Genomic DNA, 144,179 nt, shown 5'->3' with positions numbered 1-144,179 from the left:
TGTCATGCTGGCCACATGACCTGGAAGCTGTATGCCAGGTCCCTTGGCCAGTAAAGTGAGATGAGCGCCACAACCCCAGAGTTGTCCGCGACTGGCCCTAATGGTCAGGGGTCCATTTACCTTTACCTTTAACAACTCTCATCTCCCTTATAATAGACCAGCAACATTTAGAAATCACAGGATCCCCATTCCTCCGCTAGGGACAAAGAGAAAGGCGGGACCATCTCTTACATCAGAGATGGGGCAACTGTGGCCCCCCAGATGTTCTTGGGTTTTTGATGCCCATCAACACCAGCCAGCATGGTGACTAGTCAGGGAAGATGGGAGATGGAGTCCAACAACTTATGAAGGATCACAGGTTAGCCTCCTCTGCTTTGCAACTTAAAAATGTGGTAGGAATAAAGTCTTCTGTGTTGTTGTCTTTCAAAGGACAGAACTATCCTCCCGCATCTCTTCAGATCTACCGATCCAGCAATCCCACAGCCTGGACCCCAAGGAACCAGCATGTCCACCAGCCAATGGAATGAAAGGCAACAGAGGTTATCCTGCTGAGAAGATGACCTCGGCTGAAGGGGAAAGCAATACCCAGGGGCGGAGGACGGCTTCTTTCTTGTGGTTGTTTGAGGTTCAGTGAAAAACACGTGCTTCCCTTTTGTATCCTGGCTGTAAAGTGGGTGAGGTTATCAAACACGAGGAGAGGTCCTAGTTGAATTGTAAATGAAGCTGGCAGTACCCAACCAAAGCCCTTTGTAAGAAGAACAGAGGATGTCAGAAAGAGCCAGCTCTTACCAGTGCTGTGTGCGTATGAATATGGGTCTTAAGAGAATGCATGCAAGTTTACCTCAGACCTACGGAGAATCTGACTGTCACAAGGATAGCTTTGATGTGGGAATTGTGAATGAGTTGGTCAACAGTGCATGGATTATTATTATTATTATTAATACTTTTTATTGAGTTTTCAGTTTTTTACATTTCAATATAAACATTTTGCAAACTTTCAAATACCCAGTGACTTCCCTTACTCTTTATCCATTGTTCACATGACATATCATACATTCCTGTATGTTTTACTATAACCATTCAAATCAATTTTCAACTTTTACATCAATCAAATATTGTTTACTCTGTTGAATTTATCTTAATGCTGCCAGTGTTTTCAGCTGTGTACAATTCTTTTCCATATATTCAATAAATATTTTCCACTCTTCTTTAAATGTATGTTCTTCTTGCTGTCTTATTCTATGTGTTAAGCCTGCAAGTTCTGCATATTCTAACATCTTAAGTTGCCAGTCCTCTTCACATGGGACCTCTCTCACTTTCCATTTTGGGGCTAAGAGAACGCGGGCAGCTGTTGTTGCATACATAAATAAACTTTTTCTGGCACCTGAGGATTTCTGTCTGGGTTAAGGTAAAGGTAAAGGTACCCCTGCCCATACGGGCCAGTCTTGACAGACTCTGGGGTTGTGCGCCCATCTCACTTAAGAGGCCAGGGGCCAGCGCTGTCCGGAGACACTTCCGGGTCACGTGGCCAGCGTGACATCGCTGCTCTGGCGAGCCAGAGTCGCACACGGAAACGCCGTTTACCTTCCCGCTGGTAAGCGGTCCCTATTTATCTACTTGCACCCGGAGGTGCTTTCAAACTGCTAGGTTGGCAGGCGCTGGGACCGAGCAGCGGGAGCGCACTCTGTCTGGGTTATTCCCAACAAAAATGTCTCTGGTTTTTTTTGGGAAGGTAAATTTAAACATTTCCCCCCCAACTCATTATAAGTCATTCCCCAATATTATTTTACCTTTCTGCTTGTTCACCACATATGAAAAAAGTTCCTCCCATTTCTTTACATTTCCAACATGTATCTGATTCTGCTTTATACATCTTAGCCAACCTACTCGGAGTTAAATACCGTCCATGAATCATTTTCAAATAGTTCTCTTTCAGAGAATAACACACAGTAATTTTCAAATCACTTTTCCAAAGTTTCTCCCAGAGGTCTAGGTCTATACTGTGTCTTATATCTATTGCCCAGTGTGTCATAGATGCTTTAACTAGCTCGTCTTTTGTTTTCCATTCTAATAAAAAATTATACATTTTGGATAGGAGTTCATCCTTATTTTGTTACAGTTCCTTTTTAAAATTGTGAGCTTTGGTTCAAAACCACCCTTCATTTTGTCTACCTTATGCATATCGTATATCTGGTGGTGCATAGATTCTAGATACAGCTTTGTTTATTATATTTTTTACATTTTGCTGGAAGTTTCTCCCCCTTCCCCCCTCCCCTTTGGAGAGAGAAACATTGGCTGCCATCCAAAGAAATGCAAGTTCAGCAAGGGTCGGTTTTAAGTTCAGTTTTATCTGTAGAGGAAGGAGCGGTGTGTTGTTTGATGAAAAGCTAAGGCTGTGTTCACAGTCCTGTTTACTGTGCCTTTATACTGCTGTGGGTCTTTAAATTTCTGTGTCCACACTGTGTTGTCCAAAATGTGAACACGGCCTAAGGCTGTTTCCTGATGACAACACATTGCAGGAGATAGTGATAGCCCCCAACTTAGCCAGCATTCAAGGAGGATTCAGACAAATTCACGGAGGAGAAGACAATTGATAGCTACAATTACTAGCCACAATGACTATGCTCTGTCCTTTTGGGATGTGGGTGGCGCTGTGGTCTAAACCACTGAGTCTCTTGGGCTTGCCGATTGGAAGGTCGGCGGTTCAAATCCCCGTGATGGGGTGAGCTCCTGTTGCTCTGTCCCAGCTCCTGCCAACCTAGCAGTTTGAAAGCACGCCAGTGCAAGTAAATAAATAGGTACCACTGAGGCAGGAAGGTAAACGGCGTTTCCTTGCACTCTGACTTTTGTCACAATGTTCCATTGCGCCAGAAGCGGTTTAGTCCTGCTGCCCACATGACCCGGAAAACTGTGGACAAACACCAGCTCCCTCAGCCTGAAAGCGAGATGAGTGTCGCAACCCCATAGTCACCTGTGACTGGATTTAACCATCCAGGGGTCCTTTACCTTTACCTGTTTTTACCTGCTCTGTCCCTTTAGCCCTGCACCCCATCTGCTTTGGATAGGCCCCCAAGCCTCTAGCACAGATTTGGTTGGGCATGGTGGGAGCACTGTTGTGGGGAGGGGAAGAAGGGGGAGTTCAAATGTTGAATCTTTATGTTGTGAACCACCCTGGGAGCTTCAGGTGAAGGGTGGTATACAAATTTAAATAAATAAATTGTGTGTTTATTTATAATGGATGTAATGTTGGGTCTCGCCCATTAACAGCAGTAGTGTGTGTACACACACACACACACACACACACCCCCCCAAAAACTATCATGATCATGACAAAATACAAAGAATCACTCAACATCCATGCCACATAGCCTTCGTAACAGTAGCCTTTGATAGGCATCCTCTGTGGGTTGGTCTAATCCAGAGGAGGGGGATCTCATGCTCTGGTGGGTTGGGAATCAAATGTGGCCCCAGGCCTCTCTATCAGTCTCACAGAACCTTCCCCAGTCCACACCTTGCTTCACCCCCAAAATGTTTTGGCTCAGCTGGAATGAATCCTTGAACTCTGATAATACCCCTCTCCATGAAGGATAAGGTGGGGTGACTGCATGTAGAAACTAGCCTGCTGCACCGAGATAGATTTTACATTAATTGCTCTATCCATCCCCCCCCCCTTTTTATTTTTTTGCCTCCCACCACTGGTTTGTGGCTTTTGGAAGGTTGCCCAGCAGGGAATGCAGACTCCAGTCCGAAAAAGTTTCCCCACCCAATGTCTAATGCCCTTTCAGAGCTATCTGTTGCTCCATCATGTGGCAGTGAGTTCCACAGTTTTAGCTGTGCACCATTGCAAAGAAGCACCCCGGATGTCATGGACTGGTTAGAGGCAGTTGAATGGTGGCAGGAACCAACTGGGGAACCCCTAATGGGAGAAGGCTCAGAGACTGGGGATTGGTGGTGGGATGTTAATGAGTGGTCAGAGGAAGAAGACTGGGAAGAGGAGGTGTTGGAAGCTGAAGTGGTAACAGGGCTTAGTGAGCGGGGAGAGTTTGTGGCAGAAAGAAGTCCAGAGGCAGAGGCAGAAGCAGAAGCAGAAGCAGGATAGGAGGGAGGCCAAGAGGCTGGTGCAGAGTCAAAGGTGTTTCCCCCTCCTGCTGCCACAAGCTCCTTTCTCCTCTGGCCTCCCAGAACCAGTAGAGGCATGAAGTAGGAGGAGCGAAGACAGATATGCAGCCTTAGTCTTCAATTGCTTGGGGGGGGGAACCCTGGAGAGGAAATAACATAGCCAGCTGTGGAGAGGCAGGGACCTTTAGTCTCAGCAACTGATCCATGAGGCAAGACCTATCAAGGACAAGTTCCTGTGCTCACTGGGCCTGACACTCTTCCAAGTCTATGCATATCCTGTCCTTGCTAATAAAGGGTTAACTTCAATGTGCACAGTGTGATTTACTGCTGGCTTGGTCCTGTCGCTGAATCTTCCCACAAAATCTGCTTCATTGGTTCACACACACACACACACACACACACACACACACACACCCTTGTCTTCTACTGTTATGAAAGAGAGAGAAGCCTCTGCCTTGTTCCGGGTCATGGATTAACTCCACGCCCCTCCTCATCCTTCCCCAAAGATGCCAAGCGACAAACAATGGGCAGAATTGTCTTTCCGATTTGCCAGGGGTTGACAAAGAGCCACTCGACCTGCCGCTGAGCCATTAGTTGCAAAACAGTCAGAGAGGACTCTTTTGCTCTTTTGCTCAGACATATTATCTAAGCCCTTTAGGGGACGCCTGGGGAGCTGGAGCAAGTATCTATTCTTTGAGAGTCGCTTTTTTGTTCTGATTTTGCTTTAGGTTTCTTTTCTTCTCTTCTCTTCCCTCTCCCCACCCTCCCCTTCCCAAACCTCCAAGTCGAGTTCATCTTTATTCATAAAGCATGCCATGTCGCTTTAAGAAACAGCTACCTTAAGCGGCAGGTCCTAAGGAACCGGAGACCAGGGAGCAATCAAGTAAGGACCTGCACAGATAATATTTGCTATATTTGCATCCTGTCTCCTTCCCTATCTCCCCCCCCCCGCCACCTCATCATCACAAGGACCCTGTGAAGTAGATTAGGCTGAGAAATAGGGACCCAATGAGCTTGGCTTATTACAATTATACCCCACTTTTACTACAATGAACCCAAGAGTTAGGGATAATAATAATAATAATAATAATAATAATAATAATAATAATAATATAACTCTGGGTGGCTTCCACAAAATATTAAAATACAATAATTCATCAAATATTAAAAGCTTTCCTAAACAGGACTGCCTTCAGATGTCTTCTAAAAGTCAGATAGTTGTTTATTTCCTTGACATCTGATGGGAGGGTATTCCACAGGGCAGGTGCCACTACTGAGAAGGCCCTCTGCCTAGTTCCCTGTAACTTCGCTTCTCGCAGTGAGGGAACCGTCAGAAGGCCCTCGGCGCTGGACCTCAGTGTCCAGACAGAATGATGGGGGTGGAGACGCTCCTTCAGGTATACTGGGCCAAGTCCGTTTTAAAGGTCAGCACCAACACTTTGAATTGTGCTCGGAAATGTACTGGGAACCAATGTAGGCCTTTCAGGACCATCAGTTATGTGGTCTCGGCAGCCACTCCCAGTCACCAATCTAGCTGCCACATTCTGGATAAGTTGTAGTTTCTGGGTTACCTTCAAAGGTAGCCCCATGTAGAGTGCATTGCAGTAGTCCAAGTGGGAGATAACCAGAGCATGCACCACTCTGGCGAGACGGTCTGCAAGCAGGTAGGGACTCAGCCTGCGTACCAGATGGAGCTGGTAGATAGCTGCCCTGGACACAGAATTGACCTGTGCCTCCATGGACAGCTGTGAGTCCAGAATGACTCCCAGGCTACACACCTGGCCTTTCACATGGATTCCTTCCCAGAATTTCATTTTCACAACAACCTTATGAGATAAGTTAGGCTGAGAAATAGTGATTGCCCAGAAAGCTTCACAGCTGGAAAAGGCTTGAACTCTGCCCTTTCCTCTCCTAGTCCAATTCTCTCACCTTCACACTATATTGGCCCTCTGTGCGATGATGAACTGGCCAGGTGAATTGTCTCCGGTTCCCACAATCTCCCCAGATCTTTCACTGTCCCAGGTGTTGGACTTTAATGAAGAGGGGCAGCTGTGGAGGACGCCCACATTTTCTAAATCAGCCAAATTTAAGGACTCAAGTATTTGTTGTTGTTGTTGTTTAGTCGTTTAGTCGTGTCCGACTCTTCGTGACCCCCTGGACCAGAGCACGCCAGGCACTCCTGTCTTCCACTGCCTCCCGCAGTTTGGTCAAACTCATGCTGGTAGCTTCGAGAACACTATCCAACCATCTCGTCCTCTGTCGCCCCCTTCTCCTTGTGCCCTCCATCTTTCCCAACATCAGGGTCATTTCCAGGGAGTCTTCTCTTCTCATGAGGTGGCCAAAGTATTGGAGCCTCAGCTTCACAATCTGTCCTTCCAGTGAGCACTCAGGGCTGATTTCCTTCAGAATGGAGAGGTTTGATCTTCTTGCAGTCCATGGGACTCTCAAGAGTCTCCTCCAGCACCATAATTCAAAAGCATCAATTCTTCGGCGATCAGCCTTCTTGATGGTCCAGCTCTCACTTCCATACATCACTACTGGGAAAACCATAGCTTTAACTATACGGACCTTTGTTGGCAAGGTGTTGTCTCTACTTTTTAAGATACTATCTAGGTTTGTCATTGCTTTTCTCCCAAGAAGCAGGCGCCTTTTAATTTCGTGGCTGTTGTCACCATTAGGACCCTGACCATTAGGTCCAGTCGTGACCGACTCTGGGGTTGTGGCGCTCATCTCACTTTACTGGCCGAGGGAGCCGGCGTACAGCTTCCGGGTCATGTGGCCAGCATGACTAAGCCACTTCTGGCGAACCAGAGCAGCGCACGGAAACGCCGTTTACCTTCCCGCAGGAGCAATACCTATTTATCTACTTGCACTTGATGTGCTTTTGAACTGCTAGGTTGGCAGAAGCAGGGACCGAGCAACGGGAGCTCACCCCGTGTCGGGGATTCAAACCGCCAACCTTCTGATCGGCAAGTCCTAGGCTTTGTGGTTTAACCCACAGCGCCACCCGCGTCCCGTTGTCACCATTACACAGCTCAAATAGTTGCAGTGGCAAGGGATCAGTACCAAGGACAGCTCATGGAGAGGTTCATAGTCTGGCTAAAACAGCCTGAGATGTTGCTTCAGCACTTGTCAGTTGCCAACTGAGGACTGAAACTGTACTGTGGGGAAGAGAGTGGTTTTAACTGGACGTTCCTGGATAAGACATATTCACAGGTAAAATGATACTGTTCTGAGTAATGTCAGGAAGCCCATGCGCAGAGTAGACCCTCTGAAATTGCAACAGACCTAAATAAATTGGGTCTAATGATTTTGATGGGTCTGCTCTGCACATGACTAACATCATAGCTGTCATAATGCATAGGGGTTTTTTTTAAATAGAAAAAGAAAATTACTTGGCTTGTTTGTTTTAGATTGAGTGCATCTCGGTTGCTGCTTGATGCAATATTAATTGCCTTCCTTGTTTTCTCTTTGCTGGAGACAACCGCCGCATTCCACAGTACAAGCCATTAGAGTATCCGAGTAGCAGAAGTCATTCAGTTTATTGTAATGGTATATTTCTCCCTTCCTTTTCCAACAACGATCCAAAACCAGCAGTGAGTTCATAATTCCCTTAATGAGCTTCAGTATTGCTCTGGTACCATGGTGAGTTTGCAAGCACTTGTGGCTTGATGCCTAACATTTTGCAGCTCTTTGTAGGGTGTTTAGAGCCCTTAAGAAGGAGATATGGAAATGGTAGGCCAAAGCTGGGAAGGGTTCTCTTACTTAAAAGAAAGAAAGAGAGACAAGACAACAGGACTTGGTCTCAGCATAGAATTAAACTGCGGAACTTACTGTATGCTTGTGAAACATGGACCACTTATAAACGCCATCTCCAACTCCTTGAAAGATTCCATCAACGGTGTCTCCCAAAAATTTTACACATCACTTGGGAAGACAAGCAAACTAATATCAATGTACTGGAAGAAGCAAAGATCACCAGTGTCAAAGCAATGATTCTACAACATCAACTCGGTTGGACTGGTCATGTTGTGCGGATGCCTGATGATCGTCTTCCAAAGCAACTACTCTATTCTGAACTTAAAAATGGAAAGCGTAATGCTGGTGGACAACAAAAGAGGTTTAAAGACTGTCTCGAGGCAAATCTAAAAAAATGTAGTATAAACACTGTCAACTGGGAAACACTGGCCTGCGAGTGCTCCAATTGGAGAACAGCCTTTACCAAAGGTGTCGTGGGCTTTGAAGACACTCCAGCTCAGGATGCAAGGGAGAAACGTGCTAAGAGGAAGACACGCTTGGCAAATCCACACCGTGATCAACTCCCACCCGGAAACCTATGTCCCCACTGTGGAAGGACGTGTGGATCTAGAACTGGCCTCCACAGTCACTTATGGACTCATTGTTAAAACCGTGTTTATGGAAGACAATCTTACTCGGCTACGAGTGATCGCCAAAGAAGAAACTGTGGAACTCATGTCCACAGGAGGCAGTGATGGACACCAACTACAACACCACAAGCAAGCTAGATGAGTGCTTGGGACACATATTTTTAGGGGTACTAATAAACCAACATGCCCTCCAAGAGATATATCCCAGAATCTCATGCAATGCACATAGGACACTGTGGCTCAAGTACTGCCACACACGGGAAGCAGTGGCAGCTGGTTCCATTGACACTGGTAGGGTGGAGGCTGGGAGGCCAACAATAGGCGGCGCCAGAGCCAGTGACAAGCAGAGACACCCTCTGACTGGCTGTACACAAGAAGGCAGGTGGGTGGAGGCTGGTTGATGGCAGAGGTTGTTGGCATAGCACCCCATTTGTCCGAATGGACCAGTCTCCACTGATGGGGAGGTACCATTAATTTTGCCTGGCGGCTTGAAGTGGAGGAGGAGCTGTTAATTTGGCAGTGGGGGAAACATTGCAATCAGATATACAGGAAGTGAACAGAAGGATACATAACCACTGTGCAATATATCGCGTGGAAAATGGAGCAAGTTTGTTCCCTCCTGCTCCAGAAGTCAAGATCCGAACCGATGGATTCAAATTAGAAGAAAGGAGATTCTGACTCAACATCAGGAAGAACTTTCTGACAGTAAGAGCTGTTTGGCAGTGGAACCGTCTCCCCCGGAAGGTGGTGGACTCTCCTTCCTTGGAGGTTTTTAAGCAGAGTTTGGATGGCCATCTGCCATGGATGCTTGAGTTGAGATTCTTGCATTGCAGGGGGTTGGGCTAGACTTGCAGTGTTTCCCAACCTTGGGTCCCCAGCTGTTTGTGGACTACAGTTCCCATGATCCCTGACCACTGGTCTTGCTAGCTAGGGATGATGGGAGTTGTAGTCCAAAAACAGCTCGAGACCCAAGGTTGGGAAACACTGGGCTAGAGAACCCTTGGGGTCCCTTCCAATTCTACAATTCTATGATTCTATTGTGGAGCATCAGCCACAGATGCATTTGAGCAGACATGGTGGGGCAGAGGCGCTTACCTGACCTCCCAGCAGGTGAGTCCTTGCTGCTTCCTAGAAGGGAGAAGGATGAGGCAGCATCAAGTTCGATGCACTGCAGATGTGCTGCTCCTGCTGATGTGTTTTTGCCCACCTCCCTGTCACCTCACCCCTCCCGATAACTAGCAGCGACTCACCTGACCAGAGGTCAGACCAGAGCCTTCCACTTCATCTCTTTACAGTTTTTAAGTCACTCATTTCAAGCCTCAGGACTTATCAAAAGCTTTAAATGAAGCCATTTAAAGATATGGTGATTGATTGGTTGGTTTTATTTTTTTGCAAACAGCAGCCTGAAGAGTTTGAAATGGCATCTGGCATCAAAACTGATTCTATGGCTAAATGCAAGATGGATGGATGTATAATTGTTGTCAATAAGCATTTGCAATGCAGTTTACAAGAGGGACCTGCCGTACAATAGTGCAATGTGGAGCTCCCCTGTTGAGGTTTCCAGCAAGGCAGCTAAGCTCCAGACCATCCCAAAAACAGATGCTCAGCATTCTGCTAAGTCCTTGTTGGGTTTTCTAAAAGTTTGTGTACTTCTGCAAATCCTGGACTTTCCCAAGCATGCTGGTTCCTGCTCCTTGTTTTTCAGTGGGACTGTTTGGCCTATGTAGTGGTTGTTACTCTCCGTATGAGTTCATCATTAGAAGGGTAAAGGTAAAGGTAAAGGGACCCCTGACCATTAGGTCCAGTCGTGGCCGACTCTGGGGTTGTGGTGCTCATCTCGCTTTATTGGCCGAGGGAGTCGGCGTACAGCTTCCGGGTCATGTGGCCAGCATGACTAAACCGCTTCTGGTGAACCAGAGCAGCGCACGGAAATGCCGTTTACCTTCCCGCCGGAGTGGTACCTATTTATCTACTTGCACTTTGACGTGCTTTCGAACTGCTAGGTTGGCAGGAGCAGGGACCAAGCAACGGGAGCTCACCTAGGCTCTGTGGTTTAACCCACAGCGCCACCCGCATCCCTTCATTAGAAGGGTACTTTGTCTTAATATTGTTGCACACCAGCCCAATCTGAGCGGTGTAACATTCCCAAGGTTCCAGGCACTTTTCCAGAGTCTGGGTTAGGTTGTTCCAGCAAGGCAGTTCCTATGAATGACATGCACGAGACGTGTCCTTCTCGAAGCCTATCAGTGATCTCAATAACTGCTTTTATTTTCATTTGAATAGCATTTCTAGGGTCTCTCGGGTCCCAATATCATCATATTGCAAAATTACCCAACTCCTCTTGAGGGTCACTTTGATCCACACAAGAGTCTGCAGATACTTTCTTGTGTTACTAAGGTCTTCCCATGGGAAGCAAGATGAATGCTTTGTGAGTCTGACTGACCCAAATTGGTCTCTTTATGCTACTTATGGATATAGCAAAGCTATGTACGGGGTAGCAAAGCCTTGAACTGATTGAATCTCCTTCAAGGAGACATAAGAAATGGAGCAGGCTGAGTCAGCAGAATGGTGAGGGTCTTTGGAACTCGGGTCTCAGGTGGCTTCTACATCACTGGAACGATAGCGAATGGAAATCAACAACAACAACAAAATCATTTTTCCACAATGGGCAAAGGACACAACTGAACGTCTTGACTTCATTTTTGAGAAGAAGGAAGCCCAAGGCTATGTGCTTGTCAGGAATGAGCCAGCTCCGAGCGAAGGTTTGCAGCCAACTGCAGAGAGCAGCCAGGAACAGAGAGGCTTAGATGTTAGTCAGGCAGGGGAGAGCAGGCAGCTGCAGACTTTGGCTCTTCCTGACCTTGATGGGCAAGCTGATAAGGCAGTAGCTGAGAGCAGGCTAGAACACAGACAAAGCTGGCCAGAAGCACAAATAGGCAGGAATAGATTCAGAGACAGCCTCTCAGATCAGGAAGGGGTTGGAGCTGATCCACTAAGTCCAAAGAGTCGGCTGCAAGACAGGAAGCAAAACAAGAGACATAAAGTTTGCAAATTCAATATCTTCTGTCAATGCCAGAAGAAGTCTTCAGAAGGGTCATCTTAAGTAATGATGCTGGAGCTGTCCAGAACTATCTGTTTTTGTAATAAATCCTCCTTTTTAATTACCTACGCTTACAGTGTTATCCAGCTGGGAACCTGAACTCCTGACAGTGCTAAAGCATCTTTCCACAGCTTAGTGCCCTCAAGATGTTTTGGGCTATAACTCACATCAATATCAGCCAGTATAGGCAATGATCAAGGATGATGGAAGTTGCACTGGGTTGAGGAAGTCTGGGCAAAAGACCTCGCTGAATCTAAGCAGGGCTGGGTGTGGCCAATGCTTGGAGAGGAGTCTGTCTGAAACCCTGCCTATGCTACCTTGAGTTCCATGGGAGAAAGTGTGGATATAAATGTAACAATTAGGAGGCAGCAGGAAATATCCAACAGACAATCCTAAAATGAACCAGTGGGGAATTGGGAGAGGGTATTATTTTTTTTTAAGGGATGTATTCTTCCCTTATCTCTTTCTTCAAGGTGGCTTGCAAAATATCAAAAAAGACAGTTTGCAGTGTGCATTTTTTTAAAAAATCATTTTTGCACAGTAACAATTATATGTGTCTATTAAAATTTTTCCCAAACACCACTATCTGGGCTTCAGAGCAGGATCAGTGGCTTCTAAGCAGACATACTGCTTAAGAATAGGAAACGCCCAACATATAGTGAGTTGCACCAAATGTTAGTTATTTTCAGGGTAAGCCCAGATATGGGAGAGACATGTTTTGTTGCAGCTGGGGAAGATGAAGGTGTCCACTTGTCCGTTTCTTCTCTCTGAGCTCCTCCCAGCCATTATTCCTCCTCTGGTCAGTGCTGTGGATACATGGACTGATTGTCTGTCTCCAGGCGCTGCGGTCATCTACAAAGGATACCCACACAGGTAGTATTACTTCCCATGACTGGGGCTCTATACTTCTGTTGATGCAGTCTAGAATATCAGCTTGTTTTGCTTCTGCACCACACTGTGAATTCATGTCAAGCTTGTGGTCTGCTAAGATCCCCCCCCCCCCAGATCCTTTTCTCATGTATCACCAGGAAACCTGGTGTGTCCCCCATCTTATATGTATTTAGCTTATTATTCCTCCCTAATTGTAGAACCTTACATTTGCCCCTTTGAAATTCATTTTGTTAGCTTGGGCCCAGTTCTCCAGTCAGTTAAGATCATCTTGAATCCTGTCTTCTGCAGTATTAGCTACCCCTCCCAGTTTGGTGTTACCTGCAAATTTGATGAGCAATCCCTTTATTCCTTCACCCACGTCGTTTATAAAGATGTTGAACAACAACAGGCCCAAGACAAAACACTGTAGCACCCCACTTGTCACTTTTCCCCAGGATAACAAGGAACCATTAATGAGCACTCTTTGATTTCAGTCAGTCAGCCAGCTACAAATCAGTTACCTCACACAGTCCACATTTTACCAGCTCCTCCACAATAATATCATGGGGGACTTTCTCAAAAGCCTTACTGAAATCAAGATACACTACATCTGTAGCATTCTCCTGATCCACCAGCTGGTGACTTTATCAAAAAAAAAAGAAACCTTATCAAAAAGAGATTCACCACACAGTATCGGCCTCCGCTAGCTTTTTGTGCCTTATAGTTTTGATGTGTGTGTGTGTCCCCATTTTCCAGGTGTGTGCTCCACTTTCTGGGCCTATTTTTCTGCCTTTCGTTTTAAGAATAGAAGTGTCTCCAGATGGACGGGGTATAAATAATAAATTATTATTATTATTATACTCAGGGCCTGAGTCTCCCCCTCCCTGTATTAAAGTCTCCCCATTCCTCTCCCCACCCAAATGCTTTATTCGCTGCTCCAGCATGCAGAAGACTCAGAGGTACCAGTGTTTCTTTGAAAGCAATATTTTACACATGATTTGAAATTGTAAGGGTCTGTGTCGGGGATGGGGGCCCTATGACGCCCAAGACATGGGTGTAACCAGGATTTATGTTGGAGGGGCAAGACACTCACCTGTCATCATCCTTTGACTCTATCACTCAGCCAGGCTGCCAGTTGTGTTGCTAGAATGCACCACAACATCATGCAAACAACCTCATTTCTACTCTTAAGTATTTTTATTTGCTTACTTGATTTGGGGGGGGGGAAGGAGCTGCCCCCCTGACTACACCCCAAATAATAATAATAATAATAATAATAATAAATTATTTATGCCCCAGCCACTCTGGGCGGCTCCCAACAGAATGTTTAAAACACAATACAGCATTAAAAACTTCCGTAAACAGGGCTGCCTTCAGATGTCTTCTAAAAGTCAGATAGTTGTTTATTTCCTTGACATCTGCTGGGAGGGTGTTCCACAGGGCAGGCGCCACCATCGAGAAGGCCCTCTGCCTGGTTCCCTGTAACCTCACTTCTTGCAGGGAGGGAACTGCCAGAAGGCCCTCAGAGCTGAACCTCAGTGTCCGGGCTGAATGATGGGGGTGGAAACACTCCTTCAGGTATACTGGGCTGAGGCCATTTAGGGCTTTAAAGGTCAGCACCAACACTTTGAACCATGCTCAGAAATGTACTGGTATTGTTGGACTACAGATTCCCAACATCCCTAGCTGATGACCACACTGGCTTGCATTTGGAGTCGGAAGCAAGGATAGCCAACGTGGTGACGTCCAGATGTTGGTCCCATCAGCCCTGACTAGCATGGCCAAAGGCTAGTGGAGATTGGAGCTGGAGCCAGAAACATCTGGATGACATCAGGTTCCCCTTCCCCATCTGATGCTGAAGAAAAGAGGAGTTGGGGAAATAAATAGGTTTCTGTGCTATGCTCCAGGAAAGTCTAATTCCATCCTTAGTCACGGAGGAAGTAAGTGTTATGAGTCTCCTATCAAATTGCCAAAGGCCTTGGTGGATGAAGTGACTCATTCTGAACAAAGCATGGCACTTACAAGTTGTACTTGCCCTCCGAGAAAATAAATATACATGCCAGAACGTAGAGAAAGGCACAGGGACCAAAATAGCCATCAACCAGCCTTATTTCCAGTCAAGTGGTTAGAGCGTTGGACTAGGAAACAGAACGACCAGGGTTCAAAACCCTACTAAGTCATAGAGCTCACTGGGTAACTTTGGGCCAGTCACTGTTTCTTAGACTGACCTACCTCACAGGGTTGTTGTGATGATAACATAGGGAGGGGAACCATGTAGGCTGCCACCTTGAGTTCCTTAGAGGAAAGATGGAAACCTAATAAATAAACAGATCGTTTCAAAATGATTTTATTAGTTGAGTTTACACCTTCTCTCTCTCTCTCTCTCTCTCTCTCTCTCTCTCTCTCTCTCTCTCTCTATATATATATATATATATACATACATACATACATACATACATATAAAACCACCATTCCTTCAGTCTCGAAAAGCCCCATGGGGGGGGGGAGAGGGCAAATAGTCTGCAAATGGCCAGACTCTGCGTTGCGATCCGCCGCCTGCCCGAAATAAACTCTGGGTGTCAGGATGATAAAACCATTGTGGGCTCTCAGAAGGGAGGTTGTCACAGCAAGAAGGCGCCCATAATTAATAGAGCTGCCACACAGCTCCCAGGAAGGCTAAGAATAAAACACTCCCTCCGAGGGACCCAAAAAGTTTTGAAAAATCTCCTCTTTGGCTTAATTATATTACAAGGGATGGCACACATTGGGAGGGGGGCGAGGATGGAAACGGGTAATGTGTGTGCAAGGGAGAGTTGCAAAAGGCAAGGCAGAAAAGTGGGAGGGAGGAAAAAAAGAGACAAAGGTGAAAATGGGGGTACAAAGGGGGTTGCATAAAGTATAATTAAAGCTATGGTTTTCCCAGTAGTGATGTATGGAAGTGAGAGCTGGACCATAAAGAAGGCTGATCGCCGAAGAATTGATGCTTTTGAATTCTGGTGCTGGAGGAGACTCTTGAGAGTCCCATGGACTGCAAGAAGATCAAACGCATCCATTCTTAAGGAAATCAGCCCTGAGTGCTCACTGGAAGGACAGATTGTGAAGCTGAGGCTCCAATACTTTGGCCACCTCATGAGAAGAGAAGACTCCCTGGAAAAGACCCTGATGCTGGGAAAGATGGAGGGCACAAGAAGAAGGGGACGACAGAGGATGAGATGGTTGGACAGTGTTCTCGAAGCTACCAGCATGAGTTTGACCAAACTGCGGGAGGCAGTGGGAGACAGGAGTGCCTGGCGTGCTCTGGTCCATGGGGTCACAAAGAGTCGGTCACGACTAAACACCAACATGGGTCATAAAAGGAACAAAGTAAGTGGCTCAATGGCAGAGGTGAAATGGGTGGGGGTGCCCTCCCTCAACTCACTGGTAGTTAAAAAGATAAAGACCAGAGTTGGAGAGTTGAGTTAGGTGAGGTAGAATCTAGAAGTTGCAAGGCTGGGCAGTTGGGAAGTTTCATTAATGTGTGACCCTGAAATTCTGGGTCCCCCTCCAAACTGATGCCAATGTTTAGTGATAGTTTAGTGCTGTTTTGTGCTGTGAACCCTACATTTCGTGCCGCCACCACCCCAAACCGAGCAACTGACACAGCAGATCAAAGTCACAATGCCCCCCCCCAAAAAACCCCAACCTTGTTTGATTGACTCCGAACAGGAGCGAAAGTTTTGCGCTAGTTTTGTGCTACGTACCCCACGTTTTGTGCCAACAACCCCCAAACTGAGTAACTGTCACTCAAACTGGGGTCACGAGTAAATGACCCAAACCCCAACCTTGTCAACCCCTCCCTATAACCCTGGCCAGAGTGAGGACCACCCCCTTTATGCAAATGTGGCCTTTGATTATTTGGCCTCCCCCAAAAGGGATTTTCTAGAGCTGCCACAGCACACCTAGCTGGGGCGGCAGGCTTTTTCAATGCTGCCTGTCTGCCCAGGGTCCTGGTCTCTGCTCTGCTTTCACCACTCCTGGTGTTCAGTCCCTTCAGAGCCCAGCAAGTGGGACAAGTGGGATGAGCAGTATAGCTAGACAGCTAGACTAGCTAGATTAGCAACCTGAGATGTGGGCTCAGGAGGAGATGATGGGGAACAACCTATCCTTACGGGGTCTCAAAAATAGATCCACATGGTGTATTCATCAATATTTTTAACTCGCTTCCTGAGGGGACTTCCTGAAAGCACCAACACAAAACATTATAAATAGTACTGAGGCAAAACAACTTACTAGCTTTCGTTTCCATTTGAGTGAGGGTCTAAAACAGGGCATTCCAACTTTTCATACCAAGTGGGCTTCAAGAGTTCTTTGACATGGAACCGGTGGGCCACACCCTGCCTTGTCTCACATGAGGGTTGAGGGAAGTGGGGCCAAAATTTGGTGCCCCTCTCAGGCTTTGCCCAAGTGAGATGCCAGGCTTTGGAAGGAGGCACAAGGCTCTGGCAGGGTCCCAGAGCCTTCTTTCCTCCTTCCCAAAGCTGGGAAATTGCTAAATAAGCTTTGGGAAGGAGAAGGGGGACTCTAGGACCCTGTCAGAGCCTTCACACCTCCTTCATAAAGCCCAGTGTTTTCTTACCCAGATAAATGTTTCCATGGGCCACCAAGATAGTCCTCAAGAGACATATGTGGCCCCTAGACTGTGTGTTGGACCACCCTGGCCTAAAAAATAAAGAAATCACCTCCCATTTGGGGCATTTGCTACAGGAATGATTTGCACTGATTACTAGTTGGCTTTCCCTGGGAAAAAACTGCTAGTTTTATGTTGCTGTGGATTCCCAAACAGATGATCTGCATCTGAGACAATCTCCCCTTAACTCAGCCACAGCCACATCTAAGTTGCTTGCAAGTTACTTTGTCTATTACTATACAATACAGTTCGTGTATTTACTTCTTAAAACAAAAATACTTATATGCAGCGATTTCATAAACAGTAGCAAGCAACAATTATATACCAATTGCTTTAAAAAAAAAACAGCCAATGACAATTATACGTACAGACAAACAATTAAAAAACACACATCAAGATTTAGAATTATAGATCATCAGCTAATTATTATAGAGCTTTTTCTTAATTATCCACACGAGGCTGGCAGCAGCAGACATTACGTATCCCTTCTGCTCATTCCTGACTCAAGGAAGGTTTTTCATTCCTCAGTATCAAAGTAAGCTGGGCTCAAATCTAGGGCTGGGTTGAAAGTTCTCCAGTGAAAACTTCTTTTATTTTATTTATACTTTTCAGATATATACATTTCACTGATTTTACAACCATTTTGACATCTCAAAACTTGACTTCCTTCCACATCTTTCTGCGGTTCTGTAAATTTATTTTTAATATCTCCTGCATATCCAAATTAACTTAACTTACTCATTTATTTATCTTCTTTATATATACTCTCTGATGTAGCTGCAGGTTATTACAATAATCCTGCCAGCGTTTTTATCTGTTTACAATTTATCTGTAAATATTCAATAATCCATTTCCATTCTTTTATAAAAGGTTTGTTAATCTTGATTTCTTATTCTTCTTGTAAGTTTCGCCATTTCTGCATATTCCTTAAGTTTTTGTATCCATTATTCCTTTGCTGGGACTTCTGCTTCATTCCATTTTGGGGCAAGTAATATTCTTGCCGCTGTAGTCACATACATGAAAAAAATTCTATACAATTTAAGTAGTTATATCCCTATAACTGGAGACGCGGGTGGCGCTGTGGGTTAAACCACAGAGCCTAGGGCTTACCGATCAGAAGGTTGGCGGTTCAAATCCCCGCAGTGGGGTGAACTCCCGTTGCACGGTCCCTGCTCCTGCCAACCTAGCAGTTCGAAAGCACGTCAAAGTGCAAGTAGATAAATAGGTACCGCTCTGGTGGGAAGGTAAACTCCGTTTCCGTGCGCTGCTCTGGTTCGCCAGAAGCAGCTTAGTCCTGCTGGCCACATGACCCGGAAGCTGTACGCCGTCTCCCTTGGCCAATAAAGCGAGATGAGCACAGCAACCCCAGAGTCGGTCACGACTGCACCTAATGGTCAGGGGTCCCTTTACCTTTACCTATCCCTATAATTCCCAAGAGAAAGGCTTCTGGTTGTTTTGGTTTTTGTTTTGTTTTTTACAAATGTTATTTTAAACATCCTTTAAAACTCCAGTGAAAACCTTTGGCCAAAATCGGAGGCAAAACAGAATGAGCCAGAGGGGTATGATGGATGTGGCCAGGGCTGAACGGGGCCGTTTGTCCTACCCACCTGCTAAAATTGGCCTGGGAGTGTAGGGACAGGTAACTATCTGCCCTCCTGGGCTAAAAAAATTGTCCCACTCCTGGGCTACAGAACCAATGTTTGTGACCTAAAAAATTACTTTCGAAACTGGAAGCTGCTTGGGCCTGAGTGTGTCTGGAAGTTTCACTCTTGGATTTATGATGCCTTTTTCTCCTCAACCCAGATCCGTGTGGGGTTGTTGCAGCTATTCTGCCGGAAAGCTCTCTGCACATGCTTGAAGGTGCTTTAGTCATTACATCACTTGTTTTGCATCAGAGGTCCACCGCTAAACAGGTGATACCGTTGCTAAACCCAAGGCTTGCTTCCAGCCATTAATTTCTGCTACTGAAAGAGGTCTGCGGGGAGAGATGAGAGAGAGAGAGAGGAAACTCATTTGCTTCACCAAATGAATATCAGATTTGAATGTTGCTGATTGTCTGCTGTGTGGCAGCTGGGAGACCTGAGTGCATATTGGACTTCATACCTCGATGCTCTTTCTGAAAGACATCCACTTCTTTGCACTCAAAGGGAGTTGAAATGTCTCCACTTCCTTGCATACTTCTTGGCACAAATGCCCGTTAGGCTGCTGTTGCAAGTCCAGTTTATTTTTTTTTATTTTTTTTTTCTTTACTTCCTCATCCTTGGTGTCCCACTCAAGCAACTGGTTATACATTTTTGATAATAATTTTGTTTTACTTTCTATTATTTCAATCTGGAATCTAGATTTTTTCTCATTTATTCCAATCTTTTTGTCTTCCGTCCACATTGAATTTATTTGATGATATTGCATATTTATTTGATGATATTGCAAGTCCAGTTTAAAGGTACAGAACCATCAGAAGGGAGAGTCTTGAAGTTGCAGACTGAGCAGACAGAAAAACAGGCCAGCTTGTCACTGTTTCCCCCACTAGGGTGTTATGTGTGCACTTCTCTTTAAATTATCATAATTATTTCCATGTTTGCATCTATGCACACAAGTTCCTATATGCAAATTTTATGTCCTTTTGTTTGCAGAAGGAGGTGATGTATTTCCTCCTTTTAAAAAAAGGGACCCCTTATTTGCAGAAAAAGCAGCATTAAATGCTGCAGTCACACTTTCCTAGGAATAAGGTCCTACTGGATATTGTGGGACCAGATCTTGAGTAAATATACATACACAGAGTGGGACTACCAAGGCCTAAGACAGATGGTTTGAGGACCCAGTGACCTGCAGAAAAAGCCAAACCCAGCATAACCCACCCAGCTGCTTACGGAAGTCTCCTGGGTGCTTCCTTACGAATCTCCCTGGAAATGAATACCCAATACCCCGAGTTTAATTGCTCCTAACAATATCTCAGCTGACATGGTTGTGCCAGTTCCGGCTGTAAAAGTCCCAAGCCGGAACGTTATGAGTCAGGGGTTCTCGACCCCTCAAGAGGCCTGCGGGCAGAGTATCTCCTTTCACTACTACTATATGAAGCATATTGGCTTTTCAGCACTTCCCTTGTTGTCATATATCAAGAAGAGGGCCCCAGGGAAACTGAGGAAGGATGAAATCTCAGCAGGATGCCACTCTGTCAGAATAAGCAGAAAATCAGAGTTACTTCGTCACCTTTGCTGAGAGATCGCCTGTCTTTGGCCTTCCCTCAACTATCACTTAGTCCTACCATCAGGCTGACTGGACTGCTGATACCTCAGCCGGTCATTATTGTGGGAATGTTCAGGGATGCAGAAGATATATTGTTTGATTATAGCCTTTCCAACTTGCGTTAACAAGTTCACAATTTAGCAGAGTAACACTCCCCTTTTTAAACTCACAGCGGATGCGTTTGCTCAGGCTCACTAAAGCCTCTATAATAACTGTTCTGGTATTTCCCCCTTATTCCCTCATAAAAGATAAGACACAACACAGTCTTCTATAAAAGTATAAAAAGAGTTTACTCACATTCTGTTTGTAGTCGGATCCCAGAAGGCAGACTTAGCTTAGAAAAGTAACATACATCTGGAAACTATCTCATAAGGAGACTGTCCCTTTGTCGTCTCTTGGCTGGAGGCCAAGAGAACATTCTTGGCAAAGCAGATGTTGCTTCTTTGATGCATGGAGTCAAAGAGAGAGGGATGGCTGTCCTGCCCTGTGCTTTTGTCGTTACCTGCACAGGTGAGGCCACACCCACCTCTATTCACATGCTAAGGAAGTCTGTCCCAGCCCAGAAGGAAACAGGAAGTTTACCTGCTGGCTGGACAAACATTCTTCCCCATGTGTAAACATGTTCACTCTAGGAATGTTGTACTTGACTGCTCTTGTGTTTCACATCCCACAATTATTTCCACTGCAATGTCAAGAGCCGATGCCTGTGTTTGCCATTACTATTATTATTATTATTATTATTATTATTATTATTATTATTAGGCAGGGCTAGAGACAAAAGTGGGTTGAGCAACAGAGGTAAATGGTGTCTTTGGAAAGTAGGATATAGCTTCTCCACACACAGCTCACTATCCTGCACCCCAGAAGCAGTGGCGTAGCATACTGGGGGCCATGGGGTGGTTTCCCCAAGTGCAAAATTGCTAGGGGGCTCAAAATGTCAACCCCCGTTGCTGCCTCAATATGGCTGCCAGCTTCCGTCACTGGGCTCCATTGAAAATAGCTTCTCCACGCGAATCAGGAAGTGACCTCTCCAGACAATGAAACAACTCTTCTTTTCTTATCTCTGTGGCTGTGATCTCCTGGCAGTTTGGCTGAGATGTGAACTGAGAGAGAGAAAACACAACAAGCTGGAGCAGAGGGTCAGAGAGCCATGGCTGATTTCTGCTGGCATCCAAGATGGTGGCCATGGCAGAAGCAAGAACCTCTTGGAGTTGAAATTAAAAAAAATAAGGTCTTATATATATAAGAAATGTTCATAAATGTACCAAGCAAACACATACATAAATATATAAACCACATATCTGAAGCATCGCAGGAAAACAGCCATGAAGCCATTTTGGCTCCCAAACTGACCAAATGTTTTCTCTGCAAAGTCAAAGTAAAATGGAAAAGCCTCCCCATTGTCTTTTCCTTCACAAATCCTGTCTTAAAGGTATGTCTGGGTATGAATAGGGTGAGCCTGTGACCTGGCTCAGGAACTAAGTATTTGTCACTACAAAAGACTGGCCAGGCTCCCCAGGGTATCCAATCAAGTAAGCATTAATAGCTAACCTGCCAGACAGGAGATAAACAACAACAGGAGATAAATAACGCACTTAGATTTCTGCTGTATGATGTTTTTGGGGGTGGTCTTGGACTCCAGGGCGGGCAATTTAAAATGTCTATATAAGGGCGGGCACACCTAGGTTCTGGGTCCTCCTCCTTCTCCTGCGCATGAAGGGGTCACCCTGTTGCAACAGTTCAATAAAGATCAGGCTTACTAGCTGCTTTGCTTCTCAATATTCTCTGGTTGGCCTCTGTTCTTTTCTCCGACCGATGGAGAACCTACAAAGGACTCTATAAGGGAATAAGGGCAGATTTTCATTTATTATAGAGTGTAATGCTGGGAGCCCCTCCATCATAACCTCAGGCTGTATATATGTACCGCATTTTTCGCTCTATAAGACGCACCAGACCACAAGACGCACCTAGTTTTTGGAGGAGGAAAACCAAGGAAAAAAATATTCTGAATCTCAGAGGCCAGAACAGCAAGAGGGATCGCTGCGCAGTGAAAGCAGCAATTCCTCTCGCTGTTCTGGCTTCTGGGATAGCTGCGCAGCCTGCATTCGCTCCATAAGACGCACACACATTTCCCCTTACTTTTTAGGAGGGAAACAGTGAGTCTTATAGAGCAAAAAATACGGTATAAATCATATATCCTAAAGACACCACCATCTCTGCTGTGCCCCATTTCCAAACGGAAACAGGAACCCTGTGTCAGCTCCCGGAATCCCTGGAATCTCACACTGCTCAGAGATTGAGATGGCAAGCAACAGTATCGTACTTTTGATTTGACACTGAATGGCTAGAGCCAGTATGGCATAATGGTTAGAGTGTCGGACTAGGACCTGTGAGATCAGGATTCAAATCCCCACTCAGCCATGAAGCTCATTGGGCAACCTTAGGCCAACCACTGTCTCTGAGCCTAGCCTACCTCTCAGGGTTCTTGTGAGGATAAAATGGGGGGGGGCAGGGAACCATGTACGCCACCTCGAGGTCCTTGGAAGAAAAGATGGGATGAAAATGCAATAAATAAGGTAACGAATTAGTTCTCTCTGCTTTGAATCTTCCTGCTTTTTTCTCCTTTTGTGCCCAGGACAAGATTTGCTCAAGGGCCGCTCACTTGTTTTCAGTAACGCGAATATTGCCAAACAAATTTAACATGTCTGCAAACTGTGGTTTCGGCTTTCTCTGACACGGACGGAATTGACGTTCCAAATTACGCCACTTGAACGCAGCCCCCAATGTGCAAATCCTCTGCCGCGCTTGCAAATGAAGCATTGTCTACTGAAGACAACAGCTCATTAATTTCCGAGATAGGTTCAAATGCAAAGTGGAGAATTTCACAGCAGGGCTGTCAGTTATAAGAAAGCAACACACACAGACTTCCACCTCGCCGTGAGAAAATGTGCCATTCCTGGACCGCAGTGGAAAGGTTGTACAGTGGTACCTTGGGTTAAGTACTTAATTTGTTCCAGAAATCTGAAACTGTTCTTAACCTGAAGCACCACTTTAGCTAATGGGGCCTCCTACTGCTGCTGCTGCTGCTGCGCCGCCGGAGCATGATTTCTGTTCTCATCCTGAAGCAAAGTTCTTAACCTGAAGCACTATTTCTGGGTTAGCAGAGTCTGTAACCTGAAGCATATGTAACCTGAAGCATATGTAACCCGAGGTACCACTGTAGCTGTACCCTTTATAATCATAAGCTGGAAGTTCAAAAGACATTGGGGAAACCTATGATTTAAATAGAGATCCCTTTAAAATCAAAAGGGACAAAATGGGGACATTGGCAAGAATAATGTTAACCGGAACACCTTCCTCATTCTCTTGGAACGGCAAGGACCTGAGAGTTGCTGCAACGTTCCGGCAAGTTCCGGCCCCCCAAAACAAACCCTGGTGTTATCAAAGTACTGGGGGTTAAGAAGAAAAACGAACCATCTACCCACCCCTCAGCCTGAAGCATGGACAGTTCTAAACATGTGTTTGTGTAATTAACAAGAATAAGCTGTTTAAAGGGGATTACGCCTCCTTAAAGCCACAGCCATATGCCGACTGAGGGGGAAAGGTGCATTTCAGTTAATATCAGATCGCTCTGGAGCTGGGAGCAAGAGGGGGCAGGCAGGGAACAAGACCCTGCTCTTTCTGCTGTGGAACTTGGTCGCCGGCCCAGTGAAAATGGATTGGATATAATGGCCTGTAACCCCGGAATCTGAAAGTGCACACTTAATAATTTTATTAATTACCATGGGGCAGGGCTTAGTGTGGTTTACAGTAATTATGTGAAACTCCAGGCTCTGCTCCCCGAGGGCAGGGAGGGGATAAACTGGGGCCCTGTGTATCAAGGGAAAAGTTGAAGGCAGCCCTGGGAAGTGTAGCCAACTCTTGTTTTTTGACACCCGTGCTCCCGTTCTTGAGCTGTGGACACTAGCGGGTGCCAAAGGTGGCCCCCACTTCAAAAAGCTTCCACTGCTGATTTATGCACAAATCAAATGGCATCATAAAAATTGCCTCTTTTTTACCTGTTGTTGTTGTCATTATTTTTATATCCCACCAAGGAACTCTAGGTGAGTGAGTTGTGCCCTGCATGTTTAGATCCCTGAAAGAAAGGGGATTTAAATAATAATAATTTTATAACTTGTGTGCCTTTGTTTCTCAATTTTAGGGTTGCCTTGTTTCAAATGTTGTTGAGCTTTTTTTGCAATTTTTTGCATTGTGACTTGCAGTTATTTTTATTGATCATAGATTAGTAATTATTTATTGTAATTGTTTAGAGTGAATTTCTGTTTATTGTTTGCTGATGTTTTGAGAGTTAATTTTATTGTGTACTATTATGTTCTAATAGATAATTGAATATTACTTTATCTGATATATAAGTCATTCCATTTTAAAGTTACGGTTTATTTTGACTTTTTGCATTGGATCATACTATTACAAGGTGTGCGTTCTTTGTTGTATATTCTGTTGTTGTAAACCGACTTGTGTATAGTGATATAGAGAGGTGGTATACAAATTAAAAGTGAAATGTTGTATTGTTTTTTCCCTTTCTTGTTGTTGGTTTGTTTTTTTTTTTTGTCTTTTTTCTTCTCTTTCCTTTTTGTAAGTTTTAAAAGTAATAAATATTATTTATTTAAAAAAATACAAATTGAAAGTGAAATGAAAGAAATGGCATACATTATTCTCTCTGTCTCCATCTTATCCTCAACTACGACCCTGTGAGAGGAGGTCAGATTGAAATACAGTAACTGGCCCAAAGGTCACCTGTCTTCAGGGCTGAGTGGCTATTCGAACCCTTGTCTCCCAGGCCCTGGTCCAGGCCAGCAGGCTAATCACTATTGCCGCACTTCATCCCTGAGACAAATCTCATTTCCCAGTAGCTGTCACTCACTTTGTGCAACAGGGAAAGGAGCACACTTTTGTCCTAATGAAGAAACTAATTAACTTTGGTTGGTTTTGTTTAACTTTTTTTTTTCCTTACCCGGAAGATCTCTGTTCCCCTGCGACTTCCTTCCTACCAGATGGCAACAAGCATTTTTCTCTTTATAATTAAGGGCAACATCCTCAAACCGCTTTGGAAGACGATTGTCACCTCTTCTGCTAGATCTGAATGTTTCTTATGTGTCCATCATCGCAAGGCACGGCACTCCCTTTGGTAAAAGAAATCACACCCCTTCTGGGCATTAGGGAACTGATAACACTTAGAACGTTGGCATGATATGAGTCAGTCAGCTGTGTGGGGAAATGGAGGGACTGTTTTCAAATTTAGGGCCGTAATCCCTTCTGGGCAACATTCTGAGGTCCACATGGTGGTGGTGGGTGGAGCCAGGGGCAAACATGGGCAGAGCAATAAATATTCATTTCACTTTGGCACAGTAGGCTAGCTTCTGTAGGAACACACCCTTCTCCTTCCTCCATCCAGACAAACGAGAGACATTGCAAGAGTTCAAGAATGCAAAAACATTCAAGACATGTGTGAAGCAGCGCCAGCGAGGAGGGTGGCCAGAGCAGAGTTTTGAGTGACCAGGCAGGAAGATTGTATTTGGCCCCTTGGTTTGCCCATCTTCCACCCCTGATCTATTTGATTATTTGTTTATTTGCAGTCCACTTTTCGTTTCAAAGTAGTCCCAAGGTAATATTGTGGGCTCTGACCAGCTCTCTTTGATATTTGGGCAGGTTTTGGTTTTTGGCAGAATTTAGGCCACAACTTTATTGATTACAGAAAGTGACTGGTTGCCTAGGCTCTGGTTCGACTAGCTCCCTGCCGTGCAGGTAGCACTGACCCAGGGTTCCAGCATACCTCAGCCAAAGGTGAACACCTGGATAAGCAGAAAGCCGGGAACGGGCTAACTCCGCCACCCAAATGTCCCCCTGGACCCAGGCACGGGCACAACACCTTCTCAGGGGTTAACCAAACCATCGAGTCCCTGGATTCCTTTAATGGAATACCCTTCACATACAGATGATGTGAGCGTTCTCCCATCCCCATCTCCTGAACCAGAGCCTATCCGCAACCTTACAAGTTGTGACGATTTCCTACACAGCAGGCGAAACCCAAATGGCAACAGCCAATCAGCCAAGTGGGCAAAATTCTTTCCGTGCCCCTGTCCCAATGACAGACGACACATGATGGCATAGCAAGGTCAAGTGCAAAGCCCTAAAAGTAGGGAGAGGTGGGCAGGTGTTCCAAATGCACGCGCCAAAAGAAGAAGTTCTGGGTCACGTGCATGGGCATAAATAGGTCCCTCGAACCGTTTAGACTGCGTCCCATTGGCCAGATGGCACCCAGCTTCAAGTGACCTACCAATCAGGTGTTGTGGTTGTCCAAACGTACCCACCCACAACACAGGGTGTCGGTTGTCCTTAAATACGTGCCCTCTTTAAGGAAGGACCCAATTTGTCAGATTGTTCTGTTTTGCAATGCAGGGGATTTTTTTTTTTTGTTCCATGGTGTCTTTGTTTGGCAATCCAAGTGAGCCCGAGGATTTTCCTACAACACTATGGTTCACATGAGCTCTTGACTCCCCTGAACATAGGAACACAGGAAGCTGCCTTGCAAGGAGTCGAGACTATTGGTCCATCTAGCTCAGTACTGTCCACACGGACTGGCAGCAGCTTTCCAGAATTCCAGGCAGGAGCATCTCCCAGATCTACCTGGTGATGCCCAGGAGCAAACCTGGGATCTTCTGCTCTCTTTACCACGGAGCTATAGGCCTTCCGTAAAATAGTGAATGGCATGGGATCGTTCTCTTCCAAGCCGAACTCTCTCTCTTTCACAGAATACTGAACAATAAACTCAGGGCGCACAATGACGAATAGCAATTACGTGCCCTTAGCAAGCTATTAGTCTCTCCCCCCCCACACACACACATCATGTACGTGTTTGAGGAGATTATCCACGATTTAGGATTACCGCTGTTGTTCTCGGCATTTAATTCTGCCTTCCATGCACCTATGCGAGGGAGGCCTCTCCGCTTCCCTGCCCCACACGCAATCTGGATTTTCGTGATGCTACTGTTGACATTACGATTATTATTATTATTTTTTAAAAAAGCATAACCCTAACCCTCCATCAGCACAGATACAGGACCCCAAATGAGTGCAACCACGCTGTAAAATAAACGGCGCAACCCTGAAAAATATATGCCACCACACAAATAACAGCCGCTAAAAAAAAAAAAAAGGACAATGGGCTAGACAATAATCAGCTTACCAAAAAAAATTGAAATGGGAGGTCAAAGAAACAAGCTGTAACTGGAGGCTGAGATGATGACAACTTGGGCGAAAGCAGCATCTATGGCGAAGAATGTGTACATCTGGTTCCCTCACAACTGGGGGGGGGGGTCTAAGGCTCCAATTGGTTTCACTCATTCAAAACATTCCTGGGAGTTTCCTGGCTACAACAGCTAATGTTACTCTAGGCTGCATCAGCAGAAGCGTCGCATCCAGATCAAGGGAAGTACAGTGGTACCTCAGGTTACGAACTTAATTCGTTCCGGAGGTCCGTTCTTAACCTGAAACTGTTCTTAACCTGAGGTACCACTTTAGCTAATGGGGCCTCCCGCTGCCGCCTCCCCACTCCCACCACCCGATTTCTGTTCTCATCCTGAAGCAAAGTTCTTAACCCGAGGTAATATTTCTGGGTTAGCGGAGTCTGTAACCTGAAGCGTCTGTAACCTGAAGCGTATGTAACCTGAGGTACCACTGTACATTCCTGAAAGCCTGGGCCACTCTCACTCCCAACGTGATTGGCTGTCTAAACTTCCAAGCTGCGAATCACGGCTCCGAGTTCAAGGGCCAATGGCAGAGGTCCAAATCCTGAAATGTTCTGTGATTGGACATCATGTATCAAATCAGAACGCCACCGCCGCGCAATTTCTGTGCTCATTCTGAGGTAAAGTTCTTAACCCGAGGTACTACTTCCAGGTTAGTGGAGTCTGTAACCTGAAGTGTTTGTAACTCAAGGTGTTTGTAACCCGATGCACCACTGTAATATTGCCACTTCTGCCTTGGTCAGACCACACCTGGAATTCTTTGTCCAGTTCTTGCTGCCACAATTTAAGGAGAATGTTGACAAGCTGGAAGGTGTGCAGAGAAGTGCGACCAAGATGATCCAGGGTCTGGAAACCAAAAGTTGAGGGAGCTGGGTATGTTTAGCTTGGGTAAGAGGAGACTTGAGAGGAGATATGATTGCCATCTTTGAATATCTAAAGGGCTGTCACATGGAAGATGGAGAATGCTGAGCCATTGGCTTCAAGTTGCAAGGAAGCAGATTCCACCAGGACGAACTTTCTGACAGTAAGAGCTGTTTGACCTTGGAACAGACTCAGGAGGCCAAGCCTAGCTGGCAGGGACTGGGCAGAGGAGGAGTGGTGCAGACCACATCCCCAGCCTGACCCTTCCAGAAAAGAAGGAGACAGTTCAGAATTACAAAAGGGGTTTGAGGGAGGTCACAGCTCAGAGGAAGATGAGGGGGAAAGCTGGGAAATAATGGGAGAGGAGGAGGAGAAGGAGAAGGAGAAGGAGAAGGAGAAGGAGAAGGAGAAGGAGAAGGAGAAGGAGAAGGAGAAGGAGAAGGAGGAGGAGGAGGAGGAGGAGGAGGAGGGGAGCGACAGCTGATGGACTCTGTGTCTTTAGAAAGCATTCCAGACACACACCCTCTCCCAGAACCCGGCAGGCATTGAAAGTAGGAGAGCAAAGAGCTCAAAGGCAGAGGGCTCTTTCCAGCACCCGTAGCTATGACTCACGAAGAAGTGGGAGAGAAGGAGGGGGTGGAGATTCACTCGGAGCAATGCCATTATTCTGAGAGGCTGCATCCCCAAGCCTCTCTCTGTGAATATTGAATAAGAGCAGATGGTAAGGACTTTTCCTTGTCTTGTCCGTTCTCGGCAGCCTGCTGTGGGGGTTGGTACGTCTCCCGCCTGACTGAAGCTTTCCCAGTCGCTGAAGCCACTTCTCTGCATCTAGCCATTCCATTACAGTAATAAAGAGATTGGAGGAGCCCTTGAACACATACAACTCAGGGGCATGTTCAGCTTTTGCCTCCAGCACAGCTGGCTGCATCTATCGTTCTGGATATCGATGTTGGTCCCAGCACGCACGATGCTTGGACAGTGTTGTATGGACACGGGAGAGGTTGGGAGAGGGAAATGACTCAAGGACCAACAAGCCGAGTCATCAGCTTTCCGAGCTAAATACACAAAGATGCAACAGGCAGCTACAGAGACATCTCCAGAACAATGGGGAGATTTGGCAGATAACATGACTGCATCGCAGATACGAGACAGCTGGGAGCGCATTAAAAAAACCACACACATGGACCAGAAGGACCCATCTCCAGCCCACCTGCCGCCCTATGTCTCCAATGTCTTAATTTATGTATTCAATAAAGACGTATTAAAGCTGGTCTCACTCTCCTGAGGTCTCTGTGGGCTCTCAGTGGAGCAGTCTCCCCTCCTCTGTCATGCCGTTCTATCAAAATTACACAAGCAATTAAGTCGTAATTAGCCTCTTTTGGCAAAAAGGCATCTGAGACTTAAGCTTACACGGTTGCTCTTAATGACTGCTCGACACCGGCGCTGTGGAAAATTAATCATGCATTTGGCTTAATTAATTAGCTGATCCCTTTGCCAGCAACAGGGTGGGTGTGGAAGCGATACCAGATACCACGTGATCCTGGATAGAGCTGCCTGGAAGGCACATGGAGGTTTCATGTGGACTAGTATCATCATTATTATTTATTAAACTTGTACATCTCCCTATACCCATAGATCTTACGGCGGTTCACAACACACTTTTGGTATGCAGAGTGTTTTGTTGCTAGGTGCCCATTCTGAGATTTTTCGCTATGTAATTTCTTTTCAGAGCAAGCATCTGTTTATGGAAAGCTGGGATCTACTGATGGATCTCTGGTCGATTTGGGGCGTAGAAACAAGGGTCAGTTCATTTCTGAAGTAGGAGGATTAGCAAAGTATGTAAGTCATTGCTGCGTAAACCCAACATTATATTCTAGAATCCATGGAGACTGGCTACTAGTTTTTTCTATGTAGTCCGCCCACAATCCAGATCTATGGTCATTGTTGTTGTTGTTGTTGTTACTGCCCCTGGAAAGCATTTCTTGAGAAACTGGTTTCATTCCTAACTTAGGTCCCATTTATCTGTGAGATCACCTTACCCCCATATATGCCCACTCAGCCACTTTGATCTGTGGAACTGGCACTGTTACAGCTGCCTGTTCCACATTTGTAAGAAATCAATCTTTTAGGGTGACAGCACTCAGGGTTCTAGGGAATTCCCTGCTTACTGACATCAGTCAGACACAATCGCTGTACCCCTTTCAGTGTCTGCTAAAAACATTTTTGTTTAGATAAGCCTAGATGTAGTGCGTTTTAGTCTATTTTTCGTTTATTGCTGATTTTAATTTTTAAAAAATGTTTTAGTCGTTTTCAGCTGGCTTTGCCAATGACTTAGAATCATAGAAGTCCGCTCACCTTCCCCGGTGGGCAGTGACCCGGCTGGAGAGCAGAGGGATGCCGCCTGTGTCATCGGGACTCCCAGCTGCATCATGCCCCCAGCTGACCAATCGGCACAGCCATGGGCGTGGCCACTTGCCATTTTAACTGTGGCATCCTCCCTTCACCTCCTCGCCGGATCTCCCAGCCCGCCCATCCTCTTTTTATGCGTTGCTATGACAGCAGCCTTGCCATGGACTAATGTCGGCCGCCATATTGGTGGGGCCAGGTAGGAATTTTTCCACTTGGCAAATTGGCACCAGCCATTTGGTTTTCACCTACCTTGTAGCAATCGTCACAACTTTGTAAGGTTAGGCATTGGGTAAGCCTTTGTCATGGGAGGGGAGGCAGTAGCCCCCACCTGCCCCTCCTCAGTAAGAATATCATGTTAAAGAGCTCCAGGGGTGTGGATCCTGTCTGAAGCCTGGTTGTGGGCTAGGGTCATGCCACGACCCATCAGGGACCCTGGGGGTGCCCCAATTTGACATATGTCATAGAGCTCCCCCTACTAGTGGTTTACCCTTAGTGGGACTCCTTGCAGATGGACAGGAGTCAGGATATAGTCCAGTTTCACCCAATCCGTAAGCCAAACCACTCACATCTGTAACCAATAAAGTTGTGGCCTATTTTATCCCATTAACCTAAATATTTGTGTCTGTGTGTTTATTATCTAAGGGAACTGTGGGCCCTGGAGCCTCGCCACACAATAGTAGAGTTGCTTTATACTTTTTGTAAATCACTGTGGGGGGGGGGGGCGGCGTTTTGCAATCAAACGCTGTAGATATTTTATGAAACGAAGAAACTAGGTTTTCACCTGTGAGTTCAGGAGCTTGGATCCTGGATCCTGGGTTAAGCGAGACCGTGGGTTTGATCCAATAAGATTGTTTTTATGTTCATAGAACACACTGCCAAAGCACCTGAATGAAATCTCTTTAATCAAATAACATTTTCAAAGGAATGGCTTTGTCAGTTGAGCCATGGATGAAAACATATGCCAAGATGAAAGAGGATGTTGGGCTGATATTTCATCTTCCCTTTTCTTTAGCTGTTATCTAAAAAGAAAAAGAAAAAGAAACACTTATCCACCAGTGCTACCACCCCTCCTAATCCAGACATTTTCTTTAATGAGCCTCACATTTAGAACTGACAACAATGGATCTCTTTGAGCAGCCCTGTTTGTTTGTTGAGGCCAAGGACCTTGGGACAAGAGCAAACCGCAGAATATAAATTACATTTCTCTGAGATTCGCTAAATAAAACATGCAGTTGGGGGAATAAGAGGGGAGTTTGTTAAATATTTCAGAGCATCTCCTCCTTCGAAGGTCCTCTTGCTCCCTCACTCCTTGTGCACCAATGTGCAAAATGTTTTCATACTCAAACGCCTGTTAGATTTATTTTAAAACAGCATTTTCTCCCCCACCCAAACCCCCCAAAACCTCACAGAAAGCATGCCACTTAACTCTGCATCAAGAGCCTTACAAGGAATCAATTGTGCCCAAATTAAACAATGTTTGATACACCATGAGCTACGACAGAACCCATTTACTAATCAATATTGGGACTGAGAGCTAAGCTGTCTTTCCTGGAGATATTTTTACAACTATGAGGCAAATTTTGCTTTTATTGTTGGAATCGAATCACAGGGAGAAACAGGAGATTCTTTCCCTTATTTGTCAGGCAAGATGCTCCATTATTTACACCGCATTTGTAGAGAACAAAGCCAAAGAGAGCTTATCTTCCTTCTTAATGAAAGGTTCTCCTTCCTTTTAAGAGCAAACATGCACTCTTCAAATATTTCCTTTGATTGCGTTTCATCTGTAAGCGCTAAATATAACAAAAGCGCAGGGCGGTTTTCGTTCACAGGTTCCTCTGCAAATGGCTCTCAGGCATTTTTGAGCAGCGGGTGTCCTTGCTAGGCAGGCTGGGTCAACAGGTGAGCCCCTCTGAGGTTCCTGATTTGAGTGAGAAGTTCTAGAATGTGGAACCTGGAAGGCAACTGATACGGAGGGGGGGGGCATGTCTTCTTCACCTTCTTCTTCCCTACAATATATCCATTTATTTCCAATTGTCAATGTCAAAAGGGACTAAAATCTATAAAATTCATAGAAACTCAACGTGCCAATTTGCTCAATTTCTCTAGGACTCCATGACACCTCCCCTGTCCTCCATAATCCCTCAAGCAAGGTGTCAAGACCCTAATCCTGTCAAATCACTCTGCCAAGCCTTTCCTCCGGGCAATGCCAGTACATGGACCATTGTCTTCTCATCACCGGTACTCAGGATGTGCTTATCTGTGCATATCTCCAGCTCTGCATATTCCCCCCTCCCTCCTCCATATGTTAATCCTGTGTAACCCAACCTCTTCTTAATGTATTCATGATGTAATCTGTGTAACCCAACCTCTTCTTAATGTATTCATGATGTAACTGGGATGTATTTTGCACTGTATTCTGGGACATGGAGGGAAGTTTCAAAAGTTCATGTCACCCCTTTCTCACTGTTCAATCTCGCCTTGAACCAGTTGCACAATAAACTTGGATCTTCTGCAGCTTGCTCCTGTCTCCGGCTGAGCTCATTTTCCTCTGCGGGGACCTGTGGACTTAGTCCGACGAGCTGGGTGGCAGAGCAGCCTCGCACCCAGATTTTACCGTAACACAACCATTAAAGACTTCTGATCTGTTGACAAGGCAAAGACAGAAAGCCACTCCTAGTCTTTAAAGCATGAATGGGGAGAGAACAAGCGCAGGATCTAAATGCTACTCTCGGAACGCTCCTTAGGCCACGCCTTCTCTAGGGCTGGATGACATATTGATATATCATCCAAAGCCGGATTGAAGTCCATGTTGTGATATTGGTTTCCTAATTCCTGACCTAGCAATATATCACAAATCATTATGTGTGTGCAGTGCCGGATTTACGTATAAGCAAAACAAGCTATAGCTTAGGGCCCCACTCTCTTGGGGGCCCCCCAAAAAAATTAAAGGGAAAGAAAACCTGGATGTACATTTCCAAAATAAAAGATATAAAACAAATAAAATAAAACCTACATACAGAGACAGTGTGTTGTGTTGTGTTGTGTTGTGTTGTGTTGTGTTGTGTTGTGTTGTGTTGTGTTGTGTTGGCTCCTATGGTGTAAGTAGTGGGCCCCGCAAATTGTTATTTGCACATTTGTTATGCACTTTAGATACCTATTAGGTCCATAAATTACCATATAGCATATATTCAAAACAAAAAAGAGCGACAATTTGTTGTTCAAAAAGGACAGCTGGACATATACACGGCCCCATTACTTTTAGTAGCTTAACCTAAATCATCAAACCTAAATCTGGCCGTGTGTATGTGTGTGCGCGCGCTATGTCTCCCAGCTTCATCTGGTACGCAGGCTGAGACCCCACCTGCCCGTGGACTGTCTCGCCAGAGTGGTGGATGCTCTGGTTATCCCCCCGCTTGGACTACTGCAATGCACTCTATGTGGGGCTACCTTTGAAGGTGACCCAGAAACTGCAATCAATCCAGAATGTGGTAGCTAGACTGGTGGCTGGGAGTAGCCGCCGGGACCATATACAGTAACACCGGTCCTGAGAGACCTGCATTGGCTCCCAGTACGTTTCCGGGAACAATTCAAAGTGTTGGTGTTGACCTTTAAAGTCCTAAACAGCCTCGGTCCTGTATACCTGAAGGAGCGTTTCCACTCCGATCATTCAGCCTGGACACTGAGATCCAGCGCCGAGGGCCTTCTGGCGGTTCCCTCATTGCAAGAAATGAGGTTACACGGAACCAGGCAAAGGGCCTTCTCGGTAGTGGCACCCGCCCTGTGGAATGCCCTCTCATCAGATGTAAAGGAAATAAGCAGCTATCCTAATTTTAAAAGACATCTGAAGGCAGCCCTGTTTAGGGAAGTTTTTAATATTTAATGCTGTACTGCTTTTAACACTCAATTAGGAGCTGCCCAGAGTGACTGGCGAAACTCAGCCAGATGCGTGGGGTATAAATAATAATAATAATAATTAATAATAATAATAATATTACTATTTTATTATTATGCAAAAATTACAATGTGGGGGGAAACAGGAAGCCAGCCAATGCCTCTGCATAGCTCCATCCTTATTTCAGACACTGATATAATGCAAATCATGCTTTGAATTGTTCAACTACGGATAGCTCAGTTGGGGCAGCATGGGACTCTTGATCTTACGGCCATGGGTTTGAGCCCCACAATGAACGAAAGATTCCTTCATTGCAGGGGGCTGGATGAGAATAATCCTCACAGTCCATTCCAGTTCTATGATTTGTGCTTATATAAAGCTTTACATTGCATTTCTCCAACCAAACAAGGTTTACAGTAATGCATATAGATTAGCGTGCATAAAAAGTGATGACTATTGGTGAAATAATGTAAAAAGTTGCATTATGCAAAAATCTGTACATTAGTCAAAACTGCTTATAAAAATGCACTAACATGCTGATGAATTTCCATGAGGGTTTTCATAAAAAAAAAAAAGCACCAAATTGCAGATTGCTGCAAAATGTGGAGAACTGAATTTAAGGCTGGAAAAGTTAGAAAGGGAGAGACCCTAAACTGGCAGGTCCTGTTCATTTCCCTGAATGAAAACTGCAGACTGCAAATGACTGGGAGGTGAAATAATACTTTTACCGTCAGCACTTTCCACTCCCCCCCTCCCCCCCCCAGCATTTCATTAAAGAAGACATACTGACTCTGATAAAGTTAAAGCCACTGGTCTCTCTTAATTGTTCTTGACATTTCCTTCGGTGTGCCAAATGATGGATCACCCCAGGAACTCAAGTCTCAGATAGCTGGCAAGGGAAGTCAAGAAAGTCATCTGTTTGTTTTATTTCTGGTGGGGGTGGGATCCTTCCCGCTCAAGGGCCCAGTTCCCAGAAGGGCCTCACCTCTGATGGGTGAAAAATAAGGTTTGCATAGAGGGGAACAGATTTGTGGGCTGAGAACTGGACTTACTTTATTCGCATTTATTTGTAAGATTTCTTACCAGCCCATCACCATAAGGTCACAGGTTGTCCTGAGCTGGTTGGACACAGAAGAATGGTGGGAGGTACCAGCTGGGGAACCCCCAAGGGAAGAAGGCTCAGAGCCCGGGGGTTGGTGGTGGGACAACCAGGAGTGGTCAGAGAGAGAAGACTGGGAGGAGGAGGTGTTGGAAACTGAAGGGGTAACAGGACTCAGTGAGCGGGGAGAGTCTGTGGCAGAGAGAAGGCCAGAATCAGAGGCAGAAGCTGGAGCAGGAAGATGGGATGAGGGAGACTGAGAGGCAGAGCTGAATCTGGCTGGTGAAGTTTCTCAGGTGTATCCTCTCCTGCTGCAACCAGCTTTCCTCTCCCCTGGTCCCTCAGAACCAGAAGAGTCATGAAAAGGGCAGCAGAGAAGTTAGCAGGGGCAAGGGGAAAACTGTTCAGACCCGTGTTTTCTAGACACAGCACATGGAAGCATGGACAAGCCCTTAGTTTTCTTTATCTCTTCAACCAGCAGTCTTACCAGACTGAGTAACAGGTGGCACTGTGGTCTAAACCACTGAGCCTCTTTGACAGGGGTCAGCAATCTAAGGCCCATGGGCCGGAAGCGACCTGAGGAGATCCTTTGACCAGCCCACAAGCAGCCCCTGAACCAAGCTGCCCACTCGTGTGCTGCCCTAAACCAGCACGGCACAGGGATTCGCTTCCGCAGCGCCAGAGATCACATCTACGCAGATGCCGAAAATTGCTGTGGCGCAATCTGGCCCATGGAGGGATCTCTGCGGGACTGATCCAGCCCAGGCAAGATAAACCTTGCTGACCCCTGCTTTTGGGCTTGCCGATCAAAAGGTCGGCGGTTCGAATCCCCACAGTGGAGTGAGCTCCCGTTGCTCTGTCCCAGCTCCTGACAACCTAGCAGTTCAAAAGCACCCCAGTGCAAGTAGATGAATAGATACCACTGCAGCGGGAAGGTAAATGGCGTTTCCATGCACTCTGGTTTCCATCAGTGTTCCATTGTGCCAGAAGTGGTTTAGTCATGCTGGCTACATGACCTGGAAAGCTGTCTGTGGACAAATGCCAGCTCCCTTGGCCTGAAAGCGAGATGAGCACCACAAGCCCATAGTCGCCTTTGACTGGACTTAAGCGTCCAAGGGTCCTTTACCTCCCCCCCCCTTACCAAACTATTCATTTCTGCATACTGTTGCAATATAATTACTAAACTCCAACAATAGAACTACCAGAAGAATCCCCTTTGCAGATCTTAACAGCTGAGATGGTTGTTAGTGATGGAAATTGCCTTTCAGGTACTCAGAACCTAAGTCATTTAGGGATTTAAACACTCATGTGAGCATCTTGAATCGACCTGGAAACACACTGGCGATTCTTATATCCACTTACCAAACAGTTGATTACAGTCGTAGAATTACGGGATCATAGAGTTGTACAGTTGGAAGGGACTTTGAGGGTCATCTAATTCAACCCCCTGCATTACAGGAATCTTCTTGCCCCCACATGGAGCTCAAACTCATGCCCCTGAGATTAAGAGCCTCGTGCTCAACATTCCAGGGAGCACATGGCAGTGGTGGGCGGGGCCAGAGGCAAAAGTTGGAGGAACAGCACTTGTCAATTTTGCCTTGTAGACTAGATTCCACACTCACACGCCCCTCTCTATCCTCCATGCAAGGAAGAAAGAAGCATTATCAGAGTTGAAGGACACATTCCGGCCAGGCAAAAACTTAAGGAGGGTACAAAGAAGGTGTGGCCTGGAGAGAGGGGTGTGGCTATGGAGGGTGTTTGGCATGGGGAGAAAGTCCCAAGGGCCAAACAGAGAGGTTTGGAGGGCCAAATAGAGAAGAAGAGTTTGGATTTGATATCCCGCTTTATCACTACCCTAAGGAGTCTCAAAGTGGCTAACAATCTCCTTTCCCTTCCTCCCCCACAACAAACACTCTGTGAGGTGAGTGGGGCTGAGAGACTTCAGAGAAGTGTGACTAGCCCAAGGTCACCCAGCAGCTGCATGTGGAAGAGTGGGGAAGCGAACCCGGTTCACCAGATTACGAGTCTACCGCTCTTAACCACTACACCACACCATAGACATCTAGAGACATCTAGAGATGTTTATCCCCTGGGTAGGAGATTCCTCATTCCTCCTTTAACATCTAAAACCAGCACTTTTAGTTGCCATGCCCTAGATATGCTTGCAACTGGCACAAAAGCCAAACATTGACAGCCAAAAGATTCCTCCCCCCACCTCACAGAGCTGGCTGTCAATTCTACTGCGCTGTCAGATTTGGGGGGGGGGGGATCTGAAACAAAGTAAAAGAGCTTTTAATTTGGCGAGTGGAGATGGCAATGAAGCGAGGCACCTTGCCCAGTGATTGGCTTCCCTACGCGAAGAGCTGTCTGGTCTCCCCTTCCTCCTCTCTGTCTCTTCTTGTGTGGCCTTCAATCAGCTTGGCTCTTTCTGACATGTGGTGACACCAGTCTAGAAGTCACCATCTGTTTTCCCCGGCGTAGGGCTCCCTCCCTTCCCCGGGCCCAGATCGACGTTTTAATTAACAAGGCCGTTTTGCAGAGGCAAAACCTTTGCCGAACATGTAATTTAAAAATTGCAGAGGGCAGGAATGGAGACAGAGGAGGAGGCAAACGGACACAGAGCACTTTAGCTACCCTTATTCAAGCTCTCAAAGTGATGCTATTAAAAATGGACTTTGGCCACATCTACGTCATACAGTATATTTGAAGCACTCCTAATACCACTTTAACACCGTCATGGCTTCCCGCAAAGAATCATGGGAATTGTAGTTTGTTAAGGGTGCTAAGAGTTGTTAGGCAAACCCCTCACAGAGATACAATTCCCAGCACCCTTAACAAACTACAGTTTACGGGGATCTTTGGGTTCAGATCCTCTGTCATTTTAATAAGACCCCACACATGCAAAGAGCCTGCACCCTCAGCAGTGTGGAGTGGTTAGAGCACAGGTGAGGAATGCCAGGCCTGGGGGCCGAATGCTGCCTTCTAGGCTGTCGATCTGGCCCTTGGGAATGTCCCAAGGACACGCCCTCTCTCCACAAGCCCTTCACCGCCTCCTGGAATGATCTTGCCTGGCTGGATCATGTCCTTGAACTCTGAGAACGCATCTTGCTTGCTTGGAAGGATGGAGGAGAGAGGTGCTTACCTGATCAGAGGAGGTCAACTGAGATGATCAAGGATCTGGAAACCAAGCCTTATGAAGAAAGGTTCAAGGGGCTCGGTATGTTTAGCCTGGAAAAGAGGAGACCGAGAGGAGATAGGATAGCCATCTTCAAATATCTCAAGGGCTGTCACATGGAAGATGGAACAAGCTTGTTTTCTCCTGCCCTGAGGGTAGGACCCAAACCAATGGCTTCAAGTTACAAGAAAGGAAATTCTAACTAAACATCAGGAAGAACTTTCTGACAATAAGAACTGTTCAACAGTGGAGCGGTCTCCCTCGAGACTCTTCTTCCTTGGAGGTTTGTAAGCAGAGGTTGAATCAGGGGCATCTTGCCCATAGAGGCAAGTGGCGCAGAGCGCCAGGGTGCCAAGTTCTGGAGCGTGCCAGGGAAGAGGCAGAGGCTGGGAGCAGTGGCTCCCGGCATCAGCTCGCCCTCCTCGCCCGTCTCACTGAAGCCGCGCCACGCCCGGAGCCTCCGCCTCTTCCCCGCTGGAGGAGCCACCCTCCAGCCGCTGCCCGCCTCCTCCAGCCCCGCAAAGCTGCGGACAGCGCCGTAAAAAGGTCGGAAACTCTGGGAAACGGGTTGGGGGTGCGCCGGAGGGATCTTTTCACCACAGCACTGGATATACTTAAGACGGCTCTGGGTTGAATGGACATCTGTCATGGATGGTTTAGCTGAGATTCCTGCACTGCAGAGGGTTGGACTGGATGACCCTGGGGGTTCCTTCCAACTCTACAATTCTATGAGAGAGAGAGAGAGAGAGAGAGAGAGAGAGAGAGAGAGAGAGAAGGCCTACTATGCAAAGCCCAGTGTGGTGTAGTGGTTAAGAGCAGTAGACTCGTAATCTGGTGAACCGGGTTCGCGTCTCCGCTCCTCCACATGCAGCTGCTGGGTGACCTTGGGCTAGTCACACTTCTTTGAAGTCTCTCAGCCCCACTCACCTTGCAGAGTGTTTGTTGTGGGGGAGGAAGGGAAAGGAGAATGTTAGCCGCTTTGAAACTCCTTCTGGTAGTGATCAAGCGGGATATCAAATCCAAACTCCTCCTCCTCCTCCTCCCCTTATTCTTATTCTTATTCTTATTCTTTCTTTATTTCCAGGCCTACTTTCCCCACTGTTCCTGCCCAGTACAGTGGTACCTCAGGTTAGGTACTTAATTCGTTCTGGAGGTCCGTTCTTAACCTGAAACTGTTCTTAACCTGAAGCACCACTTTAGCTAATGGGGCCTCCTGCTGCCGCTGCGCCGCTGCTACACAACTTCTGTTCTCATCCTGAAGCAAAGTTCTTAACTCGAGGCAATATTTCTGGGTTAGCGGAGTCTGTAACCTGAAGCGTCTGTAACCTGAGGTACCACTGTATAGGCATGTGACCCATAGAATATTAGCCAGAAGGGAGTGCAAACCTGCTTTTTCTGAAAAAGCATGTGCTGTAGAAATATTTGTGGACTAAAGAGCCCACTTCATCAGATCAGATGCATTTAGTGAAGCGGTAATAGATTTGTGCTGTAGTAAGTCTGTTCCTCCTTAAGGTGTTCCGAGACTCTCCCGGCTTCCACGCTAATGTGTGGTTTCATGCTTCTGGGTTGCTTGCCCTCCCTGGCTTACATCTCTGGTGCACTTCTTAAACCTTCTTCCAAGAGATGTAGGAAACTGATAATACTGGCTGGCGGGGTCAGAGAGGAACCCATTTCATGCCCTTGAGAGCTCCCTCTCCATCTCCATCCTGCTGCCACTGAGCTCTAGCCAAATTGACTTAACGCAAGGCAACTGCATGTTAAAACCTGGTTAAAAATACAACGTAACTGGATTGCTATCGATGTTTCGTTTGGCAAGATGAATTCGGGAGACTTTACACGGCCGTCAGCAGAAAGGCTCGTTTTTTTCCTCTGCCAGAGATTTCTTTTTTTAAAAAAAAAAAAAATATTTATTAAAGTTTTTAAGGGTTACAAAGAGCAAAAATAAAAACACCATATTAAACAAAAACAAAACGACACATCACAATAAGGGGGGGGGGGACAAGAAAAAAAACAAAAAACCCCACACACAACTAATCTTCCCATATCTTATCTTTCATTTGCTTGTTTCCTTGACCTCCTCACACCTCCCTTTTTTGTATTCTAATTCGGTTAACTATTTCAGCAAATCCTTTCCATCTTTTCCAATTTTTGTTCTGTAATTTATCTCAATATGATGTAACCTTTCTTTCCCTCCTTTCACCAATTAACAGTCTATTTTTTCCTAAACCCTTATAACATTTCTGCTAAAACCACATAACTTCATTCCAACATCCTTCTAACATTCATTAATTTTACAATGTTTCTGTAAATAGTCTTTAAATTTCTTCCAATCTTCCTCCACCGACTCTTCTCCCTGGTCTCGGATTCTGCCAGTCATTTCCGCCAGTTCCATGTAGTCCATCACCTTTTTTCCTCTGCCAGAGATTTCAAAGCATGTAAACAGAACCGGCCCATGCATGAGGCAGGTTGCAGCAGGCGGAATCAGAGGCAAAAACGGGCAGAGAAATGGACCTGACTGATACCTGTGCACAATAGGCAGCAATCCAGCCATGCTAAGAACAGAGATTTACACACACACACACACACACACACACACACACACACAAACATACACCTACCTCCATCTCACATCCAGGCAAGTAAGAGGCAGCATCACTAGTCAAGGGCAAATTCCAGACAGGCAGAAACGCTCAAAGAGGTTGCAGAAGAGAATCAGCAAGGGGTGTGGCATGGGGAAGAGGGAGAACCAAGTAGAATCCCAAGGGCCAGATCTGAACCCACATTTGGACCCCAAGCCTGAGGTTCCCTCCCCGTTCCCTAGAGGATTACAGTGGTACCTCGGGTTACATACGCTTCAGGTTACAGACTCCGCTAACCCAGAAATAGTGCTTCAGGTTAAGAACTTTGCTTCAGGGTGAGAACAGAAATCGTGCTCTGGCAGCACGACGGCAGCAGGAGGCCCCATTAGCTAAAGTGGTACTTCAGGTTAAGAACAGTTTCAGGTTAAGAACAGACCTCCCGAACAAATTAAGTACTTAACCCAAGGTACCACTGTATTTATACATACATACGTACGTACATACATACATACATACCCCACCCATCTGGTTGCGTTGCCCCAGCTACTCTGGGCGGCTTCCAACACATGTAAAAACATAATTAAACAGTAGTAGTAACAATCTGATCCGATATTTAAAAAGTCACAATAACTTCAAAACAAGCAACTTACATCAAGCAAAGCAACATTCAACAGTCCATCAGAATCTAATTGTCAACAGTACAATTTAACATCAGCAAATAATAATTAAACACTTATCAACCACAATAAGGAATTACCAGTCTGTAATCAATAGAAATACGTAACAGCAAATCACAATGCACAAAATACGGCAAAACATATAAAACCACGTAAAAGGATCCAGTTGAGAAACAAGGGCACACAACTTATAAAACACGGCCCTGGATGCTCTGAGGTATTGAGGGAAGTGAAAAAACATCCGTTCCTAGCTGCCTATCACATGACAAGGGCAAGTATCAGTGCTACGTAGGATGTAAACATGCTTGGCATCATAGGAGTCAACTCTGAGGGGCTGAGGTTCCTTAGCCCCACCCTATAAAACATTTGAGGGGACCAGCCCCACCCCCAAGTTGATGGGTATTGCCAGTCAAATGGTGTGTGCATGCTGTACCACGTGATTGATTATGTGGGAATGAACATGCACACCCCCAATATTTTATTCAAGTTGGCACCCTGCTTGGGATAATTGTGTCAAAAAAACAACGACAACCACACATCCTGAGAAACCCAACGCTGGGATCAGCAATAAATTGTGCTGACTTACATAGGCTCCGACTCCTAGGGACTGAGGAACTGCCCCCCCCCCCGCCGCCGCCATGTTGTTGTTTTTTTAGGACGGGCCCCCTCAATATTCAGAGGGTATTCCGCTCCATCCCCTGGCTCCTTATGATGTTGCACGCATGATACCAGAAAGTTGCGTCAGGCCCCCTCAATCATCTTGAGAAGATGACACCTCTGCTCACTTATTTATAATAATGACGAGAACCTACATGTATACTGGATCATTTAGGGAGATCTATACTTTTCAAAAGCAAGAACCACTTCAACGTATCCAAGTCAGTTCAAAATAGCCGTTACAAAATCATTATCATTTTTTATAGCTGTTATCATTTCCACTCTGTAATTGGACTTGAGTTATTATGCACAAGCTATTGGGGAAGACTAACAGTGGAAATACATTCATCTGTTGCGGAGCCAACGGATTTTTTTATTTTTTATTTTAAAAAGATGATCTAATAATTTTGCAGTCCCTATTTTTAGAAGTCTTCAGCTGGCGAGAATGGCCGTGCTGCATTTTTTATGGCACCTGAAAAACTGTACATGTAAATAAATTATTAGCATAGACTGATTTATTGTTGATCCTGGGAACTGATTTCCTTCTGAGTATTCAAACGATATTTATTTGCAAGGCCTTGTTGTTAAGCAATATATCCCAGTGATGCCCCACACTGGACCAGACCCCAAAAAGTCTGGGAGGGTCATATTAGGAGTTGCCAGGACCCATAAGAATATTTGAAGAGTCCTGCTGGATCAAAGCAAAGACACAACTGGCCCAGCATGTTGTTCTCACAGTGGCCAACTAGGTGCAAGACATGAACGCAATAGGCCTCTTCCAATTGGTATTACTCAGCCTCTAATACTCAGCCTCTAATACTAGAGATAGGGATGTGGGTGGTGCTGTGGTCTAAACCACAGAGCCTAGGGCTTGCCAATCAAAAGATTGGTGGTTTGAATCCCTGCGACGGGGCGAGCTCCCGTTGCTCGGTCCCTGCTCCTGCCAACCTAGCAGTTCAAAAGCACGTTAAAAGTGGAAGTAGATAAATAGGTACCGCTCCGACGGGAATGTAAACGGCATTTTCGTGCGCTGCTCTGGTTCGCCAGAAGCGGCTTAGTCATGCTGGCCACATGACCTGGAAGCTGTACGCCGGCTCCCTCGGCCAGTAAAACAAGATGAGTGCCACAACCCCAGAGTCATCCGTGACTGGACCTAACAGTCAGGGGTCCCTTTACCTTTAATACTAGAGATAATGTACCGTATTTTTTGCTCTATAAGACTAACTTTTTCCTTCCTAAAAAGTAAGGGGAAATGTGAGTGCGTCTTATGGAGTGAATGCAGACTGCGCAGCTATCTCAGAAGCCAGAACAGCAAGAGGGATTGCTGCTTTCACTGCGCAGCGATCCCTCTTGCTGTTCTGGCTTCTGAGATTCAGAATATTTTTTTTCTTGTTTTCCTCCTCCAAAAACTAGGTGCGTCTTGTGGTCTGGTGCGTCTTATAGAGCGAAAAATACGGTATATAGCAAGGATGCAGAAACTCGGGCTTGAGGACCAGATGAAGTCCTCAAGGCCTCTCTGCCTGACCCTTGGGATTCTCCACAAAATTTATATTGTTGGCATCAGATTGTTTCGAGACACAGTGGAGTGTGCCTCTGTGGGTGAAGCCAAACTGCTGCATTATCAGCACTGGGGTACAAGCCTGGGCAGTATGTGTGGAGGTCTTGGGCTGTCCAGTCAACAAAACCCCACGCTTGGCCTGGCTGATGTAGTCCGAAGGAAAGCAGAGCAAGACGTTTGGCACCAGCTTAGCTGCACGAGTTGCTGGAAATAGGCATGTAAAGTGCCATCCAACCATCTTAGGGACCCTACTCTGGATTTGTGTAGAGTTTACTCCTAGGACTTTTCTTCTCCTGAAGATATCCCACAAGGCAGCGGAAGTTTAGGTTTGGAGTTTTCCTTCTCCTAGATGGGCTCCCTTCCCAGGTTGATTGTCAGTGAAGGATGTCAGAGAAGTTCCTTCACTGACACTGATGTGCCCCTCGATTCCCACTATGGCACATGCAGAAACCACCTTCTTGACCATTGGACCCACTCTTGGCCTCATCCACTCAATCAACCAGAGCCTGGATTCACATGCAGGGGAAGCCCTTACTAAGAGTTTGAGACCCATTGGCTGCCCTCACCAGATTTAGCCAACCAGTAGAAAAGCCATTTCCCAGGGTGCGGCCACTGTCACATGCTGACAGCTACTAGGAGCCACAGGTGAGAGCTGAGTGCAGAGTGAGGCCCAAAGGTGGGCAGACTATCCCAGAAGGAGCACAATGTGTCTCCCCACCAGAGGTACCACCCCTCCCCATACACCCCACAAAATTTATATACCCCTTGATTATGTTGTTGTTGTTTAGTCATTTAGACGTGTCCGACTCTTCATGACCCCCTGGACCAGAGCACGCCAGGCACTCCTGTCTTCCACTGCCTCCCGCAGTTGGGTCAAACTCATGTTGGTAGCTTCGAGAACACTGTCCAACCATCTCGTCCTCTGTCGTCCCCTTCTCCTTCTGCCCTCAATCTTTCCCAACATCAGTGTCTTTCCCAGGGCCCTTGATTATACACAGCCCTTTAAGCAGCTTACAAGAAATATTAAAATTACAAATGCAAGACAGCCTTGGCCAGGCACTAACAAAACTGGGCCTATCTCTGCTCAACAGGGACAATGGAGGGTGTTGCTGAGGGTGGGGTGAATCACTTTGCTGCTCCTTTGCTCTTCCACCAGCCAGATCCCAGGAGATCCCTCTCGCCTGGATGGATCGATAAGACACGGTTCGGCTCCATTATCCTCAATCTGCTCTCTCACGCTTCCGGTGTCTCTTGCAGCTGCTGGCAAGCTGGTCATGATGCTATTGATCCGTCGCTGAGTGACAGGAGCTCCTTTAGATTTACACGGCGGCAGCCGCTCAGCAGGCATGTGACAAGGAGGCCACCAATGAGGAAGGAGAGCGGAGGTATCACCCAGAGGGAGAGCATTCGAAGAAAAACACCCAGCACAACCCCAGAATCAGGTTTTTGTCTTCCACCACAACCCAAGAATGAGATGACTGTCTTACGGAGAAAAATGAGATGGTTGTTGTTTTTTTATCAGAAGAAAAATGAGTCCAATGGAGGTTTAAGGTATTGGGTATATTTAGCTGGGAGGAGGCATCACCTTGCCGACAAAGGTCCATATAGTCAAAGCCATGGTTTTCCCAGTAGTGATGTATGGAAGTGAGAGCTGGACCATAAATAAGGTTGATCGCCAAAGAATTGATGCTTTTGAATTCTGGTGCTGGAGGAGACTCTTGAGAGTCCCATGGACTGCAAGAAGATCCAACCTCTCCATTCTGAAGGAAACCAGCCCTGAGTGCTCACTGGAAGGACAGATCCTGAAGCTGAGGCTCCAATACTTTGGCCACCTCATGAGAAGAGAAGACTCCCTGGAAAAGACCCTGATGTTGGGAAAGATGGAGGGCACAAGGAGAAAGAGATGACAGAGGATGAGATGGTTGGACAGTGTTCTCGAAGCTACCAGCATGAGTCTGATCAAACTGCGGGAGGCAGTGGAAGACAGGAGTGTCTAGCATGCTCTGTTCCATGGGGTCACGAAGAGTCGGTTTATTCTTTATTCCTTGCTTTGCCCGCCCCCCCCCTTACATAAAGCATGGTGGCACTTTGTTTTTGCCTTATATTTTCCGCTACCCGCTTGAAAGTTCTAATGAGAGAGATGGTCTTTTATCATCCTAATTAGACGTGACCTTGCAAGGCCTTGGAGATGCATATATGGAGAAGATGAATGGATGCCTATGACAGCAAGACTGGGTGCTCAACCTTTAGATGACAAAGCAATACGGATGATCTTCCAGAAAAACAAAACTTGTGAGCCTGCCTGATGGCGTCCTTCTTCTAAAAGCCCTCTGCCAGCTTCGGTGCAGATAGGAAAATGCTCCGTGTCATGAAATGGTAGGACAACGGGGAGGAGAAAGACGATCTCTGCAAAGGGAGCAGACATCACTGGGACTCGCCAGGGTAAGCCAGGAATCGGAAAGGAGAGGTTGGGGTTGCGGAAAGTACACACAGGATGACAGAGGATGGCGAGGGGAAGCTGCCTGACCAAGAGTTTTGTCTTGGTCCACCCTGTAGTCTTCACAACATTTAAACATTTTGTTTCCCTGGCGGCGTGTGTGTTGCACATGGGTGACAGTGTGCAGGAATCTCAACGCAAGCATCCACGATACATGGTGAAGTATCATGAAGTACCATTCGCTTCTGGCGGTTCCCTCGCTGCGAGAAGTGAGGTTACAGGGAACCAGGCAGAGGGCCTTCTTGGTAGTAGTAGTAGTAATAATAATAATAATAATAATAATAATAATAATTTATTATTTATACCCCGCCCATCTGGCTGAGTCTCCCCAGCCACTCTGGGTGGCTCCCAATGAAGTGTTAAAAACAATACAGCATTAAATATTAAAAACTTCCCTAAACAGGGCTGCCTTCAGATGTCTTTTAAAGATAGGATAGCTGCTTATTTCCTTCAAATCTGAAGGGAGGGTGTTCCACAGGGTGGACACCACTACCGAGAAGGCCCTCTGTCTGGTTCCCTGTAACCGCACTTCTCGCAATGAGAGAACTGCGAGAAGGCCCTTGGCGCTGGACCTCAGTGTCCAGGCTGAATGATGGGAGTGGAGACGCTCCTTCAGGTATACAGGACTGAGGCTGTTTAGGGCTTTAAAGGTCAGCACCAACACTTTGACATGTTTCACCTTTCACTTCCACCTGCCCTGTGAAATGCTCTCCCAGCAGATGTCAAGGCAATAAGCAACTATTTTACTTTTAAAAGACATCTGCAGGCGGGGTATAAATAATAAATTATTATTACTATTACTATTATTATTGGTGGGTTCCCACGAGGCAAGACACAGTGATAACAGCAAGAACCTTTATTGAAGTACATAACTGGGAAACAGACAAAACAACTGCTTATATACATTCCTGAAAGCCTGGGCCACTCCCACTCCCAACGTGACTGGCTGTCTAAACTTCCAAGCTGCAAATCATGGGCCAATGGCAGAGGCCCAAATCCTGAAATGTTCTGTGATTGGACATCATGTATCAAATCAGAACACAGGAATTCAGAATCCTTAGTCCTGACTCAAGCTCAGGCAAACACAGACCACTGAATACATAACACATGGCCACCCAAACTCTGCTTGAAAAACTCCGAGGAAGGAGAGTCTACCACCTTCCAATAAGTCTGTTCCACTGTCAAATGTTCTCCGATAAATGAATAAAACGTAAACAAATAACAAACACATTGTTGCTGCTGCTTATTTTGTGGACGTTTATAAAAATGTAAAAGCAATAAAATTACATTTTTTTAAAAAAAGATTGGGTGGTAGGTAATGTGTCCAGGTGGGCAAGGCTCTTGCACGTTTAATGGTTGTACAGAAGAGGGAATGTCAACCATCGTCTTAAAAAATAATAATAGTGACTTTATTCCATTACGTTTGGCACTAAAATATTTCACATTATAACTGTTAAATAATCTGGAAGGACTGCTCTTCCTCGGAGCAGCTGCAGAACAGGCAGAAACTTCACAGATGAGGCTTATTTGAGCAATCAGAAAGCTTCCTGTGCGGAGTTTGCCTGCCAACCACACGCAGCTGTTAAAGGCAGAGGAGTCCTGCCAAGGTGGGCAAGCCAGGAGAGGTTGGCACCCTTTTCTGCTCTCAATTCCAGAAGTGCAGTTTTAGAGGGACAAAGAGGAGGGGAAGGAGGGAGGACATGAAACACTTTGTCGAGGGAAGGAACAAATAGTTCAGCAGCGGCTTGTGAGTGCAAACTCTGGTTATACGGGTATTATTTTTAGAAAGTTTCCAGAGGGGTAGCAGCATCAGTCTCTTGCTGCAAACACAAAGATTCACGTGGCACCTTAAAGACTTGGGTCCCCTACAGATGATCTTTATTACACATTCATGATTGTTTGTGCTCGTGATGTTGTTGGGGAGGTCACACGAGATCCTGCTTTCATTACTGTTTCCATTTCAAGATGTCCGGGGGCAGTCATACGTTGTTTCCTTTTAAATAATTTTTATTAAGTTTTACAATTTTATATTCAACACAATCATTACCATCACAAAAAGAATATATAAATCTTCCCTCAACTTCCTCTTCTGGTTCTTTCAATATTTACTTCTCTTGTTTGTTTTATTCTACCCTAATTTTGTAATCATTTACAGTGGTACCTCGGGTTACATACGCTTCAGGTTACAGACGCTTCAGGTTACAGACTCCGCTAACCCAGAAATAGTACCTCGGGTTAAGAACTTTGCTTCAGGATGAGAACAGAAATCGCGTGGTGGCAGCAGGAGGCCCCATTAGCTAAAGTGGTGCTTCAGGTTAAGAACAGTTTCAGGTTAAGAACGGACCTCCGGAACGAATTACCGTATTTTTCCATCTATAAGATGCCCCCATGTATAAGAGGCCCCCTATTTTGGGGGACTCAGATTTAAGAAAATGGGTGGAGATGTATCCGTGTATAAGACGGCCCCTAATTTTTGACCTTATTTTTAAGGGTAAAAAACCTAGTCTTATGCCTGGAAAAATACGGTAAGTTCTTAACCCGAGGTACCACTGTAGTTTGATATTGGTGTGATCTTAGCATGGTTGTACCATACCTTTTCGTATTACATCTTACCCTTCATTATTTTCTCATTATTACATCTTAACTTTTATGCTTGTTTTCTTAACTGTAAGTGTTCACTCAAACCCTGCTAGTGAGTCCACTTCTTTACAATATTCCTGTAAATACAACATATACTTTTTAAAGTCTCTATTGTCCTTGTCTCTTAGTTTCCCAGTTAGTTTTGCCATTTCGGCGTACACCAGTTTTTCTTGCCAGTCTTCTTTCGTTGGTATCGTGTCGTATACTTTGCTTCCAATCAGCCCTCTTGCAGCTGAAGCCCTGCAACTTTCCATACTACAAATGCTTTTTTTTAATTGTGCTACATCTCCTCTGTAGGGCAATGATGTTTGTTGCACTGGAGATGCATTGCAGAAGAAACTAAAGCAGGATAAACCCACCATTAATGCAATATTATTGGGCCTTAAGAACATGCTGGAAAAGTCACCTGCAGCGCGGAACAACAGTCCCGAGGGACCCTAACCGATTTATTATGGGCTCTACAGAAGCTTAGGCCCTAATATATTTGTTACTCTTTAAGATGCCGCGGGGACTCTCGCCTTATTTTTAGAAAGGTTATTTCAGGTTATTCTGCCTTGAGATGGTCTAATTGCTTCAACATGCCTTCCTGGTGCTTTTCCAGATCCACAAATAGGCCTCCCACATTGCCCTAACCTTTCTTTAAATTCCCCACAGTCGATTCCAAAGGAGGTTGCCAACTTCTTCCTTTAACACCAGCCCTGCTGCTGTGCTTTTCAACAGTGTGTGTGTACTGTAACAAAATGGAGCACCTGAAACTTTTCCTACTATATAGCAGGAAATGGGAACCTGTGGCTTTTTGGGTGTTGCAGGACCAACTCCTGCCAGACCAAGCCAACGATCAGGGATGGCAGGAATTGTACTCCAGCAACATCTGAAGAGCTGCATGTTCCCCCATCCTTGTCTATAGAAACAAAGTTAAGAGGCAGAGCCGTCTTTCCCATACGGCTTAGTGGTTCGTTGCGCCAGGGTGCCAGCCTCTCAGGGGCGCCCCAGTGAGTGAGGGAGCTGCGCGGCTTTCCCGGCGGCTTCCTCTTTCCTTGCAAACCCACCAGCTGCTCCCCGTCAAACGTATGGCTGGCGGACATGCAGCTTGCCTCCCAAGCCTCTGTAGGGATTGTTCTCAGCAGCATGGGGGAGAGTTGCACACACACACCCCATGGCTGGCAGTGCACAACTTCCCACCCCCCACTATCTGTGGTAATTTGGGGGAGCTGAGCGGATATTTGCACCCCGGCGCCGCATCTGCTAAAGACGGCCCTGTTAAGAGGGGTGAGCAACTCACAACTTCCAAGCAGAGGTTGAATAACTGTAGAATTTTGAGGCGTGTAATGATGGAATTTTGTTTTTGCTACTTAATTATTAGTAGGGATAATAATAATAATAATAATAATAATAATAATAATAATAATAATAAAAAAAAAAAAATTTATACCCCGCCCATCTGGCTGAGTTTCCCCAGCAACTCTGGGCGGCTTCCAATTGAGTGTTAAAAACAATAAAGCTTTAAATATTAAAAACTTCCCTAAACAGGGCTGTCTTCAGATGTCTTTTAAAGATAAGATAGCTACTTATTTCTTCACATCTGAAGGGAGGGTGTTCCACAGTGTGGGTGCCACTACTGAGAAGGCCCTCTGTCTGGCTCCCTGTAACCTCACTTCTCACAATGAGGAAACACCAGAAGGCCCTCGGCGCTGGTTCTGTGTTCGGGCTGAACGATGGGGGTGGAGACACTCCTTCAGGTATAGGGATGAGAGGGGAATTCAACTCAGGTTGAATTTAAAGGCGCAAACCACCACTATTTTCACTTTCTGTGGGATAGCCAGCCTCGTATAAGCCACATGCTTAAGTCTACTGAAGCCCTTTCACCTCAGCATTCCTCGTTTGCTCTTATTCATGGCAAAACTAATCCAGACCAACCCACCGAGTGACGCTTGCAGATGCTCTCCTAATCATGGAGGCTCTCCCTTTCTTGTTCCCATGGAAAACTATGTATCCTTGGGGCAGACCTACAGTCATGGTTTTTAACATTAAGGAAGGGTTAAGGAATGGTTTACATAGCGTATTTGGACACACAAAGTCCCACTTTTAACCTTCATAACGCGTTATTAAAATGAGATCCCAGAGAGCTCTGCAGAGCAACCAGAAACCAGCAGCAGGGAGACAACGTTTTGACCACACACACAAAACAAAGGTAAAAAAAAAAGCCACTCTAATTTACGAGTACGCCCTGTGATGTTTTAGAACGACATTATCTAATATCGTCCTAATAACATTACACAGGTCAGTGTAGATACACCTCTTACTGCTCTCTAGGAAACACCTATGTTTTGTGTGTGAGAGCATCCTTAGAATTCTGGTCCATTGAGGAAGCGAAAGTTCAATTAAATCAGGCTCCTGTTTTTTGGCACAGCAAGTCTGAAATAATATAGTTTAGCCAGGAACAGCAAATGCATCGGGGGACTTTGGGAAACAGCTGAAACCTTATTTCTTTTCGTTTCTTTTTTTTCCTTTTGGTCAGTGTCTAAAAAAAGAAAAGGGGTGAAATAAAACCCTTTTGAGCTAATAAAGTAATTTTAAAATGATGGATTTCTCTCTCTCTCTTCTGTTCCTTTCCTTACTGAGGCCTAATGCATTTTTAATGCTTCTTGATGTAGCTATTAAGTTTGTAATTGAAGGAGAGGGGAAGGAAGATCTGTGTAAGTTGGACTTAACCAGCATGGAGGAATGGACAGATCTCCCAATTTCTGGATTTTTCGATTTTAAACTCAGTTCTTCCCAGTTCAACATCATTTTGCTATTTATTTGTTGTTGTTGTTTAAAAACCTGCAATAAAAATTCACACACAGTTCAAATCAAATCAATAAGCAGCATTTTTATGCCCAGTTTTGTATGCCCATTGCACCTCCATTGTCAAACATTTCGGAAGTCAAACAGTCTTCCGGAACAGATTACGTTCAACAACTGAGGTACCCCTGTATTTTTGTTATTGTTGTTATCCATTTCTATTGATTTATTGGTTGGTTTGTTCCTTGTAGAGGATATTTTGTGTTTAATGTTTGATGTTTCCTTGTGTTTTTATGTATGTTGTAAGCTGCCCAGAGTGGCAGGGGAAACCCAGCCAGATGGATGGGATATTAAAATAAAAATAAAAATTAAGTGACCATCCGAAGGTGCAAGCCTGGGCAGGGGGTATGGGGGTCCTGGGGTACCCAGGCTTGCAGCAGGAGGGAGAGACACCTGTGACTCTTCATTCTAGAAAGACCTACATTGGCTCCCAGTACGTTTCTGAGCACAACTCAAAGTGTTGGTGCTGACCTTCAAAGCCCTAAATGGCCTTGGTCCAGTATATCTGAAGGAGCGTCTCCACCCCCATCATTCAGCCTGGACACTGAGGTCCAGTGCCGAGGGCCTTCTGGCAGTTCCCTCACTGCGAGAAGCCGAGTTACAGGGAACCAAGCAGAAGGCCTTCTCGGTAGTGGCGCCCGCCCTGTGGAACACCCTCCCAGCAGATGTCAAAGAGAACAACTACCAGACTTTTAGAAGACATCTGAAGGCAGCCCTGTTTATGGAAGTTTTTAACAACTGATGGAATATTGTACAGTGGTGCCTCGGGTTACAGATGCTTCAGGTTACAGACTCTGCTAACTCAGAAATAGTACCTCAGGTTAAGAACTTTACTTCAGGATGAGAACAGAAATCGTGCTCCGGCGGTGCGATGGCACTGGGAGGCCCCATTAGCTAAAGTGATGCTTCAGGTTAAGAACAGTTTCAGGTTAATAACGGACCTCCAGAATGAATTAAGTTCTTAACCTGAGGTACCACTGTATTTTAATATTTTGTTGGAAGCCACCCGGAGTGGCTGGGGAAGCCCAGCCAGATTGGCAGGGTATAAATAATAAATTTATTATTATTATTATTATTAGCTAGACTCATCTCTGCCTCTTGGCCCTCCTCCTCTCCTACTTCAGCTTCATCCTCTGCTTCCGGACTCTCCCTGCTCACTAAGCCCTGTTACTTCTTCAGCTTCCAACACCTCTTCCCAATCTTCTCCCTCTTCTGCCTCTGACCACTCAGGGTCGTCCCACCACCACTCCCCAGGACCTGAACCTTCTTCCCTGGATGGTTCTCCAGCTGGTTCCTCCCAGAACACCTCTGCGTCCAACCGGTCCAGGACAGCACCCTGTTCCCTGCTAGTGTTGTCTCTCAAGAGCCCTCCCTTCTGGAGAGCAAGAAAGAGTTGCTCTTTAGTCGCACCATCTGGTGGCTTCTGCTTTGCCCGCTGTGGGTGGAGCCCCCCCCCCCTCTGCTAAGACTTCCATGGCCTCTGGTGACCAATGGCCCCATTGTAAAGGGGGAACAATAGCAATGGCCTCCACCCCTAGTCCCACCCAATCGCGTCCCGTCCCCGCTGCAACAATGACAACAAACGACTTGTGTTAGAGCAACAATGCATATTGTTGAATCCCACACTTCCTTTACGACAGCAAAGGGGGAAAAACAGAAAGCTGGAATCCTGGCAGTACATAAGCCTTTGTCCACATCCTCCGATAGGGCAGGGCTGAAAGCGGAGGAGTTGGGAGATGGGTCAGGAGCGCCAATCACAGGCCTTGTTGTAAACTGGGTGGGTGGTGGCATCCAGTCACAGGTCTTGACACAAATCTGGTGGGTGGCAGCATGTGGCTATTTGCTATAGTTAAAACCTTTGTGGAGCAGTGGTAAAATTCAAATTGCAGGGCACTTCCAAGGAGAGTCCTGCAAAAACCAGTGTGGTGTAGTGGTTAAGAGCAATTGACTTGTAATCTGGTGAACCGGGTTCGCTTCCCTGCTCCTCCACATGCAGCTGCTGCGTGACCTTTGGCTAGTCACACTTCTCTGAAGTCTCTCAGCCTCACTCACCTCACGGAGTGTTTGTTGTGGGGGAGGAAGGGGAAGGAGATTGTGAGCCGCTTTGAGACTCCATAAAGGTAAAGGGACCCCTGACCATTAGGTCCAGTCGTGTCCGACTCTGGGGTTGCAGCGCTCATCTCGTTTTATTGGCCGAGGGAGCCGGCATAAAGCTTCCGGGTCATGTGGCCAGCATGACTAAGCGGCTTCTGGCGAACCAGAGTAGCGCACGGAAACGCCGTTTACCTTCCTGTCGGAGCAGTACCTATTTATCTACTTGCACTTTGTGCTTTTGAACTGCTAGGTTGGCAGGAGCAGGGACTGAGCAACCAGAGCTCACCCCATCGCGGGGATTTGAATCACAACCTTCTGATCGGCAAGTCCTAGGCTCTGTGGTTTAACCCACAGCGCCACCCGCGTCCCTTTTGCGACTCATTAGGGTAGTGAAAAAGTGGGATATCAAATCCAAACTACTACTCTTCTTCTTCAAAGATGCAGGCAGATTGAACCTTTGGTGGGGGACACCTCATACTCCTTCTGGGATAGTTTGTCACCTTTGGTCCCCACCCTGCACTCAGTTATCACCTGCGGCTCCTAGAAGCTGTCAGCATGCAACAGCGGCCGCACCCCAGGAAAGTGAGTTAGGGACTTCCCCTGCATGCAAAGACAGGTTGTGGTTGATTGAGCAGACAAGACCAATAGCAGGTCCAATGGTCCAGAAGGTGGTTTCTGCACATGCCATAGAGGGAAGTGAGGGGCAGATGGGGCTGATCCGCCTGGGAAGGAGGCCCATCTAGAAGGAAAACTCCGGTGCTAAACGTCCATGGCCTTGGGACTAAACTCATTTGTGAGAAAGGCTTTGGGAGTAAACCCAAGGGAAAATCTGTACCCCCTGCCTTGTGGGATGTCTTCGGGAGAAGAAAAGGCTGAGTAAATGCTACACAAATCCAGAGTGGGGTTGCTAAGACAGTTGAATGGTGCCTTGTATGCTCCTTCAGCCAAGCTGGTGCCAAACGTCTTGCTCTGCTCAGGGATGCCGGAGAGGGGGTGACTTATGGGCAGCCCAGGACCCTCATATACACTGCCCAGGCTTTCACCCCAGAGAGGTCACTTTGGTACTGCTAACACAGTGGTTTGACTTCACCCCCGGAAGCAAACTCCACTGTTTCTCGAGACAGACAAATGCCTAAAATTCTATTTTTACCGCCAGGGAAGTACGGGAGGTGGGTTTTCTTTTTAAAATCCTTTAAAATCCTTTTTAAAATATTTAAAAATTGCATTTTAATATTATCCTCTCTCAATAAACATATTTTGCATGTAGTTTTGATTAATAAACACATTTTTGCAGTCTGGCATACCTCTCAGGGTTACCGTGAGAATAAAAACGGGATGATGGCAGGTGCCATCAGCATCTTGGTGGAAAAGTGGGATCTACGAATGTGATAGCTAGTTAGCAAATTAAGCCTACAATCCCAGCTCCACTCACCTGGAAGCCCCGTCGAATTCAATAGGACTTATTTCTGAGCAGACATGGTTAATACTGTTTCACAGTGCAATCTTCTATGGTACAATGTAGAGGGGCAAACATATGTCAACAGTACCCTCTAGTGGTGAATAATGGGAAAGTTTGGGTATCACTTTCTTATAATGATCAGAAAATTTCCCAGACAATGGCCAACAAGTAAGGGAAACTGTGTTGCAGTGCCTGATGGGATGAATAGCACCTGTGAGTGGAGACACAATGTGCATTTTTATGTCTACTCAGGTGCAAGCAGCAGTGTAGTGGCAAATTCAGAAGTACAGGGTCCCTTCACGATAGTCCCCTCTGTGGGATAACTGGCCTTATATAACCAACACGCTTAAATGTAATTAATGCATGAATGGGTTAAAACCATAAAGTAAGCTGTCCTGCCAGGCCTAGTTATGTTACTTCCCCTTATCTTGGGAGGAAATAGGTAATCAGATCTATCTGCCTGAGAAGCTCAGGATGTGAAGAGCTTTGGGCTCGTTGCTCCAGCTCTGCTGAATGGCTCTCACCAGCCACTTTTGAGTTCATATATCAATAATCTAGGAACATGTACCATTTTGTAACTAAACGAAGTTCTACTGCCTCTGCAATTTTTCTGAAGCACACGAACATGACCTTCGAAGGCTTTGCAAGGAAACCAATTTTTAACTTAACATATATGCCGCATTTTTCCTATGATGAGCGAGGAGGGAAAATTTGGAAAGAAACTGTTTAAGGGAACATTTTGGAACTCACTTGGAGGGTCACATTTTAAAGGACTAACAGCCTATATTTTCACAATTTACTTTGCTGCATACTTTGTGACTTTAAATCTCTGCTGGGGTTCTCACACTAAAGACTATTTGCCGCAAACTTGGATCTTGGCATCCAGTAATTTATTTTGCACCAATACTCTCACAGCCACATCTCCTCACAGCCACTCCTCCTTCTACAATTATACAATAATCTTATAACTATGCAATAATAATTATAATTGCAATGTATCCCTAATTATAATTATGCAATAGATACAATTGGGGATACATTGCAATGATCAGTGCAGATCTCCATGTGTTGCCTTTCAGCTAGATGTGTTATTTTCCCTGTACATACATGGGCAAATAATTTGGAGTGCTCCAATCTTATTTTGGGGTGGCTTAAGCTGTGTTTTCGCCAAAGAATTGGTGCTTTTGAATTATGGTGTTGGAGGAGACTCTTGAGAGTCCCATGGACTGCAAGAAGATCAAACCTATCCATTCTGAAGGAAATCAGCCCTGAGTGCTCACTGGAAGGACAGATCGTGAAGCTGAGGCTCCAATACTTTGGCCACCACATGAAAAGAGAAGACTCCCTGGAAAAGACCCTGATGTTGAGAAAGATGGAGGGCACAAGGAGAAGGGGACGACAGAGAACGAGATGGTTGGACAGTGTTCTCGAAGCTACCAGCATGAGTTTGACCAAACTGCAGGAGGCAGTGGAAGACAGAACTGCCTGGCGTGCTCTGGTCCATGGGGTCACAAAGAGTCGGACACGACTAAACGACTCAACAACAAAGCTGTGTTTTCCTTGAAGAATTTAAAATAATACAAGCAATTCCAGCCTGAATATCTGTGGCACAGAGGTATTGAGGTTACCGGGGGGCGGGGTGTGTGTTAAAAATGGATCATTTCACAAAAGCATCAAATGGAATTTCTTGCACTTGCCCCCGGTATGCATTTATTACATTCACCAGGAAGACAACTTTGGCATCGTTAAGCCACTTTGAGTAGACAAAAATGCTTAAAAATAAGCACAAAGCCCCTTACTTCTCTTTTGAAGCTGTGCTGCTATGAATAAAAGATTAATAGGGATATGGTACCCAATTCGGAAGGCATTCGTCAAAATGATGTGATAGCACTCTTGAAGTACCTTCTTCAACCCCTCTTCCAACTCTGTGAAAAAGGCAAATGGCACTTAATTCCTTGCTTTAAGGTATAAATTCAGCATGGATAAGAATAAGGAACTAGGTGAGAATCTGCACTCTGCATTTAATCTGCTGGTTAGCCTGCACTTTCTACTGCAATCCTCCCATCGTTTTTTTAACTGCAACAAAAAATGTGGGGAAATGATGAAACGATGGCAATAGCGTATGACATTTTAAGTTCCACCAGGAATTTGGGAATAAGTCAGGAGACAGTAGGTTGCTCCTGTTTATGCATTCATGGTGGTTTTCTGCTCCTGCTGATACTGGGGTGGTTATACGGGATTATTCCAATACCTTTTGCACCTGCAAATGTTTTGTGGCAGACGTACTTGCTTTGTTCCCCATCCTGTGTCTTCCTGCTGAAATCCTGTAGCATTTTATACAAGTGATGCTTTGGTTTAATTTGTTTATTGCCCTTATTTTGTCATGAAGCGGGACCCCTCCAGATAGCACTAATGCAATTAACATGGGGGAAGTATTGCAGAACCAATAGAGCAGAATGATTTGTCAACAGTCCAGTGTAAATCCACCGCTATTGCACTATTATTGCATCCATGTCATGTTGCAAAAATGAACAGCAGCGTAGAAGGCCTTGACGGAATACACATTTTAAAAACACATGGGTTTAACAGTTTTCTGTAAGTTGTCCTGTAAACATGTAAGGCAGTCTGGAGCTATTGCAAATCGGCAATCAGCTCTGATCTAGGTGTGCAACTCATCACAGAATAATGACAACACATTATAGCAATGGACAGAACGATTTGAGTCAAACCAAGGATGCCTTAAGCAAGCAGTTCTCTTCCCCCAGCAAGGAATTAATGCAAGATTTAAGAGCTGTGATGGCGAACAGCTTTAGAACAGTGTTTCTCCAGCTGTTTTTGGACTACAACTCCCATCATCCTAGCTAGCAGGAACAGTGGTTGGGAATGATGGAAGTTGTAGTCCAAAAACAGCTGGAGAGGGACCCAAGTTTGAGAAACACTGATTTAGAGCAAGAACATATAATCAAGGAAAGCTTGGCTGTTACTTTTATTTAAAGTGTTTTAAAGAAAAAAAACCACTTTAAATAAGGATAGGGACGCGGGTAGCGCTGTGGGTTAAACCACAGAGCCTAGGACTTGCCGATCAGAAGGTTCGAATCCCCGCAACGGGGTGAGCTCCCGTTGCTCGGTCCCTGCTCCTGCCAACCTAGTAGTTCGAAAGCACGTCGGAGTGCAAGTAGATAAATAGGTACCGCTCCGACGGGAAGGTAAACGACGTTTCCGTGCGCTGCTCTGGTTCACCAGAAGCGGCTTAGTCATGCTGGCCACATAACCCAGAAAAACTGTCTGTGGACAAACGTCGGCTCCCTCGGCCAATAAAGCGAGATGAGCGCCGCAACCCCAGAGTCGGTCACGACTGGACCTAATGGTCAGGGGTCCCTTTACCTTTAAGAAAAAAAGCACAGAAGAAACCGGGTTGGGTGGCTTATTTTATTGAAAACCAATGACCAAGTTCGTTGTTATATACAGTCTTCCAATTCATAAAAGCATCTAGTCCTTTCCTAGATACAAAACCATTTTCCATCCCCACCGGTGAGCCTTTTTTGGAAAGGACCCAGGCAGGGTAGGGGAAGCGGAGGGAAAAAAGCAAGCAAGCTGCAGTGTAGTTTAGAGAGAGGTATGTGGTTCTCTCTAAACTAAGATCAACCCAGAAGATTCTCTCTGGCTCCACATAGTTCCAGCTCATGTAACAAGGACAGGAAAGCATTTTCAGGCTGAGGGCCACATTCCGTAGTGCGCAGCCTTTGGCGGGCCACATTCCGGGAGCAGGCAGGGCCAGAGGCAAATGCTGAATGTGAATTTTACCTACATACAATAGGCTAATTTCTACACACACACACACACACACACACACACACACACACACCCCATTCACCATCCAGGCAAGCGAGAGGCATTATTAGGACACATTCCAGTCAGGCAAAAACCACTCAACAATTGTGTGAGGTAAGGTCAGTTATGGGCATGGCCAGGACAGAGGGGGCACATGGGCTGCATTTAGCCCCTTGGCCTGGATTCTCTCTAGTGGGGAAGCGGCCATTTTGTTTATTGGGTGTTCAAAATGGAGTCACTCTCGCTTTCTCAAACCAGGTTTTTATTGGAAAGGGGGGGGGTATAAAAGTGGAGAAAAAGAGGCTGAAAATCCAAAACCATGCAGTTAAAAAAATAATAATTCACGGAAGCTTTGAAGGAAGAGGAGGATGGGAGATATTTTCCAGAAAAGTACAACCGCAACGTTAAAAATAAAGACGAGTGATAAAAATTATACAACACCTGCAATTCAAAAAACCTGCCACACAACACTTGCAGGGCTAACCCATGACAAAAGTGCAGCAGTTTGCCTTAGGAAGAGATGAAGGGAGGGGGAATTCAGGAGAAAAATGGAAAGTGATTCATCATTTAAAAAAAACAAAAACATTAAAAATGGTGAAGGCATGGGTTTTTCGGGACAGACAAAAGAACTAACTTGATCATACGACACCTATTTAATTTAAGGAGGTTGCTAAGTAATAGGAGCCATGATGGCAATATACCACCTCCACTTTCAGTTGCGGCATGGCTACTGAAGCCCAGGTGTGGAAAGACAACACAGCCAGTGACGGCATTGTTGCCAGCGTGAAAGCAGGTGGCGCCACCTCTCCTCACCCATTCCATATACCAGACGTGGGGAACCTTTGCTGAAATACAACTCCCATCAGCCCCGGCGAGGCCACTGATCCCAGGAGTTGTAGGTCAGCAACAATTGGAAGGCCAAAGGTAACTCCACACCCACCACATGCAGAAGCTACAATTCCCATGAGCTCTTTAGCAGCCAATCCCTCTTCCCCAAGGGACTCTGCAAGTTGAATGGGGTCCTCCCAACAGCTCTCAGCAGTTTCTGGCACTGTTTAAAGTAGGAGAAGGCTACTTCAAATGTATAGAGCAAATGCGGCTGGTGATGGAACTGCTTCAACTGCCCCCCAAATCAGCTTGCTAGCTTAGGAGACATGCGGGTACCACTCTGTAGCTGCTCCCAGCCCCTCGGCAGATGTAGCCTGAGGCAGACACTTCACTCTGCCAAATGGCAGGACCGGTCCTAACAGGAGTCGAGGGCCCTTAGCTCCCCACTTGCAGGTTTCCCGCAGGGATGTGGTTGGTCAGTGATGGAGCTTTGGCCTGATCTTGCTTGCATTCCTATGGTTCCAGAACCCTGGACCTTATTCCACAGAATTACGAAAGTAGTTAAGGCAGAGAACTTTTAGGAACATTATTGGAGTTGGGGGTAGGAAGGAGGGAAACCTAATTTCTCCAAAGGAGGTGGCCACTTTTGAAGACCCAAGGCATGCTTTTAAGAATCCAGGGATGCTTCTTAAAAAGGACCCGTTAAAAATTAGGTGGCTTGTTTTTTCCCCCCTTTGAACCACAACGCTTCGCCAACACTCCCTAAGGCTGGTTGGTCTAACTGAAACTGCTGGTTGTTTTGCCAAACCTATTCCCACCTGGGCATAATGCTGAGTTTTCAAAATATAATTTATATGTACAAATATATTAGAAAGAAGGAAGATAATAATAGATATGACTTGGACGTGTGTTTAGGAGAGGGGAGAGAGACGTAATCCACAGAAACCAAGTGGGGCTATATAATATCACAGGTAAATGCTTCCCTTTTGTCGGTCGTGGGCAGGGCATTAGAGTATGACTTAGAAACAAGTGTCAACTGTGTTGGTAAGCACCTTTTCTGAGAGGATGAGGCAAATGAGCAAAAGGAGGCGGTCCCTAGCTCAGTGGTAGAGCACCTGGCTTTCGCATGCAGAAGGAACCAGGTTCAAATCGCAGCATTTCCAGGTAGGAATGGAAACGGGCACTGCCTGAGAAATGCCAGATAGGGACTGCCATTTAGCACACCCAACACTGGACAACCTGACTCGCAACTTCCCTATGTGCAGGCATTAGCTGGCATAACAGAAAAAGCAAGTCTGCTTGTCCCCGTGGTGGGGAAATCAACATGGATGCTTCTACCCTGCAATGTGTCACAGATGAAAAAGTGTCTGTGGATTTTTAAAAAAGTCTTATTAAGACTACAACTCCCATTGTCGCCGACTGGCTGGGTGGGGTACTGAAGCTGGTTTGTGTGTGTAAACTTTTTTTGGGGGGGGGGGGGGAGAGCAGAGAAAGTGTCAACACGCCCCACCCCAATACATATAGACACGTTCAACTGCTCTTTTCATTAAAAAGGGAAGAAAGAAAGATCTGGGGATTTGTTAGATAAATCTGGACATTAGATTCTTCCCTCCACTACGTTAAATATGGCTATGAACTGCCTGTCTGTCCTTGGGACTCTTTCTATAGCAGGAGTGGGAAACACGTGGTGTTCAAAGCATTGCTCAACTAGCAATCCCATCAACCCCAGCAGAGAGCACGGCCAACAGGTGAGGGATGATGGGTATGGCAGTCCAACAACAGGATGGCACCTGTAGTCTTAGGTCAGCAGAGAGATGGCAGCTCAACTCAATCACTGCTTCCAGAACAACTTTGGAGAGGGCGAGACTCTGCTTGTCTCTAAAGAGGGGTTTGTGTATGTGTGCGTCTACCGATTTTGCCACACAACTGTGACTGGACAGAGCATTTAAAAGAAACTGATAATATATTACATTTAGCTGTGGAAAAGTGAAGGAGACGTCTGTTTAGGCCTAAGAAAAACGGCTGTTAGAATTAAATGAGTAAATGGTTTGGGGGCGATAACAAAACTAAGAGTCATGTTAAAAACAGAATTATAGGTGAGAGTCCTTCCCAGACTTCCATAGTGGAGAACATTTAAATAACTCTTCCATTCTGCTCTAAGAGCTAGTTTTCTACATGCAGGGAGGAACTGGGGTGTGGGTTCAGTTCATAGATATCAGATCATAGAGTTGGAAGGGACCACGAGAGGCATCTAGTCCAACATCCTGCGATGCAGGAATCTTTTACAAATGCGAGGCTCAAACCCACGACGCTGAGATTAAGAGCCTCATGATCTACTGAGCTTTTTTTTATTATTTTAATGCAATCTGCCACTTGCAAGATGACGTGACACCACCCAAAAAACAACCAGCCCCACAGGTCTGCTGGTTAACCTGCGACAGGTGACACTTCTGTGGCTGCTGTGATTTTGTATGCAGTTTCAGATGGGCTCAGATCTCTCCAAGCAAAAGTACACATGCTCATAGACACACAAACATACACACACACACACACACGTACACACACACACACACACACAGCTGCATTTCAAAAAGGCGCCTGGTTTTAAAAGTAACACAACGTGCTTTTCTCAAAACCCACCCGAGGGGGCGTTGTCTTGAGCGCCCTTCAACCCTTAAGCAGATTGTGCGTGGCTACAGTTGGGATCGAAGACGTCTACGTGTCAAAAACATGTCATTCATAGAGGCCTCTTGTTAAATAATAATAATAAAATCGCTCTAAGTCCAGCATGTTGCTGAGAAAGGGGGTGGGAGGGAAGAGAAAAATTATTTGGGGTGGGATGGGGAGGAAGCAGCGAAGACATTCATTCTCTTTTGTGCAAACCACAGTTGGTGCTATAAAAATCCTTATTCTGTTTTCTCTCCCTGCCAGGAGAAGGCAGAGCTGGTTCTTTTGTTCCGATGGCGAGGTTCCGCGGGACTTTTAGGAGTCATCTCCTAGGATTTCTGTGACGAAGGAGACCATGTCAGTCTCGCGGGTATCGTGCATAGTGAAGAACGGGTGGGCCTGTTGGGAAAGGAGAACGGTTTCAGTTTGAGACGAGAGAAGAGGTCTCATCTTGCACAAGGAGCAAAGGAAGGGGCAGTCATAGAATTGTGGACATGGAAGGCACCCCCAAAGGGTATCTGGTCTAGCCCCCTGCAATGAATGAATCACACACTAAAGAGTCCCTGATAAGATGGCCGTCCAAACTCTGTTTAAAATCCTCCAATGAAGGGCAGTCATTTCCTGGATAGCTCAGTAGGTGGAACATGAGACTCAGGATCACGGATTTGAAGCCCACGTTGGGCAAAGGATTCCTGCCTTGCAGGGGATGGGACCTACGGCATCGCCTCTCCTGGTATGCCCCGCGGAAGACCTTAAGGTCCACAAATGACAACGTTTTGGAGGTCCCAGGTCGCAAGGTGGTTAGATTGGTCTCAACTAGGCCCAGGGCCTTTTCAGTACTGGCCCCAACTTGGTGGAACGCTCTGTCACAAGAGACTAGGGCCCTGGGGGACTTGACATCTTTCCGCAGGGCCTGCAAGACAGAGCTGTTCCGCCTGGCCTTTGGTTTGGACTCAGTCTGACCCTTATGTTTCCCTCCCCTTATGGTTTTTGATCTATGGGCTACTTTTAAAATGAGGCTGCATTTCAAATTGCATTTTAACCTGTATTTTAAATTGGTCCCCCCCCCATAATGTTTTTACTGTAATTTTACTGTTGTTAGCCTCCCTGAGCCCAGCTCTGGCCAGGGAGGGTGGGGTATAAATAAAATTATTTATTATTATTATTATTATTACTGATGACTCTCGTGGTCCCTTCCAATTCTACAATTCTATCAATTGCTGGCACCACATAACTCTTAACCAAATTTGGAGAAGGAAGGAAGGAAGGAGAAGAGAGACTCACCATGAGTTCCACGTAACTCAATCGTTCGGCAGGATTCTTCCTCAAACTGAGAACGAAAAACAAGGAAATTGTAAGAGAAAATTTGTGAGAGTTAAGAGGTCGGTTGTACAAAATGTTAAGAACTTTAGAGGAAAGCCGGGTAGGCATTTTGTTGCTATGAAGGAAGTAAACATAAAATGTAACTTTTTCATAGTAATGAAGCCATTGGTTTTATTTGTGTGGCATTTTAATATAGTCCTGAATATTCATCAGCTTGTTTTATGTAAATAGAGTTTTGTGATATATATATATATATATATATATATATATATATATATATATATGGTTATGTGTAATATATGTTTTGGTGATTAAATGCATCCTACCAAGACCCAGAAGATACTCAAGTGCTGTGTGAAGCTTTCATTCCTCCCAATCTATATTATTACTGCATAACATTAACAAAGGTTATGTTTGAAAAAGGAAAAAACAACAATAGTTTGCATCATATTTTACTCATCCATGGTTGTTGTTTTTTTAAAAAAAAGGGGGTGGGGGCAGGTCCCAGGATTCTGCTCTTGTTGTAGGCAGCTTTTATGTTGCCTTTTAATTGCACATTATAATTTCAATTTGCATACATTTCAGCTGCCCAAATTCATCAGGGACAGTCTCACCTTTTCCTACAAAATTGCTTTCTCTGCTTTTGCCTTCAGCAGAGCTGCAAGAGTGCAAATTTCTGGATTTGCCATACTTAAGGGTATCAGCTTGCTACCGTGTGACTCAGTAATATCAAAAGCAGCACGATAGCCAGAAACAATTACAATATAGAAAACTTTATGGAATAACACAGAACATCAAAATTATCAAACTGAAGTCTCTAAAAGTACTTGAATAAGTCACGGTGCCAGATTTTACCCAGCAGAGATCAAGCTTGTAAAGTTTTGTATGATCAGCAAATGTCCAAATCTGAACTCTGCTGAACAGTGTTTCCAGATAGCAACTACTGTTTCATTCAGTTCTTCATCAGTTTGATAATGTTGACGTTTTGCATTATTCCATAAAGTTTTCTATACTGTAAATGTTTCTGGCCATCATGTTGTTTTCGATATTGCCGAGCCACATTTTGCAACACAGGGTTTGTTTGTTTACTTATTGCTACATGTGACTACAGGGGTAAATCTGGGCTGGGAGGGGGGTGGTGAGAGTTGGCAGATGCACCTCGTTTCCAAGGCACAGGCTTGCCCATGAATCATCCACATGAACCCAGAGATGCTTCTCCCAGGAATTTCACATGCTGGTGAAGTTCACTGCAAGCTGCTAATAACAGACAGTGGGAAAATGAAGTTCCTCTTCCTTCAAATCACTCCAGCAGCAAAGCTCAGGTGGTGAAGAAGCTGTATTGCACACATCCCTAAAACCACCAACAGCCAAGGGGGTCCTAAACCAGATTAAAATGCCCAAGGGTAAAACCTACTTTGATAAAACCAACTTGAAGGTGCTGCCAGGGACGTTCTTGTTGGTACTAAAGGGTTAAGAGGTAACAAGTCGCTCTAATCACTGAGCAGCTGAAAGTCATTAAGCATCCAGGAATGTGAGTTGGTTTGTATAAATAGTCAGTTCACCCCTGTTTCTCTCTCTCTTCCCCCCTTGACCTGACTCGCAGACTCAGTTTGTGGCCATGGGCATGTTTGCTGATATGAGTTAAGTTTAGAGTAAAGTTTTCCTTTATGCCGGAGATAAAAGCATGTGTGCTTTATCGCCAGGGTTTTTTTTGCTTTTGTGAATAAAGTTTTTTCCCTGAGTTCTAAAGTGCTTGCTCCAGGATTCTTCATTTAGAAAAAGGTACTGACTCTCCTGCCTCCTTCAGCCGCTGCACGAAAATCTCTGCTGAGATAAGTCTTATGGCGTTGGAAGCGCACTGGACGTTTACTTAACATTAAACTAATCAAAGTTTAATGGACAGTTCTGCATGCAATGCTGGGGGTGTTTTGAAGCACTGTGCTCCAGGGAAATGGATCACCTCCAGTGCAGTGCATTCTGGGAGACAAGATGGCGGCCTGGATGGGAAGGGCACCTACCACTGGGCTGTGAAGTCCACAAAGTTCTGTGAGAAGTGCTCCGCAGGCAGCTGAGGCGAGGGCTCTTCCACCACTTGCTTCAGCTGCTGGAAAGGGGTGCCCCAGGATTCGTACGGGAATCGGAGAATGGCCATTTCAATCTGAGAGGGAGAGACCAGACCAGAACATAAACAGAGAGCCCTTCCTGGTCAAACAGAACTTCTGCCTGGGTCCAGTGTTTCTGCTTGCTGCAGTGGCCAACCAGAAAGCCTGAAGGCAACAGCTTCATCGTCCTACATCCCTGACATTTCTTATTTGGAGGTATCCTGCCTTGGAACAAGGAGGTTCCATTTAGCTATCACTCTCAGTAGCCACTGATGAAACTCTCCCTGATGAAACTCTCCCTGTGATTTTTTTTAAATCCTCTTTTAAAGCTAAGTACACCAATACACAGGGACACGGGTGGCGCTGTGGGTTAAACCACAGAGCCTAGGACTTGCTGATCGAATTCCCGCGACGGGGTGATTTCCCATTGCTCAGTCCCTGCTCCTGCCAACCTAGCGGTTCAAAAGCACGTCAAAGTGCAAGTAGATAAATAGGTACCGCTCCAGCGGGAAGGTAAATGGCATTTCCGTGCGCTGCTCTGGTTTGCCGGAAGTGGCTTCGTCATGCTGGCCACATGACCCGGAAGCTGTACGCCGGCTCCCTTGGCCAGTAAAGCGAGATGAGTGCCGCAACCCCAGAGTCGACCACGACTAGACCTAATGGTCAGGGGTCCCTTTACCTTTACACCAATACACAACCCTGCATCTGGTAGCAGGGAGTTCCATATGTCTATTCTAGATTGGGGCAAGCCCCACAACAAGGTGACAATATCTCATGCAATATATTTCATAGATCCCCAACAGTGTTCACGTGTTTCCTAACTGTTGAATTCTTAAACCCACAAGATTGCTGATCCCTTTACACACAGACACACTTCTGCGTAGATTTCTTACCAAAGTGATGCCCAGGCTCCAGACGTCCGATTTCACATTGTACCCCTGCTGGTTCAGCTCAGGGTTTATTCTCTCTGGCTGCAAAGGAAAGGTATTGAAAAGGGTTGGCACGGTCTGGTGGTTGAGCTACAGAAAGCTGGATTCAAGTCCCTGGCTGGCCACGAAAGCTCACCTTGAGCCAGGCCACTCCTTCTCTCAGCAAACTACCCTGCACGGTTGTTTTAAGGATAAAAAGGGGAGGCGAAGAACCATTCCCCCAAGTTCTTTGCAGGTAGGGTAAGATATAAATATACTGTTTGCGCCTGCAGAAATTTCAGGGCAGACACACTGCACATTACGTACAGTGCTACCTCAGGTTACGAACAGTCCTGCTCACAACTGCTTCGGGTTACGAACTCCACAAACCCGGAAGTAGGTGTCCCGGGTTGCGAACTTTGCCATGGGATACAAACGCAATCCGCTTCCGGGGTCGCAGGAGGCCTATCTAGGGAATGCGCGCCTCAGGTTAAGAACGGACTTCCAGAACGAATTAAGTTCGTAACCCGAGGTACCACTGTAAATTCCTGCTGAAATCCTGTGGGGGTTTTTTAATACTGCAAATATCCAGATACCTTTTGCTTTGCCCTACAAGAGCACAAAAGGTATCCTCCAGGCAGCAATCGTGCCCATTCACATCTGGGGAAGCATCACAGAACAACTAACGAAGTGGAATGACGTGTGGACAAACACTACAGTGGTACCTCAGGTTAAGAACTTAATTTGTTCTGGAGGTCCATCCTTAACCTGAAACTGTTCTTAACCTGAGGTACCACTTTAGCTAATGGGGCCTCCCGCCACCGCCGCGCGATTTCTGTTCTCATCCTGAAGCAAAGTTCTTAACCCGAGGTACTATTTCTGGGTTAGCGGAGTCTGTAACCTGAAGCGTCTGTAACCCGAGGTTCCACTGTATACCCTCCCACCCATTCACCCAAAGGGAGCCTGGAAAGGGTTCTCAGCCAAGTGACACTCATTCTGTTGAAGCGACCAAGGAGGAGGAATTGGGTTCTTTGTGTGCTCTTTGAACATCACGGGGCATTTATTCTGGCACCGTTAAATGCACTTTTCGAGGGGAAGTTCAAAGAAACCCCCTATTGTCAATGTAAGCGTTTCTGTGAATCCAGAGAGGCAGACTAATAATAATTATTACTACAATTATAATTATAATAATTTTTATGCCACCCATCAGACTGGGTTGCCCCAGCTACTCTGGGCAGCTCCCAACAAATGATAAAACCACAGTGGAACTTGACAACCCATGCACTTAAGGACCACTTCTCTTCCTGGAATTTACGCAAGATTTGTACTTGAACTCACTTTACAGAAATTCCCAGGATGATCAAATGCATTTTATGCTTTTTGGGGGGTCCTTTCAGATAAGAACACATCCATCTCTTTCTTCCAGAGCAGCTAAATATTGCGCATGTGAAACCCACCAGAGTTCATTTGAGCAAACTTATAATTTTGTTTTCCATGCCTGCCTAAGACTGTTATTAGTAATTTTATCAGCCTGGTTTCCCATTATTGATACAATTTATATTACCACCCTTTATCCAAAGATCCCAGGGCCTGGTATTATTGTATAAACAGCTCAGGATCGCAATACCTCAAGGACCACCTCTCCCCATATGAACCCACCTGGACCCTGCAGTCATCACCTGTGTGCCTACCCTGCAAGAGGTCCGGAGGGCGGAAACATGAGAGCGGGGCCTTTTCTGTGGTGGCTGCCCACTTGTGGGATGCTCTTCCCAAGGAGGCTTGTCTGGTGCCTTCATTTAAACGCCAGACGAAAGCATTCCTCTTCTCCCAGGCCTTTGGGCTAATTAAACAATCTATAGCCTCTTATACTGGTGAGTGGTTATTGTTTACATCTGTTACTAGGTCGTGTATTTTTGTGCTTTTATATTGTACACCACCCTGTGATCCTCGGATGTAGGAAACAAACGAACCAACAAATAAATAATTGTGCATGTTTCTTCCTGAAGGCTGATCACAAAAAACTGATTGATTGAAGAGAGGGGGACTGGGAGACAAGAGAAGGGTGGTGCGCCCCAAACAACTGATCAAAAACTCACCGCCATATAAGGTTTGCAACCAGCATCCAGGGTCTTCGCCACAGAATCTACCAAGTATCCACTGATCCCGAAGTCACACATTTTGACATGTCCCTGTTTATTGATAAGGACGTTGGACGGCTTCACGTCTGTTAAGAGGAAGAGATTCGTTAACCCTCCTTTCTCTGGATCAACTAGGGAGACTTTCCTCCGTTAAAAATTTTAACGAAGATTATTTAAAGGCACATTTGTGCACAGTTTTAGTCATATGTTTGAAGAGCACGCAGCTGGAACTGTGAAGGCTTTCCGCTGCCATGCCCACAACTCGGTTTGTGCAACCCGTACAGCACATAGGCGACAATTATTCACACAATTAATATTATTGTTCAAAAACGATTTTTCACCATTTTTCAAATTTGTGAGAATAAGACAACTACTTGCAAAGTGCCATGAAAACTTAAAAGCTATCTAAAATAAAGTGCACTTGCAGCATCAGATTTTACTAAGTTCTTACAACTTCTTGACTATTTTTTTTTCTTGTTTTTTAGGTAAGTTCAAGAAGAAGGTAGGTAAGTTCAACGATGTTCCCGGTAGCTGTGAAGTGCAGATGGAAGACAGGGTGACAGCGTTCTATGCCAGTTTCGCCCTAGCAGTCCATAAAGTTGAAGAGCTGCTATTTTGCCCCCGACACGGCCAATTTATTGGGGTTGGGTGATAGCCCACTCCCTGAGCAGAGTTTTCTGGGCTTCCTCAGTAGTCTCGAGCCATTAATGTGACTATTAGTGCTAAATGTAGTTATAGAAACAATTTCTTGGCTTAAGCAGAAAGAACTGGATAGCTTAGCTTATACTGTACAGGTTGCACAATCATTATTAATGGCACAGGTTGTACCGTATTTTTCGCCCTATAGGATACACTTTTTCCCCTCCAAAAATGAAGGGGAAATGTGTGTGCATCCTATGGGGCGAAAGCCATCCACAAGCCTTGGGAGCCAGCAGGAGTTCCGCTGGGCTCCCCAGGCTCGCGGATAGCAGCCTGCATCCCGAAGCCTGGAGCGCGCTGAGCAGTGCGCCCCGGGTTTCAGGCAGCTCTCTGCAAGCCTTGGGAGCCCGGCGGGAACTCCCGCCGGGCTCCCAAGGCTTGTGGATAGCAGCCTGTTCTGGGGGCTGGGGTCGGGGGAAGCTCGGGCTTCCCCCGCCCCATCCCCACGCCTGGGAGGTGAATAAAAAAAATTTTATCCCCCCCCCCAAAAAAAAATACTAGGTGCGCCCTATGGGCTGGTGCACCCTATAGGGCAAAAAATACGGTATTTCTTCAGTATGTCCACAACTCTAGCTGTGTGCTGAACGTTAAGAGTCTTAGTCAATGCCAAACCAAACTACAACACTTTTCAGGTTCCTAGACCTCATGATTGTGTCTGCAGAAGGAACACAAAAACCTGGGCAGGGCTCCCAGCTTCCTCCCCAAGGGCCTTTAAATTAAGGGGGCTACAAACACAGCCAAAATGTTCTGTACTGAGCTCCCATCCTGTTGCATTGCATCAAGTTCCCAAGACTTTCCACATGTTAACATGCAAATCAAAATTATGCATGTGGAGTAACTGTCCCCCTGAAGGACCAGGTGCGCAGCCTGTGAGTCATTTTGGACTCACAGCTGTCCATGGAGGCGCAGGTCACTTCTGTGTTCAGGGCAGCTGTCTACCAGCTCCATCTGGTATGCAGGCTGAGACCCTCCCTGCCCTCAGACTGTCTCTCCAGAGTGGTGCATGCTCTGGTTATCTCCCACTTGGACTACTGCAATGCGCTCTACGTGGGGCTACCTTTGAAGGTGACTCGGAAACTACAACTAATCCAGAATGCGGCAGCTAGACCGGTGACTGGGAGTGGCTGCCAAGACCATATAACACCTGTCCTGAAAAACCTACACTGACTCCCAGTACGTTTCTGAGCTCAATTCAAAGCGTTGGTGCTGGCCTTTAAAGCCCTGAACCTGAAGGCATGTCTCCAGCCCCATCATTCAGCCCGGACACTGAGGTCCAACTCCAAGGGCCTTCTGGCGGTTCCCTCACTGCGAGAAGTGAAGCTACAGGGAACCAGGCAGAGGGCCTTCTCGGTAGTGGCGCCCGCCCTGTGGAACGCATCAGATGTCAAGGAAATAAACAACTATCTGACTTTTAGAAGACATCTGAAGGCACCCTGTTTAGGGAAGTTTTTAATGTCTGGAGTTTTATCATTTTTTATTGTTATTATTATCATTAATTCTGTTGGGAGCCACCCAGAGTGGCTGGGGAAACCCAGCCAGATGGGCGGGGTATAAATAATAAATTATTATTATATGCAAGATACAGAGGCAAACATGACATGTGTCCAGTCAGGCAGAATGGAAACTAACTTTAGCGGCTCTGGAATGATTAATGGTGAAGCCACCTTCTATCAGCTCAGACTGTTCTCTGCCTCTATCTACGGCATATTGACTGGCAACAGCTTGGAAGGGTTCTGGGCAGACAATCTTTCTATATTGTCTGCAGCCAAGATCGTTCCAACAGGAGATGCTGGAGGCTGTCCTTAGGATCTTCCACATCCCAAGAGATGCTCTGCCTATGAGCTCCATGCCCCCTGCTCAGCCCTCGTAATGCACAAACGACAATGCCTACCTCTGTGAATCACAGACAGCTTGCTATGCAAATGCTCCAGGGCTCGGACAATCTGGAGAAAGACAGAGAGAGAGAGAGAGGTGTAATTCTAGCTGCAGACAAGCTTTCGCCAACCAGGTGACCTGCCGTGCCTGGAGCGACCCAGCAGTAAAAACTCTCCTCCTAACAGAGGGGAGGAGTTGTGAGCGGGAGTCGGCTCCCCTGACGGCAGGGGGGTGTACAGTGGTGCCTCACAAGACGAAAATAATCCATTCCGCGGGTCTCTTCGTCTAGCGGTTTTTTCGTCTTGCGAAGCATCCCTATTAGCAGCTTAGCGGATTAGCGCTATTAGTGGCTTAGCGGCTATTAGCGGCTTAGAAAAAGGGGGGGAAAGGGAAAAAACTCGCAAGACGTTCTCGTCTTGCGAAGCAAGCCCATAGGGAAATTCGTCTTGCGAAGCGCCTCGAAAAACGGAAAACCCTTTCGTCTAGCGGGTTTTTCGTCTTGCGAGGCATTCGTCTTGCGGGACACCACTGTATTCAGCCCCCTATGTCAGCTTACCTGGCTGCCGCGCCACGCCTGTAGGCCAGCCAACAGGACTGGCTTGTGGGCAGGGTTTAGCCACATTCAAGCAGCTGTGGCAGCTCCATCTTCTCATTCTGTGCCCCTTTGTCGTCGGATCACCCACCCACCCTCCCTTTAGGTCATATTTATGCGTCTGACCTTGCTATGGATTCAGGTTGGTTGCCCTGGTTGCCCAGGGGGCCTGGTAGGAATTTTTATCCATTTGGCAAATTGGAACCAGCCTCTTGATTTTTCACCTACCTCATAGCAAACCATCACAACTTTTTGGGTATTGGCAGTTAGGCATTGGAATATGTGTCGTGCGTTGGAGGGCAGGTGTGGCCATCACCTCCCCTCCCCTTGTGTGGGTATTCCTTTAAAGGAATCCGGCGGTTGTGGATCCTGTCCGATGCCCTGCTGGTGGCTAGGGCCATGGCATGACCCCCAGTGACATCATGGGAAGCTTCAGTTGTACTCTAGTACCTTGGGTTAAGTACTTAATTCGTTCCGGAGGTCCGTTCTTAACCTGAAACTGTTCTTAACCTGAAGCACCACTTTAGCTAATGGGGCCTCCTGCTGCTGCTGTGCCGCCGCTGCACAATTTCTGTTCTCATCCTGAAACAAAGTTCTTAACTCGAGGTACTATTTCTGGGTTAGCGGAGTCTGTAACCTGAAGCGTATGTAACCTGAAGCATATGTAACCTGAGGTACCACTGAAATTTGCATCAACAAGCTCCTCCCACTGGTTGTTAACCTTCAGATGACTCCCCGCTGAGCAGGGTGGAGTCATGTATAGACTGTCTGATCCAATGCCTAAAGCCAATAGCATTCACATGCTGTAACCAATAAAGCTGTGGCCTTCTTTAGCCCATTAACCTCAAATTCATGTGTCCCTGCATCTTATTTATCTCTAAGCGGGTGGCGGATCCTCAACTCACCAATCACGCTATGCAAGCTAGAGTTAACTCTATTAGCAAAAAACACAATCTGCAAAGGAGTGTCAGGCCTAATGAGCACAGCAACTCATCTCCAAGAGGTCTTGCCCCCATGAGACTGAAGGTCCCCCATCTCCCCATAGCTGCCCAAGTCCCCTCTTCTCCAAGTAATCAGAGACTGCGCCTGCATGTATCTCCCCTCTGCCCATTTCATGCCTCTTCTGGTTCTGGGAGGCAAGCAGGGAAGGGAGTTTGTTGCAGGAGGAGGAGAAGATACACATGCCTCTACACCAGCCTGAAATAAGCAGCTTGGGGAGACAGTCCTCGGTATAGAAGTTTAATTAATAAAAAGGGTTTGCACAACCCCACCCTGATTTTAAAGAGAAGCTGGGGTCTCTCCATCTGTGTTGGCTGCTGCATTCTGTGTTTGCAATCATGCAGACTGCCCTCCCTGGCTCACTTGCTATGGGTGGGTGGGTCCCACAGCAAACTTCCCCATAGAAAGAAGGTGCCACTCACAGACACGGTTATTTTCCCAAGTATGTCCTCAGGGATCGTCTTCTTCTTTTCCAGGACCCTCTTATAAAATTTATCCAGAGACGTATCCATTAGCTCCATGCAGATCCACACATCACCCTGAAAAAGAAGGGAGTGAGAGGAGGAGAAGGGGGAGAGAGATAAATTGGTTGGCCTTTGTCAGAGGACTGAACCTTTAGCAGGTCCTGCCCTGTGGAACTCCCTGCCAATGGAAGGGTGTGGCAGGAGTCACCCCTGCTTTATTTTGAGACATGCCTTTGGAACTTGATTTTTCAAAAATGCACTTTATTGAGAATGCTATTTGTTTAACCAATGTTATTACTTAAGTGTTACATTTTTTGTGCTGTATGCCTCCTTTAAATAAATAAATACATAAGACATCTGGAAGGCACCAGGTTGGCTTCCCCCTGCTTTTCAGCAAATGCTCCAGAAGTTGTGCTGGCTGTCTGAGGTGGCCAGTAAAAACGAAGAGGCTCTGGCCTTCCTGCTGCTCACCTACCTCTCTGAAAAGGGCTCCGTAGAACGTGACAGTGTAAAAGCAGTCCACGGTCCTCATGGAAATGTCCAAGTCCATTACTAGCCTCTTCTGTTCCTGAGAGTTCACAGTGGCTCGGATTCTCTGCAGAGAGTGGGAAAGGAAAAAGAAAATAACCACACTGTCAAGGCTTCGGGAAAACTATTCCTCCCCCGGTTGTTTTTAAAAGTCTGGAACGGATTAATCCATTTTGCATTACTTCCTATGGGAGAGCGCACCTTGGTTTTGGAACGATTTGGTTTTGGAACGGACTTCCGGAACGGATTAAGTTTGAGAGCCAAGGTACCACTGTATTATAAAAGACGCAGGAGGAAATGACTAACAACATGACCCACAAAGGGGAGGAGGGACGTCCAGGAGATTCTTTGGAATCTTTTTTTTATGATGTATGTTGAATATGTGATTGTAAAACTTTAATTTGAAAAACCAAATAAATAAATTGTTTATATAGTACTGCGGCTCTTACCTTCACAGCCATGGTGGTGTCGCTCTGCGCATGATACACTTTCTCCACTACGCCATAAGCTCCTCTTCCCAACTCCGAAATGCTCACCAAGTCGTCGGCCTCTACTTCAAAGTTCTGTTGACCAGAAGAGAGAGAGAAAGATGCACAAAAAATTGTCAAAATAATACGTTTAGGATCGAGCCAATATTCGTATTGCTAGCATCAGCCGGCGACCTTCTTTATCTCTTTCGCAAACAAAATTTGTTGTTAAAGAAGTGATTTGCCTCAGAGAAACACACATAGCAAGGAAACGTAGAAGAATATTGAAGAACAAAAGGACTTTGGGAAAGGACTTTGTAACCTCAGGTGTAACAAAAAAGGAAGGAGCTGTAATCCATATAAAACCAGACCCAAAACAATTATTTAAAGATGAACAAGGAAGAATCATTGATAATCCAGATAACATCACAGGGAGAAGAAATGTTGTTAATCGGTGTGCATGTGCCAAACAAGTAAAAAAAAACAAAAAAACAACAACATCAGCATCAACATACCTTCTCACCAACAGTAATGAAAGTCCTGGAATCCAAGTTTCTTGGAGGTCTGCAAGGAAAGACAAAGGCTCTATTTAAAAATCCAATCCAGTATTCACCACCTGGTGTCGATTTTCTGAAATTTTGCAATTTGGCTGCTGGTGAGTGTGAAACAGGTACACTCAGTAAAGTCACTGGGGCTCCGGCAAAACTGAGGGGCACATAAATGGGGAGGAGAATCTAAAGCAGAAGTGGGCAACTGTGACCCTAACAAAGGTGATGTTTGATGCCAACTCCCATCAGCCCCAAGCCAGCATGCACAATGGTCAGGGCTTTATGAGAGATATATAGTCCAGCAGAGCCACAGACTCCTCTCTCCTTATGTAGACAAACAATGAGCTGGAGAGTTCCAGCTTTATTTGTTTATATTTATTTATTCAATTTATAAACCGCCCTTTATCAAAAACATCCCAGGGCGATGTGAAACACTAAAAACACATTAAAGGTAAAGGGACCCCTGACCATTAGGTCCAGTCGTGGCCGACTCTGGGGTTGCGGGGCTCATCTCGCTTTACTGGCCGAGGGAGTCGGCGTACAGCTTCCGGGTCATGTGGCCAGCATGACCAAGCCGCTTCTGGCGAACCAGAGCAGCGCATGGAAACGCCGTTTACCTTCCTGCCAGAGTGGTACCTATTTATCTACTTGCACTTTTGACGTGCTTTTGAACTGCTAAGTTGGCAGGAGCTGGGACCAAGCAATGGGAGCTCACCCTGTCATGGGGATTTGAACCGCTGACCTTCTGATCAGCAAGTCCTAGGCTCTGTGGTTTAACCCACAGCACCACCCATGTCCCTCTGAAAACACATTACAGAGCACCAATAATTAAAAATAATAATAAAAAGCATTACAGAATACAGCATATTAGGAATTTGCAAGAGAGCGAAGCAGCGGTTCTTACGTTGGAGGGACGGATGACTGCCTGTTTGCTGATGGCATGCTCAAGAGGGGCGGCCGTTTCTTCTTCGGCCCTGGAAAGAAAGAGGACACACACTCTTATCATATTTTTTCATAGAACTGTAGAATTGGAAGGGACCCTAAGCATCATCTAGTCCAACCCCTGCAATTCAGGGATCTTCTGCCCAACATGGGCCTCGAATGCATGACCTTGAGATTAAGCGTCATATGCTCTACCAACTGAGCTACTCCAGGTATTTTTAATAAAGCAAGAACCAGCAGGGGCATAGCAGTGCTGAAATGAGGTTGGGAAGACTCAGGTTCGAATTCAAACTCCAACACAATGTTCACTGGACTGGGTGACCATGGGAAAGTCACTATCTGACCTGCCTCACAGGGTTGTTTCAAGGGAGAGGGGGTAACTTGAGCTCTTTGGAAGGGAGAGGGAATTTTAAAAAATGTACACCCAAAATGTAATCAATTAAATCTCGATGTACCATGTTCAGAATAGGACCAGGTCCTAAACATCAATTCCAAGGTGATGACCTCTCAAGCAAACATGCAAGACAGGGTCTTTTCAAGAGTGGCACCAAAACAATGGAACACATCTCCATGGAGAACCACCAGGGTGTTTCTCCTTAAGGAATCAGTTGAAAACTTCCCCTATGTCACTATACTTTAGCCTGCAACTCTGTATTAAAGGTAAACGGACCCCTGACCATTAGGTCCAGTCGTGGCTGACTCTGGGGTTGTGGTGCTCATATCTCTTTATTGGCTGAGGGAGACGGCATACAGCTTCCGGGTCATGTGGCCAGCATGACTAAGCTGCTTCTGGCAAACCAGAGCAGCACACGGAAACGCCGTTTACCTTCCCGCCGGAGTGGTACCTATTTATCTACTTGCACTTTGACATGCTTTCGAACTGTTAGGTTGGTAGGAGCAGGGAATGAGCAACAGGAGCTCACCCCGTCACAGGGATTTGAACCGCCGACCTTTTGATCAGCAAGTCCTAGGCTCTGTGGTTTAACCCACAGCGCTACCCACGTCCCAACTTTGTATTAAAAACCCTTTAATTAGAATCCTTTAACTTAGCCTTTTTCAGCTGTCTGCTTTGATGGCCTCCCTTCTCTCTTGGCTTCAGCTTCTGGCTCTGAATCTGGACTTCTCTGCCACAGTCTCTCCCATCTCACTAAGCCCTGTTACCTCTCCAGCTTTCAACATCATCTCTTCCCAGTCTTCTCCCTCTACTTATCATTGTCCCACCACCAATCCCTGGGCTCTGAGCTCTATTCTCTTAAGAATTCCGAAGCTTCTTCCTCCCACCATTCCTCTGCTTCCAAACAGTCCATGACAGTCCATGGGTGGGGAGAAGAAAAACCACTGTGGAGACGAAGAAATGTTTCCAAAAGTTCAGTTGATCCCTTACCTCCTTTCCGCTTTTCCGAGGATCCTTTAGGATCTATGAGAAAGGAGAAAGAGAAAACAAACTAAGAGCCCAATTCTAGCCAAGCCGCTATCCAGGTACTAAAGAATTCTAAACCCCCTGCAACGCAGGAATCTCTTGCCCAATGTGGACCTCGAACCCACAACTCTGAAATTAGGAGTCTCATGTGAGAAGTGAGGTTGCAGGGAACCAGGCAGAGGGCCTTCTCGGTGGTGGCCCCTGCCCTGTGGAACACCCTCCCATCAGATGTCTGGGGCAACGTGGGCAACATATAGATCAGGCAAACTCGGCCCTCCAGATGGTTTGGGACTACAACTACCATGATCCCTACCCAACAGGACCAGTGGTCAGGGATGATGGGAACTGTAGTCCCAAAACATCTGGAGGGCCGAGTTTGCCTATGCCTGATACAGATATTGAGTTATTATCGTTTTTATTATTTATTTTGTACTTTTTATATTGTGATTTTATGCTGTAACCACCCTGAGACTTGCAGGTATAGGGCAGTACAGTGGTAACTCAGGTTAAGTACTTAATTCGTTCTGGAGGTCTGTTCTTAACCTGAAACTGTTCTTAACCTGAAGCACCACTTTAGCTAATGGGGTCTCCTGCTGCCGCTGCACGATTTCTGTTCTCATCCTGAAGCAAAGTTCTTAACCTGAGGTAATATTTCTGAGTTAGCGGAGTCTGTAACCTGAAGCATATGTAACCTGAAGCGTATGTAACCCGAGGTACCACTGTATACAAAATTAATAAAGAATAAATTTATTATTATTATTATTATTATTATTATTATTAGGCTCTACCAACTGAGCTATCCCTCTCTGCCAGATGTACCAATGATCAATCCATCAATCATTTTATTTGTATGCCGCCTTTCCAAAGTTTAAACCACGCTCAAGGCACCTTACAACACATGTACTAACCATGAACGTAAGCAAAAAGCAGTCAGAAGCAAAACATCAGAACGTACACAACCAAATGGAACAATTTCCACATAAACCAACGATCTGATTTGGTACAAGGCAGCTTCCTACGCCTGGATTTTGCCATTTAACTCCTAACCAGCACGAACCAGCTCTGGGCTGTGGGATGCACAGCACAGTGCCGAATTTCAATTCCCCAGGGGTCCTATCCGTGGGGAGCCAAGGGCGAACAAGCTCTGGGCTTCTGCCACTTCAGGCCTTTCTTGACCGCTAGAGGTCACTACACCTCCAAGCATTTGGAGGGGGGTGGAAATGAAGCAAGATATAAAACCCAGTTTGGGACAACGCCGCCTTTTTCCAGAATCCGTTCAAGCTCTTCATTCAGAATGCGGTGGCGGCAGCAACCGCTCACAGGGGGTTATGATCGTTCAGGTCACCAAGTTTCCGAGGCTGGATCCAGCTGGCCAGGACTGGCGTTGGCAGCAAACGTTGCTATCCTCACGATAACTCGAGAGACGGTGCAAAATGCCCATCCATTCCAAGGGGAACTTTGGTTTTTTGTGTTTTTTTAAAAAGAATATATAGATGATTTGAGAAGGTTGTAGAATGCAAAGATTATTGTACAGTGGTGCCTCGCAAGACGAAATTAATCCATTCCGTGAGGCTCTTCGTATAGCGGTTTTTTCGTCTTGCGAAGCAAGCCCATTGACAGTTTAGTGGATTAGCGCTATTAGCGGTTTAGCGGCTTTTAGCGGATCAGCCGATAAGCGGCTTAGCAGCTTAGGAAAAGGGGGGGAAAGGGGGGAAAAACGAAGGAACTCGCAAGACATTTTCGTCTTGCGAAGCAAGCCCATAGGGAATTTTTTTGCAAAGCGCCTCCAAAACGGAAAACCCTTTAAAAGGGGGGGGGGGATTAATAGAGGTGAGAGAAAAGGAGACAATGGGGCAGACTGATTGTCAAAGCTGGGGGGAAATATGGGAGAATTGTGCATTGAAAATGTTGTCTATAAGAAGAAAAGAAAATTATTATTAAAAAAAAAAGGAAACTTTGGTCTTAATGGCTCGGGCACCAAGTATAGGGTTCTTAAGGAGAGCTCTTCTCAATTTCCACATAACAGCATCGGTGGGAGCGGGGTGTTGCTGTGTGTTGAGTTATTCCTTGTTCATTTCTTGCAAAGAGATCAAGGTAGCATGCTTGTTTCTTCCTTCCTCCTCAATTAACCGCCACAACAACCCTGTGAAGTAGGCCAGGCTGAGATGCAGTGACTTCCCCTCTATAGCAAAGTTTTTAATGTTTGGTGTCATATTGTATTTTATATATATATATACTTTGCTGGAAGCTGCCCAGAGTGGCGAGCTAGTCAGATGGATGGCATATAAACAACAACATTACAAACAAAAACTACTACAGCTACCCCAGTCACCCTGTGAGCTTCATGGCCAGTATCACTGGCCGACACGGGTACTATGGCGCCCTGTGCAAGGCCAAAATTTGGCACAGAGACATGCCCATTCCTTGCTGGGCCTTGGCAGGATCTGTTGATGGCCCTTGATGCTCTGTCTGATTAACGCCTGGGCTCCCCTTCTAGAAAGCTTTCACCCGGCACATTCCAAAATGCACACCCAACATCAATTCTGCAGGAGTAGGCTGCATAAAGCATGAGGGGGGGGAGGATTGTAATAATTCTGGTAAAGGGGGGGGGGGACTTGCAGCTCCAGGATTGCAACAGCAGCTTCAACACAGATGATGTGAGCTAAAGGGAAAATCTGTAGTCAAGCCGTAGAACATCTGCCTTGCATGTAAAACATGGGTAAGCAAACTAAGGCCCGGGGGCCGGATCCGGCCCAATCACCTTCTAAATCCGGCCCGCGGACGGTCCGGGAATCAGCGTGTTTTTACATGAGTAGAATGTGTCCTTTTATTTAAAATGCATCTCTGGGTTATTTGTGGGGCATAGGAATTTGTTCATTATTATGTTTTCAAAATATAGTCCAGCCCCCACAAGGTCTGAAGGACAGTGGACCGGCCCTCTGCTGAAAAAGTTTGCTGGCCCCTGATGCAGAAGGTCCCAATTTCATAGCACTTCCCGGCACAGTTAGAGAAGACTCCCCATCGGAAAGCATGGAAAGCCATTCCCAATAAGCAGAGCAGTTAGAAGGATCAGTCGTCTCACTTAGTAGAAGACAACTTCCTGCGCTGCAAACCAAAGTCTAGGCTCCAAACCACAAATTCTGCCCCCAATATTCAGGCAGACCATAGCATCTATTGTTTCCATTCCCCTGTGCCTCAAAAGTCCCCGAATCCTACCCCCAAACCAAAGCCTCTTGAGGCCAAAGCAACATCACAATTTGTCAGTTCACATGCAACACCAAACCATGATCCGCCTGAACCATGGTTTGGGGGGGGGGACCTTCAACAGCCACTCACAACCCAAAGCTCTATCAGGTGGGAGCCGATGCCACAATAAATCAAGCATGCAAAAAAAAAAAATCACAGTTTCAGAGTCGAGTCTGAACCCTCTCAGTCTCAGCCGAGCACCCTGAGCAAATTTGTGGTTCTCCTGGAGATGTGAAGATGTAGAATGGAGCTTGCAAAACTCAAAGAGATCGTGGGAAGGGTTAACTGGGGAGAAGGAAATTGTCCAACTCCATCGCAAAAGAGCGCCAGTGATGTCAGACTGGAACAGCAGGCAGCAGGACAATGGCCATTCATTACAGCCTTCATGAAGGAGGCGGCAGCAATGGAATATCCTCCTATTTTCTGCTAGTGTGAAAGGACTGAGAGGAGCCATTAACTGCAATGGGCCTCTACTGCTCGGGACAGGTTTACATGGAAAAAATGTTCCGAAACACAAAATGGCCTCCATGCACTTTTCAAGACAGAGCTTTTTGGGTAGGGGGGAAGAGTGGACGGCCAATATTCAAGTTCTGCTTCTGGCCTCATCTGCACTAAACATCTGAAGCAGTATCATGCCACTTTAAACCAACAATGCTTCCCCAAAAAAAATTATGGGAGCTGTAGTTTCTTAAGGGTACTGAAGGTTCTTAGGAGACCCTCGTTCTCCTCACTGAACAAATTCCCAGAGTTCCCTGGGAAGAGGGATCGACTGTTAAGCCACTCCAGGAACTAGCTCCGGGAGGAGACTAAAGGGGGGGGGGTGTTCCCTCTCCTAACACCTCACTTAACAAACGGGGGAAGCCACGACTTTTTAAAGTGCTATTACAGTCATACCTCGGAAGTCGAACGGAATCCATTCCGGAAGTCCGTTCGACTTCCAAAACATTCAGGAACCAAAGCGCAGCTTCCGATAGGCTGCAGGAAGCTCTTGCAGCCCATGAGAAGCTCCGTTGGACATTCGGGTTCCAAAGATCGTTCGCAAACCGAAACAGTCACTTCTGGGTTTGCGGAGTTCAGGAGCCAAAACATCCGAGTACCAAGGCTTTCGGGATCCAAGGAACAACTGTATAGTGCTTTGCTGTATAGTTCAGCAAAGAGAACATTTAAACCATTCATTGGTTTTACAGTATGTGTTGTACTTGTTTGAAACTTAGTAAATATTATTGGGGGGAAAAGCAAAGATGGGGACAAAAAGAGTTCGGAAAGATAGATAGATGATAGATAGATAGATAGATAGATAGACAGACAGACAGACAGAGTGGTACCTCGGTTTATGAACTTAATCCGTTCCGGAAGCCCATTCTTAAACTGAAACCGTTCTTAAACTGAGGTGCCTGTTCCCTAAGGAGGCGTCCCGCCGCCGGTGCACTTCCACTGTTCGGATTCCTTTCTTAGACCGAAATAAAGTTCTCAAACTGTTTCCGGTTTTGCGGAGTTTGTAAACCAAATTGTTCTTAAACAGGACTGTTCTTAAAGCGAGGTACCACTGTGCCCTGTTTCCCGTTGCAAACGGACAGCCAGAGCATGCATGGGGAGGCCTGTTCTAGCTGTCACCCTTTTCAAAGCTGGGGCTCACTTGCTCCCCAAAACTGGAACCAGCTACTTGGTATGATGAGTCCGTTTTGACAACCTGCAGCTCCTGACCTTTCTCCAGCCCCAAAGTTCAAAAGAAGCCTGGGATCTCTCGTATCAAGAGAAGATGCAATCAGCTCACAAGACCTGGAAAGCAGAGCTGAAGCATGCAAAGGCCCCGTCTGTCTTTTCCATTTACCTACCATGTCCCTGAGATCTACTTGCAAGCTGGCAAGGAGGGGTGGAGACTCCACACGTGCTAATTTCTCCCCAAGAGATGTGGCTTCATGCAAAAAATAATGGAACGCGGAAAATGTTCCTTTGCCCTAAATTGAGTGTGTAACCTGGACCCAAAAAGGCAAACAGATATGAATTAAAATATTTGATGGGTGGTGAGGGAAAACCCATTAAGAACATTTAATGTTACATTTTAATAATAATAATAATAATAATAATAATAATAATAATAATAATATTGCAAAGCTTTACCTGGAAAGTAATTTTCTCCGAATACCTGGTAGTATAGTATTTGATGCAAAATAGCATTGTGTTCTTAAGACATATGAAAACTCAAGTGAATATTATTTACGAATAAATAAATAAATAAATAAATAAATAGAAAGAATACCCAGAAGCCATGCCTTGAAATACTTCCGGGTATTCTTCTGTTTTTATCTCTAAGCTTTCTTGAGTTTTCAGATGTTTTAAGGAGGGACAAAGGCACCGGGGAAAAACATTAGCATTTGTAAATTTTAGCACATCCCAAATGTGGTGCATCCATACACATACACACACACACACAAACACACACACACACACGTGTGAATTAATTGCAACTCTAAAACTGCCTGATGTTTGACTGGCATTGCAGCTATTAATAATGTCTTTTAGAAAATGAAAAGCTTTCCAATACTCTGATTTCTCTTCCTCCCCACCATGAAAACTTCCCCAGCCATGTTACTGCCCACCTCCCAAATTCAGGAAGATTTTAAAATGTAGGTTAGTGAGGGGTTGCTAAGGTGTTTTGGGGGTGGAGGAGAGAAACCTGCCAAGGGCTCGGCCGTAGACTGAATTACTGTGTGACCCGTCCCTACGTCACCCATAAACTGAGTGACTGCAACAAGGCTAGTCTGCGTAGTGTCAGGCGCTGTAAATCTTTTCATAGCTGAGAGGGTGTATGTTCCCCGCTGCAGCTTTCCAGCGAGCAGGTAAAAACCCTTAATCTTGCCCTCCGACTAGACGCCAATTTATTAAAAAAAATTAAATGCCCATCTAGTAACAGTTTGTTAGTGAACTCTGTTCATAGGGAATTTAGAACGCTGCAGAAGGCAAAGGGGTAGAAATTTGGGATAGGCAACAAGAAAGGCCCGAGAGAGAATTGTTCAACATTTACCACGCGCATTTTGCACCTGGCAATTATCCGCCACCTGCAACCAAGTGAAGATGCCCAGGTGCCAAAATGTCACCTGACATTTGGATCTTGCCTGTTTTCATAAGCTAACAGCAAATCCTGTAGAATTCGACCCATGATATTTTATCTGCACCATTGGAACGAAATTCAGGAACCCAAAAGTAGTGTTACTGAAAAATAGAACTTTCGAGCCGCCTGGCCCCCCAAACGGCATCTAAGACATTCGGTTTTGGCGACTGTAATCCCAGTTTAAAGGAGCCATTTGCTGCCTAGTTTATATACAGTGGTGCCCCGCAAGACGAATGCCTCGCAAGACGGAAAACCCGCTAGACGAAAGGGTTTTCCGTTTTGGAGGCGCTTCGCAAAACGAATTTCCCTATGGGCTTGCTTCGCAAGACGAAATGTCTTGCGAGTTCCTGCGGGTTTTTTTCCCTTCCCCCCCCTTTTCCTAAGCCGCTAAGCCGCTTATCAGCTGATCCGCTGATAAGCCGCTTAACAGCTGATCGCTAAAAGCCGCTAAACCGCTAATAGCACTAATCCGCTAAGCTGTCAATGGGCATGCTTCACAAGACGAAAAAACCGCTATACGAAGAGCCTCACGGAACGGATTAATTTCGTCTTTTGAGGCACCTCTGTATCCTAGTTTCTAACACTGAGAGACCCCATACTAATGAGAGATGGGGAGGAGCGTATTTCTAGGCTAGGCAATCCAAAACCCTGCATGAAGGAAACCCAAAATTCTACAATCAGCATAAAATTAAGCCAATTGGCTTATTTTCCTCAAGGAACTTCTGCAGCAGTCTGCTATTTTTGTTCCTCTGATTTCCCAAACTGTTAAATGAGAAGCAGAGCCAGCTTCTGAAGTCCTGCCACCCAGACGTTCTTACTCAGATGCCTCCCTGGGATTCTGGGATTCCGGCAGCCATCGCCCCCACTCACTTTCAAGCACATCCTCAGATCCTTGAGGCCTAGAGACTTGCTCCCCGCTCCCCAAAGTGAAATCTGGGGTGGATCAGGAAGCTGGAACGCCGTGTCCACAAACTGCAGCCCACAACTTCTACCGAGAGTGTGTGACACACAAGGGAGGAAGTTCTGCTCATCGGTAGACGGACACAGCTATCAGTGGAGAGGTCTCCCGTAGGTGGCCAGATCCTTAGGTCCAAACTTTGCCCCATTTCCTCCACAATCAGGGGTGCTAGTACCACGTCGGCAGCAAATGCTACTTCAAGGATCCAGAGACTAGTTCCAGATTATTATTATTCATTTATTTTATTATCCGCATCTTATCTAAAGGACCGCTGTAAACAGATGAAAACACTAGCAGGATTGCAATAACACTTGTAATGTGGCAAATATTACAGACAAAATGGGAGACATATAACATGTAATACGAAATAATATGCATTTGAAAAGGATGACAGTAGGAGCCCATGGAGGAGAAGGCGGGAAGTCCAAAGATTCGGATAAATCTCTAAATATGGATATCTATTTTGTATTGCACTGTTATAATTCTATATTTGTAAAACCAAATAAAAACTATTTTTAAAAATATATATGTGTAATTATTAGCTGCATCTTTTGCCACAGCAACTCAAAGCGACTTACAATATTTTAAGCAGAAAACAAGCACAAACATACATTAAAACCAGTATTTAAAAAATCTAAAAGATGCATGGGGGGAGGTTTGGGGGGAGCTACATTTAAACAAGAAATAAATTTAAATGATAAATAAAATGATAAAAGATGAAACCAGGGCAGTTATATGCAATTCCTCTTTCAATACTGTTTGTGCCTGCAATGTTTTGGGATTGAACCTACTGCTTTGTTTCCAACTAATGCATTCCCCATAACTTTCTACCAAAATATGGCATTTTTTTAATACCACTATTTTTGGAGGGTTGTCCCTCTAGATGGCAATAATGCATTAACACTGGAGAAGCATCACAGAAAAAAATAAAGCAGAATGATACTGCATGGATGGTCCAATATATCAGTCCAATATATATCTACCGCCAAAGGACTATTATTACATCTCTGAAAAGTTGCAGAAAATGCTTGCAAAAAGACCCCACACATCTGAAGGGATCCTACATTAGAATAATCACCCTGTAGGGCAGGGGTGAGCAAACTTTTTCAGCAGGGGGCCAGTCCACTGTCCCTCAGACCTTGTGGGGGGCTGGGCTATATTTGGGGGGGTGGAGAAAATGAACAAATTCTTATGCCCCACAAATAACCCAGAGATGCATTTTAAATAAAAGGACACATATTCTTGTAAAAATACACTGATTCCCAGACTGTCCGTGGGCCGGATTTAGAAGGCGACTGGGCCAGATCCAGGCCCCGGGCCTTAGTTCACCTACCCATGCTGTAGGATGCAGCTTGGACGACAACCCCCCCCCCCCTGATCTTCAGGCTGCAGTTTACAGCAACCAGAAAAGCATCTTCAAACCCACCGGCCTCAATGCCTGCGCCCTTGTTAACATTTTTATTTCCTCAGCGGCACCATTGCAACACCTCCGAGATTAAAGGATGGGTTGCAACCTCATGTTGCATTGCAATCTCCACCCTTCTGACGCACCAGCTTCCTGGAACACCTCAAGCCAGGAGCATGCATGAAAATATGCACATTTGGTGACCTGTTCCTAACCCAACAAGCTCTGCTGGAAATTCCGCCTTTCTGTTTTGGAGGCCTTGTCAACGTTTGCTGCGGCTACAGTTTCAGGGTTGCCTCTTTTGATAAGGCTGCAGCCCAGTTCCCTCCACCTCTTGTATACCTCTTCATCACCGCACAAACACACACACACACACACACACAGGGCAAAGAAAAGCTATAAATAGCACAAGGAGATTTACACTCAGCTGACACTTCTCCGAATACTTGTCTGAGCAAGCAGGAGGATGACAAACCAAAACGGAGAGACAAGGAAAGAGAATTCCAGCTGGTCTAAAAATCCACACACACACACACACACCCAAAACCAGGAATTGCACATTAACTAAATGCCAGTTTGCAGGGAAGGGGTCTGTAAAGTACGGGTATAACAGGACCGTTCCCTCGCCTAACCAAGGAGAACGCATACAGCTTAGGAGCCATCTTTCTGCCTTAATGTGCTTTCAGGTGCTACAGGGAGAAGCAGCAATACTCTGTATACCAGCTGCAAGCGAAAAGACAGCTGTTGCAGCCAGGAATCCTGCTTGCGAGCTTCCCAGAAACATCTGCTTAGGCACTGCGAGAGCAGGAAGCTGGATTAGGCAAGGCTTCTGCCTGACCTGGCAGCCTCTTCTTATATTCTGATGCTCTTATACGGTATTAGACAAATGGACCAGAGCTAAGGCTGTGTGCTATACCTCTTCATTTTGGAGGGAGTCTGCCTCTGAACTGCAGCTGCTGGAAATCGCCAAGTCCCAGGGGAGCGAAGCTGCAACTCAGATCCCCATTCGTGGGTTTTTTATTGGGACAGGACATCTTTTTGGCCACAGTGAATACAGGGCACTGGACCAGAGAGAGCTGTTCTTAAATCCTCAAGGCCACTATGTGTTTGGTGCTGCTCCACGCATCTTGCAAAGTTCACTCGCACGAGTTTGCATGTTAGTTTGCAAACAGATTCCTAACTTGCAGACTGGTTTTAACAATGCAGCAAGGAAACTAGTTTAATCACTTCATTACTGGCAATGTGCAGCCCAGACAGAGAGATGCACAGATTCTGGTGTAGCTTTGTTTATGGGGGGGAGGGTTCTCTAATTTTTGGGGCTGGCATGGGTAGCCAAAACACATTCCTCCTAATACACACAGCTAACAGCCGCTATAGCCAGTAGGAGAACCTGCGCTGTGATAAAGAATGTGCCGTCACACCGGTTGTGGGGAAAGAGAACAAGCAGTCCTCGCTCTTGTCGACCAACTAACCCCGTAAATAAAATCAAAAAGATAAAACTGCTGTTCTGCACAGTGTCATTCTTACCTTTAGGAATTACAGACGCAAGACGAATGCCTCGAAAGACGAAAAACTCGCAAAACGAAAGAGTTTTTTGTTTTTTGAGTTGCTTCGCAAGACGGATTTCCCTATGGGCTTGCTTCGTAAGACGAAAACGTCTTGCAAGTTTGTTTCCTTTGTCTTGCAAGTTTGTTTCCTTTTTATTAAAACCGTGCATTCACTTTGAGGAGCAACTCATAGCACGCGGTGTGGTAGCCTTTTTTGAGGTTTTTGAAGACTTTGGTATTTTTGAAGCTTTTCCAAAGTCCGTGCTTCGCAAGACGAAAAAATCGCAAGACGAAAAAACTCGCGGAACGAATTAATTTCATCTTGCGAGGCACCACTGTACAGAGAAGCCGATTGTTGACATTTGACCTATTAGCAGACAAGCATGCAGCACACTCACCTATCCTCAATATCTTGCCAAAACAACCCAGGCAACAATTGTTTTCCAAGGGGCGTGCTTTTAAATTATTTCACTTCCATTGCACTACCTTTTCTTTTACCCTGAGGCCTTGCTCTAATTCCCCTAATGGAAACCCTTCATAAACACATCCAAAATCACTTGAAGGATTAGGGTTGCTGGGTTTTTTTAACGGTATGTTTGGGGCATCAACCACCAGCCCTCTCCTAAATCCTTGATTTGTTTGGTACCAAGTCTGGATTTTCACTAGCCTTCCAAACGATCATTCCAACAATATCAAAGCTCCAGGAAGAAGCCTCTTATTATATTCTGGGTTAGCAATTCTACAGCGGACGACACGTAGCGTTTCACTTGGAACTCTCCCTGCCTTGCAGACCATGTGTCAAGAGAGAATTGTGCATGTGCGCTCAGCGCATGAGCAGAGTAAAGCACAAAATGACCAACCAAAGCCATGCACATACAGGAGAGCTGGGTAGAGATCCCTACTCAGGTACCAAGGTTTCACGGAGGATCTTGGCCCGTTCACACTATACCAGTCTAACCACAATCACAGGATGGGTTTAAGGGATAAAAACCCAGAAGGCTACTCTGAGCTTCTGGAAGACAAGAATAAATACTGTAGTAGTAATTCAGCAAACAGAGACCAATGTGCTGCAGTTAGAAGAATGCCTGTTCCTGGTTTAGAGGTCCGCCCCCCCTCCAACAATCAAAAGGTATATACATTTTATGGAATAAATAAATACAAAGCCAGCCTGCGTCTCTTCCACATTCTAGCCCCCCCCCCTCATCCAAGAGAGCTCAGCATTCTATGGTCACTGAGCATCTTCAGGCTTCACTGGACAATACTGTATTTTTTTTGGGGGGGGGGGGTGCAGAAATACTCCAAACTCTTAAACTACTCCACCCCCATCATTCTACTCGGACACTGAGGTCCTTCTGGCGGTTCCCTCACTGCAAGAATCCAAGTTACAGGGAACCAGGCAGAGGGCCTTCTTGGTAGTGGCACTCGCCCTGTGGAACGCCCTCCCACCAGATGTCAGAGAAGAACAATTACCAGACTTTTAGAAGACATCTGAAGGCAGCCCTGTTTAGGGAAGCTTTTAATGTTTGATGGATTACTGTATTTTAGTATTTTGTTGGAAGCCGCCCAGAGTGGCTGGGGAAGCCCAGCCAGATGGCCGGGGTATAATTAATTAATTAATTTTATTTTTATTATGGGTAACATGTAAGGGTTTGGGGGTACTTCTGCAAAGCTCGAATTTCCTCTGAGCACACAGGTGACCTGTTCCAACTTGGCTACAGTTATGTTGGCACTCACCAGCCGCGTTCACTATTAGATGGAGGTACGCCTGGCGTCAAATACCACGCTAAGTGCCAAGCTGACAAAACTTTTATTTGCCCAGACATTTCGGTATACAATGTCTTCAGCTGTTTGGATGGCTTTATTCCTCCGAGTCTCCATCTGCACTATATTTTTAAAGCAGTATCATATCACTTTCAAGAGTCATGGCTTGCCACCCAAAGAATACTGGGAGCTGTCGTTTGCTAAGGGTTCTGGGAGTTGTCAGGAGATTCCCAGTGCCCCTTTGCAGAGCTATAATTCCGGGAGTTTCCGGGGGGGGGGGGGTGGGGTGGGTAAAGGGCCTGGAAAATGATTGTCAAGTTAAGTGCAGCTGGGCCAGGATCAGTGCAATATGCTCAAACCATCCTGCCCTCTGTGTGACATAACCGCTGGCGTAGTAAGTACACAAGGGATGACCTGGAAAGCCTTAAATCCCACCTCTGCACAAACTGAATGGGTGGTCTTTGGCAAATAACCAAGCCCTTCCCATGTGTTGACAACAGGATATATAAAACCACTGAGGTGGGTGGCTTGAAAAGAGGAGTGAACCAATCATAAAGGGCAAAGTTATCAATGGCTACACAAGCCACGATGGCTATACACAGTGGGATTTTTTTCCAGGGGGTGCTTAAAGGTATGCGGTACCGGCACCTCTTTTTGTTGTTGTTGTTAAAAAGTGTGGCACTTACTATAACAACTTCATTGCGAGTTCAGGCACCTATTTTTCTAGGAGGAGGGGAATCACTGGCTACACCATGGGTAGGTAAACTAAGGCCCGGGGGCCAGATCCGACCCAATCGCCTTCTAAATCTGGCCCACAGACAGCCAGGGAATCAACCTGTTTTTACATGAGTAGAATGTGTCCTTTTATTTAATGCATCTCTGGGTTATTTGTGGGGCCTGTCTGGTGTTTTTGCATGAGTAGAATGTGTCCTTTTATTTAAAATGCATCTCTGGGTTATTTGTGGGGCATAGGAATTCATTCATTTCTCCCCCCCAAAAAATATAGTCCGGCCCCCCACAAGGTCTGAGGGACAGTGGACTGGACCCCTGCTGAAAAAGTTTGCTGACCCCTGGGCCACACTCTGTCTCTGGAAGAAGCAGTGGGTCTCAGAAGCAGCAATACTTCTGAGTATCAGTTGCAGGAAACCACTCGAAGGGAGAGCGCTCTGGGGCTCAGATCCTGCTGTGAGAACAGGATGCTGGACTTAGAGGAGCCACTGAAAGTAATCCAAGCAAGCTGGTTGCATATTCTTACATCTGCTTGCAAGGATTCCTGCCTGGTGCGCACTGCACAGATGTTGTCTCAAGAGGAAGGATAATAGGCTGCGAAGCAGGGTGCTTTTCCGCGTCCAGCCCTGCCCCTCCCGTGCAAGAGATGCGGCAGAAATTCTGTGCATGTCTGCAAACTTTTCCTTTCTACAGCCAAACTTTTCTTTCAGCCAGCCCCGAGAACTGGAAACTTGCTCAACGCGAAACCACCGCAGACATCAAGAGATGTTCCGAAGGCATGCCTTAATCCGGCAGAGATTGCAAGAAAGTACACGGAGTCCTGAGCGAGAGGGGCAAAAGTTCGAGTTTCTTTCCCACCCCTCTCTCCAAAGAGGCCTTTCTGCACCATCAGGTCCCCGGGAGCACACAGAGATATATACATGCATGGCAAGGCAAAAAAAAAACCCCTGCTTTTGTGCACGTGCAGAGTGCATCGCCTTATACCCCAGAATTATAAAAACGCCCCCATGGTCCACAAACAAGTGGAGACTGCAGAACAAATAAATGGACCGAGCACATCTTGCTCTAGGAACAGAGAGCTTTTAGGTGCGTGCGTGCGCGCGCACGTTCTCTTGTCATTCACACACACACACAAAACAACCATGGACATTGCAAGCTTTGCAAGCGCTTGGGGGGGGGTGAGCCTCTAGCTGCCGCCCATCACCCCGTCGCCGACCCCCGGAGAGCTTTCTCCTGCAAGGGCCAAGTGACCTTTTTGTTTGCAGAAGTTGCAACTGGGCGTGGGGGAGGGGAGGCGGACGAGAGAGGAAAAAGCAGCTCACTATGAAAAGTCCCCTTTCCAAGTCGCAGAGGCCTGTGCAAAGGAAGGGAAAAGAAGGGGGGGGTAAAAACTCAGCAGCAGCAGCAGCAGCAGCTGCAGAGGCAACCCCAGAGAGTGTTACCTGTCAACTGCCAAAGCTAAAATCAGAACTTGGAAAGGGGAGCAAGTGGGGGGGGCGCTTGCAAGGCAGCATGCAACGTTAAAATGCTCTGCAGAACAATAACCCGGCGCTGGGGGGGGGGGTAAAGTTGTGCAACGGGGAAGCATTTCTGCGCAGACCCCCCCCCCACAAAATGCACCACCCAACTCTTCCCCCCCCCTGCAAAACTTTATTTTTTTTTTTGCACGCTCATGATTGAACCAGGATGACATTTCAGCCGCCCCCACCCCCCACCTTGCAAATCCCTTCCTCCGGCTGTTCCCGGCACCTCCCCGCAAAACCATGCAAGTTTCCTGCGACTCTCCGCCGAGCACAGACCCTCCTTTGCAAAATAAAAAAAATTAAAATTAGCAATTGCACGCAGGGCATTTAAAGGAGTCTTGGGAGCAGCACGAGCTGCATTGCAATCGACCTCTTAAGCCTTCCGCCACCCTTTTTCCGACAGTTGCAACACATCTACCTTGTTTTCTGTCCATGTTGGTTTCCCAGAAGTGAAAGAACAGCGAACGGCACGCCTCGGAGGGGCGATTTTGCGCCCTGCAGAAAAGCAACCCCGGGTCGGCTGCAAGAAGCGGCGGCTAGTCGGAAAAGCACGGGTGCATGCTCCCAAGTTCTTGCGGACTAGAACCTTTATCCGCCAGTTGCTTCTGCTCCCTTAAAAAAATTTTTTTCTTCCTTCGTGCTCTCGGCGTGCAGAAAACCCGCAGCAAGGAGGCGAGTGGAGGGAGGAAAGGTTTGCACAGAGTCAAAGCAATCCGATTTTTTATTTTTTTTTTTCCTTTTCCTCCCGCAGGCTAAAAAAAGAGACCCCGCGAGAGAGGCAGCAGGGAGGAGGGGGAACCAACTCCCGGCGGTAGTAAAGCGCAGCGCGATCTCTCCAGGCGGCAGCTGAGGTTGCCCCGTTGCGGGGGCTTCTCGGATTACAAGCGGAACGCAGCGCAAGTTGCAAAAAAGAGCAGCAGCGGCAGGAGAGAGGCGAGAAAGAGAGAGGCCCGTGACGTCAAACAGGAAACTGGAAGGCCGCCAACTCGGGGAGGCAGCGGCCAGGCTGCCCGCGGGGGGCGGGCGAGGAAAAGCCCCGGCTCCCGGGAATCGGGGCGGAAGGGAGACGGCAGCTCTGGGACAGGACACGGAGGCTGCTCGTTGCAGCCTCTTCCTCCTCCTGCTGCTGCTACTGCCGCTCGCCCAAAAAGGAGATTGATCCAGCAGCCCAAGCGAGACTTTTTGCATTGGAAACGCCAGCGCAGAATTCGAACCGGGGACCCTATCTCTGCAAGCGCGGAAAGGGGGGCGAGCGGCACCCATGGGCAGCTGCCGCCCCTCCCTCCCTCCCAATCAAGCAAATAAATAAAAAATACTTAACCACAAGTATACACTGTAGCGGTGTTGTTTTTTTCCTGAGGGACGCATACACCTAAACATGTTGCGAATCTAAAGTTTGGCCTCATTGAGGGGCAGTATTTCAGTATAAATAGGAAAATGAGAGTATGTACCCCTAAAAATTTTTTTTTAGGGGGGAAGCATTGCACTGTAGAAAGATGGGCAGATTTTTCTAAGCACTTGGGGGTCAAAAGAAAAGTAAAAGAACTGTTGTGGAGACATTTCCTTCGGAATTGCTGAGTCTTGCGCCTTCCACCCCCCAATACTGGCTACCTGCCCCCCCACAAGATAAATCCTGGCTATGCCCATGCCAGCACCCCAATATTTCGCTCCCTGTCTGGTGGCTCACGGAAAGGCATGCCCCATTCATGTACAAAATTGTAACTGAATCAAACCAATGTGCAACCCAAAGTAGGCTTAGGAAATAATAAGATCATAGAGTTGGAAGGGACCCAGGCGGTCATCTAGCCCAACCCTGCAGGAATCTTTTTGCCCAAAGTGGGGCTCGAACCCACAACCCTAAAATTAAGAGTATTGTGCTCTACAGACTGAGCTATCCCACTTACTAGAAATTAAATTTGTTAGTCGCTTTTTCTTGCCCCGAGGCAACTCTGGTTGCACAAAAAGTCCCCAAGCAGCTAATCACATAATAAAAACGCATTGTTGTTAATTATAACGTTTCATTATTTAGCTATAATATTGAGTAGTTTCTAAAAACCTTGCCAATGTTGAATTCTAGTATTCTAAAAACTGCTTTGAGGCTTCCTTGTTTTCTTTTAACAATCAGGTGGCATATAATTCTTATGAAATAAATGAGTTATGAAACAGCAGAAGCATCTACTAAGAACTGGAGGCAGACGGAAGAGTTACCTGAAAGTCAACTTCAGAGGAGATAGTTACCTCAGAGGAATAATACTTTAGGGGAGAGATCAGGTTCAGGGTGGGGGCGTTTGTGAGTAATGTGCTGTTGTTTCTCGGCCGGAAAACTGCCCACTTTCCTAGAAATGTTCCTCTCTATGCACAAAGGTAGAATCTGATTTTTATTTTTAGGTCAGGAGTGACCTCGATGACCCTTGTTTTTAGCTTAAGCCAACAGATAAATGCCAAATTGCTTGTAATACGAATGGAAGGAAAAAAAGTAATAAAAATGTGGATAGCAGATACCTTTATGATAAAGAGATTTGAAAGAGTCATTCCTTCCTGGATAAGAGAAAAGGGGATTTTCCCCTTCAAAGATGGTGCTCAGCTGCAACACAGACATACACGAGCCAACAATCACACTTTGTCTCTCTAAAACAGTTCTCCCAAATATTTTGAGTAACAGGGTAAAGGGACCCCTGACCATTAGGTCCAGTCGTGGCCGACTCAGGGGTTGCAGCGCTCATCTCGCTTTACTGGCCGAGGGAGCCGGCGTACAGCTTCTGGGTCATGTGGCCAGCATGACTAAGCCGCTTCTGGCGAAGCAGAGCAGTGCACAGAAACACCACTTACCTTCCCGCCGGAGCAGTACCTATTTATTTACTTGCACTTTTGACGTGCTTTTGAACTGCTAGGTTGGCAGGAGCAGGGACCGAGCAATGGGAGCTCACCGTCGCGGGGATTCGAACCGCCAACCTTCTGATCGGCAAGTCCTAGGCTCTGTGGTTTAACCCACAGTGCCACCCGCGTCCCCAGTAACAGTAGGCGGAGCCTATTGGACATGGGGTGGAGCCAAGAGAGAGAAACTGGTCAACGGAAGGTAGCTAGACATGAATTCTAGCACCTTCCGCTCAGGTATTCCTTCCTGCCCTGAAACTTCAGATCAAATACAGAGGGTTGCATCTAAGTTTTACTTAGACTGGGCCCACTGAAATCGATAGATCACATGCATTAATTTCAACGGGTCTTCTCTGGGTAAGATTAACACTGGAGACACTCCGAGACTTGGCAACCCTTGTGTGATTTCACAAATTACATGGACAAACCTGGGTTTCAGAACTCCAGTGGGGACACACACAAAACAGGTCTGGCCTACAAGTTCATGTCCAAGGGCACCATCAGGGCCCGTGGGTACATTTGCAAACCAGAGGAGCTTCTGCGGGCTGAAACTCCCCTCTCCCCCCATCTGTGGCATCACTGAAATTGTCCCTGGTTGGGCTTTTAAAATGAGTCTTTTATTGACTAAAGGCAGCCTCTTTCAAGCAGAATTTCAGCAGGGATGGGGGGGCAGCGGAGAGAATGGAACCCTGTGGGCACGAAGGCAAACATTTGTGGGCAAATGTGTGGCCACAAGTGCCACACTGGCAACCCACATTTCAGCCCCTTGCAAGGCTCTGTGTGTGTGCCCTTGGCAAACGTAGAATCATGGAATTGCAGAATTGGAGGGCTCCCCAAAGATCATCTAGTGAGTCCAACCCCGCTGCAGTGCAGGAATCTCAGCTTACACAGGCCTGCAAACTCCCTGCATTTGCCTTAAGAAGCACCGTGCATCTCTCCAAGATATCGAAGGGGAAGCCGACGACGGAAACAAAGGCTACCTCGTGTGTGTTTTTTAAAATAAACCAAATAATAACAGTAATATAATAATAGCACCGGTGAAAAGGTTTTGTTTGTGTTCCACTGTAGCTGGGTAGCTATGGAACTTCTTCGGGAGAGGGTGCCTCCTGGTGACAGCTCTCACCTATCCCAGTTGACGCCAAACTGCCAAGCCCGGCCTCCTTCACAGCAACCTGCGTCAGGAGCGAAACAAGAGATCCTCTTTTGGAACATGAGCAAGCCAGCTGTCAGGGGGAGAGTGGAATCGGTAACCCTATGCCAGTGTGCTTGCGGGGGTTTTGATTTTTTTTTCCGGGGAGGGGGAAGGAGGGCGGCCGGGAGGGAGGCAGAAAGAGAAGAGATTGGATGGACTTGTTTGAAGTTAGGCAGGCGGGCACGGGAGTGAAACACAACTCGGTGCAGGATCTGTGCTAGGAGGAGCATTTGCGCACTGTTATCGAACTGATGCACCATCCACCACAAATGTACGATTATTGCATCAATAAAATACTGCAAATAAGAAACTGGAGGGGCTCATAATGATTTAATAATGTACCTCTCTGCTCAGTGTGGGGTGGCGTGAGAGAGATTTTAAGTAAGCGCTACAGCATGGTTGCAGGGATGCGGGTGACGCTGTGGGTTAAACCACAGAGCCTAGGACTTGCTGATCAGAAGGCTAGCAGTTCGAATCCCTGCAATGGGGTGAGCTCCCGTTGCTCGGTCCCTGCTCCTGCCAACCTAGCAGTTTGAAAGCATGTCAAAGTGCAAGTAGATAAATAGGTACCGCTCCGGCGGGAAGGTAAACGGCGTTTCCGTGAGCTGCTGTGGTTCGCCAGAGGCAGCTTAGTCATGCTGGCCACATGACCCAGAAGCTGTATGCCGGCTCCCTCGGCCAATAAAGCAAGATGAGCACCGCAACCCCAGAGTCGGTCACCACTGGACCTAATGGTCAGGGGTTCCTTTACCTTTACTTTACAGCATGGTTGCAAAAGTTAGATCCTTTCCTCTGCACCAAAGTCCCAATCAAAACTGGGACCTCTCTGCAGCTGAGGGGAGGGTGAGGGGAGACATTGTTTGCTCCCAAGACGGATAAACCTCCCTCTTCTGCCCAGCTATTAATGGTGGGAGAGGTCCAGTCCGGATTATTAATAACTAAGCTGCTAGACACCATATACTTAGTACGATTCCCAAATGTATCTACTCCTTTAAGGACAGATTCAAACACTCAATCCCTGACATGGTATTAAATAGATTCCCAGCTCGCTTTTGGGGGTAACTAGCCCCTCATAAAGCGGATTACAGCATACTTGTAAAAGCAGAATGAATAAACAAACCATAAATAAATAGTTAAGGTGGCGGCAGCAGAGAAAACCTCTGTTGAAAAGCACGGGGCATTGAAACTAACCACATGTAAAAAGGGAGAAAATGTGGAGTCGCCGTAGAAGAGGCTCTGTCCTTGGTACTCACTAATCTCACAGCTTTCACCAGTAAATTAAAGGTAAAGGTAAAGGGACCCCTGACCATTAGGTCCAGTCGTGACAGACTCTGGGGATGCGGCGCTCATCTCGCTTTATTGGCCGAGGGAGCCGGCATACAGCTTCTGGGTCATGTGGCCAGCATGACTAAGCCGCTTCTGGCGAACCAGAGCAGCGCATGGAAATGCCGTTTACCTTCCCGCCGGAGTGGTACCTATTTATCTACTTGCACTTTGAGGTGCTTTCGAACTGCTAGGTGGGCAGGAGCAGGGACCGAGCAACGGGAGCTCACCCTGTCACGGGGATTCGAACCACCAACTGATCGGCAAGTCCTAGGCTCTGTGCTTCGAACCACCAACTGATCGGCAAGTCCTAGGCTCTGTGGTTTAACCAACAGTGCCACCCGCATCCCTCTTACACAGGTAGGATGAGCTTATTTTATTTATATCCCACCTTTTTCTCCAAGGAGTGCATGGTTCACTGCCATTTGGCAATGAGCTTAAATACCTGAGTTTCTAACACTTTTACCTCCACAGTTTAAAAGGCCATAGATCAGACTTCCTCAACCTCGGCCCTCCAGATGTTTTGAGACTACATCCCAGCTCCCTCGGCCAATAAAGTGAGATGAGCGCCGCAACCCTAGAGTCGGCCACAACTGGACCTAATGGTCCCTTTACCTTTACCTTTTTACCTGTGTAAGAAAGCTGGAAACAGCCAGCCAAACGGAGATGTCGGTTGCCAACCTGGCATCCCAGAGATCTCCATGTGCTCACAATTGGACCAGCACCAGTCAAAAAAGGCGCCTGGCACCTGGCTAATTTCTAACATTGGGAAGGGGTGTTGTTTTGCTTGTTACTATGTTATGTATTTTTGCATTTTTATATTGTAAACCACCCTGTGATGTAGAAATTTTAAAAATACATATAGTATATAAATCCTGCTGACCAAGTCGAGCGTTTCTGTTGCCTGCTGGGAACAGAATGCTGTCAACGCAGAATTGAACCCCGTCCTCCCACCCATAGGCTGATGTCAGCATGGTTGGGGAATGGCCTGGCAGGCCGAATTGGACCCCATTTTTGACCCACGAGCTGCAAGCTCCATACACTGTATTAAGGGAAATTGCATGCATGCATATATATTATATATATATGACAAGCTTGCATACGTAAATGTATATATCTGGATAAATTTGAGACTAAAACGCTGGTGGATTTTCATTAGGACTTTAAAAAGAAAAAATCACATTGTGGAGAACTGAACTTAGGGAAAATGAGAAACCAAAGTTGACAGATTCACCGACCTCACAGGGTTGTTGTGGTGATGAAATGGGGAGAATCAGGCATGCCACCTTGAGTTCTTTATGGGAAAGATGGAACACAAATGCAATAGTAACAACATAATGGAATAGGAACGCACACTGTCTTATTGCTTCCCAAGGGCTGGTAGGAAAACTGGTCATCGTTACCTGATCAAAGAGAAATCGAAGTTTCAGTGCGGCTGGAGAAACTTGTTCATCTCTCTCTCTCTCTCTCTCTCTCTCTCTCTCTCTCCCCTCCTAACTATCATTCAGAAGTGAGTCAGTCTATGAAACAATAGGGCACCCAGTTGCTTTACCTTCAAATGAGCAGAGTTTCGTCATCGCCAAAAAATGCCCCAATTACGTTACGTTAACTTAAACCATATACGTTGAGTGAGGCTTGTGGGGAAAGGGGGTGGGGGTGGGGAGGAGGATCGTGGCTGAGTTAACCGCAAAATTCTTGCATTATGAGGCTGTGCCTCTTCAGCCCCTCTATAATGGGACCCAGATGGGCTGCAGAGGCACAGATCTCCATATACAGAGAGGCACGCTGAGGTTTGCTCTGCAGAAAGCCTAAGAAGTGGATAGCAACCTTCCCCGCAAGGCTGGCTCTATCGAACCATTTCTGCTGATTGGGTTTTAGAACTGTGATCTCATAAGCCCCTAGAGAAAAGGGGCGGGGGAGACTCTTTTTTTTAATCCAACTCAGCAAAAAAATTCCAGCTCATGCAAGACTCATGCACATGAGCTGACCTGGCACTAAACCCAAGATCCAGCAGGCTTGCAAGGCCGCGGGCACAGCAGATTCACCAGCCAGAGGAAGAGAAACCAGGAAGGGGCTGGGTGGGAAGCAGCAATTGAGCCTTGGGGTTTTGAAGAACCAGTGGAGGGTTTTTGAGACAGACAGTAGTTGTGTGGAAAGGAATTGCACACTCATGGCATGCTCTCTCAGATACAATAAAAAGAAGCATCATAGGCAGAAGCAGAGGTGTGGCCAAGAGGCAGGCCCAAGACACAAATTTACATATGCTAATGTATGTGAACAGATGCTAATTTAAAATCCAATCACAGCAAATTAAGATGTACAAGCTTTCTGCTTTGCAGCACAGCCACAAACCCCATAAGCAAATAATTATATCTCTTTTGGTTATGTTTTTAAAAGTTGCAGAGGGGAGAGAAGGGGATGGAGATATGGGGCCCAGATCGAAAAAACCCAGGGCTTGAGTCATTCTCCAATACCTGGGCAGAAGGATTCAGATTAGCCTCCTGACCACCAACATGCACTATTTTTCAGCCTGCAGGGAGAAGGAACGTGAGGAGGCAAGGCTTTCCACCCTGCTCTGCATGTGTCACAATCAGCACCGTTTCCCTTCAGCTGCAGTTCGGCTTCCTCCAAAAGCAACATAATTAACATTGGGTATATGCAGCTTTGTATGCCATCGCTCAGTAGAGGGCAGGGTTGAGTGTAACAGGGTTGAGTGCGCACTCTCTCCCCCCCTCTCCCTCCTGCATGAGACAACCATGAGAAACTAGCTGCACTGTGTAGGTTAGAATCTGATGCCATCCTTGTACAGCGGTACCTCAGGTTACATACGCTTCAGGTTACATACGCCTCAGGTTACACACTCCACTAACCCAGAAATTGTGCTTCAGGTTAAGAACTTTGCTTCAGGATGAGAACAGAAATTGTGCTCCAGCGGCGCGGCGGCAGCAGGAGGCCCCATTAGCTAAAGTGGTCTTCAGCTTAAGAACAGTTTCAGGTTAAGAACGGACCTCCGGAACGAATTAAGTACTTAACCCGAGGTACCACTGTAAATACAAAGAAACTCAGTATGTTCTTTTTTCTTTTTTAAAAAAATAATGTTTATTGATTTTCTTTTCACATGTCAAATATCCAACATCCTTACTAAACATTCATTTTCCAATTCCCCCCCCCCCCCCCCCGCTGACTTCCCTCAGCTTCCATTTCTGGTTTGTTACATCAAATGATACATTCTGCTGTTTGTATATAATACTATATTATACTTCTCGCTCTCTGTAAATCAAACTGTACAAGTTTATTTAAATCCTGCCAACGAGTCCATTTTTTGTTGTTGTTTCTGCAAATATATTGTAAAGGGTTCCCATTCTTTTTCAAAATCATTGTTGTCCTTTTCACGCAGTTTGTCCTTTAACTTTGCTAACTTGTAAAGAACCTGTTCTTTACCAGTGGGAGCTTGGTGCAATCCATTTACTCTTCTTAAGGCAATGGTAGTGAGAGAAAATGGGCAGACCCAGCTTCCAAACTATTAAAACTCTCCTGTAAACTAACTGATTTTCTTTATTTCTTTAGAAACCCAAGGATTCATTATGCTGTTACATAACTAACTTCAGTCCGTTTTAATGGAAGGGAAACATCAAAAACGATGCAGAAAGGTCATCGGCAATTTCGAGTGGGAAAATACTAGGAAAGGTAAAGATTAAGCAGCTCCTCTCCCCACTGCACGACTGCTTTCCAGGACAACCAGTGATGATTGAGAAGGACCAGAGCTCAGAGGTGGAGCAGCTTTGCATGCAGAACGTCCTAATGTTTCATCCCAGACATCTCCATGCAGGGCAAGGTGAGGCCTCTGTCTGAAACTCTGTCAGCCAGAGCAGACGCTCTCAAGCCATATGGGCCAATGGTCTGCTCCCAGGAAGCTTCCTATGTTCCTACGAGCAAAATAAATTTGCATCTGCATATCACACAGCAAGATCCCAGCGTACTGTCTTTCCGCATGCAGGCAGTGTTCTAAATTAAAGGTAAAGGTAAAGGGACCCCTGACCATTAGGTCCAGTCGTGGCCAACTCTGGAGTTGAAGTGCTCATCTCGCTTTATTGGCCGAGGGAGCCGGCGTACAGCTTCCGGGTTCATGTGGCAAGCATGACTAAGCCTCTTCTGGCAAACCAAAGCAGTGCACGTAAACGCCGTTTACCTTCATGCCAGAGCGGTACCTATTTATCTACTTGCACTTTGACGTGCTTTCGAACTGCTAGGTTGGCAGGAGCTGGGACCGAGTAACAGAGCTCACCCCATCGCGGGGATTCGAACCACCGACCTTCTGATCGGCAAGCCCTAGGCTCTGTGGTTTAACCCACAGCACCACCCACATCGTGGCACTCGTGACCAAGTGAAGATGCCTGGGCACCAGGATGGGCCTGGTATCTCTACCATTTGGGGATCATTGGATCTGGGCTGTTTTCACACACTGATACCCCGCGTCCTGTAGAATTCTGTTTTTATCTGCACAATCGGGAGTGAGCGTCTGGAACTGAAATTCAGACTGCCCCTGGATCAGGTGACTTTTCTTCTTTAAGTTCTCAAAAGTTGTTAACCCAGCTCAAGGTTGTCATCTGAACTAGCCAGAGGTTTAACTGAGAATCAATCACAATCCGTCCATCATTTGAAAAATAAGACTTTGCAGCCGCCTTGCCCAAAAATGGAAACTAGACATTCCATTTTGGCGACTGCAGCCTTGGGTTTAAGGAGCCATTTAATAATAATAATTTATTATTTGTACCCCACCCATCTGGCTGAGTTTCCTCAGCCACTCTGGGTGGCTTCCACAAAGACCAAAAATACACTAAGATGTCACACATTAAAAACTTTCCTGAACAGGGCTGCCTCAAGGTGTCTTCTGAATGTCAGGTAGTTGTTTATCTCCTTGACATCTGATGGGAGGGCATTCCACAGGGTGGGTGCCACTACCAAGAAGGCCCTCTGCCTGATTCCCTGTAACTTGGCTTCTCGCAGTGAGGGAACCGCCAGAAGGCCCTCGGAGCTGGGCCTCAGTGTCCAGGTAGAACGATGGGAGTGGAGATGCTCCTAGCTTATGTATCTGAGTTTCTAAGACTGCATGGGGGGAGTTTGACAGGGGTAGGAACATTCAGATGTGCAGCTCTCCCCCTTGCAATCTAAAGAGATACAGTTCCAGCAACACCCAGTGGTGTAGCGTGGGGGGTGCAGGGGGGCCGGCCGCACCGGGCGCAACATCTGGGGGGGCGCGCTCGCACTTGCAGCTCTCTGCCCCTACTAAAATCCACGGGTTAGGGGGCGCAAATTACTTGCCTTGCCCCGGGTGCTGACAACCCACGCTACGCCACTGGCAACACCGTAGCTCTTGCTTCCCACTGGCTTTTTACATTATTATTTTTTGGCACTGACTGTCTACATTCTTGTGCTCTTGCAGGTCAGCTCTGAAATATGCGGTGCCCCGAGACCCCGTCTGCCAGTAGCAGCGTGGCTGGCCTTGCAGAACGAAAGCAGGCTGCACACTCAACTCTTCCTGCAAGGGAAGAGATTCTCAGAAGGAGGAGAGACTGGAAGAGAGGCCAGCATGACTCAGCGCCTTGCCGACAAGCCTGGAGCTCAGCCAGAGCTCACTTCTATCTAGGGCAGGGGGCCTTTGCAAGCTCTGAAGGTAGCACAAGGAGGAAGGCTGGAGGCAGAAAGTGAAAATGCACCCCTTCGACACCGTCGCACCTCTTGCGCAGCTCAGTGCACAATAGAATAGGAGCTCAACCATGGCAGATGGCCATGCAACCTCTGATTAAAAGCCTTCAGTGAAGTCTTTGTTTTTGCATGTTGTTCTCCACTAATACTTGCATTCTTGTGCATATATTTTTATGCAAATTTTACACTAATAAGTGCATTCTTGTGCACAGCACGTGGTTGGAGCGCTGCATGCATAATTCAGAGACGTGCAAATCTCAAAGAACTGCTGTGTTTCAGTTTGTTTCAGGGGCAAATAAGGCAAGGCTCACCTTTAAATGCAAACCAATTCCAAATTCATCCTGCTTCCCAACTGATCACCACCCCCATCTCAAAGATTTCTGCCTAAGACAATCTAGTTTTAAAAAATGGGATAGAAGGAAAGGAGGATTTTTTTAAAAGCATCATTTTAACTGAGATGGTAGTTTCCAAGATTACATGGAAATCTATCTTTGCAGGTTTTCCCCCTCCACTATCCACAGTTATGACGAAGGAAATAAAAAGTCATTCAGTTCTATGGAAATTGAATTCCCCCACAGCAGGCTAGTCCCAGGCACAAAAGCACCCCATCCCTTGCCAGCTCAGGATCTCAAAGGCTGTGAATCAACCCTCCTGGAACCAGCAGGGCAGGACTTTCAAGGCAGAGGTCTGGGGCCCCACCCAGAAGAATGGACAGGAAAGCCCCCCCACACACCAGGGCTGCCTTGCCCCATTTTGAAGTGAGTGAAGGAATATACTATCAGGAGCAGGGGTGTGTGTCACACATTGCACCCATTCAATGCAGCCTAAAAGTACCTAATGATTGCTGCTTCTTCTTTGGCAATCACTCATAGTCGAATAAGATTGTCTTCCATAAACACAGTTTTAACAGTGAGTCCATAAGTGACTGGAGGCCAATTCTGGATCCACACATCCTTCCACAGTGGGGATATAGGTTTCCGGGCGGGAGTTGGTCATGGTGAGGGTTTGCCAAGCATGCCTTCCTCTTAGCACGTTTCTCCCTTGTGTCCTGAGTTCGAGTGTCTTCAAAACCCATAACAACCAACAACAATTTATTACTTATACCCCGCCCATCTGGCTGGGTTTCCCCAGCCATTCTGGGCGGCTTCCAACAAAATATTGCATTAGCCATGCGGCCATAGCATAATATACATAGAAATAACAACATAAAATGGGGTGGGGAGATAAAAGTGGATGTCGTCCTGGGCAAATACTTTGAGAAAATGGGAATAACAAAAGTAACGGGGGATTTAAAACATCGAGTGACAGAGAATACAAAAAAACAGGTTTGATTGTGCGGCGTATCGACTACATCTGTGGTATTGAAGAAGGAGTTGGTGCCGCTTTCCTCTTCATCACACTAAGCAGGAAATTAGCTGTCATCTCAGTAATCCAACAGTCAGAATCCTGCAGAAGAAGGGACACTATCCAAGGCTGGATTGGGAGATGAAGCTTGTTCACGAGAGGAGTTAGAAACCGAGATCTTTCATTTGTCCAGTTGGGACAGAAGAGCATTACATGTTCCATAGTCTCCAGAGCCGTGTCATTGCAGGAGCATGTTCTATTTGCGATGGAAACTCTGGAGTAACGACCCGACAGAACTGCTGTAGGAAAACAGTTGAGACGGGCACAGGTAAAGGCCCTTCGTTTAGCCTCCGAAGGAATTGTAAAGCAGTATAGAGGGATCCCTTCAGGGGGTGGAATAGCTAGGGCTAAGCCTGAACACGGCCCTCTTGCATGGGAAGCTGTGTTAGAGAAGTCAAGTTGCTGTAGCTTCTTTTTGATTAGAGGTAGGGCCGCCGGGCTAATACACTCTAAATTAAAAACAGTTTTGCGGTTCAAATTGAGAAGAGAGCGGAATTTGAGATTAATTGTAGTTTTCCAAGGAGAATTATGAATATCTCTTAGGATCAGATTGGAGAAACCACCTCTAATTCGAGCATCCGATGCTAGTAGGTGGGAGCTGTAGGAAATGGCTCGACTCCATTCTCGTTTTACAATTGAGGGCTGGGCGAACTCAAGTCGTAGGGCTGCACCTGAGACACATCTCGGGACACCGAAAAGAGATCTCAGAAACATGTGAAGTGGGCGATCCAAGTTACCTGATATTGCTGTAGTCCATACTTCGCAGCCATATAATAATTTAGGGACAACTTTGGCATTAAACATTTGAATTGCTGCTGGAAGGTGTTTGCCGCCCTTCTGGTGATAAAATCGGACAATGGCATTAGAGGTCGTGGTTGCAGCAAGAGAGGCAGATTGTAGATGGGTGGTCCAGGAGAGATTATAAGTAAATATTAAGCCTAGATATTTAAAGGCTTTTACCTTTTCTAAGGGGACGCAGGTGGCGCTGTGGGTTAAAGCCTCAGCGCCTAGGGCTTGCCGATCGAAAGGTCAGCGGTTCGAATCCCTGCGGCGGGGTGCGCTCCCGCTGCTCGGTCCCAGCGCCTGCCAACCTAGCAGTTCGAAAGCACCTCCGGGTGCAAGTAGATAAATAGGGACCGCTTACCAGCGGGAAGGTAAATGGCGTTTCCGTGTGCGGCTCTGGCTCTGGCTCTGGCTCTGGCCAGAGCAGCGATGTCACGCTGGCCACGTGACCCGGAAGTGTCTCCGGACAGCGCTGGCCCCTGGCCTCTTAAGTGAGATGGGCGCACAACCCCAGAGTCTGTCAAGACTGGCCCGTACGGGCAGGGGTACCTTTACCTTTACCTTTACCTTTTCTAAGTAGCCACCTGTGATCTTAAGCGGCTCCAGCTTGAGTTTGCGGGAACGAGTGAAGTGGAGCACTTTCAATTTTTTATAATTAATATTAAGAGCTTCCGCCTTACAATAGGCGATAAATGCATTAACTGCATTTGCTAGGTCCGCAGCTGTTCTGGATAAGATGACGGCATCATCCGCATAGAAAAGGGAAGCAACGGGGTGGCCTGCTAAGTGAGGAGGGTACTTAGTTGCTAGTTTCAAAGGGGAAAGGGCATCATGAAGATAAAGATTAAACAGTAAAGGGGCCAAGAGACAACCTTGTCAGACGCCCCTGGCCGTTGGGAATGGAGTGGTAAGGGAGCCGTTGGGACCAATTCGAACGCGAGCTGTGGTGTTTGAATAAAGGGAAATAATTAGGGAAAGGAGGTGCGGATCAATTCCCAAATGGGCAAGTTTGGACCATAATCTCTGCCTAGGAATGGAATCAAAGGCGGCCTCCAGGTCCATGAAAGCGGCAAACAGGTGGCCTTGCCTTGGTGCAGTGTATTTACTGGCAAGGTGATAAAGAGTTAGACAGTGGTCCATGGTTGATGCTGACTTCCGGAAGCCAATCTGTTCTGGCGGTAGAATGTTTCTCTCATGGACCCATGAAAGAAGTTCTTCCAGTAAGACAGCGGCAAATATTTTCCCCGGAATAGATAGTAAGCTGATGGGGCGATAGTTCCTAGGGATGTTTGGCTGGCCGCCTTTGAAAATCGGAACTATTGTAGCTTCTCTCCAGGAGTCGGGGATGTCTAAGGCGGAGGAGATAGCGGTGAATACAGGAGTCAGCTGTTCACTCCACCAAAGAGGATCAGTCAGGAAAAGGTCCAACGGGACCATGTCTGGGCCAGGGGCCTTATTCCTTCGCATGGACATTATGATGTTGAAGATGCGGGTTGAGGTAAAATTTACTGAGGAGGTGGAACTAAGAGAACAGGAACAGAGGTCCAACAGGGATTGTATTAAAATACAGTGGTACCTCGGGTTAAGAACTTAATTCGTTCCGGAGACCCGTTCTTAACCTGAAACTGTTCTTAACCTGAGGTACCAGTTTAGCTAATTGGGCCTCCCGCTGCTGCCATGGCAGAATTTCTGTTCTCATCCTGAAGCAAAGTTCTTAACCCGAGGTACTATTTCTGGGTTAGCGGAGTCTTTAACCTGAAGCATCTGTAACCCGAGGTACCACTGTACAATAGTCTGTTAAACATTAAAAGCTTCCCTAAACAGGGCTGCCTTCAGATGTCTTCTAAAAGTCTGGTAGTTATTTTTCTCTTTGACATCTGGTGGGAGGGTGTTACACAGGGCGGGCGCCACCACCGAGAAGGCCCTCTGCCTGCTTCCCTGTAACCTCACTTCTCGCAGGGAAGGAACCGCCGGAAGGACTTCAGAGCTGGACCTCAGTGTCCGGGCAGAACGATGGGGGTGGAGGCACTCCTTCAGGGGTCCTTCAGCCCATGACACCTTTGGTAAAGGCTGCTCTCCAATTGGAGCACTTGCAGGCCAGTGTGTCCCAGTTGTCAGTGTTTATACTACATTTTTCAGATTTGTCTTGAGAGAGTCTTTCAACCTCTTGTTGACCACCAACATTACGCTTTCAATTTTTTCGTTCGGAATAGAGTAGCTGCTTTGGAAGATGATAATCAGGAATCTGCACAACATGACTAGTCCAATAAAGTTGATGTTGAAGAATCAACCTACAAATTGCACCCAAGTCGTCGCTGCCACACTTTTGCCTTCCAGTAACATTCAGAAGAACAGCGTGTCACCTACCTACATGTCCGCCTTTCCTCTAGCTACAGTTGCTGTGATGTCCAAATGTACATTTTATTTTTTTTAAATACATTTTCCCCTGTTTTCTTTTATATATGTAAAAAAGTCAGAGCAGCGTACAAAACAAAGTTCTGTTTATTACATTTATAAACCATCTTTATCTTCCAATGAGCTCAAGGTGGTCATTTTCTTCCCCATTTTATCCTTACAACTACCTTGTGAGGTAGGTTAAGCCGAGAGATTGTGACTTGCCCCAGGCCACCCAGTGAATTCCATGGCCAAGTAGGGATTTGAACCCGCCTCTCCCAGGCCCTAGTCCAACAGTTTAACCACTACACCACCCTGGCTCTCCCCATACACTCAGATCAACTTTAATATATAAGGCTCTTAACCGCTTAGGACCAGTTTATTGTGGAATTGTCTTTTCCCCTATATGCCCACTTGACCGCTTCAGTAAGCAGAAGTCGCCCTGTTACACATACCATCCACATTTGTGAGAAACTGATCTTTAACTGTGGTAGCAGCTACACTTTGGAACTCCCTGCCGATTGAAATCAGGCACCTTTGCTGTATTCTTTTCAGCAGCTGCTTAAAACTATTTTGTTTAGGCAAGCCTATCTGGACATACAGATGTTGATGTTGTTCTTTTTAGATTACTGCAGATTTTAATTACTTTAAGCAACTGTAAACATTTAATCTGTTATTGATAATCTGAATATTTCTTGTAAACTGCCAGGAAGTTTTACTGCAATCATAAATAATGAAATATTGGCGGTCCTATCCCCCTCTCATGCCAGATTAAGTATAGCAGGTAGGCAGAGAAGGATGGTGCTGAGGCTCTCAAGTCTGCAGTCTCCCCAAGGAAGTCTGTCTTGCCTGTCATCATAAGACATTTTCCCCAGCTAATTAAAACCTGACTTTCAGGATGCCTTTGGGGAGGTTGGTATTGATCTGCTGCAGCGATTTTGCTGCATCATCAAGAACATGGGTAGGCAAACTAAAGCCCGGGGGCCGGATCCAGCTCAGTTGCCTTCTAAATCCCGCAGATGGGAAACACAAGAATCAGTGTGTTTTTACATGAGTAGAATGTGTCCTTTATTTAAAATGCATCTCTGGGTTATTTATGGGGCCTGCCTGGTGTTTTTACATGAGTAGAATGTGTGCTTTTATTTATTTAAAATGCATCTCTGGGTTATTTGTGGGGCATAGGAATTTGTTGTTCTTTTTTTCTTTCAAAATATAGTCCTAGCCCCCACAAGGTCTGAGGGACAGTGGACCGGCCCCCCGCTGAAAAAGTTTGCTGACCCCTGATCAAGAACATAGGATGTTGCTTTCTATACCATAGGGGTGTGGAACCCTGTGGCCCCTCAGATATTGCTGACGCACAGTTCCCACCATCCCTGGCCACTGGTCTTGCTGGTCGAAGCTGATGTGGAGCTGGAGGGCCACAAAGTTCCTGACCTCACTTAAGTCAAGTCAGATTGCTGGTTTATCTTCCTCAGTAGCAGTCAAGATTTCTCCAGGGGTCTCAGGCAACTGCCTTTCCCAACCCTTATCTAGGGACATGTTTTGCATCTAAAGATTGTGCTGTCAACTCACTACCATTAAGCAGCACTCAGTGTGCCTAGGCCTGCTAGATCTGCAGCTTACACCCACCAGGAGTGATGCCTTAACGGTTTCCACATGTGCTGCATCAGGGGCAAGGTGGATAAAAATTAATGATTTTTTTAAAATTGGATTACCCCCCCCCCCACCTTTAAATTGGATTTTTAAAATAAAATGCTTTCGGAAGAAATATCTTTCTAAAGATAGTTTTCTATTTAAGTTACATTATAGTCCAAAGGCTATTGATCAGGAAATAAGGATTTGTTTTAAGTTTTTCATGTGTGCTAAAAGTCAGTCTAAGGTGTTTTCGTTAAACAAAATTGTTTAACCACATCAGTTAACAAACAGGGATACATATGCTATAATGTTCAATAAATTGTTTAAATTGTTAAGGAAATGATTCTTTTTCTCCTTCCAATAAAGTACAGCAGAAAAGTTGTCCAAATATAAACAGTTAACGTATTAAACCTCACAATAATTTCATAATTATCTGTCTGTGTATTTCTAACAGTATAACCAAATCAGTTGTTTTTTATATAACTGTAAGAACTAGTCTGAAAAATTTATTATTCCAAAAATGAAACCTTCCTCTGGTTGTAAATATTAAGATTACACCAGCAGGAATGAGTCTTTCTGTAAAAATAAAAAAATAAAAATTCTAATCAAGTCTTAGTAAAGATAAAGGGACCCCTGACCATTAGGTCCAGTCGTGGATGACTCTGGGGTTGCGGAGCTCATCTCGCTTTATTGGCCGAAGGAGCCGGCGTACAGCTTCCGGGTCATGTGGCCAGAATGACTAAGCCGCTTCTGGCGAACCAGAGCAGTGCATGGAAACGCCGTTTACCTTCCCGCCGGAGCGGTACGTATTTATCTACTTGCACTTTGACATGCTTTCAAACTGCTAGGTTGGCAGGAGCCAGGACCGAGCAATGGGAGCTCACCCCGTCGTGGGGATTCGAACCGCCGACCTTCTGATTGGCAAGCCCATGGCTCTGTGGTTTAGACCACAGCGCCACCCACGTCCCTAAGTCTTACTGACTAGTGATTTAAATTGATTTGATTAAAATCAAATCCCCCCAGGCCAGAAGGATTTGGGCATCACATGGCAGGACAGAGTCTCAAACATAGATGTGCTCTTCCAAGCCCACATTCCCAGCATGTTCGCAGTCCTGTCTCCGTGACATCTGCGTTGGCATGGTCATGCCAACAGAATGGAAGATGGCAGGATCGCCAAGGATGTGTTCTATGGGGAGCTGGTTTCAGGCACCGGGGCCCATTGCCAGACCCACTCTATGTGTTACAAAGATGTCTGCAAACATGACACAAAGGCTGGCAAAACCAACCCGGCCATGTGGGAATCCCTCGCGGACGCCTGCAGTGCCTGGAGACAGGCAGTCAAGTCGTGTATCCACAGCAGTGACGAAAGGAGGAATGAAGGCTGGGAGGAGCTCAGAGAGAAGAAACGCCATGGTGCATCTGCAGCAACAAAACTGGGCGCCTTCATCTCCCCCAGGTGCAACAAAACATGTCTCTCCTGTATGGGTCTCTACGGCCACAGCAGGCGCCGCGACACTCCAACAGTTTGACTTTACTCCCAAAAGGCGCAAATCTTCATTACCTCCAGAGAGAGACAGAGCAGAGGTTATATTTTCTGAGAATCCTCTGGAAAAACAATCTCTCAAAGGACCTGTTGATGGCATTTTACCATTGCACTGTGGAGAGTGTATTAATTTATGGTCTGTGTGTGTGGTTTGGGAGCTGCACGGCCAGGGAAAAAACAATGCTGTCCCGGGTTGTAAAGACTGCAGAGAGAATAACTGGGCGCACTCTTCCCACCTTGGATCAAATCTATGCTGTCAGGTGCCATAAGAAAGCGGCAGGATAGTACGCACCCCAGAAATGATCCCTTTCAGCTTCTGCCTTCTGGAAGAAGGTATAGGGTTAATAAAGGCCAGGACTAGTCGCCTGAGAAACAGTTTCTACGCAAATGCAATTCTGGTTCTAAACGCAGCATAAGGGGTCTCTATAGTATAGTGTATTTTAAAATGGGGTTTTAGAGTTTTTAGGGGTTTTTGAATGTTTTATGTAGTTTTTCAGTTTCATTGTTCTGCATGGGACAATGACAATAAAGATATCGTATCGGATGCCAGGCAAAGATTGTGCTCTATGCCTGAGCCACCTGTTCGTTTCCCTAAGATTTTTATTTATGGTTGCTGGGTTTGAACATGCTTTGCAGTTAACTGATTTGGGCTCTTGAATGTAAGAAAAGTAGAATTTTGTAAATACATTAAGAAGTAGAAAAATAAATAAATACAAAGGACCCCCCCAAAAAAACACCTTTAAAAAACCCCACTTTGTCATGAAGCTTCATTTATTTCTGTTCTTGTTTAGTACATTTCCACGCCACCTTTCATCCGAGCATCACAAGGCTGTTTACAACATAAAAACACAAAGATAATGCACGTAGCATAGTAACAAACACTAACAAGGATCATCGGGTGACCTTGAGTTGTCACTCTCAGCCCAACTGACCTTGCAGGGGCCTTGTGAATAATAAAGTTAAGGTGGAGGAAAGGACCGATCACACTGTCCTGAGCAGGTGGCATTTTTAAAAAATGGAATAATTGGAATGACTAGTACAGTGGTACCTCAGGTTAAGTACTTAATTCATTCCGCAGGTCCGTTCTTAACCTGAAACTCTTCTTAAGCTGAAGCACCACTTTAGCTAATGGGGCCTCCTGCTGCTGCTGCTGCTGCTGCTGCCGCCGCCGGAGCACGATTTCTGTTCTCATCCTGAAACAAAGTTCTTAACCTGCTTGTTTGGAGGTTCCAGCAGGGGAGCGCAGCTATCGTATACCCTTGACCGAAGAACGGTATACTCCTATCTGGGATGGTCGTCCTCTTCCACCGAGCGCACAGCTTCGGGAGGGACGCACATGGAGCGGTGAGGGAGGAAGGGGACACCCGCCTAGCCAGCCAGATCAGCCGAATCAACCCTGGCGATCAATGGGGTGACAGATGTCGCAGCCAGATCGCAGAATCCGGGACCAGGGAAAAGAGTCGCCGGAAGAAGATTGGAAGAAATTTAAAGACTATTTACAGAAATACTGTAAAATTAATGAATGTTAGAATGATGTTGGGTAGAAATTAAGTGGTTTCCAGCTGTAATGCTTAAGAGATATGGAAAAAAAGGCCTAGAAAGAAGTAATAACTAATGGTGAGGATTTGCTGAACTAACATTCTGAATTGGAATACAAGAAAGGAAGGTATGAAGAGGTCTGGAAAATATGTTAAAAGAAAATAAGTAATGAAAACGTTATTTGTTTTTTAATTATTTTTGTTGTTGTTGTTTCCTGTTTTGTTTTGTATTGTGTTGTTTTTTGAAAACTTTAATAAATATTCTTTAAAAAAACCAAAAAACCGAAGTTCTTAACCTGAGGTAAGATTTCTGGGTTAGCAGAGACTGTAACCTGAAGCGTATGTAACCTGAGGTACCACTGTTACAGAATACAACAGCAGAAACAGCAGCCAACAAGTCAACTCAAAGGCTATTTGGAAAAGGTATTGATCAGTCTTTGAAAGGGGAGCATTCATACCAACATCCTTAAGGAGTAAGTACCTTGTTTCCTAGGCTTAACAGCATGCTTCCATAAACCATTATTTTACACCCACAGGTGTTTTGTGTGGTTTTAAAGCATATTTTGAGCCTGAACCACAATAGAGGATTGAATTCAGGAAATCTTGAACTGCACCAACATTCCTTTGCTTCTGTAAGAGAAACGCAGAATAAAGAAAGCGGGGGCATCATACAATTCTCCAGGGAGGAACTCAAGAACAGCGCAAACAAGAAGGGTGGCAGCAGTTAGCATCTGAAGATGAAAGAGAGAGAAACATTCCTCAGCTTCTTCCCCTGCAATTGTTACCAGCACAATTCAAGGAAAGGAGGTTAACAAGGAAAACCCAACTTCTAACTAAAGCCTTGTCCATCCCAACCTAAAAAGGCTCAGCGAAATGTTGATTTTTCTTGCAGATAAGGCGTTTAGCAGGCCTAGGTTCAAACACACCTGGAAAGTCTGTGGTTCCAGACATTACGGAATGGTTTGGAGATAGGGAGGAGAGGAAGCACATGTCCCCTCATGCTTCCTGTTCCCTTCATTTCTCGCTACAGTATATCCGACATGGACATTATGCATCTCTCCATGTGCTAGGAACAGGTTTGCACACCAGGGATGGGGAAGCTGCAGCCCTCCAGATGTTGCTACACTGCGGTTCCCATTAGAATCATAGAATCATAGAGTTGGAAGAGACCACAAGGGCCATCGAGTCCAACCCCCTGCCAAGCAGGAAACACCATCAGAGCACTCCTGACATATGGTTGTCAAGCCTCTGCTTAAAGACCTCCAAAGAAGGAGACTCCACCACACTCCTTGGCAGCAAATTCCACTGTCGAACAGCTCTTACTGTCAGGAAGTTCTTCCTAATGTTTAGGTGGAATCTTCTTTCTTGTAGTTTGGAACCATTGCTCCGTGTCCGCTTCTCTGGAGCAGCAGAAAACAACCTTTCTCCCTCCTCTATGTGACATCCTTTTATATATTTGAACATGGCTATCATATCACCCCTTAACCTCCTCTTCTCCAGGCTAAACATGCCCAGCTCCCTTAGCCGTTCCTCATAAGGCATCGTTTCCAGGCCTTTGACCATTTTGGTTGCCCTCCTCTGGACACGTTCCAGTTTGTCAGTGTCCTTCTTGAACTGTGGTGCCCAGAACTGGACACAGTACTCCAGGTGAGGTCTGACCAGAGCAGAATACAGTGGCACTATTACTTCCCTTGATCTAGATGCAATACTCCTATTGATGCAGCCCAGAATTGCATTGGCTTTTTTAGCTGCCGCGTCACACTGTTGGCTCATGTCAAGTTTGTGGTCAACCAAGACTCCTAGATCCTTTTCACATTAGCCCCGTTCAGCATCACTAATGATCCAGGATGATGGGAGATGTAGTCCACAGGCATCCAACGGAACCACGAGACAGGCTCCTGCTGTGTGTTGTCCCCACACATTACATTGTGTCCGAAACCACTTGTACATTTTTATTTTTAAATCAGGGTCTGTATGGTGCAGTATTAGGACGCGGGTGGCGCTGTGGGTTAAACCACAGAGCCTAGGACTTGCCGATCGGGAGGTCGGCGGTTCGAATCCCCGCGACAGGATGAGCTCCCGTTGCTCGGTCCCTGCTAATTATTAATTATTATTATTATTATTATTATTATTATTATTACAAAAGCACCAATAATTCTGAAGCAGTGAAAGAAAATTCAAGAGAATCACACCCGTGAGAAAGTTGCAAGTGCAATAACTTCCAGCCAAATGCTTGCAGATTTTACAGGCTGCAACACAGTTTCAGCCTCGAAAAAGGAAATGAAACAAAAATAACAGTTCCCCGCCCCCCCCCCTCAATGCTGCCAGGAAGATAAGAGAGCAAGCCGCAGTTATGATCCCATTCACAACTGAGCCACCCACACAAAAAGCTCTCTCCACAGCAGCCGGCCTGACATCCTCTCTTTATATACTGTTGCTTTATTTGGCTTCTGCGAAACACCAGCCAATAAGGGAGGGCGTCAACAGGAAGTGTTGCTAGCTGACCGAGTTTGAATTAAATGGGCAACGCCGGGTGGAAAGCGAAAAAATTTCACCTAAAGAAAAGGAGAAGGGATACTTATTTTAAAAAAAGAAAAGCAGCGACTCGAGTCAATGCTTTCGACACTGTTTTTAAAAATAAACCCAAAGCCACTATGTGGAGCTCTTGTACAAATGCACTCCAGAAATGCAAGGCTGTAACTAGTCAGCAAGGCAGCCTGGTCTACACCAGAGAGAACTCTGCTTGTGCGTCATGTCCAAAAGCTTTCCAGGAATCGCAGAGCATTGGGGACATTCATGGGGGATTGAGACAATCAGTGGCTGCTTGGCTAGTCATCTTAGCTGCTTTGTACGCCCGGGATGAGAGGCAAAAACGCCTCCAGATTCTGGGGGATGACAGCAGGAGACAGTCGTTGTACTAGTGACCTGTTTGCGAGTTTCCCACTAGGATAAACAAAGATGATGAAGTGGTTCAGAGGCGGAGAATCCGTAGGCCTCCAAATGATGTTCGAGTAATACTAACCCATTATATTTGTTTCGCTGCAAGCCAGAACAAAGGGGGAAAGGCATTCAGAGCCGAGTCACAAAGTTGGCCAATGCAAACAGAGAACAAGGCAAGACAACGTTAATTTCCCTTGCGCAGCAGCAAAAAGAAAGCAAACTCCACTTGATGGAGCAAACTTTGCCAAGCACAACTTCCATCATCCCAAAGTCCTCTCCTGACCCATTATTAGCTCAAGAGATCTAGGTCTACACCTAAGAACCTCAGAATCTAAGACAGTGGTTCTCAAAGGGTGTGGCAGGAGACAAGGGCAAGTATGTTGGTGTTTAAGTGATCAATGTAACACTTAAACATTCCTGTGTCGTATATCATGCTGTGGTTGGACTTGATCGACAGAGGCTCATTCCATTGTCACTTGAGACAGGTGGGTGCCAACAAAGCACAGTACAGTATAATATAAAAATGATTATTATAATAATTTTACTATTATGCTGTCTATTATGCTTTTATTATTATTATTTAAATGATGTACACTACACTAGGATCTTTTGATTGGTGAAGATCAGTACTGTATATAAATCAATTTATTATTGTTAAATGTTATTTGCAGAATATGTAACTGCTTTGTTTTATGCTTTCTGGATGCCCCAGCTGCATTAGCTACTAGCTACAATGGCTAGATCCTGTCACAGAATTTTGTAGGGACTCTGAGGATCAGTTGTCCCAAACGGGGATCAAACCTGCAGCCTTGGCATTATCAGCACCACACTCTAACCAACCAAGCTATCAGGCAGTCTGCCTCGGAATACCAGCTGCTGGGAATTACAAGTGGGGAATTGCTCAGGGTGAAATGCACAACCCTCATTTCATCCTCACAACAACCCTGTGAGGTAGGTTAGGCTGAGAGGTCAACCCAGTGAGCTTCAAGGCCGAGTGGGGATTGGAACCCTGGTCTCTATCAGGTCCAACGCTAACCACTACACCACACTGCCTCTCGTGCGCAGCCCTGGCGGCATAAGATCCAGATCAGCACCTCCCAGAAGGAGCATGATTAGCCTTCAGGGTTCAGAATAACTTCCATTTTCATTGTGCAGAAAGGGGAAGGAAGAGCTGGTGGGTTTCAAGAGCTGTAGGCGTACTTAAGAGGCTCAGGCACCTGATGGCTCTTTCGGCCTGTCCTTCCTGTCTTACTGGATAACCCCAACCCGCATTTCCTTCCACTATCTGCAGCCACCACCAGCCAGAAGGAACTTGCCCCATTCCCAGCACAGCCCCTTCAGCTTGCTGCACTATTAATTTCCTGCCTCGCCAAGTTCCAAGACGGCACTGTTTGTTTCTCCAGAGATAACGTCTCCCACCAAACAAACCTTCCCTCTCTTATGCATCACATTCCATTAATAGAATCACAATATGACCCTTTTTTTACCTGGAAATGTACCAAATTTGTGGGGTCTCCTGGACCAGATTAAAAACGGCTGCTGTGCTAGGTGCTCGTTTCCACGTTGCACACTCATTTCGATGTTGGGAATCTCAGCTCTTGTGCAAAATCGGGGCTGGTGTACTTACAGCACAAGTTCAGGCACGTGAATGCATGCAACCTCCTTACAAAGGTGTGGTGGACACTTGGACACTCTCAGCAATGCACCAGACCAATTTGAGTCAGGCTACCTGCGGTGGGGTGCGCTCCCGTCGTTTGGTCCCAGCGCCTGCCAACCTAGCAGTTCGAAAGCACCCCCGGGTGCAAGTAGATAAATAGGGACCGCTTACAAGCGGGAAGGTAAACGGCGTTTCCGTGTGCGACTCTGGCTCTGGCTTTGGCTCTGGCCAGAGCAGCGATGTCACGCTGGCCACGTGACCCGGAAGTGTCTCCGGACAGCGCTGGCCCCCGGCCTCTTGAGTGAGATGGGCGCACCAACCCCAGAGTCTGGCAAGACTGGCCCTTACGGGCAGGGGTACCTTTACCTTTTTTACCAGGACACAGTGGGACACTTCTACCTCAATGGAAGTACCGGATTTGGCAGCATCAACCAAATTATATCACAACATGGCAGATGCAACAGAGCAGAGTTTCTCCAAGTTGGGACAATCTCTTGGCCAACTAGCATTATGCAGTTGATGCCCGTTTCAAGCTGTCTGTTTGTGCATTAAAAAAAATAACATTGAAGGAGCATCTCCAACCCCACGGTTCAGCCCAGACACAGAGGTCCAGCCCGGAGGGCCTTCTGGCAGTTGCCTCATTGTAAGTGAAATTACAAGGAACCTTTCAGCAGACACAAAAGGGCAATTAAAGGCATAATGAAGAGAGACACCTTCAAAGACACAAGGGCCCCCTTTCTTTAACTATGTTAATGACCAAAATCAAGACCTTGTTATACTAACAGATCAATATTCTCAGTGGAGAGGTTCTGTTAACTAATCACACCCTCCCTGTGGAACACCTTCCCATCAGATGTCAAAGAAATAAACACCTGATTTTTAGAAGACATCTGAAGGCAGTCCTGTAAAAGGTAGTTTTTATTGTGGTTTTATTGCAGGGATAGGCAACCTAAGGCCCATGGGCCACAAGCGGCCGACAGGGTCATTTAACCGGCCCACAAGCTACCCCCGAACCAAGCCGCCCACTCAATGAGTCTAAACTTATTGTGCTAAACTGGCGCAGAGGAGCGCGGGGACTCGCTTCCGCAGCGCCGGAAATCGCATCTGCACAGACACGGACACCGGAAATCGCGGGTAAACCTTGTCAACCCCTGTTTTATTGTGATTTTAATATTTTGTTGCAAGCCACCCATGGTGGCCAGGGCAACCCAGTCAGATTGGTGGTGCACATTATTATTATTATTATTATTATTATTATTATTATTATTATTATTCTGGCAACAATCAGGTCTTGTTAGTTCCCAATATCTCCTACTGAACCATATGATTCTACTCTCCAGATAGCTCAGCTGTGCAATGCCACATTAAAAAGCTCAAGCTGTTCAGTATTGTTGCTGCTGCTGCTTTTAAACAAAGGAAGAAATCTAATCCCCTCTAGCCAGTTCTACTATTTTCTACACAAGGAATGCATTTTGCCTGTTGGGTTTATAAATGCTGACCCACTCCAGGGAAGGGTGGGTAGGAGAGACACGCCCCTCAAACAACTTGCAAGCACCAGGCTTAGAAATCTAAAATTATTATTATTAAATGCACTTAGTCCTCTCTTTTTTTCCTCCAAAACGTGAACCGGCGGGGGGGCAGGCGGAATGTGAGTATTTAGAGATGAGGGGGCACGAAATTTTATCCTCGCTCAGAGAGCCACATTACCAACGTTCGCCCCTGAACCCAGACCTCCAACACATAAGGGAAACGGAAACTGAACCAGTCGGGATCTATCCTTATACAGTGGTACCTTGGGTTACATACGCTTCAGGTTACAGACTCCGCTAACCCAGAAATATTACCTCGGGTTAAGAACTTTGCTTCAGGATGAGAACAGAAATCGGGCTCCGGTGGCGCAGCGGCAGCAGTAGGGCCCATTAGCTAAAGTGGTACCTCAGGTTAAGAACAGTTTCAGGTTAAGAACGGACCTCCGGAACGAATTAAGTACTTAACCCGAGGTACCACTGTACTTGCACTGCAAACCCTGTCACAACTCAAGGCCACACCATTTCCCCTTTAAAAGGCAGAGCCGCTTGATTCAAGGACCAGGAACCCGAGGCCCAGCCTACACACTTCTGCCGGTGAATCAGCTTCTTCATTCAGAAACATGATGGTGCTGACTCATAAGAGGGTTACACACCAATAGACAGGAAATGCAAATCCAGATTCTCTCTGGTTAAACACACACACACACACACACACACACACACACACACACCCCTCAGCTCAACCCACAGGGACGTGTTGTGGCGTCCCTCACTGAAACCCAGCAAGAATCCTGCGCAGCACCTCACCAGAAGGAAGATCCCCCTCAGTTGTTGAAACCTGGTGGGATACCTAATGCAGAAAGACAACAGATGAGCCCACCTTCGCCTACACACTACAGTGGTGCCCCGCAAGACGAACGCCTCGCAAGACGGAAAACCCGCTAGACAAAAGGGTTTTCCGTTTTGGAGGCGCTTCGCAAAACGAATTTCCCTATGGGCTTGCTTCACAAGACGAAAATGTCTTGCGAGTTCCTGTGGGTTTTTTTTTCCTTTTCCCCCCCTTTTCCTAAGCCATAAGCCGCTTATCAGCTGATCCGCTAAAAGCCGCTAATAGCGCTAATCCGCTAAGCTGTCAATGGGCTTGCTTCGCAAGACGAAAAAACCGCTAGACGAAGAGCCTCACGGAACGGATTAATTTCGTCTTGCGAGGCACCACTGTATTTGTTTAAAGCGGTATTGTAACACTTTAAACCAGGCCTATCCAAAGTCCGTTTTGGGGGCCTAATCCAGCTCACTGCTCTGTTTAATCCAGTCCCTGTGGCAGTCTATCTCCTGGGGTAAAATCCTTTAAAAACCTGAACAACTTTGGTTGGCCCTCACGCATGTTCACGTCATCAAATCTGGCCCTCTTTGAAAAAAGTTTGGACACGCCAAAACTGTCATGGCTTCCTGCAAAGAATCCTGGGAGGAATAGTTTGTTACGTTTAAACCGTCTATTCCTCTTCCCAGGGAATTCTGGGAACCTTGTGAGAAGAATAAGGGGGCCAGCTAACAATCCTGGCTCTGCCTACTGTGGGCCCCCCGGCCTTTCGCCATAAAAGTACCTACGGGCGCCAGCCACCACAGAGGGTAGCCCAGTCAGTTTGCTGCAACGAAAACGGCAAAGAATCAACAAATTCAGAACGGCAAGCCTTTGGCGACCCCAATCCACCTCTTCAGAATCCATGCAGTGTTGACAAGTGTTACTGGGGAGGAGGGAAATGTGGGAGAGAAAGTTTGGAGGCGGGAAATGGTATGCTAAACCTGCAGACCACAATCCTTCACACATTTCCTTGGGAGAAATTCCACTGCAATCAGTGGGGCTTCCTTCCAAGCAAACAAAGATAGGATGTTCAAGGCAAAAAAGGATGGGACAGGTCTGTCAAAGAAACTCCTGCCCGCATACCAGCCAAGGATTTTAATTTTATTAAAGATTTTCTTGGTTTACAAAAGTATGTGCAATTTCTCTCTCTTTTTTTTTTCAAGTAACATTTTTTACAGTTCAGTTTTTTACAGACCAGCCAAGGATTATTATGAACTGTAGACCTGTGAACTTTCCCCACATGCCCAGATTTTAATCTTCCTCACCCTCTTCCCTGATGGTTTATTTAAACATCCAGCCTGAAGAATTCTGCGGGATAAAAAGCAAGATGAACAATGAAATACACAGACACACCTCTGCAACATTTTGGTTGGTCCAAACAAAGGAATTGCCCTAATGTAGTTATTTGCACCATTTCCCCCCCTTCAGAACAGAATATCCAGTTCTGGTGTTAACTACACTTTTATCCTGCCATATCTCCAAGGAGTTCAAGGTAGCATAGACAATTATTTCTCCACAGCCACCCCATTTACACACACACACCTCACACCCACTTTGTGAAGTAGGTCACGCTACAGAGCTAGGAAACCTATGGCATCTCCAAGTATTGTTGGACTGTACAATTCCCATCACCCCTAAGCCCGACCCAGACCAGGGCTCTAGCCACTACACCATGCTGCCTCACACCCTGTCTTTCAATAATAATAATAATAATAGTAATAGTAATAATAATCAAAGAATTGATGCTTTTGAATTATGGTGCTGGAGGAGACTCTTGAGAGTCCCATGGACTGCAAGAAGATCAAACCTATCCATTTTTAAGGAAATCAGCCCTGAGTGCTCACTGGAAGGACAGATCGTGAAGCTGAGGCTCCAATACTTTGGCCACCTCATGAGAAGAGAAGACTCCCTGGAAAAGACCCTGATGTTGGGAAAGATGGAGGGCACAAGGAGAAGGGGACGACAGAGGACGAGATGGTTGGATAGTGTTCTCAAAGCTACCAACATGAGTTTGACCAAACTGCGGGAGGCAGTGGAAGACAGGAGTACCTGGCATGCTCTGGTCCATGGGGTCACGAAGAGTCAGACACGACTAAACGACTAAACAACAACAACAACCACCACCACTAAAGTACACAACGGAAACCTCCATCCTGACTCAAGCTCACTTCCTTTCCTCGAGGGCTTAATAAAGATGCGATGGCCAACATTTATGCATGAGCTTAACCGGATTCAGAAGGAAGTGATTTTTATTCATTTATGGCAGTGATGCCCAATGTGGAGGCCCCTCCGGAGTGCAACCATGGGCTATGCTAGCAGTGGCTGATGGGAATTGGAGTCCAACAACAACTGGAGGGTGTACAATATTTGCTACGCCTGCTTTAAGACAGCTGTATATTATTATTCTTGCAAATAATACCACAGCAGTTCACAATACGGTCCTAGGTTTTGGTCTGAAGATGCAAGAGGGCCTGCAGAAGCAAAGTAGGTCTGCTTCTGGTCAGTATCTGGGTGGGTGACCGTATCAGAACAGGAGGTATGGCGATTTGAGTTCCAGGATGGAAGAACGGTGGGACAGAATTTGCTGTTGACATCTGTTTGTCCCAGGCGCAAACCTCAGCAGTGTATATGGAAGGCAGCCCTGTACATATCAGGGAGTTTTAAATGTTTGACGTTTTATTACATTTCTATATTTTGCTGCAAGCCCCCCAGAGTGGCTGGGGAAAGCCAGCCAGATGGGCAGGGTATAAATAATAAAATTATTGTTACTATTATTAAATTATTATAGAGTTCCTGGGCTGCTAAAACAACAAGACACCCCACTTGGTCTTGCTGATGTGGTCCAAAAGAAAGCAGTGCATTTAGAGGGATATTATAATATGATGAATGTGCAAGCAGGATTTGAATTGTGAGCAACAGAAAGATTTAGAAATTATTGTACAGTGGTGCCTCGCAAGATGAAATTAATCCGTTCTGTGAGGCTCTTCGTCTAGCGGTTTTTTCGTCTTGCAAAGCAAGCCCAGTGACAGCTTAGCGGATTAGCGCTATTAGCGGTTTAGCGGCTTTTAGCGATCAGCTGTTAAGCGGCTTATCAGCGGATCAGCTGTTAAGCGGCTTAGCGGCTTAGGAAAAGGGGGGGAAAGGGGGAAAAACCCGCAGGAATTCGCAAGACATTTTCCTCTTGCGAAGCAAGCCCATAGGGAAATTCGTTTTGCGAAGCGCCTCCAAAACGGAAAACCCTTTCGTCTAGCGGGTTTTCCGTCTTGCGAGGCGTTTGCCTTGCGGGGCACCACTGTACTGTGATTCTGATACAAAAGAGGGAAGATGGGGTGCAGGAAAGAGGTAGGGGGAGAATTGGAAAACAAGGTAAGAAGTTGATAAAAGAAAGAATGGTAGTTGTAGCTCAGTGTGACGTTAACATATGAGAGTGCTGGAGGTGTAATAGTTAAACAGGTTACCCAATCAGAACCCAGGGGGTGGAGTCAGAGGGACTATAAAACCAGCTCTGGGAGGGGGAAACAGGGAGTTTGTTAGGAGTTGGGTGGTTGGTTGGAGTGGGAGTGAATTGGGAGAGAGTCTGGGGGCAGGTTGAGTTAGTGTAGCGAAATAAGCTGAGTCAGAAACAGTTAGGAGCTAGGAAAACAAGTAAATATCTGAGAGGTGGTTTAGTGAGTGAGAGCAGGTAGCGGAAGTTATAGGTCTGGATAGGCAGCCCATGATTGTAATTGACTCAGACCATTTATGAAACCACACGCTTGTTAAACTGCAATGAATAAACAGAAGTTTATGTTCCAATTTAACCCTGACTGGGCCTGGGTGGTAGCAGCGAGAAATAAAGTGGTGAAACGTCCGGGGGCCCTGTGTGATCACCACACTCTGTTCCCCAATGCCTTGGGAGTCGAACGTTCCGGCTACTGAAGGATCAAAAACCGGAAGCGAGTGTTCCAGTTTTCGAATGTTTTTTCGGAAACTGAACATCTGATGGGGCTTCCACGGCTTCCGATTGGCTGCAGGAGCTTCCTACAGCCAATCGGAAGCCGTGATTTGAAAGTCGAACATTCCAGAAGTCGAACGGACTTCCAGAATGAATTCTGTTCGACTTCTGAGGTACAAATGCATTACATATTGGAATTATATGTGAAATCTGTGAGAATTGAATAAAATACCGTATATTTAAATGAAAAGGAAAGCAGAGCAATACGTTTGGCATCAGCTTGGCTGCAGGAGTTGCCAAAAGGAGGTGAACAAAAAATAAAAATAATAGTACTTTGTAATATAATGCCGCTACGTATTTAAAATACAGTGGTACCTCGGGTTACATACGCTTCAGGTTACACACTCCACTAACCCAGAAATAGTGCTTCAGGTTAAGAAGTTTGCTTCAGGATAAGAACAGAAATCGGGCTCTGGTGGCGCGGCAGCAGCAGGAGGCCCCATTAGCTAAAGTGGTGCTTCAGGTTAAGAACAGTTTCAGGTTAAGCACGGACCTCCGGAACGAATTAAGTACTTAACCCGAGCTAACACTGTACTCCCCAAAAACACAATTAACACAAAACCACTTTCTAAATTCACCTCAAAACTTCCAGCAACTGTGTTGAAAATATAATTTCCCTCCATAGGGCTCTGTAGTAAAGCATTTGCTCTGCAGGCAGAAGGGGCCCGGGTTAAATCTCTGACATCTCCACATAGGGCTGGGAGAAACTCTTGCCTGAAACCCTTGAGGGCTCCTGCCAGTCAGTGTAGACAAGACTGACCTACATGACCAATGGTCTGACTCAGGTATAAGGCAGCTTCCTATGTTTTGAAAAGATTATTGAAGTTCCTTGTCATCACGCTCACCTGTAAAGGCACCTGACAAGCCAGCGATGCCTTCCAGGCTCACTCACCTGCACAGGTGATAATTCTCCAGCATCCTTTCCACATGAGGTTAAGCAAACACACACACACACACACACAAGCAGCAGCACAAGATACAGTATGCAAAGCTAATAGATAATAGCCGTTGAAAGGGCCATACTTTGATCACATCCAGTGATGTTGCTTCTCCAAGAAAATATTCTGCTGCTCTAAGTTGATGAAGATCAGATACTTATAATAAAAAGAAGTTTGCTGTATTAATTAATATATGAATCTATTAAAGGCTTTTAATCCTAATAGCCCAAAGTAGTGTTTTCCTATGGGTGAGCACCCAAAAAAGTCCATTTTCAGTGCAGTCCTATAAAAACTTCTATTAATTCCATTAAACCATTAACCATTATTTATAATAATTATTATTATACTTATTATACTTATTATTATCATCATCATCATCATCATCATCATTCCATTAACCCAATATTAACCCAATTCCATTAATGGAGCTTACTTCTGAATAGACACATAGGAATGCTCAGGTAACTGACAACAATTCCCATCAGCCCCTTGGGCAATGGTCAGAAATATATTGATCCAGCAACAGTGGGAAAGCCACAGGTTCCCCACCCCTGAACTAGGACTGCCCATGCATTAGCTCACAGAAAGAGCATACTGGCAGCCATCTTTTCTTTGACAATCTGTTGCATGTTTATGTTAGAAACAGCCCAGGTCGTTGCATGTCTTTATATGCTCGGTTAACACAAGGTCATGCAGGTGGCTTTTGTATGTGATGTTAATACAGTTGTACTTTGGTTTGCAAACGCCTTGCGAGTTGAGTGCTTTGGCTCCCGAATGCCGCAGACCCAGAAATGAGTGTTCCTGTTTGCAAACATTATTTGGAACCCGAATGTCTGACGCAGATTCCGATTGGCTGCAGGTGGAGTTTGGGGGGGTGGATTTTGGACCGAGTTTGGCTTTTTAGATGGTGTTCCCCACTATACACGATTTCACGTATACATGTGGTACCTAGGAATGTAACCCCCATCAGTGGTGAGACACCTGCGCATCAGGATTTCTGTCATTTAATTCTACTTGGGGCTCATCATGCTCTTCCACGACTGCTGATTTATGTATCTTCAATGGGACTGCCAGATCAGGAGCATCCCAGATCCTGAGATTTCAGGGCCCAAGCCTGAGACTTGGTGATGTCACAGGGACAGGCCCTGGAGATGGAGGTTAATTGGGAGAGGGGAGCAGAGGAGGGCAAACCACATGCATAACCTTCTTAATATTCTTTTACTCTATTAAAGGCATTTTCACCCACCTGAAGATTCAAGCCATCCACCTGTCAGAGGAAGGCAAACCTGGAGACTGGTCAGAACTGGAGGTCTGGTAACCTTAATGTATAGTTTTTAATATATCGACCAAATATTCTATTGCTGCAAACCACTTTCTGTTCATTTTGCAGTTTGGCAAATAAGTTAAGCAGATACACACACCTTTAAAAAATAAATGGCACAATGACTGTACAGCTTTCCATTTCCGACTTATTAAAAAACCCACATACAAAGTGGTTTTGGAGTCGTTTAGAGGGTTTGTTTTTTTAAAAATGGTCCAAATAAATTAGCCCACTTCATTAAGTGACTTCCTGTGTCACCTTTGGGCATTCTCACCCGCCAAAGAGAGTTCTGCAAATGTGCCAGAAGGGAAGTGGGTGATGACAGGCCTCCAAGTATGTGCCGAAAGGATATTAAGGACCGATTTTTACAACACAGCAACCGCTTGCTTTTATCACACCAGCTTTTGAGGCATTTCCAAAAGCTTCTGGCTGTCTCCAGCAAAACTCTATTCCACAAGACAGTAGCTTAGTGGTAGAACATTAAGTCCATTAATACAGGGATGAGGAATTTATGACCCTTCAGATCAGAGCTTTCCAAACTTTTCGCGTCAGTGACACACTTTTTAGACGTGCATCATTTTGCAACACAATAATTCAGTTTTACTAGCAAACTGGAGGTTGAACTAACCCCTTTCCAGCCCCAGGAGGAGTGCAGGGAGTATGATACACCTAGAACACACTGACATATCATGACACACAGTTTGGAAAGCTCTGCTGCAGATGTTCCTGGACTCCAATTCCCATCAGCCCCAGGCAACATGGCCAATGGTCAGGGATTGTGGGAGCTGTAGTCCATCAACATCTGGAGAGGCCCGCAGGTTTCTCACCCTTGGACCAAAGTTACTTAGCCCAACCAGAAAAACATTGCCTGCCTGCCCATACATATTTGTTGACTCATCTGCCTGCCTGCACATACCTATGTTAGTCAGTGATGGACAACTGTCCTCCAATTTTCAAAATTCTCCCATTTCATTTGCAGGCAAGAGATTCTTACCCACCGCAGGCAAATCGGGCAAGCTGCTATTTACGAGCCTGCCATAAAGCAAGCCCGGCAAATGAAAACACCGAAACGCAAAGAACATTTCGGTATCTAGCCGTCTCTCTCTCTCTCTCTTCTTGCCAGTTACGCAAGTAGTAATTACTCTATTATGCCTAACTATGCAAACAACGTGCGGGCCATACCCCAGTAGTCATTAACAGAGTACTTAAAAGGGTTCCCCGGCCTTTGATGTGGGGAATTAACAAATAACGAAGCATTCTTGTTCCAACTGTAATCCCAGAAAGGGACATTCCCTTGTATTTAAATTTTTATTATTTTTATCTTAAGCAGAACACACACAGCTCAGGTGTGCTGCCTGGCCAAAAGTGTCAAACACAATTCCATTTTCATACGCTTACAATTCCCACTGTGCTCAATGGGGTTTATTCAATGGGCACGGCACTGCAGGCCAGTATGTTTTTTGTACAATTAACTGCAGTGTCGGCACAAACCAAGCTGTTTTCCAAATTTTGCTGCCTTCCCCCTCTCCGCCCCCCCCCCAAAAAAAACTAGAATTAAACCACTTCAGCAGCCTTGGAAATACTAAGTGCAGGACAAGGATGCTGAACCTCAGTCCCAGGAAATAAATGATGCCCCCCCAACCTGTCTCCCTGGCCCTTGGGACCCCCACCCCTCAAGGCCATGGCCGACCGAGGATCCTAGCACCCAGGCAGGTTCATATACAGTGGTACCTTGGGTTACATACACTTCAGGTTACATACACATCAGGTTACAGACTCTGCTAACCCAGAAATAGTGCTTCAGGTTAAGAACTTTGCTTCAGGATGAGAACAGAAATCGTGCTCCAGCGGCACGATGGCAGCGGGAGGCCCCATTAGTTAAAGTGGTGCTTCAGGTTAAGTACAGACCTCCGGAACGAATTACCGTATTTTTCGCCCCATAGGACGCACTTTTCCCCCTCCAAAACTGAAGGGGAAATGTGTGTGCCTCCTATGGGACGAATGCAGGCTTTCGCTGAAGCCTGGAGAGCGAGAGGGGCCGTTGCGCACCAACCCCTCTCGCTCTCCAGGCTTCACGCAGCTCTCCGCCGGGCTCCCACGGCTTGCGGAGAGTTGCCTGTTCTGGGGGCTAGGGTCGGGGGAAGCTCAGGCTTCCCCCACCCCAGCCCCGCGCCTGGGGGGGAAATAATTTTTTCCCCTTTATTTTCCCCCCAAAAAAACTAGGTGCGCCTTATGGGACGGTGCGTCCTATAGGGTGAAAAATACGGTAAGTACTTAACCTGAGGTACCACTGTATAGGGAGGCACATTCTCTCAGGGAGCCTGGGCCCAAGTCATATAGGGCTTCAGAGGTCATAACCAACACTTTGAATTGTGCAGTTGTTTTCATGACCTGGGGTAGCCTAGCTGGTACAGCACGAGACTCTTAATCTCAGGGTTGTGGGTTCAAGCCCCACAGCGGGCAAAAGATTCCTGCACTGCAGGGGGTTGGGCGTGGTTATCTACGTGCGCTCCCTTCCAGCTCTACAATTCTATGCTCTCTGGAACAGGCGCCAGTCAGCAGCCGGGCTGGAGCATTCTGGGGCAGCTGAAGCTTCCAAATGAGAGGGGTTTGATATTTTGTCCAGGACAGGAGGACACGGGCCACAGACTCCACCTCTGCAGAGCCACAGGGGTACTTGCATTCATGCTGGGGGCTTTTAAAGCATCTCAACATATCCCTCGCTGCCAGTGGCAAGAATTCAGACTGAATCTTGCCCTCTGTCTCTGTACTGCTGTTAGCCGCTGCATCCTCCAGCCACTTACTCCAGGAAAGGAAGCTGCCTAATACCAGATCAGACCATTGGTTTTTATCCACCTACATCTATCGTCCACAACAGACACGTCCTACTCTATAGAGACTGCGATCTACTCCCAGTATAATGTGATCTACTCATTGTCATTGCCCACAACTGTTGAGCTTTCCTCAGGGGAAGAGACCAGAGTTGAGCTTTTTTTGGGAAAGGTGTCAGACCATCAATCACAACAGTCCGCAGCCCTCACTCCTCCTCCCACTCTGCCACCAACTAAGGGAGTTAAAGCTTTCACAGCAGTGCCAGCAGGGGCAGGATGCGTTGCCATTGCTCAGGAGCAACCAGGCAATCTCTTTTTTTACTCCTGCAATCGACATGGATAACCCTGGCAATCTACCTGTCGATCATGGTCACCCGGTTGGTCTACAATTACCAGCAGCACCTCTCTAGGGATTCAGGGAAGCAACATTCCCAACCCTACCTGGCAATGCCAGGAATTGAACCCGTGACCTTCTGCATGCAAGGCGGAATCTCTGCCAGTGAGCTAGGACCTTTCCCCAGCAGGACTCTTATTCTGCCCTGCGTCCTCTGACATGCGGTGAGGACCACAGGAGCTGTGCAATATCTTGCCCCTTGGACAGAGTTCAGGCAGTCGAGAACAAGCAGCCGGATCCCACGCAAAGAGGACTGAGATTTGGAAACAGAAACGTGAGCAAGTGTTCCAAAACAAAAGCATGACACTATCTGCCCATCCCACCAAGGCTGAGTTACAGCTCAGAGCTGCTGGATGACACAGAGCGAAGCTCACGCAGCCTGTGATGATAAGAGCAGAAATATGAAACATCTGTAGAAAGAACTGGCGCGGCACAGGGGAAGAAGTGCCTGTGAAGCTCATAAGGGCAAGCAAGGCCTTCTGATTTCTCCATGCGTTTGTACCTTATACCATCATTATGCCACCCAGCCTCTTAAGGAACTCAACTCACCCACTTTATCTTCACAAACAACCCTGCAAGGCCAGGCGCAAAGAACCTTGCGGTGGGCCAGTGCTCTAACCACTGCACCACACTGCCCCTCATGTTTATATGCACAGATAAAGACAACACACACATTTATAAGATACGCATTACTTATAACACAAAATAGCATACACCATCTTGAGCTCCTTGAAGGAACTGGGGGAGATAAATGTAATAATTTACATGTTATAGAGAGGATTGTTTGGCTCCCTCTGTCAATTTCAGACAAGCTGTTTTTAATTTCACCAATAATTTAGCAACGTCTGTATTTTTTTGCTTAACTGGTTTTTCAAACCCTGCTCTTAGGTTTAAGCCGGGAGCTTGTTTCTTAGCCATCCGTGCTGTTTTATTAACATTTTATGCCTTTTTTCCTTCTTCTGTAAGCTATTTCTCAAAGAAAGGCAGGACGCAAACTTCCAAATAAATAAATATTGCCCGTACAAAATTTTATAGAGAAGCACCTTTTCAAATTCCATTTCTTCACTATGTTGAATGACCCTCGCACACTAGTGTGACCCCAAAATATATAACTCGGGGTAAGTTTGGGGTAGGGAGAAGGAAGGCTATGTGCCACCAATATTCCATGACGTTCCACAAGTCTTTAGCTGAATCAGTGCCCTGTTTATTTTCTTTATCCAAAAAGATGTCTAGCATCACTCCGCTTTTGAATAACTTACCAGAAAAGCGGTATTCCTTGTCCAATGCAACACACTGCGCAGAGTAGGGATTACACGACTAAACGACTAAACAACACCAACACTTTCACACTAGTGCAGTTTACAACATACACACAAAGCAAAAAAGAATACATCCATCATAAAATACAATCCACTGTGTAATCCACTGTGGGTGCACACCTGGCACACCTGTTTGCACCCACAGTGGATTACAGAGACCTCGATACAATTTTGGACTGAAAAATACACTCAGATTTGACACCTAAAGCGGTGATTCCGATTCCGCACCAATCACACTACTGGCAAGCCACCTTCCAGATATTACTGTACCACAAAACCATTAATAATCACCTAATTAATAGTACTGGCAAATTGCCTTTCATAAAGGGAAGAGGGCACAATCAGGAAGATCCCGTTCTCGGAGTGCCAGAGCTATCGTTAGGCCAGATTTATAGTCACAAGATTATTCCATTTGACTTGTGCACTCAAACATTTCGCATTTGGGAGAGATCAGCAAGAGATCTTGCATTGCTTATCCTTGCAAAAAAAAAAATTAATTTTTTTTGGCGGTTTCGAGCGTTGTGCGTTTCCTGCCATCCGTTTCTGAACACCGAAGTTTGCATTGGGGTGGAGGAGCGCGGGGGTGCGAGCAGTTGGCCTTCGCCTGGAGCGCAAAAGAGCTCTTGCGCGACCCACGCGAGATCCCTCTCTTACCTTTCGGAAGGGACATGGCTCTCTCTCTCTGGCTGAGTGGATCGGCGGAGGAGAGAGAGCGCGGCTTCCTGGCGGGTTCCGCCCGATGAAGATCCGGCTAGGCGCCCAGGTGAGGCAGCGGGAGACGTCGGGGCAGGGCGCGCGCCGGCAGCACCCAGGACATGTCCAAACAGCCTCGCACCCTTCGCGGGGATCGAGCGCAACAGCCTCTGCCGGTGGGCGGCGAGGAGCTTGCATAAAAGGAGCCCCGGCCCCGCCCAGGACCATCCGTTCTGCCCCCCGCATTGGCTGCCTTCTCTGAAGGGGGCGGGGTTGTGCTAGGCCACGCCCCCTTCCCTGCTCTACCTTTTATACTCAGGTAGCCCTGCAGGGAATCCCAGTCACCCGACGCGCAGTGGAGAAGCGTTGATCTATGCACAAGGCGGAAGGTGCTTTGGGTGCCGCAGGAATCCTCGTCACCGTCTTCCCCTGCAAGTTTTTTTATTCTTATTATTTCTGTACAGCTTTATATTTTTAATAAAAATCTCAAACCGGTTTAGGTAAAGGTAAAGGGACCCCTGACCATTAGGTCCAGTCGTGGCCGACTCTGGGGTTGCGGCGCTCATCTCGCTTTATTGGCCGAGGGAGCTGGCGTACAGCTTCCGGGTCATGTGGCCAGCATGACTAAGCGGCTTCTGGAGAACCAGAGCACCGCATGGAAATGCCGTTTACCTTCCCGCCAGAGCGGTACCTATTTATCTACTTGCACTTTGACGTGCTTTTGAACTGCTAGGTGGGCAGGAGCAGGGACCGAGCAACAGGAGCTCACCCCATCGTGGGGATTCGAACCGTCGACCTTCTGATCGGCAAGTCCTAGGCCCTGTGGTTTACAGCAAAGCAGTTTACAGCATATTAAATCAATAAAACATACATAAAACAAGCTGAAGAAAGTCAAATGTAGAGCATACAGTCAAAGCAACATAACAGAAAACCAAAAGTGTTATCTTAAAAGATTTCAAAATAAAAGTTGGTTTCCCTGCACTGGGTTACCACTGGCATGCTGTGTTTCAGCATCCGAGGGCTTGCTTCTTCTGCGCCCTTGCCCTCTGAGGTTTGGCAAGAGGCTGCCAGGAAAACAGGAAGCTAGCTGCTGCTACTAGCCATCATTGGCATAAGTTAAAACAGTAAAATCATCCAAAATCATCCAAATGCATTGATAATCCAAACACATACAATATATAAAAGACTACATAGGTAAAGGTAAAGGTACCCCTGCCCGTACGGGCCAGTCTTGACAGACTCTGGGGTTGTGCACCCATCTCACTTAAGAGGCCAGGGGCCAGCGCTGTCCGGAGACACTTCCGGGTCACGTGGCCAGCGTGACATCTCTGCTCTGGCCAGAGCCAGAGCCGCACACGGAAACGCCATTTACCTTCCCGCTGGTAAGCGGTCCCTATTTATCTACTTGCACCCGGAGGTGCTTTCGAACTGCTAGGTTGGCAGGCGCTGGGACCGAGCAGCGGGAGCGCACCCCGCCGCAGGGATTCGAACCGCCGACCTTTCGATCGGCAAGCCCTAGGCGCTGAGGCTTTAACCCACAGCGCCACCTGCGTCCCAAAAGACTACATAGCCACCATTGAATAAATCAGGAAATGTTAGATTTAGCTTTAAAGATCTTGGCTAAGTACCCCGAAACAATCTTTGTAGTATCATCCCTCGACAAATATTGGATGACAGACTCTTTGTAAATCAATATTTTGAGCTGCAAGGCAGTCCCTAGGAGATCTCTGCGATGAGTGTTGAGAAGAGGGCAATCCCAAATTATGTGATGGTGTTTTCCTATTACAGGAACAGAATCTGTTCTGGGAGGGGATTTATTTATTTTTTTTAAACCTCAGGAAGCTAGTTGTCTTGTTGCACCGAGTCAGAAAAATCCACAATTATCATGTGGTCCGTGGAGGGGGTGTGGGTGGGGAAGTTTGGGAATTTAGGGAAATTTGTATTTAGGGAAAATGTGTTATCTCCAGATGTATCACCATAGGTAAAGGTAAAGGTACCCCTGCCCGTACGGGCCAGTCTTGACAGACTCTGGGGTTGTGCGCCCATCTCACTCAAGAGGCCAGGGGCCAGCGCTGTCCGGAGACACTTCCGGGTCACGTGGCCAGCGTGACATTGCTGCTCTGGCGAGCCAGAGTCGCACACGGAAGCGTCGTTTACCTTCCCGCTGGTAAGCGGTCCCTATTTTTCTACTTGCACCCGGAGGTGCTTTCGAACTGCTAGGTTGGCAGGCGCTGGGACCGAGCAGCGGGAGCGCACCCCGCCGCAGGGATTCGAACCGCCGACCTCGTATCACCATGGGGGACCATAAAAACTAACTGTTTCAGAACTCAGCTACATTACAACCATGTGTATCCCATCCCATCCCATCCGTCTACAGCAGAATCAGTGGCGTAGCGTGGGGGGTGCAGGGGGGGCCGGCCGCACCAGGTGCAACATCTGGGGGGGGCGCGCTCGCCACCTCCGGAGTCGCCGAAGAGCCTCGGGCGCAGGCTGTAGCAGAGCCCCATGTCTCGCGGAACCGACGAGCTGTGCGCACGTCCGGGCTGAAGGCGTCCGTCAGGTAGCGGCTCTCAGCGCTCGCTGCGGTCCCCGCGCGTCAGGGCCGCAGAGGGCGCACCAGGCAGCCCCTCCTCACAGCCCCGCCGCTGCTGCTGCTGCTGCAGCAGCTGGGCCATGTTGCATTTTCCTCGCCTCTCTGCTCTCCTCCTCCTCCAGGCAAGCAGCGTCGTTTGGGCGGCAGCGCCAGCGGCAACTCGCCTCAGATCACCTGACACGGACCCGCCGCCGTGGCTACCTTACTGTAAATACCCCAGCTCAGGCAGCAGCAAGAAGAAGCTGGCAGTGGCGGCAGGTTAGGGGTTAGGGGCGCAAATTACTTGCCTTGTCCCGGGTTAGGGGGCGCAATTTACTTGCCTTGCCCCGGGTTAGGGGGCGCAAATTACTTACCTTGACCCGGGTTAGGGGGCGCAAATTACTTGCCTTGCCCCGGGTGCTGACAACCCACGCTACGCCGCTGAGCAGAATAATCCCACAATGCATTAAAACAGCCCATTAAGAGTTTCACCCAAATGTTTGTACGGTGCATCGTGCAAGATAGAAGCACTACATCGCCGTCGTCAGGAAGCTGCCCCATGTGGTGAACCAGGGAACTACAAGTGGCAGCATTATCTGCGGAGAACCACCCAAGCTTGGAATCTGGAACTTTCAGAGCAGAATGAGCTATCAAAAGGGATTCTTGTTCCAGCTTAACATTGTGTGGCGGGCAAGAGTCACATCCACGCCACACGTTCCTTAGCACTTTTATGCCACATTAGGAGTCACAGGGAATCCTGGGAACTGTAGTTTGTTTTGTTTTTTTTAATAGATTTTTTTTTTATTTTAAAGGTTACATGAGTAATAAAAAAATAACAACAGAAAAACACCCAATTAAACAAAAAAAGAAAGCAAGGTAAAGGTAAAGGTACCCCTGCCCGTACGGGCCAGTCTTGCCAGACTCTGGGGTTGGTGCGCCCATCTCACTCAAGAGGCCGGGGGCCAGCGCTGTCCGGAGACACTTCCGGGTCACGTGGCCAGCGTGACATCGCTGCTCTGGCGAGCCAGAGCCGCACACGGAAACGCCGTTTACCTTCCCGCTGGTAAGCGGTCCCTATTTATCTACTTGCACCCGGGGGTGCTTTCGAACTGCTAGGTTGGCAGGCGCTGGGACCGAGCAGCGGGAGCGCACCCCGCCGCAGGGATTCGAACCGCCGACCTTTCGATCGGCAAGCCCTAGGCGCTGAGGCTTTTACTACATAAAAACAAGTCCCATCAAAGAAAAAAGATAAAAAAAGGAAAACAGTCAAAAAAGAAAAAAATGCATACAATCAAAAAAAAGAACAAATCAAACCTTTACATAACTTTCTTTCTTTAGCTTATTTCCTTGACCTCCTCACACCTCCCCTCTTTGTATTCTGGTTCTGTTAGATATTTCAGCAAATCCTTCGTCTTTGTTTTTATCCTAATAATTTATCTTAATATACTGTAATTTAACATTCTCTTCTTTCACCAATTAATCATCCATTTTTACTTTGTTTAATCTTATTTCTCATTAAAACTAGAAATATTTGAACTTAATCTCTTAAGACATTTCCCCTAGGGTCATAAAAATTTCATTCCACGATTTTTCCATCTCTCATTAATTTTTTTTTTAATCTCCATATATACACTTTAAATTCCCAATTTTCTTCCACCGTCTCCCCTCCCCGGTCCTGGGAACTGTAGTTTGTTCAGGGTGCTGGGAATTGTAGGTCTGTGTTTTATTATTTATGAAAACGGTATCCATAGATCTAAAGGCAGTTCACAGAGAGGGCACAACCAGGAGCCCTCACGCAGGTGCCTGCTTCCATGGGGATCCCCGCCCCATTCTGGAAAAGGCAGCAGAGCAACTCAGGTTCATAATGAACAGGTGTGGACCCCAGAATGAGGCGGGCGAGGGGCCCCAGCATAGCTCAGCCCAGTGCTCCTCTCTGAGGATGTTGGAGGGATTCCCTGCCAAAGGTTGCATTGGCTGGTTGGGCTCTCCCCTGTGCAGGCTCCAGTGGCGGTGAGCTCAGGTGGCGGTTGCAACTTGCTCACCCTGGGTCCCGGCAACCCACGCTATGCTGCTGCATCACCAGAGGCCACCCCTAGCTCTCAGTGTGGTGTAGTGGTTAAGAGTGCTAGACTCGTAATCTGGTGAACCAGGTTCGCTTCCCCGCTCCTCCACATGCAGCTGCTGGGTGACCTTGGGCCAGTCACACTTCTCTGAAGTCTCTCAGCCCCACTCACCTCACAGAGGGTTTGTTGTGGGGGAGGAAGGGAAAGGAGATCGTTAGCCGCTTTGAGACTCCTTAGGGTAGTGATAAAGCGGGATATCAAATCCAAACTACTACTACCCTTCTTCTTCTTCTTCTTCTTCTTCTTCTTCTTCTTCTTCTTCTTCTTCTTCTTCTTGATGTTTGGGCCCTGAAATCTCAGGGTTTGGCATGTTCCTGAGCTGGCAACACCCTACACCAGGCATGGCCAAACTTGGCCCGCCAGTTGTTTTCGGACTACAACTCCCATCATTCCCTAGCTGACAGGGCCAGTGGTCAGGGATGATGGGAACTGTAGTCCCAAAACAGCTGGAGGGCCAAGTTTGGCCATGCCTGCCCTACACACACTGGGGTGAAAAATAGGGATCCAAATGCAGTCTGGCCTCTCTGTGTGTGTCTTAACTCCCTCTTATCTCGAAGGGTGGAATTGGGTAAGAAGGTGGACAGGAAAAGAGAATCCATATGAGAAGAATGAAAGGGCGGGGAGGCATTAGGACAGCATGCGTGGGCGGAGAAGTTATTCATTTCAGTAGGAAAGGAAGGTGTGGAAAGGAAGCTGTTAGGCTATTAATCTGTGCCATGGATTAAAGGAGTACCCACCACCTGGGAGGAAACAATGAGAGATTGCAGGCCGCTCCCACCAATGTTAAATGTGTCTTTTGCACCTAAAAGGCAAATACACTGATAATAATTATAATAAGCCTCTGCTGCAAGGAAGGTTTGACAGGTATCTGCAGCAGGCAAGCAGGTAGCAGGGGAGTTTAACCCATTTGCACTTTGCTGTGGTCCTGAGGGAGGTCCCTTCTCTAAAACTGAGGTATCTGTGCTGGGAGAAATCCCCCAGTTGGTTAACTCCTGAGAGCCCCACCACAACTACCTGCAGCGAAAGGCTAAACATATAATCCAGGGTATAGATAACACGGTACAAGAGATGCCTCTTTTATTTACTTTATTGTTCATTTGTTGCATTTCCATCCCACCCTTTTCCTCCAAGAACCACTGTACATTTAAAGCAGGCTTCCTCAACTTCAGCCCTCCACATGTTTTTTGGCCTACAACTCCCATAATCCCTAGCTAGCAGGACCAGTGGTCAGGGATGATGGGAATTGTAGTCTCAAAACATCCCAGTTTAAGGAAGCCTGGTTTAAAGTAATATTAGATCGCTTTAAATGGTAATGGCTCCCCCCCCCCCCACCGAGTCCTGGGAACTGTAGTTTGTTACGGGTGGAATTAAACCATTCTGGGAAGGGGAGTTAGGGGGTCTCCTAATGGCTCTCAGCACCCCTTAACAAAACAGGGGCGGCCCACCAATTAGGCAAGGTGAGGTGACTGCCTTGGGTGGCAGGATCCACAGGGGCGGCAGAGCCAGCCTCCAAGGAACATATTGCCAGCTGTCGCCACCACTGCTGTGGTAGCAGCGTGGCAACTGCCCTTCACTCTTTGGGGGCTCCTCAGCAGCCCCCGCCATTCCGCCTCTACAGCAGCCTCTTGGCAAATAGGTGCCACTGTTCTCCTCCCACCACGGGGAGTAAATGGCAGAGGCTGCCCTCTGGGGGCTGCCGGCATGCTTCCGAGCAGGCCCCTTCCTCACCACCCACAACGCTTTTGATTCCCACTTCAACCATCGGGTAAGGCTGATTTTATTCTCGCCCTTGTTCCCGGTATAGATCTTCATTCACCCCCTTGTTCCCTGGTGGGGTTCTATGCAGGCAACTCCCCATTGTGTTCCGGGTCATGGCCCACTCTGTTTTGGGGCCGAAAAACGGTGCCCATGTTGGCAATTGCGTACATGTCAAACGTGTGCAAAGGGGGAGTTGCCTGTACTGTGGTTCATTTCAGGCGCCAAAGTGCCCTGGACCAGACCTGTTAACAAACTACATCTCCCAGGATTCTTTGAGGGAAGTCATGACTGTTTAAAGTGGAATGTTACTGTTTTGAAAGCATAGTTTGATGGGGTCTTCATTATGTTTTGGGCATGAGCCTGAGGGAAATAATGTTCACCACCTATGATGGATCCTAAGCTTAACTCACCAGCAGTATAGGAGTCTAGGGTGTCGCACAGATAGTGTCGTTTGATGGTTTAATCACAAGGTGGCATGGGACTTGTTTGAGCTGTGAGTTTCAAGACAGCCAAGGTGCTTCCAGGTGAGGCATTAGGTCAGCCTTCCTCAAACTTGGGTTTCCAGGTGTTGTTGGACTACAACTCCCATCATTCCTAACCAGCATGGCCAGCGGTCAGGGATGATGGGAGTTGTGGTTCAAGAACATCTGCAAACCCAGACTCAGAGGTAGAAGAGGAGGGCTGGAGAGGGGACAAGAGGCAGTGATGGGGCAGGATTCTCCCTGAAGAATCCAGAGAGTTCCAAGCAGGGAGGCTGCTTGGGAAAGACCCTGGAGGGGAGGAGTGTTGCAGGGTGGGGAAAAGGCAGGGACCTTCAGTCCTTGCAACTGCTTCACTGTAGCAAGACCTACTGGGAAGAGATGCTAGGATAACTAGGCCTGCTCTGTGAAGAGTGAAGAGCACTGACACCATGTTTTTTATTGCTGTTCATGTGACATCCAGTCAGCTGCTCAAGGAGGGCAGGTGTTGGCACCAGCCCAGGTTGTATCTGGACTTCTACTTAGGAAGCTGCCTTATACCAGGTCAACCAACTGGTTCCTCTAAGCTCAGTATTTTCTGCAATGGCTCTCCAGGGTTTCAAACTGGGAGTATTTCCCAGTCCTACCTGGAGATGCCAGGGATGAAACCTTCTGCGTGCAAAGCAGGTGTTCCAACATCATACTATGACCATCCCCAGAAAGGCTTTGATATGAGGCTCAGGTTATAAATAAGCTCTACGTTCCTACACTGCCAGCCTTTGAGTGTTTGTGTGTGACGACTCGAGAGAAGACAAAATTCTTCCTCCGTCTCCCCCTTCCACCCTGAGCTTGAAAAACATGCCCACACGTCATTCATGCTTCCTTGAGATTCAGCCAACAGAACCTTCCCTTGTTTGCGATTTAACAGGAGCAGGGAGGTGGTCAGGTGGCCTTGCAGGAAAAGGACTGTAAATGAGCTGCATGAGTAAATAGCACAGTACATACTGGGTGGTTTTCATATTCCACACCCACTTCCATTCCAGAAATTCTTTGCTGTCAAGGGCCCTCTCCAAAGAATGCACACAACAGACACACAATGAGAGGCAAGAGGCTGGCCGAGTGCCTCTTTAGGAAAGCGAGGCAGCAAGTGACTTGGCATGTGTACACATTAGCAGCTTAAAACACAGTGAGGTCGTCTGTCTGCTGTCACCACCACTGCATTTCAAGTTTCATTTGCACTTGCTGTACCTAGCCAGCCCTCCAGGTCTGAGCTGAAGTCTTCAGGTCCCGCCTGGCCCCCTCCAGGTGGCAGGTGGAGGGCTTGAATCTCCAAGAGTGGTTTTATTAAGAAAGCGGTGCATGCAGCTTGCAAGCTTCAGCTCAGAAGCTGGCTACAAATTATAGCATGTACACGCTGGAGGATATGCCTTCCTCTGCTCCCCTCTCTCAATTAACCTCCGTCTCCAGGGCCCATCCCCAGGAGCTGCCCTTAGGACTCAGGTTTGGGCCCTGACCTGGGTCATTACCTGATTTGTTTCCCTGTACCTGCAACTCCTCTGAAATCCTATTCTAGGAAGCTGTCGTCTGCACATGTGCTACAGCGGTACAAACTGTACACGCTTCAGCTTATCTGTGGCTTGCATTTTCAACTTGTGTTTAAGCTGGTTTGTGGGAAATTTCATCAAACCTGATCACTTCTCAGGAAATACAGGGTGCATATGGATTGTGTGGCTCATTTCATGTGCACTCAGCTACAAACACCAGTTGTGGGAGCATGCTGGAGTCAGAGTAAACAACAACAACAATTTATTATTTATACCCCGCCCATCTGGCTGGGTTTCCCTGCCACTCTGGGCGGCTTCCAGCAAAATATTAAAATACTGTACAATAGCATGTTAAACATTAAAAGCTTCCCTAAACAGGGCTGCCTTCAGATGTCTTCTAAAAGTCTGGTAGTTGCTTTTCTCTTTGACATCTGGTGGGAGGGCGTTCCACAGGGCAGGTGCCACTACCGAGAAGGCCCTCTGCCTGGTTCCTGTAACTTGGCTTCTCTAGCGAGGGAACCGCCAGAAGGCCCTCGGCGCTGGACCTCGGTTTCCGAGCAGAACAATGGGGGTGGAAACGCTCCTCCAGGTATACTAGACCGAGGCCGTTTAGGGCTTTCAAGGTCAGCACCAACACTTTGAATTGTGCTCGGAAATGTACTGGGAGCCAATGTAGATCTTTCAAGATATGTGCATATATCCTTGTAGTACCTAGAATAATGATGGTCCAACTTGTGACCAGTGGGCCAGATCCACGGGCCAGATCCAGGCCCCAAAGCAATTAGTACCAACAATAATAATCTGACCCCAGTCCGTTAATTATGGAGATCAAATTCACACTCCTCCCACTTTATTTTTTTAAAAAAATATATTTATTTATTTTTCCAAAAACAAAAAAAGACATCAAAACATCACGAAACAGCATAGACAATACACCAAATAAAAAAATAAGAAAAAAATTAAAAAGTTAAAAACAAAAACTCCAGTTTTCAGACTCACGTTTACAAAACTTTGTTTCTTGACCTCCTCACGCCTCCCTTTTTTGTGTTCCTCTTTGTCCAATCAAATACAGCAAGCCTTACCCTTCTTCAAAACTTATTTCTAGTTATTGTAATCACTTCTATTATGTCTCCAATCTTTCCTCCTTATAATTAAACACCTTTAACATATTGTTTGCTTTGACATAATATAACCTTGTTTTTTCACCCTTTTTCTATTACATTTTTTACATATTTTTTAACACTGTACCACTAATGCCGTATTATTTCATATCCAACATCATTTTAACATTCGTACACTTTACAGTGTTTCTGCAGATAGTTCTTAAACTTCTTCCAGTCCTCTTACACCACTTCCCACACTCCTCCCACTTTAACATGGCCATGGTTTCCCCCAGAGAATCCCGGGAATCCTGGTTAATTAAGGGTGCTGAGAATAGTAGCTCTGAAGTCACTAATAAACTCTTGGCTTATTTGGGGAAAGCCATGACTGTGTTAAAGTGGTATTAGAGTGTTGTAAATGTATGACATGAATATGGGTGGACATCCTACCTTTCTGTCAAAAACAAATCAAAGCTGATTAAAAGAGGAGAGAACCAAAATGGAACAGATTAGACCTTATGGACATTTTCACTGTAAAGTCAGCAACAGCTAAAGCTTCATGAAAGATCATACAAAGATAAAAATTCACTAGCAACACATTTAAATAATATGAAATAGCTGTTCATAAACTATATGAACAGCTGGATGTTTTTTGTTTTTTGTTTTAAAGAAGTCCCTTACTATCTAAAAACAAAGAGAGGAGGAGACAAACTAGGATGGCCGCTCGTACATCACCCAAGAAGAAGACAAGAGACAACACCAATTTGGGTTAAAAATGCCTTTGTTAATTTGTGTACCACTTAATGGGAATCACAAGCGGGGAAAGCATTGTCACACTCAGATCCTGTTTGTGGGCTTCCTATCTGCATTCCCATCTTGTAGGCAGCTGAGAACTAGGTTGGCCTGGGGTGGGGAAGATTTTTTTGGCTCTACAAGCTGAACCTGGCCTACCTGCTCTCTCCAGTTAACCTAAGAGGCTGTTTTCTGAAAACACACCTGGCTGTCCCATATGCAACATCAGATGCGAGGCAGGACGTCCTGCAGCTGCAGAAAACTGGAATGAATTCGAAGCAGATGCATGGGGAATTCCTGTGTTGTGTGTACACACTTTGTATTTAAAGCACATTCAAGGCATGTTTCTTTCTGTTAAGTTGTGGGTGAACATATCAGACGACACAGCGATTCTTCAAACAGCTCTTGTTTATTCACAGGTAGCAGTCGAACCGAGCGAGGTAGGAGTCCCATGATTCAGAGGCTGGCGCAAACGGCGGTAGAGGCACAAGTGAAGCCATGATTCCGATGCCGGCATAGAGGGCGATGGATGGAACACTGTGCTCTAGCCAGAACAGTCAGCTCTGAATTGGTTCTGTTCAGTGATTCAGCTCAGTGATTCAGCTCAGTTTGGAGAGTGGCTACATCTGGCTGCACTCTGATGTCCATCGATCCCACCTTCGTCGCCAGTGTTAAGTTGTGGGTGAACATATCAGACAACACAGCGATTCTTCAAACAGCTCTTGTTTATTCACAGGCCAGGACAGAACTGAACTGAACTGAAGGGCTCAGTCAGCCTGCTTATATAGAGCTCCAGTACCACATTACTGTAACAACTTTCTAAAACTATCCAATCACTGAACGTCACTTTCGATCCTTCATTTGCATAACTATCTACAGTATCCCCCTGCTGGCCCAGGGTGAGAACTTCAGTACATAACACTTTCCCTCAAAGGATTCTGGGAACCTTGGTTTGTTAAGTTAGGTTGCTGGGAGTTGTAGCTCTATGATGGGTAAACTACAGAGCCCAGAATTCTTTGAGAGAAAGAATGTGCTTTGCATGTGATTTAAAGGTATAGTGTACACAGCCAAGTTCGGGCGCACCAGCCAGTTCCCAGACTTTAAACTCAAATATAACTGTGAGAAGGATTTTAGCCCACTCTCTTAAAAAAAGAAAAATACATTTATATTTAACTTCAAAGGGGGACATTGCAAATAAGAGGCTGAATTAAAAAGTGAGAAGTGAATAAGTTCAGTCAGGATAGTTTCCTCCGTTTCCCAGTTAGCTATTATGACTCATGCCATTCAGTTTAATCCTAGGCGGAATCCACACAATGGGGCAAATTCAGAGGAAGTTTCGTGCCAGTTCCATCAATGCCCTAAGCACTGAAATTTAATCTCTCTAATGGCAGCCTTCCCTAAATTGATGCCAGCCATGTTTCCTGAGGGTTTGATGGGAGTTGTAGTCCAAAAGATACAGCAGGCACCAAGTTTGACAAGATTGCTCTGTGGTCCGGTTCCTATTGTTATCTGAACCCAACAAAAATGGAATGTTGCCCCCACCCCACCCAACAGAAAGAAACACAATCCATCTGAGATCTGAATATCAAAATTCCACAAGGTATATTCCACAGTATAAGCTGGTTATAGAAGGCAACTTTATAGTATGAATATGAACAGATTTAAAACTTGACATGACTTTTAAATGCTTGCTTAGAGAGAGAAAACCCAGATCAACCTAAATATAATTAAGCCAAATGCTTTCTTCTGTGATCTACAAACATATAAACTAGGATTAGGCAAATTCCTGGAGAACAGGGCTATCAGTGGAACAGGCTCCACCGAAGGCACTGGGTTCTCCTTCCTTAGAAGTTTTCAAACAGAGGCTAGGCCACCTCCCTGCCAGGGGTTCTTTAGCAGCGGTTCCTGCCTTGCAGGAAGACAGGCCTTGGGGGAATTCCTTCCAACTGCATAATTATTTAACTTACAGGACCAACACAACCCCCTATGGAAGCACAAAGAAGACATTAGGCAGCCCAAGTTGGAAAGAGTGAGTTAGGGATACTTCTCCCTCTTTTAAGGTAGCCTATACAGTGGTACCTTGTTTCTCAAACTCCTTGGTACTCAAACAACTTGGAACCCAAACACTGCAAACCCGGAAGTAAGTGTTCCAGTTTGCGAACTTTAAGAAGCTGAACGTGCTCTGTTTTGAGTGTTACGCTTCCGATTTGAGT

The 144,179-nt window shown here is 46.4% G+C and overlaps 1 protein-coding gene across 2 annotated transcripts; it reads right to left on the bottom strand.

Annotated features, from left to right (window-relative positions):
- Positions 1–59,552: 59,552 nt before the first annotated feature.
- On the bottom strand, positions 59,553–131,779 carry MAP2K3 (mitogen-activated protein kinase kinase 3). Of its 2 annotated transcripts, none has more exons than XM_079953971.1 (13): positions 131,581–131,779; positions 78,433–78,465; positions 77,011–77,080; positions 76,074–76,122; positions 75,541–75,654; positions 75,039–75,158; positions 74,522–74,638; positions 72,525–72,576; positions 69,893–70,020; positions 67,782–67,859; positions 66,805–66,944; positions 64,748–64,793; positions 59,553–63,862 (listed from the first exon to the last, which is right to left on the bottom strand). In XM_079953971.1, the coding sequence occupies exons 1-13, from the start codon at positions 131,594–131,596 to the stop codon at positions 63,779–63,781; spliced, it is 1,047 nt and encodes a 348-aa protein (XP_079810097.1). In that variant the 5' UTR covers positions 131,597–131,779; the 3' UTR covers positions 59,553–63,778. The 2 variants fall into 2 exon arrangements, with proteins under 2 accessions (XP_079810097.1, XP_079810096.1); XM_079953970.1 differs by lacking the exon at positions 131,581–131,779 and adding an exon at positions 93,168–93,971.
- Between the last annotated feature and the right edge of the window lie 12,400 nt (positions 131,780–144,179).

This window comes from Podarcis cretensis (assembly GCF_951804945.1).
Source record: "Podarcis cretensis genome assembly, chromosome: 14".
Classification (NCBI taxonomy): domain Eukaryota; kingdom Metazoa; phylum Chordata; class Lepidosauria; order Squamata; family Lacertidae; genus Podarcis; species Podarcis cretensis.
Note: the sequence above shows the minus strand (reverse complement) of the source record. Positions and strands in the feature narration are given on the sequence as shown.

Excerpts from the sequence above, each read along its gene's own strand:
- MAP2K3 (XM_079953971.1), bottom strand. Across the intron at positions 75,159-75,540 it reads ACACCACCATGGCTGTGAAG|AGAATCCGAGCCACTGTGAA; the intron begins GTAAGAGCCGCA and ends CACTCTCTGCAG. Across the intron at positions 67,860-69,892 it reads GTTGCAAACCTTATATGGCG|CCAGAGAGAATAAACCCTGA; the intron begins GTGAGTTTTTGA and ends TTTCCTTTGCAG.